The sequence below is a fragment of the Rhizophagus irregularis genome, chromosome 5 (assembly GCF_026210795.1).
Source record: "Rhizophagus irregularis chromosome 5, complete sequence".
In the NCBI taxonomy this organism is placed as follows: Eukaryota; Fungi; Glomeromycota; class Glomeromycetes; order Glomerales; family Glomeraceae; genus Rhizophagus; species Rhizophagus irregularis.
This window is the reverse complement of record NC_089433.1, coordinates 4,647,444-4,791,622: the sequence shown is the minus strand read 5'-3', so window position 1 is coordinate 4,791,622 and position 144,179 is coordinate 4,647,444. Positions and strand designations below refer to the sequence as shown.

Below are 144,179 nucleotides of genomic sequence, written 5' to 3'. Positions count from 1 at the left end.
CCCGCGTGTATTCATATTGCCCTTCATAAATTGTATTACAGTCAAAGTATTTACCCCAACTTTTACTCAAACAATTATTCGCATCTAAGATATTTCCCATATTGTATCCATTTTCCCATGTAAAATCAGATAAAACAGTATAAATCGTGGTGCCACCTATAGAAAACTTATAATTACCAACCATAATTGGCCCTTGTTGCAAACAACATGTGAAACTACCAGGACTTTCTACTTTGTGTGGTCCATTTATTGTTAATTCGACCTGATGATTTGCTAGAAATTTAATGCCTTCAGGATCAAAATAAAAATCTTACCATAAAAAGCATAAGCGTAAGAAAGATAGATTGATTATTAACATTTGATATCTTGGAAAAAATACTAAATAAAAGTCGTTCTTAGATAACTTACCATCACAATTTACAGAAGATTTAATAGCAAAAGTTTTGAAGAATATAAGAAATAATATAATAGTAAGAATTATGTGTTTCATGATCGATGAGTTTTTTTATAATAAATTTAGAAAGGATAACTATAGGAGCTTTGATTCTGCTGGTTTTTTTTATAAGTCTGAAAAAGCTTATCACATTAGGCATCCAGTATTGTTAATCTTTCAAATAGGAAAATAAAGAAATAAAATAAAATAGAATGGTAATGTTAAAACTCTAATTTTATATTTCATTTATTTCATTTGCTACATGACCAGTAAAATATAAGCTAAACAATTTAACATATATCTAATGATATTTCCCATTTTGAAATTAAATCTCATCTGCAAGATGGACCGATCTACTATACCTTTTCATTTTACAATGAATGTATATCAAGTATATCAGTCAAATGCCGATCTTTTATCGCATGTGAAAATCATGGTTACAATATGATTCCTCAAACTTAATTTTATATCCCTTTCCTAGGTTTCTTTTTAATCCATTCCATTTTACAGTGCATGAAAATGATTGACTGCCAAAAGATTATTTGATTACAAAGCTTAAAATAAAATAAAAAAATATATAGTATTATAGGTCACAGCTGAATAACGGCTCTTGTGATAATTGCGATAAAAGTTTCATAAAGATAATTTTGGTTAGTGATGGGCAAAATACATGAACCCTATACACGGGTTCTGCCCAAATCCCGACAAATACAAATACATGTTATTAGTATTCTTGTAGTCAATGTAGTGCAATAAAAATAATAATATAAACGCCCATGCTAGGACTACAAAAAATTAATATGAATATTGGCTCCCACATTTTCCTACGCCAAAAGATTTTCTTTTATCACCTCTTACCAACAAACAATAATCACTTCTCACGCGAGAACTTCAACTATATAATGAATTTCATAATAATTACATACCTCACACGGATACCTTGATCCGAACCCTACCTAAGGGACGACCTTAAAAACACATATATTAATTCATTAAAGAAAAACGTATCATTTTCGTGGATCAACTTTGCTCCATCGATGGAAATTTTCTCAATACATGAAACGAAATCAACAACACAAATTTAAAGGACCTACTCCAGGATGATTCAAATGCCAAGAAAACAAAGGCACTATATCCAACAATAATAGACGTCTTCTCAATCCTCTCAATCAACAACCTACATTACGATTTACTTTTACTTCTCTAAACATCCATTCTTCCCTTGTATATTATCGACCACCAAATGAATGGACAATTACATGGGATTCAAACATACCGAATCTAACTGCAGACACTAGATCTGAATTAACGCCTAAAAAACGCCAACCTGCCTTACAACCTTGTCCCGTTTGTGACAAACATACAACTTATTACAGAGACTTACGCCCTCATTGCGTTTTAGTTTCACAAAATAATGCATTAATTAAATTTCATGTACATTCTAGTTCATACATCCTACCATTTCCCACTAATTCAAAAAAATTTAATATACCCTAATAAACCCCCACACTCCCAACTCACATACCTAAAAGAAAACGTAAAAATAGGATCTAAGAGAAGGCCTAATAAAGAGAAGACCTTAACAGGGAGAAGATAAACCTAAAAAAAAAAGATGATGAAAAAAAAGAAGTTAAACACCACCAGATAACAAATATAAAGTATAAACATCAAAAAAAAAAAAATTTTCACATTTTTAATATTTAATATGCACTCTTTTTCAAAAACTCCTTTAAGAAATTTTTTCATTCTACCAGTGATTGTAAATCTCTACATTTACCTATTATGAGAAAGAAAAATTATTAATAGTGTGCTAAATTTTTATTTAATGGTAAAGAAGACATAGCTAATTTCTCCTTTTAAAATTAGCAGACTTTACTAATAACAAAGTAGGATTTTATCTGCTTGAGTTGGTTATCAAGTGAACAAGAGAAATAAAAAAAAAATAAAAAAAATAAAAAAGAAAAAAAAGGGAATAAAAAAAAATAAAAATAAAATAAAATAAAAAAGAAAAAGCAGGTAATTTCATAGGAATTACCCACTTTGCTCACCCTTACCCAACCCAAACAAACAAATCCAGTACCCCCCTAAGTAAAATTTGTGAACTCCCCGACTCAATGAGTTATCCGTTCTAATTTTGACTTAGGAAGTTACCCACTTTGCAAATAAAAAAATACACACCTCTTTTAAAGTCTCTTGAGCCATTTACACTCATCTAGAAAATCAGTAATGCTCCATTCAGAGAACTTTCATCTGTTGTCCAGTGTTTTCAATACAAAATAATGCTGTAATTGATAAATAAAAAAAGAATAAATACAATCCAATGATAAGAGGTCAGATAACAAATGCAAAGTATAAACATCAAAAAAAAAAAATTTTGCGTTTTCAATACTTGATACGCACTCTTTTTCAAGAACTTCTTTAAGAAAATATGTGAACCTCCACTCTTCCAACCCACATACCTAAAGGAAGACGTAAAAATAGGGGTCTAAGAGAAGACCTAATAAAGAAAAAACCTTGGCAGAGAGAAGATAGGCCTAATAAAAAAAAGACGAAAAAAAATGAAGTTAAAACACAACACACAAACCCACATTCCTAACCCATACTCTCAACTCACATACTTAAAGGAAAACGTAAAGAAAGGGACCTGGGAGAAGGCCTAATAAAGAGAAGACTTTACGGAGAGAAGTTAGACCTAAAAAAAAGAAGAAAAAAAGAGAAGTTAAAAAACACCACAACCCACACTCCAAACCACACTCCCAAACCACACATAACCATGTACCTAAAAAAAGACGCAAAGAAAGGAACTTAAGAGAAGGCCTAATAAAGAGAAGACCTTGAAAGAGAGAAGAAAGACCTAAAAAAAAGACGAAGGAAAAAAAAGAAGTTAAAACACCACCACCTACACACACGAACCCACGCTCCCAACCCACTCTCTTCGCCTAGGTTATGTCTACTTCTGCAAAAAAAGCTTTGTTTCTCTGGTTTATGTTTAAGTCATTGCTAAAAATAAAGCTTTCACTTAGGAAATATAAAATGGGAATAAAATAAAGAATAGCTTTTTTTTGTTTACTTCGTTGGAGAGAAGGAGAACCGATAGTCTTTTTGGCTACTCAGCTGTGGAGAGAGGAAGAGAGAATTTTTTTTAAAAAAATTTGTGGATGGAAAGGCCTTTTATATAAATTTTCTAGTTATAGTCAGAGTATAAAAAATTATGTCATAATCAACATAATTTTTTTTTTTCAAAAGAGATGACTCATGATAGTCTCATGATTATTTACTTTTTTTGAACAATACAATATTTACTGGACGTGATTTACGTGATTTGAAATTGTGGCTGATGCTTCTAAATTTATATAATATATACTAACAATACATAATTACATATACGAATAATATTATTGGTTTAGCGGGCAATTTTTAATCCAATAACTTGAACTCAATGATTGAAATAAAATTACATTTTATCCTATTATTGTGGTATTTATCACCTGTAAAGCGTTCATAGAGAATTAATGTAACTGATTATTATGTCAGTTGTTATAAAAAAATTTTTTCGTCAAGTCTTTACATAAACTGGTAAATTTACAAACCAATATTTGGTCACGTTATTTAATGATCCTTATGATGCACGTGTTTAAAATGTGATCATCAATTATGTTCACCTTCCCAAATTTGTTGCTAGTCTTATGGACCGGATATTGGAACATCAATAGCGCTTGCCGACATATAAATCGGAATTTATCCGGGATGGATGATGTATCAGAAAATAATCCGTTATTTGTGTTCGGATCGGAATTATCTGGATGGATTTAGATCATATTTAATTTCATACAAGCGTTTAAACTTACATATCTTACATATACTGTACATTCATTATTATCACTTGGTAACTAACCGAAAAAAGAGTTTGTTCAATGAAAATAAAAAAGATATATAATTTCATGCGATCACAAATTACGTAAATATTACATAATTTTATAACAGATAATACAATTATTACTAAAGTTACATAAACAATGTCGAGTATTTACATTATGCAATAAAATGAATCCTTAATTAAAAATTCACATATGAATTTGGGCACTAGACTTTCACGGAAAATCATTTTTTAAATGTTTATATACTATTAGAATTGTATCACAAACGTTGATCCTATTTGGGAAATATCAATAAATTTATTTGATTTATTTGTTTATTTCACTTGGTCTTATCAGAATTAAATTCTTTCGTAAAAAATAATAAGAACGTGGAATGTTCGAAAAACTTTTGATAATCTTTATTAATTATTATTTGAAATTTTGATTATGCCCTTCGTTACTTTAAACGGTTGTTTTTCATTCATTTGATGTTATGTAACATAAAATTAATACAGGAATGTTATTATTTGATTTATTTATATAAACTTTGTAACAATTAACCGGTTTTCAAACAAGTTGAATAAAATGAATTGTCGTAGAGTTACACAAATCAATCGAGGACTACCAAGGCTTTTTTAGAGACCGGTCTAGACCATCAAATATATAAAAATTATATATAAAGGACCATTTTCTGCCAAATTTCTTTTAATTAATAGTATCTGCCTTTTTTCTATCAATGTACTGCCACTATAATAATAGAACTTTAAAAAGATTTGAAGATATCTTTTTTTTACTTCTTTTTGGCTTTTTTTTCACCAGATATTCATACTCGTTAACATTAGTATATTACTATTATAATTATAACTTATCATACTCTCGCTTCAATATATCAACACTCCAAACTTTTTATCTTGATGAGGCTCTTTGTTAATATGGATCTTAATATATCTTGGATATACTTGACAAATATTCTCTAGAGTTTTTTTTTTATTATAACATCGAAATAATAAGACTTCGTGCTACGGAAACCAGCATAAATTAATAATTAGTTCATTATGGATAAATAATATGCAACAATAATTATAATAAAATGAAGAAATTACAAAGTTCGTTCTACAACTCCTTTTTGTTTATTTGTGTTATATACGGTAAGATTCATTTTTATAATAAAGATAAGATAACCATTTTTTTTTGCAAATTTCTATATAAAAGAATGACTGACGGACCGAAAGATTCCTCAAAAAAAAAAATAAATAAATAAACAAATAAAAAGAAAAAAAATCTTTAACATAAAAAAATCATGGATCAAAATCTTTCTTCGCAAAATGGATCTAATTTTGTTAATTTTACTGGATATAACAATCCACAATCATCTGGTAATAATCATTTGCAGTCAAATGCATCTTATAACGATAACAATTTTCAAACACCTTATGTAAATAATATAAATAATAATTATACTACTAATTGTCAACAATCTAACGTGCAACCCCCTCCTCAGTATGTTAGCCAAAATCCGCATCTACAGGAGTCCATTAGAAATATTTCTTCTCTCTTAAATACTTTTAACATTACTATTGACGCTTCGCAAAATCGAATTCAAATTACAATTACTCCTATCTCTTTAAACAACTCTATTTCTTTAAACAATTAGAATATTAAAATTCAGTAGTTTTAATCATCAAAATAATATTAACAACAATAGTCGTATTTGTTATTTTTTATTGAAAACTTAATGGCTCTTGTTTTATTATGACATAGTAAAATTTAGTTTTAAATTGTAAATTGTCGAATTTTTTTTTACATTTATTACTGTTGTAACTTTGTTGACTTTAATAAAATATTATTTTTTATCTTTGAATCTCTCTATTGTATTAATAGATACAAACTAGACAATCTTACATTTTTTGTCTAGTAAATTGTATATTAATAACGGATAATTCTGCAGTCGGTTTGATAGGCCGTTAGTGTAATTCGATGTCGGCCTACGTGATACACAAACTTATTTAAAAATTAAAATATTAGAATGTGGTCACCACCATGAACCAGATTGAACCATCCGCAACAAGTCTTATGGTAATATATATACAGTATGTATATATATATCTCAAATAATTACACAATACTTGCATTAACCTAAATTTGAATTGCATTAGAATATTCTTTGGTGGCTTCGGAGTTATAAAATTAAAACTTAATGTATTAAGCTAATCATTTAAGTATGGACTTACTTTCTATAAAAACTTTCGGTTTGTGTAATTTCAGAGGATTATTTAATGTTTTCCAGAAATATTCTCTAAATAGCTAATTGATTTTTTTTTTAATGTATCAAGTCGATTTTTTCCTTAAAAGGATAAACTTCTTTTAATTAGAATTTTCTTAATTTTCTTAGATTTCGGATAGAGAATTCTATAATGCTTATTATTATGTAAATAAATAATTCTTTGATGTATAATTAATTTTTTATTCGGTACGAAATTTATGAAACAAAATAATTAATATGTCTCTAAATAATCCAAAACAAACGACACAAAATCCAACATTTTTTAAGAAATGTAGACAGTGTGATCGCAAAATTGTCAGATTTTATCAGATTTGCAATCAATGTCGTAATGAAAAAATGGTTTCGTCAATTTCGTTAAGTGATAATAACGTTATTGATACTTTTATAAGATACACGTTAGCTAATCATTATAAAAATGGGTGGAGAATGGAATTTGTTCCTTATAGTAGATTCAAAGATGTAAAGTTTATTGCTGAAGGAGGATTTAGCAAAGTTTATAAAGCCACTTGGGTCGATGGTCCTATAACACATTGGAACGATTACAAGCAAGAATATAATAGATGTGGTAAAACAACAGTTGCTCTAAAGGAATTAAATAATTCTAAGAACATAAATTCTATACATTTAAATGAGGTACCGTACAATAAATTTAAGCAATTCATAAATTCTACTATAAAATAATTTATTTCAATTATTTATTTTAGCTCAAGACATATTACAATTATATTTCAAATTGCATTCTTTACTATTCTAATAATATCTGCATGTACTATGGGATTACCCAAGATCCTTATACCCAAAATTTTATGATTATTACAAAATATTATGAAGGAGGAAATTTAACACATTTGATAACAGACAATTTTTTTTGTATTGAGTGGGAAGTTAAGCTATTAATTGTGAAGGAAATTTTATCTGGACTTAAACAAATACATGAAGTAAACATTATTCACAAAGATTATCATAGCGGGAATATATTTATTAATGATTTTTTTACCTATACTGCAATAACAGGCGATTTAGGGTTAAGTAAATCCGCAATTGAATCATCAGATAATGACGATAGTGAGATTTATGGAATTATTCCTTACATTGCCCCTGAGATTTTTCGAGGACAAAAATATACTAAAGCTTCAGATATATATAGTTTCAGTATGATCATGTGGGAATTAATGACAGGTAGAAGACCATTTTGGGGTCGAGATCATGATACAGAACTTATTATTGAAATATGTGATGGACATCGTCCCCCAATTGTTACAAATGCACCTGAAGGCTATATTGAATTAATGAAAGAATGTTGGCATTCTGATCCAAATAAAAGACCAACGGTTACTGAATTATTGGATAAAATTTGGGTTATTAGAAAAAATGAGTTTGATAGACGTAATTTCAATCGCACTAAAATCATTAGGTCACCAGATATTGGACCTATAGCAACATATAATCCAGGTGCTATATATAAAAGTAGATCTTTGAGTACAATGATAAAATCTGTAGAATCCACCAGAAGTTTAAAAATTCCAAGTATTATTCTTTGTTGATATTATTACTTACTCATTTTTTCTTAAAATGGTAAATATCGTAATAATTTTAATATCTTTTTTTTTTAATAATTTACTAGGATCACATTTTCATGATCAAAATAATAAAAGAAAGTTTGTTGGTGGAAATATCGAAGATGATAATGATAATAAAGGTATAAAACAATAATTTTATTTTAAATGTTTTATAACTAATTTCTATTTTTTTAAAATAAAATTATTATATTAGATGAGAACGTTAAAAGAGTCAAGATAAACAAAAATAATGGTAAAGTGATGTTAAGTTTTCTTATTTTATTTTTGTATGATGATTTAATCAAAATTTACCTTATTCAGATTATTTAACAAAGGAACTTGAGTTTGACATTGATAATGATATTAATTCTAGAAAACCTAACAACAATAGTAAGTAACACTAATTACATTTATAATAATAATGCAATTTAAAATTGTAAATTAATTGATTTTTATTAATATTATAAAGATTATACTACCAAAGAAATCACTTTTGATATCCCTGTAAAAAAAAAATGTCCGGAAATTGTAGCTAAAAACATCCGGAAAATGTCCGTGTGTCCGGAAAACGTCCAGAAAATTGCAATATTCCGGACACTTTCTGGACGCTGAGTCTGAACCCTCCTAGACATTTTCTGGACATTTTCCGGAAAATGGAAATTTTCCAACGTCCGGAATATTGCAATATTCCGGACATATTCCAGACAAATAAACATTTTCCGGACGTTTTCAGCTACAATTTCCGGACATTCTTTTTTTATAGGGATATATGATGGATTATTAAATATTAATTTCATACTTAACTATTACTAAATAGGTTTTTTTTATTTTGTCTTTGTTATTGATTATAAAAAAAAATATCGGAAATATTCATTTTATTTTATTTATTTTATTTTAATTAAATAAAAACGATTAGCTATCTTTCAGATGTTTTGAGTTTCTTTCTTTTTAATTTATTTCATAAAAATATTGTAATATTCGCGTTATACCTGTCAATTCAATATTATCAATTTTACTTAACTATTTAAAAAAAAAAGATAATAATTAAATTGCTTTAATAATTAAAATTAATATAATTCATTACTTTATGATGCACGATGATCAAATAGCTAGACATTTTGCTACAGATATAATGTTGGAAAAAATACGTTCTCCCAATTAGCTTTTTTATTTTATCAATATTTTCTATCTAGATTACTAAATTTATTAAAATCAGAAATTCAATATCTTCCCATTAATCTTTTCATCTACCCATTCTTACAAAAAAAATTTCATTATGAAGAATTTGATCGGTACCCAAATTATTTCTATTTTTGGTTAGCGATCATCAAATATACCTAACCCTAAATTTTTGTTGACTATCCCCAAAACTTTATTTGCCGTACTTGCCTACAATAAGCCAAAAGGAAAAAAAAAATTTATTTTATTTCGATTTCTTTTAATATTTTCTTTATCACAAGTTACGAAAAAGAAATTAAAAAAAAATATTTTTTTTTTATTATCAATTTTATAATATGAAAAAAGAAACTTTCCAGATTATGAAAAGACCAGGTATTGAAAATGAACCGATAAAAGTTCAAACAAACTTCTTTGAAGTTACTAAGTTGCCGAAAATGAAAATTACACATTATGATGTAACGATAAGTCCTGAGGTACCCCCGCGATTAAATAGGAAAGTATTTGCCTGTTTTTCGGAGGAAAACAAAAATGCCCTTGGGGGTGTAAAACCAGTATACGATGGTACGTCGATATATAAATATTGAATTATCAATGCTTGTATTTAAAAGAAGGAAATGGATACTTACTAACTAATAGCAAATGTTTGTAGGAAAAGCAAATATGTTTACACATAAGAAATTGCCATTTGAAAGCAAAATTTTTGAAGTAAATTATTTTGTTTATTTTTTACTTTTTTTTGACTTGAAATTATTAAGTTTAATTATCATAATTAGGTGGAATTAGAGAAAGGTAGTGCACCCATGACTAAAACACGTCCACCTCAAGGATTTAAAATTGTAATAAGAAAAGCTAGAGATATTGACATGGAAGACCTATTCCAATTTTTAAATGCAAAAGGCAATATGACCAACAATTGCAAAATGGGTAAGCTTTTTCTTTTCTTTTCTTTTCTTTCTTTAATAAAAATGAACCTCATAATGGATTATAATCATATTTATGTAATAAGCAATAAATGCAATGAACATCATTATCCGTCACGAGATTTCTGCAAAATATCCTACTTTACGTAATCCATTTTACACTCCGCAGGGAGCTACGTCCCTCCGTGAGGGTATGGAGGCTTGGCAGGGGTATTACCAATCAGCACGTCCTACAATGGGTAAAATGATGATTAATATAGACTTAAGTGCTACCACTTTCTATGAAGGTGGTCCACTTATTCAGATGGTTGCAAAAATATTGGGTCTCAGATCTCCCAATGACCTACGTAGAGGATTATCAGATATGGAACGTCAAAAAGTTGAGAAGGGAATAAAAAATCTTAGAATAAATGATAATCATAGACCGGAAAATAAACGAAAATTTAAGATTGAGAAATTAACTCAAACTTCAGCTTCTGACACTATGCTTGATGTAGATAACAGTAATAAGATCAATGTGGAAACCTATTTTCAAAATAAATATAGACGTTTATTATACCCATTTCTTCCTTGCATTATCGCAAGAAAAAATATTCATCTCCCGATTGAAATTTGTGACGTAATTCCGGTAACTACATATTCATCTAGTTATATCACATGATTATAAGAAATTTTTTATTAAAAAATTTTTATTTCGTATAACAGGAACAACGATATATGCGGAAATTGGATAGGGATCTATCAGATAAAATGACGAACTTTGCTCGTCAAAATCCGACCATTCGGGCAAATAGGATTCAAACTGGTCTCAATATATTAAATTACCAAAATAACGAATATCTTAAACAATTTGGGATAGAAGTATCAAACAATATGGCTGTGGTAGGTTTGAAATATTATTATTGCATCATAAGTATGTAACTTCAAATCTTCAATAACGCAAGTTTATAGGTAAACGCTAGAATTCTCCCAACTCCAACAATTCAATACCATCAGTCATCAAGGGAGAGTTGTGTCCGGCCAAATTGTGGATCGTGGAATTTACGGGATAAAAAAGTAATAAATGGTGCCATCCTCAGCTCATGGTCAGTTTTGGCCTTTTTAAGTTATAAAGACTTACCTGATCAAGCTATTAAGCTTTTCGTGAGAGAATTAATTACTACATGTCAAGATACGGGAATGGTAAGTTAAATTATACCAACTCTTTTTCGTATGAATCATTCAAGTTTTTAATCGCCTATAACAGAATATCTCAGAGAGGGATCCTCCTATATGTCGCGCAAATCCTATAGGAGATACTAAAGAATCATTACAAAAAGCTTGGTTGAAGGCTAGAGACAAGGCGTGGGGAGCTAAACCACAGCTTATTCTTTGTATTCTTCCAAATACTGGATTATATTTATATGCTGAAATTAAACGTATTAGTGACACAGTTATTGGTATCGCAACACAGTGTATCCAAAGTAAACATACGAACAAACCGGTAAAACAATATTGTGCAAACGTTTGCCTAAAGATGAACATTAAACTTGGAGGAGAGAATTCATTCCTCATTCCTGAACATATTCAATTCTTGGTAGATGAGCCTACTATTTTGATGGGCGCAAGCGTTACTCATCCTTTGTCTGGTAAATTGTAATTTTTTTTCCACATGAATTATCTTACTAATATATTTATGTTTCTCACATATCTCTTCAGGCAATAATGAAGGTCCATCTTATGCTGCCCTATGTAGTTCTGTGAATGTTAAGGCATCATGTTATGCAGCATCAATTAGAGTTCAAAGTCATACCGATATATTAACAGATTTAGCAAATATGGTTAAAGAATCGTTAAAAACATTTTATCAAGCTTGTGGGTTAAAACCCAAAAAAATTTTATTTTACCGAAACGGTGTTTCAAAGAGTCAATTTATGTATGTGCTAGAAAGTGAACTAGCCGCGATTAAATGTAATTGAAACATATTATTTTTAGATTTTATTCCTGCTTTTTTTTTAACCTATTTAATTCTACAGACGCGTGTCAAAGTCTTGAGGCTGATTATAGACCCACTATCACATTTGTTGTGATACAGAAGAGACACCACACACGTTTTTTTCCAATAGAAAAGAAAAATGCTGATAAATCAGGAAATTGTCTTCCTGGTACTGTTGTCGATATGGACATTACACATCCATTTGAATTTGATTTTTGTAAGTAATTAAATTGTGCATTGACATATAAATTTTGTAGCATTTCTAAATGACTTTAATTCCTTACCAGATTTATTAAGTCATGCTGGACTACATGGGACGTCTCGGCCAACTTATTATCAAGTTTTATATGACGAAAATGGATTTGATGCAAATAGGCAAGTCAATTTAATTTAATTTAATAATTAATTATTATACGTAATTAATATATAATTAATAATTTAGGTTACAAACTTTATCTTATAATCTCTGTCATACTTATGTGCGTTGTACACGTGCAGTATCTTTGGTAAGATTTTAAATTGCATTTGTTATCATTGTATGCGGTAAATGATAAATATCGTATTATTTTTAAATAGGTACCTCCAGTATATTACGCCCGCCTAGCTGCCACAAGGGCAAGACTTTACTCATTCTCATTCTGTAACACTGATACGGAATCATCTGAAGGTGTTGCAATCAATTTTGGAGCGGTGAAAGAGCTACAAAAGGTAAATTAAAGATGATTTGAAAGTGAATTATTATAAATTATCTCATTTCTATAACAAACCCTTCCTTTTAGGTTATGTACTATATATAACAACATCATATAAAATTATCAGAAATGAAAAACTTTACCTTGCATTATATTTATCAAAAAAAAAAAATATATATTTAAATTTTAAATTTTATCTATGCTCACATGACTGTGAGTTGTTGCTGTGCTCGCTGAGGAGAGGAAATTTTCAAGAAACTCAAGTTTTTCGTATTATACTAGCACTCCAGTCTAATAAAAAAAATACTAAATATATTGCTTGAGGTGAACGTACTATTCGTTTGTCTGTTTCTGAAACAGCGTTATTTATTTGGTCTACTGGTACAGTTTTGAACGTCTTCGTATTAAAGTCTTGAAATTCTTTCAGCGATTTTATCTTGTATATTTTTGTTAAAAACCTCAAAACTTGCTATGAACTTCTCCATAAAGTTATTTGTTAGCTCTTCCCTCAGTAAAACTATTTTTTTTGACATTTTGTATAATAGTTTGTGTTCTACTTAATGAAGTTTTGTTATCCGATTGTACAAAATTATTTTACAAGCAAAAAAGAAATTTTAAATAAATTTTTAAAAGAATTCAGTAAAAGTAATTGTAATTGTTATTATAATTGATATTGTGAATATTAAGAGTTTGAATTCCAAATTCTTTCATAATTCATTCTTCGTGTTCTTTTTCCTTGGCAAGTATCATTTCAATTTCTGTAACTTCAACCTTACTATTTGAAGCAGCTTCAGCTTCGGCTATCATAACAGATATTTTACTATTAGTCTTTTAAGGATAATATCTTCATCATCATCGACATTATTATCAGATGTATTATTGGAAATTATTACTCATTTTTGAAGATGATTTGTGACGTACAAATCTACAGCCACAACAAACACGGAATTGTCTTTGTCGTGAAGTTGAATTTGTTGGTGAATTTGTTGGTATTGATTGAGTAGTTGGATAATCTTGTTGTGAGAGTGACGTAGAAATTGTAAATGAAGGTTTAGTTTCAGTCTGAGTAGTTGGATAATCTTGTTGTGAGGGTGATATAGAAATTATAAGTGAAGGTTTAGTTTTAGTAGAATTATCGTAAGGTGGAGGAGGTTCTTCATCTTCAAAAGTTTCTACATTTTCATCCCAAGTAGAAACATCTTTTTTCTTATGATCATAAGCATTTTCATCATCATTATCATCGATATCATTGTAACCATAATTTTGTCTCGTTGAATGATCTACAGTATTTAATTTATTCTCAGTTAATATATTTATAGCATCAGTGGCAAAATCGGAAGTATAGGTAGCAAGTTCTACAACTTTATATATAAAGTTTGACAATTCCAGGATGATGAATTTCTTCTTGTTGTTGAAAATCTTGTATTGAAATTGACTGCATTTTGTGTTGATATTTTTAAAAAAATTTAGATATATAGTAATGTATATAGGGTTTATTATTTTATTCTGTAAAATTAATTCAAGAATATTATTGATAAATTCGTTAAAAAAAATCAATTTCGAGGGTATGTAAATTTACTTCATTTTCAAAAAATATTGTTATAATAGTGGTACATATATATTTAACCTATCAATATGACATAGTAAATGTAATTTTAACCAAAACTCAACTAGGATAATTGAATAGTGTATTTAAAGGTAATGAATTATTAAGTAAATATCATGATCATTCAAGTAAATATTAATAACACGATATTTTGATTTTCCCATAATAATAGAATCGTTAAACGACACCATAATCTGTTAACTAAAATGCATGAATGTAAAATGATCCTTTTGGAAATATTTTATAATTTTATATGTTAAAAGGGGAAGTATCAAATTGTTATTACGCCCGATCTTGAGTAAATTATATTATTCATTTTTGAAGTGATGATTCCGATATTGTCGTACAATGCGTCAAAATTTAATATTGTTATGAAGTCGCAGCAAATTCATGGCATAAATATTCGTTGATTTAATACTGCTGGATTGCACAGGTGTCACGACTGTCACGTAATAATATATATCACGTGACTTACTATTATTCGAAACTTATTAATATGCAGGTAAATATTGTTATGTATCTATATAATTAAAAACAATCTCATAAAAAAAAATATTTTTATGTGAATTTATTAGTCAGGAAATAATATTAAAAAAATTAATCTCAATAAACAAAAAAAAGTTCTCACTACATCGAAAAAAAAAAATCTCAATAAACAAAAAAAGTTCTCATTACAAAATTATTAATATTGTTATGTATCTATATAATTAAAAACAAACTAACTAAAAAAAAATTTGTTGATACTAAAAAAAAAATATTTTTACACGAATTTATTAGTCAGAAACAATATCATTGATTAAAAAAAATCTCATCAAACATCAAAAAATTTGTAGGACATAGTTCTAATTTGATTGTAGTTTTGATCTAAACTAAAAAAGAATAATAATATTCTTTTGGGATAAAAAAAAATTCCAAAAATTTTGATAAATTCCAATCCAATAAAAATATAATAAAAAAAGAATAAGAAAAAATTTTGTTAAAGTTAACCGAAGGGATAAAAAAATCAATAAAAAAGATTAAAAAAATAAAAAAAATAATTATTTAGAAATGGTTAGTTGTGGTAACTAAGAGAATGGTAATAACCGCAATTAATATACTTTTTTTTGTCAGTATTAATTCATTAGAATAAAAAAAAATCCAGTTAAAATTTTAATTAACCGGAAATGTATCAGTTTAAAGATTTTCTTAATTATGATGATATGATAAATACGAAATAGATCGGGCGCAAGAATATCACACTTTTGAATGTTACACAATTCAAATTATTTATATGGGTAATCTAAATATGACAAAATTTTTTTAATTAGATAGATTACTATGGTCCGATTGGTCCCCTTGAATTGTGTAACAAAAGTTTGTGCTAATATATGGGCACAGATTATCATCATTATTTAACTCCACAAATTTAAAAACAATAAAAAATATAGTTTTTTTTTCTTCTTTCTTATTTTTTTAAAAAAATACGTAAAATAATGTCTGCTGAATTATTTTCCAAATTATTAAGCCAAAATTATATTGAACTTTTGGAAGATAATGAATATTATGATGTTACAATTGAAGTTGGTGAAGATCCTAACGTAAAAATTTTTCGTGCTCACATGAATATTTTGTGTTACCGTTCTCCATATTTACGACGAATATTAGCTTCCAATAAAAAGAACAACGATAACGTATTAGCTCATATTAAATTACCAAATATATCACCAGAAATTTTTCAAATTATTTTAAGGTAAGTTTTTAATTTTCACAATTAAATTTACATTACTGTAAATATTTAATAATTAAATTTTTTTTTTTATTATAGGTATATTTATGGTGGAATTCTTTTGTTGAATGGACAAGAAACTTTAAATATTCTAAATACATTGGTAGCTGCAGATAAGCTTCATCTTCAAGAACTAGTTGATTATTTACAAAAATATTTAATTGAAAATAAGTCGGATTTGTTAGAACAACATTTTGGAATTACTCAACAAATTTCTTCACAATCTAATAATTTATTTGAACTTCAAGAATTTTGTACAAATTTAATGATTCAATCACCCGAAAAAATATTCAAATCTTTTGATTTTACCACACTTTCCGAAAAATTTTTAATTTCACTTATTAAAAATGATGATTTACAAATGAAAGAAATCGAAGTGTGGGAACATGTATTAAAATGGGGTCTTGCACAAAATCCATCTCTCATTCCGGATCCTAAAACTTGGTCGGATGATGATTTCAAAACGATGAAAAATATTTTGCAACACTGTTTGCCTTTAATTAGATTTTTTAGTTTATCGTCTAGAGAATTCTCGCAAAAAGTTCGTCCATATCAAAAACTCTTAGATCAACAATTATATGAAGATTTATTGAATTCTTATTTGGAACCTGGTGGTGTGTCAAAATACAACGTTTTACGCCCAAGAAAAATTAAGAATGATGAAATTAAAATTGTCGATTCCCAAATTATTGATTCAAAAATTGTAGATTCTAATATTATTTCAACCGTTTCAAAATGGGTTGATAAAGTAGCTATAAATAATGATAATTATGAGGAATTATATTTACCATACAAATTTGAATTATTATTAAGAGGAAGTCGAGATGGATTTACTCCTAAAAAATTTCATGAATTATGCGATGGCAAAACTAATACTGTTACATTTATTAAAGTAAAAGGAAATGAAGAAATTCTTGGTGGATATAATCCTATGAAGTGGGAAACTACTGGCAAATGGTGTTATACTAATAAAAGTTTTATTTTTTCTTTTAAAAATAAGAATATTAAAGATGCAATTTTAAGTAATGTAAGAGACGCATGGCGAGCATTAGATTATAGCAGATCATGTGGTCCACAGTTCGGCCAAGATCTTAACATAATTTCTAGAAATACTAAATCTTTTAATGTAACTTATTGTAAAAAAGTGATGTATGAAAGAAATATAAGAGACACTGAAGATGAATTTTCAATAGAAGATTATGAAGTCTTTCAAATAATAAGAAGCTAACTAAATATCGATAATTTTCTTGTTAAATAAAAAAAATAAAACATATATGAGACCAAATCTTGGCTTCTTTTTGATAATTATTAATCACGTTAATCACGTTTGTTTTTATTTGTTAAAGACAAAACTAAATTAATATTTATAAAGGATATAACGATAGTGCAGTTAAATTTTTATATATGAAATTCTTGGTAGTGGATTTAACATTTTAGAGATTTAAAAATTATCGAAGATGTTGAATTAATAATTCGTATTTATTAATTTGTACTTATTAAATATTCTAATAATTTGGAATATAAATTGTGTTTCCCTTGCACGTTTCCCTCTTTTTTTTTTAGCTCAAATTTATTTATTCTTTAGAAGTAAAATAATTTTAATTTCAGTGTTCAGTGTTTTCTTACTTAATTTAATTTGAAACTCCAAAATTTTTTTTCATCATCTTTTTTTCTTAGCCAACTTCACTCGTAAGTCGTAACCAATTCAGTACAAAAATTTTGTAATTTCATGAAAGAATCAATTTCAAAGCATATTGATATATCATATTAAAATTTTTTTTTTTGTTTTCAATCAAAAATAATTATTGTAAATGAAGGATTTAATGCTTGAAGACAAAGTTCACTGGAAGCGATCAAGATTTTAATGATGTCTGAAATATTGTATTTCTCTAAAGAAAGCCTCCTTCCATTAATATACCTAGAAAAAAAAAATTAAATAGTATTATATAAATTATTTATTTTTTATCTTTATACCAAATTTCTTATTTTTGTATCTCAAGATTATTTGAAAAATTATTTGGTAATTTAAATTCCATCATTTTTTTTTGTTAACATCAGTTGATAATATTCTTCTATGTGCATGAAATATTTTTATGTAAGCAACTTCAATAGTAATACCATATAATATTCAAAATTTCTAGTAAATTTGGGACAATGTAACATTGGTAAAAATTTATCATCATACATTTAATATAGTCAGTATCATTAAAAAAAGAAACACGGAAATTTATATATTGTATGGTAATTCCATTTAAGTTCCACAAATTTTGATTTAGTAAAAATTGATTAAACATGAGAAAAAAAAAAACTTGCAAAAGTTGGTTCACAATTTTTTTGATGATGTAATATAGATAAGGAATATAGTTTCATTATTTGACATCATAAATAAGCTTTATTTAACTTTCTATAAATTCATTTTCATGCTATTTTTTAATCCACTTATAAGCTTTATTAAACTTTTCCTATAGAATTTCATTTACTGTACACCATATTTTTTATTCCACTTAATCATGTATTATTAATATTTCTAATAATAATGGGTTAGGATTTTTTTTCATGTTAGAATTTGAATTGTCTGAGACTTTCATACTTAACAAATTCTGAACATAAAAAAAATTTGGATGACAATTTTGAATATTTTCTAGATATTTTTATTGTTTTTATAAAATACTTGAACAGTTCAAGTTATTTTTAATAGTATTTTTCTGAATATTCCTTTTATGGGACTTCTGGCATTTTTTATATGTAATTTCTTTTTTTTCATTCATATTTAAAATAAATAACAACATATTGATACTATTTTACTAAATTAAAATATCTCTTATATTATTGCTTTTTTAAAACTGATAGAATATATTATATTATTACAGTTTTTTTCACTTTTTTCTTTAAGACAGGGAGGACGGAATTTAACTATTTTATTAAAAGGATAATAATAGAATAATATGTTTTATTAAATTTAAATTTAAAGATTTAGCAAATGAATTTCTTAATACTGACAAATTATGAATCTGTTCAAGAAATAAATGTTTTGATTAATATTTTAATCTATTAGAATGATGGATTTTAAATTAGAAATATTTTTTTGATACAAATTGACACATAAATAATGCAAAAATTATAATTTAAAAATCAATTTGACATATGGGGACTGGTCCAGCAAAACAAGGGGTTAGGTCCAAAAAATTTTTTTTTGAAATTTTATTATACACATGTGTATTTGTAATTTTTAGTGGAATTGACATATAATTGTCATATAAACTTAAAAAGTTTTTTTTAAGACCAAACCCCTTGTTTTGCTAGACCAGTCCCCATATATTAACTAATATTATTTTAATATAGCAACCCATGTAAGATTTTTGTTGACCCCATTTACAACCAATCACTTTCTTTACAAATTGTGTAACCACTAAGAATTTTGCCCCTAAAATATTAGCAAATATGTGTCATTGCTCTTATATTGTAACTTATGCTTTTAATGCCATAATAATAAATTTGAAATTGTTTCAAAACAAAAATATTTATCTGTGACAACATTAAAATTGTTTCAGTTTTTTATAACTTGGATAAAAAATTAACACAATTAATTTTGTACAATAACTAAAGTTGTACTAATATAGTCTAAAGAAACCGCGTAAAAGATGACTCATAATACTTGGATAAAAAATCAACACAATTAATTTTATTACAATAACTAAAGTTGTACTAATATAGTCTAAAGAAACCGCGTAAAAGATGACTCATAATTATATTGATCGTACACAACACAAAAATCACACAAAAGAAATATTATAAAAGGAGATAAAGGAGATGAAGTTTTCAATAAAAAAATTACTTGTTAAATTTCTATAAAATTATAATTTTACAAACTCACGCTCTATGCAAACTCACGCTCATTAACTGATATCTTTAATTACTTCTTCGCTCGCATCAACCATTTCCTTTCTATATCTTCTTCAATAATTAATTAGTGCAATTTACAAACTCACGCTCTATGCAAAATCACGCTCATTAACTACTGATATCTTTAATTACTTCTTCGCTCACATCAACCATTTCCTTTCTATATCTTCTTCAATAATTAATTAGTGCAAATTTACAAACTCACGCTCTATGCAAACTCACGCTCATTAACTACTGATATTTTTAATTACTTCTTCGCTCACATCAACCATTTCCTTTCTATATCCTCTTCAATAATTAATTAGTGCAATTTACAAACTCACGCTCTATGCAAACTCACGCTCATTAACTACTGATATCTTTAATTACTTCTTCGCTCACATCAACCATTTCCTTTCTATATCTTCTTCAATAATTAATTGGTGCAATTTACAAACTCACGCTCTATGCAAACTCACACTCATTAACTACTGATATCTTTAATTACTTCTTCGCTCACATCAACCATTTCCTTTCTATATCTTCAATAATTAATTAGTGCAAATATGAAAATTAATAAATTTAAAAGTGGTCAAACCGTTGAAAGTTGGGAATTAAGTTATGATAACGATATTTGTAAAAAATGTAATGAAATTACGTGTATAGGATGTGAAGAACCGTTAATGTCTAAGATAAAAAGATTGTATTACAAAATTAAAAATAATTTATTAATCTATAAAAAGGATGAGAAATATGAATATGAATGGGATTGTAGTGATGATAATAATGATTGGGGTTGTAGTGATGATAATAATGATTGGGGTTGTAGTGATGATAATAATGAATGGGGTTGTAGTGATGATAATAATGATTGGGGTTGTAGTGATGATGATAATGAATGGGATTGTAGTGATGATAATAATGAATGGGATTGTGGTGATGATTATAATGGAAAAATAGAATTGAGAAATATGGGAAAAATTTTTGAGAAAATAATGTTAAAAAGTATTAATGAAATAATTTTTATTAATAATTTACAGTGTGAAAATAATGATGTGATTGATGTACCATTAGAAATTATTAGATATAGTCAAAGAAAAATTAATCCATTATTTAAAGGAAGAGGATTAATTAGGAAGAGCATATATGAAACGGTTAATGAATTGAAAAATAAGGAAATAAAATATGGAAATGAATTACCAATAATAGAAATATGTGTTTATGAAGGAAAGGTTTGGTCAATGGATAATAGAAGATTATATTGTTTAAAGGAGGTGTTTGATGGAAAAGAAATTATTAAATGTAAAAATAGAAAAGTAAATAATAATTTTTTGAGAAAACGTGAACAAGCGTTAATAGAAAATGAAGAAAAGGATCATGATTGGTATGATATAAAAATAGATATTTATTCAAAAGGAATATTCTTTAATGATTCGTATTATTAATATAATATAGTAATTCTTTAATAACGGAATATTCTTTAATGATTTGTTAATATAATATAGTAATTCTTTAATAACAATAATGATTTGTATTATTAATATAATATAGTAATTTTAATAAAATGGATTATAAAAAATTTTATTATGTATTTTGCTAGATTTTAATTATTAAATAACAGTTAAGTTCAATTAACTCATTATCCAGTAAAAATAAATTAGTTTATTGCTTTGTTGAGATATATTAATTTAATAATAATTTCATATTTTATCATCGATAGATTATTATTAAATTTCATTTATTACAAGGTTAAAAAGTAAGGAAATATTTCGTCAGATTGAATAGCAGTATCAGAAAAATGAAAAAGGTTGAGAAACATAGTTAAAGAAGAGGTATATTACGTTTGGATAACATGTGGACGGAGTATTTCGTTATCAAATTTAAAAAGACAAGAAAATGTGTGTGGACAAAACATAAAATAAGAAGGAAAACTTGAAATTATGGAAAAATCTCAGCGTATTGATATAACAACTAAAGGAGCGAGATGTGAGTTAAACAAAAATATGGTGAATATTGTTCATATGGAATTATATTTATTAAAATTCTCCGAGATCATAATGGACAATTAGAAGAAAGTATAAGAGAAGTTATAAAGAAACGAGGATATGCAAAAGAAAATTCAACTGGAAATATTATAAATAAAAAAGAATATATAATTATTAATCCAATAATAAATGTTAAGATAAATATCGGAGATGAGATTTATTTGGTGACTTGGACGATTGCAGATACTATATGAGGGGGGGTTTTGTTTCCAATTTTTTTTTTTGTTCTTTTAGGTTGTTTGACTCCAAATGAACCTGAACTTGTTGCAATAGGTGGTTTTAATAAGGAGGGAATTTTCATAATGTATTTGTACTTTGTTTATTTTTTATTTTTTATTTAATTTAATAAAGTGAAATTAGATTTATGTAAATACAATTATAGTAAACTGTAATACAAATAGTAAATTCAGTGACCAAATCGTATAAATTTCGTGATAAAATCAGTGATCAAATCATGTAAATTCCATATAAATCCCGTGCAAATTCCGTATCCAAACCATATTTTTAGTGATACGGAATTGTGCATTTTTCCGTATCCTATTATGATACGTTATTTCTAAGGAAAAAAATCGTATAAAAACTTTATAAAAAACGTATCCAATTTTTTTATAGGGACAATGGTATCGAAAATTTTTTGTACATATAAAATCATTGTCAGACCATTTCCTGAATGCCATTTTCCTAAATATATTAATTTCCCAAACTGACCCTTTCTTAAAATATACAATTTCCCAAATCCTTATTTTCCGAATCCCAGAAATCTGAGTCCTAATATCTTAATCCTAATATCCTGAATGGGCAATTTCCTGTTGAAATCCCTATAAAAAAAATTCCGATTTTCTGGTTTTTATTCCGGACACTTGCATTTTTCTAAAAATTTTTATAGAAATATATAAACTGTATTTTTTAAAATTTACTACATATTAGTTTATAAAATATTGCGTCATAATTCAATATATCTATTCAAAGAGATCAGATGAAAACGATATTATTAAAAAATTTTAAAAGTGTGACATAACATTAATTGGAATTGAAGTTAGTTATTACTAGGCGTTTGTTAATTTCGCAATATACTGTACATAGGAAAATTAATAACAAAACATTATCTATAAGATATTCTAAAAGTGTATTGCTACTGGTAGAATTTTAGTCAGAATTAAAAATGTCATGAATATTTGCTAATGCTGGTGTGGTGATGATCACACGCGCGGTGTTTTTTTGACATTTTACTAGTTTAAAATAATTTTTTATTTAGCAATTCAACAAATATTATTAGCCCTGTTCATTTCCGGTCGGTCGCATTTTTCGGTCAGATTTAAGTTAATTTTGATTGGGCTGATCAGTTTGTACAATGCAACCATTTTCTGAACTTTTAGCCCAATTTTTTTGGGGGTTTTTTGGTCGAACGCCAAAAATAACCAACCAAAATTAGATAATTTCTGTTTACGTGACATTTAAGAAAAAAATATATATCAATAGAAGGAGTTCGAACTAAATTTCAATCTAAAGCAGTTCAATTTGCGATCGAAAATGAAAAAATTTTATTGGATAATTTTTGTACAACAAAATCCGACCGAAAAATGCAACCGACCGGAAATGAACAGGGCTAATATTTAGCAAAAAGTTTAAAAATAGTAAATATTGGGATTCAGAATATTGGATTCGGGTCGGGGAAATTGTATGTTTTAGGAATAGTCCAGTTTGGGAAATTAGCCAATCAGGTAAATGATTTCGGGAAAAATCGTGATCAAATTAAATTGATCTTCAAAGCTTTTCAATTATTCGTTCATATTAATTATAAAAATTAAAAGGATCTTCAAAGCTTTCCTAAATATAATTCTTTTTTAAAAAAAAAAAATCTTATTCGTTCATGTTAATTATAAAAATTAAAAGAATAATAAAAAAAAGTAAATAAAAGAATTTGGAACATATAAGATAATCAATTACATCTGATGCCATTGTCCCCAAAGTCGTTTCCTGAAACTCCAATTTCCATAATTAATAAATGATTCCCATTTTGGTTTGACAATATGGTACATAGAAGTGGTTGACTGCCAAAAGAATTATTTGATTACAAAATTTAAAATAAAATAACATTAATTAGCAAAGAAATAACAGAAGATCTGAACAAAATTAAAAGTCCATTCAATCGGATATCAGAATACGCAAAGAAATAGAAATTTCGTTCGTTCAAAAAAGAAAAAAAAAAATTTTTTAAAGAATTTCCGTTTGATTTATTGAATTTTAATCCGATAAAGTTAAAAGAAATTTCTTATGATTTCAATTATTCCCAATCTTGGAATCGCAACAGTAAGGTTATAATTATTTCTTCGTCGTGAAATGACGAAAATATTCGTTTTTAAGGTTTTCAATTTTCAAATGTACTTAATAACTACTACTTACTGCCTATTAATTTGCGGTCACTTTTTTTTTCAAATCTTTTGATTTTTCCGAGTCTGTTTTCCTTTATTAGCTAATTAAATTTTTCTGGTCGCTTATTAAATATTTATTAAATCTCATATATTTTAGTAAATATGTACAGTTAATAAATTTTTTTTCTTTTTTTTCGTGTGATATTCAAATAACTATTATATTAAATAATAACTATTATATTAATGGACATTGATGTCCAAATATTAAATGGATATTAATGTCCAAATATTAAATGTCCTGATGCTTTTCTTTTTTTTTTTCTGAGTAAAATTGATGTCCTGATGCTCAAATATTAAACGAAATTGATGTTCAAATAACCACATGTAAAATGGACAATGGCGTCCAAATAATCACATGAAATAGATCTAAATGATCAATTCTTATAACTGTTAAAACTCCGTAGAAATGAGCCTTTCATGAATCTATTCATAGAAAAATATAAGTAATTTGATAAATTCCGTTATTAATTCCGGAAATATGAGCCTTTTACGGAAAAAAGATGGAATATGAAAAACGGATCGACTTTTTAACAGGGAATATGACTAAATGTACCGTTATTTGGACACCAGCGTCCATTTAATTATAATAGTTATTTGGACAATTAGACGTCATATAAAAAAAAATCAATCGTACTGTACTGTACTAGCTCTATAACAGATTTGCAAATTCGTACAGTACTGAATAACCTTCAATGAATGAAATATTATTAATATGTTTATTCTTTTTACGTTATTATAATGATTATCAAAAAGAAGTTTCTGATATAATGATTTCATTTATGTAAATCTTAAAAATATTGAAATAATTTTTATATAAATCCTGAAAAAATTTCTTTATCCGACGAAAAAAAAAAAACATTTCTCAAATAATTCTTTTTAACATTCCTTTTGACGCTATAAGACGCGTCTAAATATATTCTAATATCATTATATTCGAACTAATACTGTCTATTTACATATATGATACAAACTTTTCGTAATTTTTTTTAATTTTTTCAATCATCTTAATATTGGAATAAATTTTAGTATCACTTTCGAAATTCAAAATGATCAAGTTCATTTTAAATTCGCTTTTACTCCTTTTCTTTTTTGGAATTGTTGCCGCATCAAAAGATTTTGATGTTGTTATGGGTAACAAAAAATTTAAAACAACAAACTTACTTAGTGCTGTCTATAGTCAACAAGTTGGTGATCCTTCAGAAGGATATCATAAGGCAAAATTTAATTTAAAGACCAACTTACCATCATTTAATCCTGATCAAAGTGGTGTAGAAAGTGTTATTTGTAAAACAGAGGCAAATGGTAAAAGAAAAATTGCTTTCAGCTTAAAGGACAAAAAAGCGGCCGAGGACGTTAAGAAATGGCCTGAAAGAATTATGTTATTAATTTCTCATAAATGGGAATGCTTTGGTAAAAGGTCTACTCAATTTTTTAAGGCTACTGACAGAGTTATAGATGAATCTAAATTAGTTACAACTTTTGCTATTATGAGATGCGATTTTCCACACAATTTAGAAGATTACGATATCAATATTAATTGGGTCGAAGGGAAACAAACAAATAATAATACTCGTCGCAGTCTAGAAGAAAGATTCGGCATTTCATTTCCAACAATTAATATTAGTAATAAAATAGGTTTAAATATTTTATTTGATTCAGCAAGTGATAAATCTTCAAAACCAGATATATCACTTATAAATAATAAAAATATTAAATTGCTTTGCGCTAATTGTTTTACAAAAGGTGAAGCTGCTCTTGCATTGAGAATTAGAGGTAAAATTTTTCCTCCTAAATTGAAAGAAGCTTCAATTACTCTTAGTGGAAATTTACTCGTAAACCTTGATTTTTCCCTTGAAGCTCCAAAAGAAATAAGCCATGAAGAAAAAGCATCTATAAATTCTCCTATTGCAAGTATCAAAATAGGTGCTTTTAATATACCAGGTTTATTAGAACTCGGCCCTGAAATTGACCTTGTTGCTGCAGCTGATGCTCTTGCGGATGCAAGAGCAGCTCTTAAATTTGGTGGTAATTTTAGTTTACCAAATTTTAGTGCTAAGGCATCATTTAAAGGCCTACCAAATTTTGAGCAATCTGGGTTCAACCCTATAGTTAATGCACATATTCCAAGTGCTAGTGCCAAAGCTTTTGTTATTATTACTGCTACATTAAAATCACAATTAGCTTTTGGTATAAAAATACTTGAAGGTCGAATTCTAAATAAGAAAGTTGGTTTTGAATTGGTTGGAACTCTTGAAGATTCTTTTAGATTAGGTAGTTGTAAAAGAAAAGCTCATCTACATGTTAAATCTTCTCTTGGTGGTAATATAGGTTTTTTTGTAAATGATAAGGATTTTCCTATATTAAAATTTCCTACTCAATCTTTAATAGATAAATGTTTATAAAGATAGAAAGAGATAATATATTATTATGTTGTTTTACATAAATCTTTATTCTATTTTATAAAAAATGATTTGATTAGTGACGTATCTCAAAGTTGCGCCATATTGTATTACGTTGTTGACGTGACTAGATACGGCTTGACGTTAACAAGTTCGAAAATTATTATTTATTTTTATGTATTAAAAATTACATTCCACTTTCCTTTATTGCGCCTACTACTCTTTAAATTAACATTAGTATTTATCTTTGGCTTACTCTTCTAATCTGTTTAAAATATTACCAACTAAATTAATTGAATCGAGATCCATACTATTAATTATTATCATTTGGTATTCATATTTGTTTCTAATGGAGTAAGAGGAAGATTAGTTTAACTGACATTTCTGTTTTCTTATCGTTATGGTAAATTAAAACTTGAAAATACACAAGTGCATGTGTACCAAGTCTATAATTATAAAGCATTGTCGGACCATTTCCTGAACGCATTTTCCTGAATATATCTTTTCCCGAAGTCAATTACCTGAATACTAATTTCCCGAACTGACCCTTTCTGAAACATACAATTTCCCGAATCCTTATTTCCCGAACTTCAATTTCCTGAAATCCTATTTCTCGAATTCCGAATCCCAAATATTCGAACCTCAATATCCTTATTTCAAATATCTCAGATCCAATATCCCGAATTCCAATATCTATACAGTATATTTGCTAAATCATGAAAAATTATATTAAGCATTGTAACATGATGTTTTTTTAATAAACTTAGAAACTTCAATAATAAAGTATAATTATACTTTGGAATACCTTATAGATAAAGTGTTTTGTTAGTAATTTTCCTATGTACAGTATATATTGCGAAATTAACAAATGTTCAGTAATAGCTAACTTCAATTTCCAATAAATGTTATGGCACTTTTAAAATTATTTAATAATATCATTTGAACTTCTTGAATAATTAGAAAAAATTGGAATATGGTGCAATATTTATAAACTAATATGTAATAAATTTTTAAAAATACAGTTTATTGTTAAATATTTCAGGAACTTGCTCATTCAGGATATAGGGATTTGAGATATTGAGATCTGGAATTCAAGAAATAGAATTTCAGGAAATTAAAGTTCAGGAAATAAGGATTCGGAAATTGATTATTTCAGGAAAATGTCCAGTTCAGAAAATTGATATTCAGGTAATTGGCTTCGGGAAAAGGTATATTTAGGAAAATAGCATTTGGGAAATCGTACTGTAATCGAAGTTACACGGCAATGTGATTCCCACTGACGTTAATTCTACGTAACCATAAAGTTTCAAATGTCCTAAGAACAAGATCAATATTTATCATCATAATGAACACATAAGTAAATAAGAAATGAAAGATAAATAGTTGATCAAATTATTAATCAGCTTTTTGTCTAGCATTATAATAATACCTCTGTACCTGTTCTTATTAAAATATTTATAGAAATAACGGATAAAATTTTTAATAGGAATTTAATTTATTGAACAAATATGTTTAGCGAAGAAAAATATTTTTCAGGGTTATCGGATTTGACTGTTGAAGCACTGATTTAGCTATCTGCTATAGTTTAAGATTAACGAAACATTTTACAGTTAATTTACCTTCACGTGATTTTCTAGCCAGTGTTGTCGGTGCTAATTTCCCCAGCGTTATCATAAATTTACTATCACGTGAACACATGAAAAATATTTGTCCTTTCGACTTCACGACTTCACGTCCCCGTTCTCAAGTCCGGGACAAAAAATGAAATCCTATTTGTCCCCGCTTACTTGTTACATATTTCGACTCTTAATGCCCTAATCCCGGCCAAAGTCACACTGACGTTACCGGAGTTACGGGCTTACGGCGCAAATGAGAGGTGACAATTACTGACAAATATGACAAATAGGAATCTTGAACATTAATTAGAAATCCTTCTCATAAAATTTCGAAATAAACTAATATATAATTATAAAAATGCTAAAACAAATATAATCGGAATTTTAATATTTTAAAACATGACTTGAATTTATGACTTAATATCACTTATTAAACAGACAGCATTACGAACATGATGTGATAAAGTACAAAAAATTACGAAAAACTATTTTACTAATACATCTAATCAGAGCCCTCTCCCTTTCCCACTATTCACTTTACTAGTCTCTTTTGATACTTTCGGTATAAATTGTGCAAATGTCACAACTCTAAGTCGTCCCGGCGTAATACCAGTTGCATACTTTGTTCTAGGGTTCACATAGCATTGCTGACCTTCCTTCGCAAATTTCTTAAACATCTCAATTTTCTTAATAATATTGAATCGCAAACACAAGAGTGTTCGGATGAGCCTAGGTGCATGTCCTAGATTGGTGTTAGAAGTTGGAATGGTTAGTGCTGGGAATGTAAATGGCGAAAAAATATACAAGCCAGGCACAATAAATATTATTTGCTCAATAATAACTTTATCGTCTACAAGCAAACAAACAAGAAATATATTAGATCCAAAGCAAAGAAGCACTGCAGGATCAAAATATTAAAATTATTTAAAAACTTTACCAAATCCTTGGGCTAGGAAAACACCCAACTTATCACACACTTTCCACTTTGGTAGCTCGGTGCTCATTATAAATTTATTAAGCGCGAAAACTCCTTCGTTCATTAACTTTACTCTATCTCCATGAATTTTACCCGGATTAATAGGACCATCCGACACCTCAAGCAAAAACAATGGGATTCGCTTGAATCGTTCATGAAGTTCCAGGACACCATCAGCCTTATAACCATTATCTTGAATGTCAATCTTGGTAGAGATATCTCGTTCACATGAGAAATATTGCAATGAATCAATAAAACAGAATGTAACAAAAAATAGGTATGATAATATATGAGCCGTCCATGTGCGTTCAGGAGCGTTCTTCATTATGCCATTCATTTTTGTGATTGTATCAAGGTGACTAGAGACGCTCTTAACAATAAACATGTCTGGCATTTTTGATTGATCGTAACTCTCAGCTGGAATAGGAAAGTAATTAGATAGATAATGAAATTTTTCGGATAAGCTGTCCAATTGATGCACTTTTTCCTCCATTTTTGCAATGACTTTCTCAAACTCTTCCTCATCGGTTATGATATCATTTTCACCTTCCATATCTTCCGTCAGATCGTTATCGTGATAGCACTCTTCCTTTATAATTTCATCAAACAGCGTCATATACCTACACGTCTCTACACTTATACATTCATCCTCATCCGTCAATATCAGTCTCTCTCTCAACGATAACAATTCATCCTCGCTCAATAGTTCATGCACCTGATTTAGTATTTCCTTATCCCCCATATCAATAATAAAATAATTCGCCTCAGCATCTCGGGTGTGCCAGATAGACTTAAGTTTATCATAATATGCTGGGAATTTGACTTTGCCGAAGATATCGGAAGTTTCGACCACAGAGTTCAGCACTTCTTCTTGAGTAGTATTTTCTTTAGCAAACTTTTCTTTTCCATAAGTATCGACCTGTATGCACGTGAAATGGTGAGATCAAGTTTTTTGCGGACTAATAATTTAAGTTATCCTGACCTTTATTGGTGAAGTTGATGTACCCGCTTCTTCTCTTGTCATCTCTTCATTTCTATTTTTGATCTTTAATAATTAGTAGTATACATAATTTCATCTAATCTTACCTATTGGATATAAATATTGTTTCTATGCTAACCTTATTAGAAGTGATTTTTTCTTCGTTTTCATGAGGTCGCTTGGAGATTGGGCCTTTTTCATTTATCGTTTCTTCAGACCATTTTATAGCTTCTGAATCGACAACCGTGACTACACCTTCTTGGTATTTCGTGATCGTTTGCTTATAAAGAAAACAGTGATTGTAGTGATCTGGTTTTTTTTAGTAAGAAAAAAAAAATAAAGATATCACTCACAAATCGATTTTTGCGGTGGGTCTCCTGTTCGTTGACCACTTTTTCACGACTTCGTTGAATAAATTGCTTTTTCCATATCTTAAAAGCAAAAATGGATTAGTTTTTAAAACTTGTATAAATCAGCTTCGAAAATGACTATGGAAGAGTTGAGTGAATAGCTTACAGCCCTCAAATTCCCAAACTTGAGTGACCCGCAGTCCCCATATGTCCCTCCTTGCCTTCAGATACTTACATCCCTTAAACGGGAGCGCTATCCCTCTTGTATATACATAAAAAAAATAATTTACTTACATGCCATGTGTCCTTAATATTTCTCAAAATCTGCATTATATCCGTATTAAAAAAATTTGAATCAATAATTTCTTCTAAATCTTTGCTTAGCGCGTCGTATATTGTTGAAAAGTTGTTGCTTGGCCGTTCTTTCTGATAGTAGGCGAACATGTCATTTGCGTTTATAGAGCTGATCATGGATATTACCTCGGGCTGAGTAAAAAATTTGAAAAGGGTGCTTCTTGAGAAAGGTGTTTTATTTTCCATATTTTGCTTCCGTTGAAAATAGCGTCAAAGATAAGAAAGAACTCTGAAAAATTAGAAAAATCCGTGAATAAACTAAGCCACTTAAGATCAAAATCATGAATGATCCTCGTGTCTGATTCGCACATAATTACGTATCAGACCATGTGAGGTATTTATAAGAATAACGCTTTGTCTTTCCAAAATTACGCGGATATGTCAAATTTTTACACTCGAGTTAATAAAAAATATGTAAACTATTAGTACCGACCACACCTATCCAAGTTCAAATCCTTTTATTAGTAATTAGAAACCTATACCACAAATGCAGATTGATTAACGCCTGCACTACTATAGCAATATTAGTGATTTATAGCGTTTTTAACGATTCATTATCAACTTATACTAAGATTCAAATTTATCTTCTTGAAGCGGTCCCGTTAGTATATCTAACCCGGGTGGAGAAATAACCTGTTTGTCTATCCTATCCGAAATATCCAGAGCCTCATACTTTGAAGACTTTAACTGGTTAGCAAGGCTAATGAATATCGGGGGCTTAAGAGATTACATTTAATATTTTAGCATTTTCAGGCGTACATGAATATAGTGAATTATATTCGATGAACATTGATTGTCAGTAGCATAATCATAAGATGGAGACTGGACAGATGACATTGCCGTGTTATTTCCTCCTCCGGAAGGAATTCCTGTATCACGAGATAAAGGTGGAGCCAGATGGTGATTCCAAACGTGTACGACTTCTTTGATTGCTACTTCTTCGGTTAGATGATCTTTGGCCTAGTACGCGTTAAACCACCTCAATGGAAGGTGCAGGTGAAACAATTCCTCTGCCTTGTCTACGATTAGAAACATTTATACTGTATTACTACGAACCCTATCAAAAGCATTTTCAGGTTTTTCCCAAAAGTGAGTGCGGAACTCGTCAAAATATCTAGCACTTGTTCGACTCCTTCGAGCTGTTAATTTATCTACCGTGGTTTAATTATAGTTTCTTCGACTTCCATTCATATATATATTCACACATCGCCTTTTTTCTCATATTCATTTCGAAAAAAAGATTAAAAGTTCCCAGATAGAAAAAAATACTAGAGATTACTTAATGTTATATACTGTACTTAAACTTTTTCTGTGCCAGCAAAGAAAAAGGGCTTACATTATAATCCCGAACAAAGTTATTTAATTTTTCTTTACAATGATGTCCCAGGAAATTAGAACCAAATTCTTCATTAATTCTAGTTGTAATACTTTCCCAAAATACGTATCTATTCCTCCCCAGTTATGATATTCTTCGTTCCTACTTCTACGCTCGTTGATAAGAATACGGGTTTGTGCATCGGTCCAGTCGAGAATTTTCCAAATAATCGAAAAGCTATTCACCCTGAAAAAAAATATTTTTTGAATGGCGAAATATGGGATGTTTTTATAAGTACTTACCTACACATCAATCCGAGTTGGTTTCATTAAAGAAAGAGGGAAACGAGGCCAATACGGTGATAAATGGACTTACAATCAAACAATTGATCTTTTCTATTTATCCCTCTATTGTATTATGTCTTTCTTCTTCTATGTCATTTACTTCCTCTATTAATCTTTCAAGTTCCCCTTCACTATATATTAATTTTAATATCGTCTTCATACTTGTATTTATTATCCTATTCATTTTCTCTCTTCCTACCCCTTTAAACAATTTGTATATAATTTCCTCTTTTCTGAGACTCTTTTTCTATTGCGTTTCTGGTATATCTTTCTAACTTTTCCTCTAGATCATCTAGAATCGGGTTTGCTTAAGCTCCTAGCCGTTACCTTTATCATCCTAGAAGAGAGTTCTTCCTACTACTTCCTTTTCTTCTGTTAATTTTCGTTACAAAACTACATTATCCATACATCTGCAGATGATCGAAATTTACTATGTTTTTAATAGTATTTTTTTTTCAATCAACAACTCTATATTATTGGATGGGAGAAAAGAGATATCGATCAAAGACCGATATCCCATCCAATAACTGTCAGTCATTAGGAATACTGCGGTGAACAATAGGAATTAATGCTACTAATAACTGATTAATAACGCATTTCTTTATTAATTATATTGCCTTCACAAGCTTCTACGTGTCCGACCACTATAACTGAACAATTTCAATATTGGATGTCTGACATAAAATAAAATCCCGCATATTCCTAATCGACTGAAAAATAACATAATTTAAAATTATAACAATATTAACGTTATTAATTCCTGATGTAATCATTAGAACTGTTATAAAAATAAGTCCAGGAAAAGTACAAAAACTATCTTTATATTATTAATACACTTTCTCTTTTTAATTATGTTATAATTATGTTATTATCTTGTTGAAAGAATAATTTAATAATAAAACCTTATCAACGGGTGGTTTATTATTCATCTTCAGAATATTTATCATAATTTATATTTTTTTTTTAATTACTTTTTTTTAAATAATAACAATTTCAATCCTCCGAGTTGATTTATTATAGATACCAAAATAATATAATAATATGGTAAAAAAAAAATTAATGATTTATAATTCCTTGCATGAATAATTATTTCTAGCAAGCTTCAGCTTCCAAATGCATAAACGTCATAACATCATATATATATATATACATGGAAAATAAGAATTTTGAAATAATACAGTATATTAAAGAAGCGCCCAAGATACCATTAAGTAAAAAGATTTGCATTTTAAACAATGATTCTTCTTACAAATGGATCAAATTCTAATGGTTCATTCAACCAAATTAAACTAAAATAAATCAGATACTGCGCGTGATCTATATATGTTATATAATTTCTTTTTTTTTTTAAAAAAAAAATTACTACTATATTTACTATATTTAAGAAAAGCATTAAAAGGTCATGATAAATACCTTTTGTTATTGGGAATTATAAAGGATAAAAAATTGACGTTGTACTACTATATTTTTAACATCAAAATTTTTTATGATTTTTGTATATAAAATTTTAACAGAAAATTTATTAAGTTCTCTCGTCAAAGAAGACTGACAAAGTTTGATTAATTTATAATACATACATAAAAGTATAAATTCCCGATAACAGTACATAATTTATAATATTTTTGTTCACAAAGTCAGGGAATTTCGATCCTAATGGATCGATATTTTTTTAACGTTTATTAATAACTAATTCTAATAGTAATACAGTAATAGTAATACTTTTTTTATTGGATGATTGAAGACCGATATTCTAAATTTCTAACCTGTCATTTAATATTTGTAATTTTTAATCTTTAATAATGTGTTAGAATTAATAGTAATAATGATTTAGCGATAATTAATAAAAATATTCCTTGTAAAAAAAGTCGATCCGTTTTTTTATATTCCATCTTTTTTCCGTAAACCTATAAAAAATTTTCTGGGAAAAACTCTTTGTATTCAAAAAAACTCCGACATGTGATCAAAATTTTTTTATAGGAAAAGGCTCATTTTTCCTGAATTAATAACCTTATATCACGGAATTTATCGAATTATTTAACATTTTCCGTTAATGGATCCATGTAAGACTCATTTTTATAGAAATAACGGATAAAATTTTTTATAATAGGGTTTAGTTTATTGAACAACTGAATATTATATTTAGCGATGAAAAATATTTTTCAGAGTACTGTTGAATAGTGATTTAGCACTGATTTAGGTATAGTTTAAGATTAACGAAGCATTTACAGTTTATTATATTTATTTTTATTTTTAAGATATAGACGAGTACTGAGGAGATACAAAACAAGTAGACGCTATACTACCCATTACAAGTAACGAGTCGTCCCGACATTTCACAGTTTTAATATGTAGAAAAAACACTGATCGCCATCAAAATTCACCTTCACGTGATTTTCTAGCTAATTTCCCCAGCGCTAATTTCCCAGCGTTACCGTAAATTTTACTATCACGTGACCACATGAAAAATATTTGTCACCACGTCCCCGTTTTCCATTTTCACTAAATCCAGGACTCCAGGGGACTTTAAATTTTTTCGGTATGGAAATCCTATTTGTCACCGCTTACTTGTTACATATTTCGACTCTTAATGCCCTGATCCCGGCCAAAGTCACGTTTTTTACGGTGACGTTACCGGAATTACGGCGCTGTGAAATTAAGTATGTGACAAATTAGAGGTGACAACTGACAATTACTGGCAAATATGATTTTATCATATTTTGATATTATGAAATTTTAATATAACCAATATAACATTTTAACATTTTAATAGAAAAGGATTTTGAACATTAATTAGAAATCCTTCGAAATATGCTCATTAAAATTCGAAATACAGTAAACAAATATATCATTATAAAAATATAAAAAATATAAAAATGTTAAATAAAAAAATATAATCAGAATTTTTTTTTAAACATAAACGACTTGGAATTTATGAACTCAAAAATATATCCGATAAAGGACATATAATTAATATCTTAAATCTATAAATAAAAAAAAAAAATTTCTATTTTACGAAAAATGAATTTTTTTTTTTATACCTTTAGAAGGTTAGACTCGTTATTTTGTACTTTAAAAAAAATCATCCAATAATTTTCTCGCAAGTCTCACCAATAAATACCAATGATTTTTTTACAATTTTATTTACAATTTTATTTACAATTTATTTTATTTACAACCACAAAAAAAAAAAAAGTTCATTTTTTACTTATAATATCCTTATTATTAAAAAAAAAATTTTTTAAAGTTTTTTTAATTAGTTTATTTATTATGAATAAATATTTTTTTGTATATTTTTTGTTAGTATAATTAAAATGACTTATTGTTTTTAAGGGTTTGACCTATAATTGATTGTCGTGTGGCGCAGTTACGACGAAATTTTTTATTTTTTTATTTTTTTATTTTTATTTTTTTTTTATTTCGTTTTATCTGCAAGGGGGTAAAAAAAAAGTTATTTATTTTCTTTGTAAAAAAAATATAATAAACCTAAAATATAAATAATCATATGCCTGAATTCAAAGTACAAAATCTCTAACGGTATTAATTATAATTTGTTTCATCTTGTTAAACAGTTTATGATTCAAAAAGTCGCAACTTAATCGTGGTCGATTAGTGTAAGTACATTTTTTTATTGATGTCGAAATGTTGAAAATTTTGTTGAAATTTCTGCATGGAAAAACACTCAAGCACATGTTTGAAATTTTATAGCCATGAAGGAAAGTAACACAGTTTTTTAGTTAGCCGAGGACCGTTAAAGTTTAGTACGAATAACAATAGCGAAAAAATTTTTATATTGTTTAACATAAAAATATTTAAAAAATCTCCCCTTCGTTTAACATGTTTAAACGTCCAACCAATATCTGTTCAGCAACGAAAAACTTGTTTTTTTTTCTTTCATAATAATATTATAATAATAATTATAAATAATAATGCTTTTTAAAACCTTTTTTAATAATAATAAATAATATATTACAAATACAAATACGAAAATAAATAATTATAAAAAAATAAATATTTATTCAAAATGTACATAATGTAATAAAGGATGAAGCCGTAAAAGAAAAAAAGAAAAAGTAATAAAGAAAAAAAAAGCTAATTGCCGAATAAAGATAATTTTTGGACTAGTCTTGTAATATCTATAATTTTAATTTTAGTAATTAAATAACAAAGTTAATAAAGTATCATTGAATGAATGATGTAACGATTTTGTCAATTTTACACTAAAAAATTTCATTTAAATAAAAGTTACACTGACGCCACGCCAACCATTGTAAGAATTGTTTACGTACTTTATTTTTTTTTTTTTGAATGGGAAAATTTCCAAATTAAAATTCAATCATAAAAAATTTTATGTTTATGCAATAAGAATACTTTTTCTGTAAACTGTAAACTTGTATACTTGTATACTTGTTATACTTGTATAATATATAATGTATAATGTATGTATATACACAATAATTAATTTTTTGAAAGAAGATTCTTTGTCATTGATAAAAAAATTTATTCCAAATTCTAATTTAAATAAAATTTTATTTTATTTTTTTTTTTTCGAATTAAATCGCTTTTTTTGGTAAGCACCAAAAAAATAATCAGCTGCAAGAAATTTATTACAATAAGCATTGTCTTTGACATAATTTGTATCACAAAATTCGGCATAAAGTTACAGAATCGATTAAATTAACGCGAATCATTTAAATTTTTTTCATGCGGAGAAAGTTTGATTAAATTATTTAAAGTAATTTATTTGATAAAATTAAATATAGGAAAAATTATTATTTAAAAAGAAAATTTCTTTTTTTTTCACGTTTCAGGATTGCATTTTTAAGGTCGTACAAATTTTATTAAATGATTATTAACAAAGACTTTTTTTAGCATAAATGGAAAAAAATAAAATGGACGATTATTTATTTCCGTGTAATAAAAAATATATATATATATATATATTTTTAAAGAAATTACCATTTTTGTTGACAGTAGTAAATATTACATTAAACTTTGATTGGTTAGTCGACGTCGACACTAAAATTGGCGTCCCTTTACAGCTTGTTTATAATTGATTTAGAAGACAACGACGAAATAAATTGAAACTTGTTGAACAAAATTAGATGCAAAACAAAAAAACAAATTAATTTATACTTGTGTAATCAAGTTAAAAAAAAAAAATTTTTAGAATGTACAAAATGAATTTTATTTTAATATAAAAAAAATGCAATGCTAGTAGTGGATAGACAAAATAATATCTAAAATGACTAAATAATAATGAAAAAAATTAATAAAATATATATAAAAGTCCATTTCTTTTTATAAACCATTTTAAGGTTTTAAGCTTCTAATAATTGAAAATCGGTCCAAGCAGTATAATGATTTTCAGATGATATATTATTATTATTATTATTATTATTATTATTATTAATATTATTAATATTATTATTATTATTTTGTTCAGCAATTTTAGTAGAAATATTATTATCAATAATAAATTGGTGTGCATCCGAAAAGGATGATAAATCACACCAATTATATGATTGGAATTGTTGATTTTCAATTACATTTTGAGTTACTTCAGAGAGTGGTTGTGTTAATAATAAATTACCGCCTAATGTTGTTGATTCATTATATACGGAAGGTTGTACCATAAAAGGATTAAAGGAATCAAAGTTATCATTTTCTATGATACCATTATATAAATAAGGAAACTCGTTCATATGATTTTGTAGTTCAATTTCCGGTGACCAAGTTAATATTGAATTAACTTGTTCATTTATATTATACATTTGATTATCACCATCATAAGTAATTCCCAATATTGCTTGTTCTTCTGGTGTAAATTGATTATTATAATAATAATAATAAAATTCTTCTCCTTCAAATAAATAAGGTTCTTCTAATGGAGATTCTGATAATTGAGAATTAGGTATGAATGAATTTATTGGATTTATTGGATTTTGAAATTCCATATTTTCGATATTTTCGATATTTTCGACGATATTTTGTTCCAAGTTTTGTTCCAAGTTTTGTTGTTCAACGACGACGACAGACATTTTTTTAAGATGATATAAAATTGTTAAAGAAAAAGACGAAAAATGTTTTTGAAGTTTTGAAGTTTTGAAGTTTTGAAGTTTTGAAATTTTGAAATTTTGAAGTTTAAAGTATTGTAGTATTGAAGTATTGAAGTATTTATAAAAAATTGATTTTTTTTTAAAAAAAAAAAAATATTTTGATATTTTTTTTGAGATGTTTTTTCAAAGAATAAATGTTACGAACGAAAAAAGTCGCCTCTTTATATAAAAAAATTACACTATTATATCAATCTATTTCTTTATATGTAATTTGTAGATTAAATCAATAGAATCGAAATTTCTCACAGTATATTTCTATTATTCTTTTAAACAACATAAATAACTTGACAAAAGCGTAAGGGATGATCGGCCGATCAACTCTCTTTATGGTTTATTTGTAAACAATGATTTATTTATTCAGCTTATTCAACAACCATTTCACCCATTCCAGCCCTGCTTTTTTTTATTTTATTTTATTTTTTTTTATATTTGTACATACAATGAACAATTAATTATTATATGGTAGTATTTCATTTTATATTTATAGATGACTAAAAATAGTTTAATAACTAAAACTTTATTTTTTTATAATATAGGACATAAAAAATTATTTCCGTAAAATTTTTTTACTGTACGGTTTAAAAAAAATGAAACAAGATATTATTATTTTAATAATCGGTAAAACATAATAATAATCGGTGAATAAAAGAAACAATGAAGATTCTTACTTTTTAAATATAATTAATTCTATTTTCCTTTTGTTTTATTTGTAATGTTAATGTTGTAAAAAAAAAAATCCCTTTTATACATTTAAAAACTTTAATATTAATCCCGTTTATAATAAAAAAAATTCATTTATCCCTTATCCCTAAAACCGGGGAAATAATTTTCTTATAACGGAACTTGAGTTCCTAAAAAAAATTACCATTTTTTGTTAATTTTAAAAGGAGTTCAAAATAACTCTATTATAGAATCTAACCACGTTTACTTTTTGAAAAATTATTATTTTACTTTATTTACTTTTTGAAAAAATACATATTATACTATTTACTGTATATCAAATAATATCAAATAATATCAAATAATACGACATCAACATTCAATTATTAATTCACAATGAGATAATTTGAACAATTTAACATGTGTAATATGCAATAAATGCAATAAATGTATTCAAGAAACTTTTTTTTTTTCTATAAAAGACAAATTAACCAAAAAGTAGGAACATATAAATAATCCCTTTCAATATAGTAATAAATGACCCTTTTTTTTCTTTCTTCTCTCTCTGTTATAATAAAAAAAAAAGATTTTCATTATGCTTCGGTTAATATATTTTAACGTGAAATTATATAACAAATGTGTCAGTTGTACGTTGTTTCAAATTTTCTTGAAATTACGCAATTTTTAAACCTTAATACGCACGATGCATAAAAAACAAGATGATATTCGCCCGAAAATTTATTTAAATCCTTAAATGATATTCTATTTAGAAAATTCTGGGAATGGCTTGGTTCCGAATTTTTTACTTTTGAGTGTGGCTGGGATCACGGCGTAATATTTGTTCCTTAGGAAATTTCTGTGTATTCTGTGTATCAATATTTGGATTTTTTTTTTGGCGGTTCGATCGTCGTATAACCTTGTATGCAGTTGATATCCGTTTTCGTGCTTCTAAATCGTAATATTACGACAATTGTAACCAACCGAACAATTGTTAAACAGGAATTTTTAATTGGAATGTTTTGATACATGAAAAAATATTACACTTCTGTGATTAGTTGATTATCGATTTATAATCAGTTTTTTTGAACGCGGATAATAAAAATTACTATACTACTTATACTACTACTTCTTATGAATCCATAATTATACAATCTATTAATCCATTTATTATCTTCAATATCTTTTTTCACTATTACGCCAAGAAAAGATTTTTGTGTGCTTTGTGTGTGTGTGTGTGTGTTTTTGTTCAATTTTTTGTCATGTGCTCATGTCATGGTTTTTTCCTTCTTTCAACTCGTCCAAATACAAAATTGATGTACATAAATAATGATTTATTTGGTTATAAATGAACTTTTAAGTCCATAAAATGAATTTGTTGGCTAAGTAGCATAATATTACCGATCTTTATAAAGCCATTTCAAGTCAAAAAATAAATAAAGTAAAAAATAAAAAAAAAATTAACTTTATCAGTATTTTAATAGTTCGGTCCGTACCTCATTTTTTGAAATGATTGGATAAATTTTTTTTTTTTGATGTTTTGAATTGTTTTTTTTTTAAAAAAAAACTTTTATTCATCATTGGTTCATACATTCGGGATGTTCCGTTAAATTATCAAAAAATCCCGAACATTATATAATGAAATAAATGAAATATAAAAGGTAATTAAAATATTTAAAATATTTTGAACCAAAAATAAATATCATTTTTCTTTCGATTGTTTTATTTTTATTTTACCTTACTAATAAGGTAAATATAATTATTATATGTATGTTTTAGAATCAACATGAACTCATTTTTTTTTTCCTTTTTGTACTTTTTTGTTTCTTTTGTATATAGTAAAAAAAAAGCCCTTTTTCTCCAATGACGTTATTGATCAACTGTTAAAAGGTTTATTGGTTTACGATATACAGTATATATATATCGCATATACCTTAATTTTAATGTGTCATCGATATTATCATAATCATAATCCTTATCTCAATGAACTACTTTTTTGGAAATATGGTGATTAATTTGGTTATAATAATAAAATAATTAAATCCGTCATTAATAATAAATAAAATAACATTTTCGGATATTTTGATTTATATTGTCTATAATGGATGAAAGGTACTTTTTTTACTGTACTTACTGTATTTTATTGTATTTTATTGTAAATTTTTTTATTTGTATAATTTTTACCGTATCCCGATTTACGATCATTTTCGGTCAGTTATCACATGATTTTTGTAATTCTGGCTGAAAGTCAATATTAAAATAGTAAATCTAATGAAAATATTTTGTAATCCAATTTTACCATAATTGAGAATTATTTTCAAATATTATTCGTCTCTCCTGCATGAACTTGTATATTTTATTACCCGATTTTCTCTTTATTACTTTGATTTTCTTTATATGTTACTATAAATTTCTAATGATGTATGATAAATTATGTGCGAACCCCATGGTAACACACTACCAAGGAGATGATCATAGAAAATCACGTGTAAAATCAATTAATACCGAGTTGAGCACAGCCTTGAGGCTCGTTATGATTTTCATGATGTTGTTGTTGGATATTTTCAGTTGGAAAAGATGATTTTTATAAAGTTTATAAATAGGAACACAAACAAGGGAATTGTATGTGGTAGATGTTCATATGACATGGCGTCATTTTAGGATGATCAAGGTGATGGTGGTGAAAAAGGAAAGGGAGTTCTATATCTTGTAGATCGACATTGCACAAGGAATTCCCCATAACAGATAATTTATTTAATTTATTTTTGGTTACATTAGTTTATATTTTTCTTCTGGTTTGGGGAGAAGGGAGGATGACAAATTAATTTACGTAATTTTCGTAACTCCAATTCTTTATATATTTGTATATATATTGTACACTTTTTTTTTTCATAGTAAATAAATAAAGCAAAAAAACAACATAAACGCGTTTGATAAGTGTACAAAATACTGTTTGTATCAAGGGATATATGTTTGGTGCATATTATATAAATTTAGTGAATAAACTTGTGATTTAATTACCTCCTTGATCTGATCTGTCAAACATGTTTATAAATCATAAAGGGGTTTTTTTTTTTTTAAACTTAAAAAGGGGTTTTTAATTACGACATTCGTGGAGATCACGAATAAAAAGACGTGTCGCGCGTTGTTTATAATTGTCGCAATCGTCGCAATCGTCGCACATCTCGGCTTACTTTGTTTGTAATGATCGCGACTTATTCTCACTTATTTAGGTTATTTCGTTATCTTTATAAATTTTTTTTCTATAAATATCGCAATATCGCAATATCGCGCAAAAAAAACATTTTTTTTTTTGAAAATATTTTTCTATATATATATATATATACATATTTGATATTTCTTCGTTTTCAAAACTTTCAATAGCTCTTTTTCAAACTTTTATAAATAATAATAAAAAAAAAATGGTTCTTCTAGAAATTAAATACTTAGAATATTTGGCTTATATTTTTTTATTTGCCCTTTTTATTATTGTATTTACCCGCAATATTTTTTACTTATGTTTATTGTTTGATAAATTAAAACTACCATCTGATCCTGATGCCCCTGATGTTCCTGATGATCATAATGATCCTGATGAAAACCTTGAAGTTATGATAGCTATCGAACCTATTTACGTTATGTTATATTTATTTTATATTCCAGAACGTGTTCCCTATGATCGAGAAATACAAAAGATTGAGTTAATTCCTTATCAACGTAAAAAACGTCCCAAATTTGATGGTAATTTTTTCAATTCATTTCTATTTGTTAAAGGTAAATTAATTAATTATATTAGGGGGTTATTGTAGATCGATTAATTATTATTGAAACGAGTTAAAATTAATTCATATTTATATTTTTTTTTTTTAAGTCGAAGAGCCGAAGAGAAATTAGGTGAGAAATGTGTACTTTTTAAAACTGGATTCCCGCATCAATCGATTAATTCTTCTTTTTTTTATTTTAAGTCAAGGTTAACACTGGAGAGAAAGAAAGTAAGTGAGAAATATGAAAAAATGTTCTTTTTAAACTGAATTCCCGACAGCAGAAACAGCCTATCCAATCAACAGCGCTCAATCGATTAATTATTTTTTATTTTAAGTCAAGGATAACATTGAAGAGAAGTAAGTGAAAAAGATGTTCGATTACTGCATCAATCGATTAATTCTCTATTATTAAACGAGTTAAATTAATTGTAATTTTTCATATTTATATTTTTTTATTTTAAGTTAAGAGAGAAAGTAGGCGAGAAATGTGAAAAGATGTTCTCTCTAAAACTGGATTTCCACATCAATCGATTAATTCGAGTTAAAATTAATTGAATTTTTTCATATTTATATTTTTTATTTTAATCAAGAAGAGAAAGTAGGTGAAAGATGTCCTTTTTAAAACTCTTAAACGTTAAGAATTCAAAGATAAAAGTTCCCGCCTTTTCCCCTAAAGACAATGGCAGTAACATCAATCAGGTAATTATTATTAATTTGACAACTTAATTATTTACCATTTGATTTTTCAGAATAAGATTATAAAGTTGAAAAGTTACTGTATATAAAATTAAAAAAAAAAACTTTTTTTAAATTAGTATAATTTTCAGATTCTGAATGCGAATTTTGGAATCAAAAATTTATTAATAAACTTTATATAAAATTAAAAAACTTTTTTTTGAATTATTATAATTTTTAAATTGTGAATGCGAGTTTTGGATTTATTTTTTAAAGTTTGGTACGAATTGTTTTAAAATTAAATAACTCTAATAGTCTAATCGTAAGATCTTTTTAAAAGATCAGGCCAGTCCTATCTTGATGATAATTTAATATTACTACACCTTGAATGCTACTCAATAAGTGGTAATGATCATGACCAATATCGGTCAAAGACAATCTTATCTACATCGCTCAAATTGTATAATGTGAAATAATTAAAAAAAGATTTGATATTCATCCCACCAAATAATTTATCACATCACGTAATAAGACATTAGGATCGTAGAAATCTGAACTATAATTTTCAACGATGTTGAATTACAAACGTTAATTATTTTTTTTTTTTAAAAAAAAAGTAACCCCCAAATCCCCAATATAAACGTAAATTCCTTGCTATTTAAATAAAATTTCTTCACCGTTAATTTGGTCTATGAGATGCCTAATCTAATTTGAATCTTTGCATACCACGATCATGGATTATTAACACCTAATCTAATTTGATCATGGATTATTAACACCTAATGTAATTTGAATCTTTGCGTAATAAGACATACTACGATCATGGATTATTAAGACCTAATCTAATTTGAAATCTGTAATAAGACATACCAAGATCATGGATTATTAAGACCTAATCTAATTTGAAATCTTTGCGTAATAAGACATACCACGATCATGGATTATTGAGAAAATATTTACGTTAAAAAAATCCCGGACTTACAAAACAATACTCTACATAATCTTAATCTTAATATTATCTTCATTTATTTTTTTTCGTTGGACAAATTCTATCATCAAATTCAAATGGATAATGTCATCTCTATATACATCTATGGACATCGTGCATCTTTAGCTAACGCTATCGGATAAATTACCAATGTACCCTCTTAATATTGAAATTTAAGTGAATATTTCATTATTTCATTGTCCCTAAATTCTCATTCTTGTTGTTTTACAAGATAATGATTACAAGATAATGATTACAAGGTGATGATGTGTTAGAATGTGTTAGTATAGATATATAGAATAAAATGTAAAATGAAATTTCAAGATTTTGATGATTTTGATATAGAATATAATAAAATCTACACCCTTTTACCACCTTATAAAGTTAAAAAACTTTTTATTGTTTCTAATGTTGTTAAATATTGCGTTTTATAATATTTTTTATAAATCATGACACGCTTAGCCTGTCCTTTTGTCCTATCCACCTGCTACTACAAAGCGTGTGACGACGCTATGGAAACTGACGAACCTGCACCTACCGGTGCTTCTGCTCCTCCTGCTAATACTACAACTACTACTCCTCCTTCTGTAACTTCCTCTCTAGATACTTCAATACAAAACATCCTATCTTTCGAACAAACTATGTAACATCCCACCTTGATGTTCAATTAAAATAATTCGTTAAGTTCAAATTTAGAATCGATAAGATTTATTAGAATAAAAAAATCAAATATATATATATATATATTTCTTTTGCTAGGCGCTAACACAAATCCTTCTACAAGTATTTACAGTAACTTTATACAGTACATTTGTAGCCCTTTCCTCTAATCAGCCAGTTTCATATATCGTGGTGTTCATCTGTAACAGCTTGTCCTTCTGCTGTACGTCTGTACCGCAAAACTGTGGTGTATATAACCATGAATTGACTTGGTGTGGGGAGAACTACAAGTTGCTTCTAAACAATTTTCTGGAAAAAACTCCAATTAATGAATTAATAATCATTTTTCTGGTTTTTTAAAACCTCAAACATGTGATCAATTTTCTAAAAAATTTTTTATAGGGACTTATATAATAAATAAAATAAAAGTATTTCATAAATAAAAATGTTTACTGCTTTGAAACATAATAAATTCCTGTAATAATGTAAAATATAAAATCTTATCTGCCCCGCCCGGTACCCATTACATTTCTGCTTTTCCATGCCCTGCCACGACCATCTAACGCCGGTTTCTTTAACGAAGCGCTTTCTAGCAGCGACAGAGTTGTATCTTTGACAACCTAATGCATTTTGTCGGTGCTCATTCGAATTTCGAGCAGAAAACCAGTCATCCATTCCAGCAAAATTATGCTGCCCATTTGCGCCACCCGGCACCCATTGCATTTCTGCTTTGCCCTGCTCGCCCGCCCGGCAGTCCCCATTACATTTTTGCTTTTCCATGCCTTGCTCGCCCGCCTGGCAGTCCCCATTACATTTTGCTTTTCCATGCCTTGCTCGCCCGCCTGGCAGTCCCCATTACATTTTGCTTTTCCATGCCTTGCTCGCCCGCCTGGCAGTCCCTATTACATTTCTGCTTTTCCATGCCCTGCCGCGACCATCCAACGCCGGTTTCTTTAACGAGCGCTTTATAGCAGCGTCCTAATGCGTTTTGTCGGTGCTCATTCGAATCCCGGGCAGAAAACCAGTTGACTACATCATCCATTACAGCAAAATTATTCTGCACATTTTCGCCGCCCGGCACCCATTACATTTCTGCTTTTTCATGCCCTGCTCGCCCTCCCGGTAGTCCCCCGTTACATTTTTGTTTTTCCATGCCTTGCTCGCCCGCCCGGTAGTCCCCATTACATTTCTGTGGGTCTTCCCCATTAGCGCATGATGCTAAAGATCATAGAATGATTTAACTCATACACACATGTCATTCATCTTTTGCATTAACGAAAAAAAATCTAAAAAAAAGAATAATGATTAAATTAATATCCATTATTCGTACTTTATAAAAAAAAAAAATTTTATTGTTGATAGAAATTGTCTCAAAGTCTGATTAAAGTTCTTCATTGAAAAAAATTTTTTTCAGCAAGAAAAATTGAGTGAAATGTTTTATCTCATTGACAATTTCATTAATTTCATTAATTTCTAGATTTTTTTTTCTCTATTCTTTTGTTTTTTTTTTCTTTGAAGAAAAAGCAAAAAAATGAATTCACTTACTTTATTGTAGTTTCTCGTTAATCTTGTAACTTTTTTTTCAAAAAAAGTCACTTTCAAAAATAAATAAGTTGATTTAACATAATAAATAATATAATTTACATTAAAAATTTATCGTAAATTGTATTAAAAAAGAAAATTTTCCCCCGAATCTTGAAAGAGTTTCAACATTGTTAGCGGTAGAAAAAAAAAGAACATCCCATTTTAAATAAAAAAAAACCAAAATCCCGTGATCGGTGTAATCATCTGCGTTAAAAAAAAAATATTGGGTTCTACTATTTAGACCTATATTAATAAACTAATCCATTAAATCCTAATTCTAACCCTAACCCTAAGTTCCTAACCCTACTAATCTTTAATTTTACTATTGAATCTATATACTGTACTTACGTATCACCACATAGTTAGATATTTCCTATCCGTTATTTGTTAGATTAAAACACTATATGACAATTATAATATAAAATTTGTTGTTAGAAGAAATTAAACTAATATAAATGCGTAAATAATAGAATATTTATACTTAAAATAAAAATGAAATCGCATGCAAAGTTAGATCGTTACGAAACGTCCATTAATCCTGTTTGAAAATAAAAAAAAAGATTAAAGCAATCAGTATTATTATAAACCAAAAGTAAATATATGGCTAGTATCAACCTACAAGTATACCAGGTCCAACTTTCTAAGGAAAAGTATTAGTTTTTGAGAAAATACTAAGGTTTTATTAACGATCTGGAAAATTAGTAATTTTTATCAATTTACCTAGCATTGACGAGCGTCGAACTTTTGAATTCGGCTAGTTCTTCTGGACTGGATTTTATTAAATGCTATTTTAAGGAGTTTAACGTCACCTTTTTAGGGACGACCAATCAGTCACCGACCACGACCACCCCACTTAAATGGTAATCAACAAAGAAATATTTTTTAAAGTTACATTAAATTGTTTTTTATTTAAATCACACTATGAATATAATAAATAATGCTACAATATGATACTTTGCTATTTTTTTTTAGAAAAAAAATGAATGTAAAAGAAGAAGGAAAGAAATTCATTTAACAATATAAATTACAAGAAGAAATACAATGAAATAAAAAAAATAAATCAATAATGTCTTTCAAAATATACAAAAAAAAAGATCATAGGTGTCTATTCGTGTTTCGCTTGTTGGACTTTGATCTTTTTGATTTTGATTTTTTGGTAATGTTTGTAGGATCAATGTCTACCCCTTGACTATATCTTGTGAATGCAGGATATTTTGGTTTAAGTTGATATTGAAATTGATAATGAGGATGAACATTATAATGATTATGATTATAATTTGAAGTTTGTTGTTCTTCCCTATAAAGAAAATTCGTTTATTAATCGTACCGTATATAACGATGTTTCGTACTGTATATAACGATAAATCATTGATATAACTTACTTTTTAGTATGATAACGATCCTGTGGATGAACGACTCTTGAAGTGTTTGTCGCGACAACTGCAACAAGTGAAGTAACTCCTAAGACTCTGAAAAACATTATGAATAATTCTTGTAAGGTTTTTGTTGTTAAAGAAAAAAGATTTTTTTTTGAAGACGTGGAAATGTGGAATGTAGAATGTATGTATTGATGGGATAATGATATATGATTACAAGTAGTATATGATTACAAGAGTATATGATTACAAGTATATGATTACAAGTTTTGAAGGATAATTTAATATATACGTGAGAGAAAGTGAAGAAGGAAAGAAAAGAGAGTGAAAAAAATTTTAAGATTAAATTTTAACCAATGTATAAATATTTAAAATTAAAGTTTTTTTTTATTCGGATCAACCAAAAAAAAAAATAATTTTAATATTGTTCGTCAACAGGTTTTTTTATCGTTAAAATTAACGTCAACAGGTTTTTTTTATCGTTAAAAATTAATATTTGAATAGATATTTTTATGTCGTCTTTATATAAAAAAATATGCATATAAACTATGGATGCATCAACTAGGTTAAACAATTTATTTGTAATAACGAATTTATAATAATCGATAGATTAGATTAAAGTTAACAACAACAGTTTTAACGGAAGTCAATGACCGATTATTATGCAGACACGGAAGCTTTGATTCCGGAAAATTATATGTCGTACATCACCGATCTTATTAATGTATTGATTTCTTAATCTGAACACATGTAACATTTTTACTACGGTCAATTTCTTAATTTGAACACATGTAACATTTTACTACGGTCAATGCATCAATTAACCAATGACATATCATTGTCAATAATATCGTATGTTTTATTAAATCTCATTGTGTTTCAAAAAAAAAAAGGGTAAAATCAGGGGTTCCTTGATATTTACTTACAAAGAATTTTTATATGTATTATCATTAAAGATAAATTTTATCGTTTAATCGCCAAGAAAAATGGTATCATATTATTTACTTTTTTTGTTTTGTTTTTTTTTCTCAAAATAAAGTTTCATTGGGCGTTTTATGTCCTAAATTTGAAGTTCATTCAATTCGTTGTTGCATAATTAATTTATTACTCATACCTTTAAAAAGATCATCTCTCAAAAAAATTTTCTTTTTTTAAATTTGCGTGCGACAATATGAAAAACAAATTAGTTAACAAATAAGTAACATACTTTAAAAAAATGAAACAATATGATCTTTTTATAAATTTTTTTTTTTAAAAATCTATTTCCTTTTTTAATGATATGATGTGCTTTATTTTCTAATTTTATTAAATCTATTTAAAGTACAACTTGTTTTTACCGCAGGAGTTGTATCACAGAATTTTTAAAGTTACTCGCAGTACTCAAGTAATACAATCGGATGAATTCCGTTCATAACTTCACAATTGTTCTTACTAATAAAAAATAATTTTTATTTATTATATAGACAATTAGATACCGGTACTGTATGATTATTAAACATTTTTTATGGTAAAAAATTTTTCCCCCACTTTCGATAAGATTTGGCTAAAAAAAATTAGTAAACAATAAATATCTCATTGGATCAATATTTCCCATCCAATAAGTTTGTCGCCATTTAACAATGACTCGAGATGACAAATGATTCAAATGACAAATGACCTACGTCATTTCGATAATTCTAGCATAACAGCGCCACATTTTTTAAAAACGCAATGACCAGGTTATTTCCGAACACTGTGCCATTAAGAATACTGCGAAATAAGAATTAATGTTACTAATATCAGCATTATTGTAGCGCCTCACATAAATAGTACTATACATTTTATTAATAACATCACGTAAAATATTTTTTTTTACGTTGTAAAATAATTATTTCAATGACTACAAATGGATTTTGTGTACGAACTATTTCTATGAGAGAAGACAAATTGTGGTAAAAGGATCCACTATGTAAAAATTGGAAGAAGAGAATAATATAAAGAGTAAATCTTGTTGATTTTTATAATTCTTAAAATCGTGCTGAGGATTACAGTATTCGAACTTCGAGGTTCCTGAACGAGGATTAGATCGGTGTGTAGCTGGAGAAGGTGCATCAGTGTCTCTTTGAGGTATTGCAAATGGACCATTGTTTTTTCGGTAATTAATAAAATGTCGTTTGGCTAAACCATTTTCTTTGTTTCCTTTGTTTCCATTTTATTGGAACGTTGTTTTCAAATAATGTTGCCTTTGATTTCTTGTAATGAAAGTGCTAAAATTTGAGCGCGGTCGTGATGGTTCATTTGTGCAAAGACATATGGGCTTGTATGATTTTAGTTAAGTCATAGGTGACATAAGATCTTAATAAAAGAAGGGCATTTGTAAATAATGATTTATTAGTAAAAGCCCGAATACAAATGAGTAATTTGTCTCCTTCCTTGTGCAATAATTCCGCCAATTGTTACGCCATGTGTTGAAAGGTGGATTGTATGGTACAAAGCAGACAGATAATTTGGTTCAATATTAATTTTGGGAAATTTCTTGAGTATAGGTAAAGTATTATTTGAAGCTTGGATTTTCCATACTGTGTCCTTGGTATGTAAAGTGCTAGTACCATCTGAACGAGAGTTGTAATTAAACCATTTACTTGATAAAGACCAATTAATCAGTGGTTAGCCGTATGTTGTTTAGTGTCTGATAAATTTTTGTGATTTAGGTGATTATCTAATTGCTTGTAATTAATTAAGGTACCGATACATCCTTGTCTAAAGGTACCAAATTAGCGTGACAGTTTGATCCGGTAAATTCTCTTGTATGATCGCAGTTGGCAATTGTGTAAATCTTCCTTCTTTTACATGAGCGCCTGCAATATCATTGGATGTATCACCAGAATGCGCCTTAATGTTGTTGAATTTAACAGTATTAAAGTTTTAAAGTTAGAATAATATGATGGATAGAAGTCCAAAGTGTGTTATTATTAGTTTTATTATATCTTTGAGGTGAAATTGAGGATAAGTTGGCAGATTTATGGTATGCATCTATAGCTGCTTGTGAATCGGTATTGATCGTAATAAGGCCACCAAATGGAGCGGTAATTAATGCTGTTAAAATTGCCATGATTTCAGCTTTAACTGAAGACGGAATGTATTGTAAAGAGCCATGATAAGTGACGTTGAGTTCATCTAAATTGGATAGCCCATGTGCATATCGTTTGTACCAATATCTGGTTGGTAAGATCCATCTGTATAGTATTGGATGCTGTGGAAATTTGATAGCACTTCTGTAATATTGATCAAAGAGGATGTAATTCTTTTGGTGTGATAAGGTTAGTGATTGATGAATGTTGGTTTTTATCCGCGAAGTTGAGTCTGGGGTAGACACTAAATTATTAATTGATGTCGGAGGCGGTGATTGATTGTGCTGAATTAAATAATCATTATAGGCGAGTAGACGGTAGTTTGGATGACTAAGGTCTTGAATTTTGTTGATGTTGTGCGCTGCCAGCATTTGTAAATTACGTTTTTGATGCTGGTGTATAATTAACTTTCACAATACACTTTGGTTTTTGGGGACCTATATAATAAGGAAAATGAAGACTACAACTGTTGCATGCTGAGGTATTATCACGTTGATTGGTAATTGATGTATCCAATGTTCTATATATATAATTGGCGAAGTAATGTTAAAGTGTGTTAGGGGTCAAAATTTTCCCGTAGACAACATCCTTAATGAAAGGAGCTCACGTAGCGATCCATTTGGGGTTTCCAGTATGACTAATAGGGTCTGAACATTACATCGGTATTTTCAGCCGTTGAACGCGTGGATTTTGTATCAACTTCTGTCCCAGATCGATACTAAGCCGATTCGTGTTATTTTGTAGGGTGATGTGTTCTTTTAAAAAACTGTATCATCTTGGAATGTGACCTGTTTTGTTAATTAGCGATGTTTTGATGTCCTTATATTCCAATAAATAAGCTGAATCAATTGTGATAATCTGGTCAAGAAACATGATACCTTTTTGACGAAGACTATTAATATGGAAACAAGTGGGTTGGATTAATAATATAATTTAACTCTAAATTGAAAATTGGTTGAAATAGAAAGATTGTAAAAACGAAAAAAAGTAAATAAAAAATCCTAAACGTGAAAATGAACGAGGAACAAGTCGAAAAGAGAAAAAAAGTTATTAGAATCAAAAGGTAACCAAAAACGATATTGACTAAGTAACATTAAAAATTTTAAAGTATTTGAAGTGTGAAGAGAGTTTGCTTGAGCGACAAATATAGAAGCTTGAGCTTTCATTTGATTATCAAAAATATTGTTTATATGTAGATAAATAGAGCTATAAATAATCGAATTATATGTATTTTTGGGTAAATGTGTTATATGTTTAAAACTGATCGTAAAATGGAATTGATTTTAAAATATGAAAGCTAAGTATTCTATTTTTATTTTTATTTTTATTACCCATGTGAACAAGATTACAGAAAGATAGACAAGAACTAATTAAATAAAAAGCCAAACGCTATCTAAACTATGCTAAAGAAAGCTAAGTATTCTATCCTTTGGTATAATGACTTTGTTGATCACTAAATCACGTGATCATTAGTGATTTTCTTTTTTCCGTATTAGAAAGGTAACGTAATTCACCATCTTTATTTTTGGTAATGATTCAGTTAAAATTAACATTCTACCTATAGGAAAAGCTACCAGAATATTAGGAGCCTACCTTAGCGCAAATGGGTCTAATAAAGACAACAGTATCAAAAATTAATAAGAGTCCAAAATTGATCGTTAGATGAGGATCTTTTGCTATGTCGTTATTATTAGTTAGAAGCGTCATTTTGTCCATTTGTGTTTATTGATTTTGATATTGGCTAATTGGTAAAAATTGTCAGCGATGGCCGGGTTTTATTGTAATGTATTCAAATTATCTGATAACCAGATGGTATCGTCCAAGTAACCTTGGATTTTGTGATCTAGATCATCATTAGGGATACGAGTTGGAATTTTATCTTCATAAGAAATGCCAGCGTGGGGGGAGTTATTTATAGTCTCGAATATGGGATCGTGGTAGATAACCCATAATAATGGACAAATGGATTTCCCGTTGTGACATTATATGGGTCGCCAATCCAATCTTGAAAGATAACTTGATTTTCCTATTGGTAAAAAGGTTGATAATAAAAGTGATTAAAGTTTTAGGAATGCAAATTCTTCATAATGCCAGCTCTAAAAGCGGGATTTCTACGCGATCATACACTTTTGATAGGTCTTGAACCATTATATGTAGGTCTTTTTTTGAGGGTGTGGCTTGAAGATTGAAAACAATTTCCATGTAGGAGGAACCTTACACTCCTACTCTATTATGTTGAAGAATTTGATATATTTTTTAGTGTTTTTAGTAACTGACTTGTAACTTTGTCCAAATATTTCCGCAACTTTTTTTTTAAAATAAAACTAGAAAATGAATATGTGCCGATCATTTTTCAATTTTACAAAAAATCGATAGTGATATTTAAAACTACCTTTGTCATTCTAAGTAAACTTGCAAAGCAGCCAAACTTGACCTTCTTAATGACTTTTGAAATTTATATATTTAATATGAGACAATTTTCTCTATTTCGTGATGTTTGCTACGTAACAATAAAGATTGATTGATATGCAACATTTATGTCATATGTGCATATATGCAATACTTATGATGTACATAATGAATTTGCATAAATATTATTACCATATTTACTCATACTAATAAGGCGTTTAATAAATAATAAAAAAAAGAAGAAAAAAAAGATTTGTTTTATTCTTTTCAGTTAGAGAAAATTTTGATATAATACATAGTAATGGGTCAATGTATTGGTAAAGGTAAAAATCGTATATATAGTATGAACATTTAATACAATAAGAATTTTGAAATTTTTAACAAATTGGTAATATGATAAAACTAGTTTCCGGTAGTATTAATAAAAAAAATGGCTCTGAAGAAAATAAAAATGGCTCTGAAGAATTTGAAGGTATCTGAAATATTAAATTTTTATTGCAAATAATTTGAATACTTATCTGTAAATAAACCTATATATAATATACAAACTAACTGCATTATATAAAAATTATATTAAATAATTTAGCTCGTAAGTTAATAGGTTATCTTATAATTAAATAATAATAAAATTACTTATTATTTTTATTATATCCTATGTGACTAAATAATTCATTTAATACTATAGTTTGTAAGTTATCAGTTGTTTAAATTAATAGTTTTTTACTTTATTTATTTTACATAATATTCAAATAACAACTAATTAATTATATTACAGCTAGTAAGTTATAATACTTAAGAATATTAATTTATTATATTTATTTATCAATATTTAATATAATTTAATTAATTATATTCTTAATTTAAATAAATAGATTGTAAGTAATATATTCAATTTATAGCAAATACCTTTCTTATTATATTTATATCTAACTAATAAAAAAAAAAATTAATAATAATTCAGGGTGTAAGTTATATGATGCCTATATTTCTATTGTTATACAATTTAAGCTAACTAAATTCTTTATTTAAAAAATTATTTAAATAATATAGTTCGTAAGTTATTTATTCAATTCTATTATTACTTATTGTTATAATATTTACATATAATTTAAACTAACTAAATTCTTTATTTAAAAAATTATTTAAATAATATAGGGTGTAAGTTATTTATTTAATTCTATTATTACTTATTGTTATAAGATTTACATACTGTAAAATTTAAACTAACTAAATTCTTTATTTAAAATAATATAGCTCGTAAGTTATTTATTTAATTCTATTATTACTTATTGTTATAAGATTTACATACTGTAAAATTAAACTAACTAAATTCTTTATTTAAAAAATTATTTTGTAATTTCTTTTAGATCGTAAGTTATTTATTTAATTCTATTATTACTTATTGTTATAATATTTACATACTGTAAAATTTAAACTAACTAAATTCTTTATTTAAAATAATATAGCTCGTAAGTTATTTATTTAATTCTATTATTACTTATTGTTATAAGATTTACATACTGTAAAATTAAACTAACTAAATTCTTTATTTAAAAATTATTTTGTAATTTCTTTTAGATCGTAAGTTATTTATTTAATTCTATTATTACTTATTGTTATAATATTTACATATAATTTAAACTAATTAAATTCTTTATTTAAAAAATTATTTAAATAATATAGCTCGTAAGTTATTTATTTAATTCTATTATTACTTATTGTTATAATATTTACATATAATTTAAACTTACTAAATTCTTTATTTAAAAAATTATTTTGTAATTTCTTTTAGTTGGTAAGTTATTTATTTAATTCTATTATTACTTATTGTTATAATATTTACATATAATTTAAACTAATTAAATTCTTTATTTAAAAAATTATTTAAATAATATAGCTTGTAAGTTATTTATTTAATTCTATTATTACTTATTGTTATAATATTTACATATAGTTTAAACTAACTAAATTCTTTATTCAATAGATTGTAAGTTATAAGTTATTTATTTAATTCTATTATTACTTATTATTATAATATTTACATATAATTTAAACTATTAAACTAAATTCTTTATTTAAAAAATTATTTTGTAATTTCTTTTAGATGGTAAGTTATTTATTTAATTCTATTATTACTTATCGTTATAATATTTACATATAATTTAAACTATTAAACTAAATTCTTTATTTAAAAAATTATTTTGTAATTTCTTTTAGATCGTAAGTTATTTATTTAATTCTATTATTACTTATTGTTATAATATTTACATATAATTTAAACTAACTAAATTCTTTATTTAAAAAATTATTTTGTAATTTCTTTTAGATCGTAAGTTATTTATTTAATTCTATTATTACTTATTGTTATAATATTTACATATAATTTAAACTGTTAAACTAAATTCTTTATTTAAAAAATTATTTTGTAATTTCTTTTAGATCGTAAGTTATTTATTTAATTCTATTATTACTTATTGTTATAATATTTACATATAATTTAAACTATTAAACTAAATTCTTTATTTAAAAAATTATTTTGTAATTTCTTTTAGATCGTAAGTTATTTATTTAATTCTATTATTACTTATTGTTATAATATTTACATATAATTTAAACTATTAAACTAAATTCTTTATTTAAAAAATTATTTTGTAATTTCTTTTAGATCGTAAGTTATTTATTTAATTCTATTATTACTTATTGTTATAATATTTACATATAATTTAAACTAACTAAATTCTTTATTTAAAAAATTATTTAAATAATATAGCTTGTAAGTTATTTATTTAATTCTATTATTACTTATTGTTATAATATTTACATATAGTTTAAACTAACTAAATTCTTTATTCAATAGATTGTAAGTTATAAGTTATTTATTTAATTCTATTATTACTTATTATTATAATATTTACATATAATTTAAACTATTAAACTAAATTCTTTATTTAAAAAATTATTTTGTAATTTCTTTTAGATGGTAAGTTATTTATTTAATTCTATTATTACTTATTGTTATAATATTTACATATAATTTAAACTATTAAACTAAATTCTTTATTTAAAAAATTATTTTGTAATTTCTTTTAGATCGTAAGTTATTTATTTAATTCTATTATTACTTATTGTTATAATATTTACATATAGTTTAAACTAACTAAATTCTTTATTCAATAGATTGTAAGTTATAAGTTATTTATTTAATTCTATTATTACTTATTATTATAATATTTACATATAATTTAAACTATTAAACTAAATTCTTTATTTAAAAAATTATTTTGTAATTTCTTTTAGATGGTAAGTTATTCATTTAATTCTATTATTACTTATTGTTATAATATTTACATATAATTTAAACTAACTAAATTCTTTATTTAAAATAATATAGCTCGTAAGTTATTTATTTAATTCTATTATTACTTATTGTTATAATATTTACATATAATTTAAACTAACTAAATTCTTTATTTAAAATAATATAGCTCGTAAGTTATTTATTTAATTCTATTATTACTTATTGTTATAATATTTACATATAATTTAAACTAACTAAATTCTTTATTTAAAAAATTATTTTGTAATTTCTTTTAGATGGTAAGTTATTTATTTAATTCTATTATTACTTATTGTTATAATATTTACATATAATTTAAACTATTAAATCAAATTCTTTATTTAAAAAATTATTTTGTAATTTCTTTTAGATCGTAAGTTATTTATTTAATTCTATTATTACTTATTGTTATAATATTTACATATAATTTAAACTAACTAAATTCTTTATTTAAAAATTATTTAATAATATAGCTTGTAGGTTATTTGTTATTTTTATTGTTACATATTTTATATAATATTTATTTATTAACTGTATTCTTTCATTTAAAATTTCTATTACTTTAGTTGGTAAGTTGTGAAATATAACTTATTATTGTATATATTTATACAAGAACTAAGACATATATTATCTTAAATTCCTATTTGAATTTTAGAGTAAGTGTTAATTTTAATCTTAACATTAGTGTTTTAGTGTAAATTTTATTATAAACTTTAATATATTTTTAATTCTTTAAATTTATAGATTTGGAAAAAGTGAAAATACAATTATGGATAAATTTATTTTGGAAAAAGGATTAAAATGGATTCCTTATAATAAATTTAAAAATGTTGAATATCTTAATAAAGGAGGATTTGGTACCATATACAAAGCTATTTGGTTAAAGAATGATAAAGAAGTAATTCTTAAATGTCATAATAATTTAAATGAAAATTTGAATGAATTTTTAAATGAAGTATGATAGTATATTATTTTATTTTTTTAATTTAAATTATAATCTACTTTTATTAATATATTATTATTTTTTATAGTGGGAATGTCATGAAAGTTGTTTAGATTCATCTGAAATTATTTATTTTTATGGATTTACAAAAAATCCAGATACTTTAAAATATATGGCAGTAATGTATTATGCAAACAAAGGTAATTTAAGAGAAAACTTAACAAGAATAGTTGAAAGTGCTTGGGATCAAAAATTATATATGTTGTATGGAATTATTTCTGGACTTAATGTGATACATAAGCAAAATCTTATTCATTGTGATTTTCATGATGGCAATATTTTAAATCATAATTATTATGAAAAAGATGAAAAGAATAGAGCATATAAAATTTATGTTAGTGATTTAGGATTATGTCAACCTGTAAAATCATTTTTAAAAGAGTATAAGATTTTTGGTGTTGTACCATTTATGGCACCTGAAGTTTTAAGAGGCAAATCTTATACTTCAGCTAGTGATATATACAGTTTTTCTATGATTATGTGGGAATTTACATCTGGAATACCACCATTTAACAATAGAGCACATGATATTCAACTTAGTTTAAGTATTTGTAAAGGTGAACGTCCTGAAATTATTGAAAATACTCCACAATGTTATGTAGATTTAATGAAAAAATGTTGGGATGAAGATCCATTAAAAAGGCCATCTTCTGAGGAAGTTTTAGAAATTATTAAAAAATGGATTTATCTTCCTTATGGCAAGGAAATTAAAGATATTGATGAAGTATTAAAACGCAATGCTATGGAATTTATAAATGCACCAATTGAACATAATAATCTTGTTACTGAATCTCATCCACAGGCTTGTTATACAAGTCGCTTGCTTAATTTTACTAGTAAAAAATTGAATGAAATTCTTGAAAGTGAAATGCTGGTAAGTGAAGATTTGAATGATTATATGATTAAAGATTTGAAATTGTTAGGTAAGTAATTTAGTATGTATAAAATTAATCTTGCAAGTGATTTTTGTGAAATTAATTTTATTTATTTAATTATTTAAATATTAAAACAGATGAAAATACTAGCAAAAAATTGAATGGAATTCCTGAAAGTGAAGATTCACAAGCTAGTATAAAAGTGAATGAAATGCTTGTAAGTGAAGATTTGAGTGAATGTATGGTTAATTTGAAGTCATTAGGTATGTAATATAGTATGATATAAAATAATTTAATTTGCAAATTATTTACATGAAACTAATTTTATTTATTTAATTATTTAGATATTAAAACAGACTAATTATTTGTGTTTTAAAAAAGGTTTATAGTTTCTTTTTAAATGATATTTGATATCATGTACTCAACAAAAATTGTTTTTTATTTATTTTATTCTTTTTTTGATTTATTTAAACACTAAAGCTAGAGTAGTAAGATGTTTCAAAGATTTTTAGTTTGTAATTTAAATAATTCCTTTTTTTTATATTTTATCCAAATATCAAATACATATTCTCTTTTTAGAATTATATAAACACTAGGATAGAGTAGTGAATATTTTACAAATTACTTAGTTTGTAATTTAAATAAATCTTTTTTTTAATTATCAAATATAAATTATTAAAATAATAAGTATATAAAACCATTTCTAATGTATAGAATGATGTAAAATTTTTTGTACTTATCTCAATAGTTGGTTGTATTTAATTTGTATTGTTGACTTTTATTTAAATATTTTAGTCAACATAGGAAATACAACAAGGATTATATGATTTATTAGTTAGTATTTCTTAATAAACCAAAATCTGCTAACTTTATTCTATTTTGAAGTACAAGTACATTTATGCATGCTAAAATGAACATATATATTAGTTTATTGCTTGATGTAGTCAAATTAAAAAAATTAATATACAGTAAATTATTATGTTACCAAATTACAATAAATAATTCCTTCATTATGCAAACATTTTAAACATTTTACAGCATTTGCAAGTTGTAGTGCTAATTTATATTTATAATTCCATTTGAGTTTATTAAATATTTACAATTTTGTTAATAGTTAAATTAAATGGAAATTTTAAAGCTAAAAGACCCATTACTTATTCCTTCTTTATTAGTAAAATCTTCATGATTATAATATGGTATTTGATGTAATCTTCTGATATTGCTTTTTCTAACCAATCAATATAAGTGTTAGAATTGTCCATTTGTTCTTTAGCTGCCATCAGCATTTTATAAGCGCTACAGGACCCTGAAATATACATAAAAAGGTTAGGTTAAAGTTCGCGTACCATCAGCAAAAAAAAATTATGAAAATCTTTCCCTATAGATAATTCCTGGTGGAAGGTATTACCTTTTTTGGATATTGACCAATATTATCATAATTCCGGCCCTGAAAAAATGCGTACAGCTAATAGTAAATTTTTTTGGCCGCCACCTTACCTTTGTATATATATTTTGGGGTCCTAGCACTACACCTTTTGATGATAAAATAATTAAAATAATGTATCTGCACTGAATATTTAGCTACACCAACTTTTTGTATTTTGTACCATATGATATTATAATCATGACATATTACATAGTATTTAATATTAAACTGAACCAGATAATTGACTATAACAGATAACATGTATGACTATCATCATCATTAATATTTTTATCATTGAAAAACATGATTTCTATCCTCATATCGGCCAATAGAGGAAGTCCCTAAAATTTTTGGGGACATTTTTGCGATCAGTAAGAGGGACCATCATATCAATTGTCAGCTAATAAAATTAAACTATGCTACTTAAATACACCTCTGGTGTTTATGTTTACCGCTTTACATTTATTGTACTGTATATATACTTGCGTCAATATTCTAGAAACTTGTTTCACTTTCAACTATTTCTTTACCAAAAGAAGCAATGGTTAAGTGACCCATCTGTTATAAACAATACAAAGGACAAACAGCTTTGGATAATCATATGAAGACTATTAATAAAGCAAATACCCTTTAGCACATGTATTTTTCCTTGACTGATTTTTTGTGTGCAATAGCGGTCATAAGTAATAGATTTATGACATAATATTTCCATTCCTTCATCATTTCATGCCTTAACCTTCTAGGTATATAGTTTTTTTTTTGAAATATAAATTTTCAAGAGCCATTATAGAATTTTTTTAATTTCACCTTAGTTCTATACGCATAACGTAAGAAAAGATCGGCATTTTGCAGTTAAAATTCATCGATCATAATGTTTATAATTCTACACTTTATCAAGGTTAGCATCACACTTAAACTCTAAAAAATTTTAATGGCGTTGTACTTGACTTTAGAAATTATGAGGGGTTGGATACTTATGACCACTACTATAATATATTTTTCCGATTTTTAACCGGACCGGCTAACCGAATTATAAATTGTTACCGACAGGCTTTCCTAAAGTGAAGTAATTTTTTTTTTTTATTTTTCTTATTATTATTTAAAATCAATTCTGTATTAAAATAAAATGGATTTTGATTTTTGAGGATGAAATCATCTCATCATCTTGATTTAAAAAATTTTGACTGAATTTCATTGATTATTGATTGTATAAAGTAAAAAAAAAATAATAACGTAACTTGTTATCAGTTATATTTTTAGATCTGAAATGTTACCATCACGTAATAATGTTTTAATGATTGTAATATAAAATATAGATTATAATAATAGAAAATTTGAAAAATTTTTTTCTAATTAATCTCGAATCTTTCTGTATAATGCAGGCAATGCCTAGTGTTGATTTTTAAGTATTAAGCAATGCGATCTTTGCGAAGGTTTGGTTAATAACTTGTAGCGTGTGCGTGTTTGTCACTTTTGTAAAGACACAGCTTCCAGGCTTGTATGGCTCCCGTCATTGTCTCAATTTATAAAATAAAATAAAATAATAGAAAAATTCTGTCTATATTAATAAAATAAGAATAAAAAAAAAATAATAGAAAAATTTTACACCTTTTCTCCCGCTCTTGAATATATTGTCAAGAATCTTTTTAAATATTTTTTTAATCCTTTTGTAAAATATTTTATAATGCGTTAATTTGTCCAATCAAAATACAATAATTCGTCAAGTTATTAAATCTTTTAAAAATTAGAATCGTCAGATTTATTAGAATAAAAAATTCTTACAAAAAAAAAAAAATATGTATATATACATATTTTCTTTTATTGATTAGCGCTAACAAAAATCTACAAATATTTATAGTAGCTTTGTACAGTACATTTTTTAGCCCCCTCTAATTAGTAATCGTCTCTTGAACCATTAGAATAACAGTCGTACTCATCATATGTTAAATAATATACGTGATTACACATGCCAGGTTCATATCAAGTCAAGTTCATATACAATTATCGGGTTTATTTGTGACAGCTTGTTCTTCTGGTGTACTGCATAACTGTGATGTAGTAAGGGTGGATAGCTGACTCCTTCCATGACTCCTTCTTTATAACCATGAATTGATTTAGCGTATGACGCTAAAAAGCCATAGAATGGTTTAGCTTGGGTGAAATCAAACACACGTTATTCGTTTTACGTTAACGAAAAAAATGTCTAAAAAAAAGGAGTAATGATAAATTAATATCTTAATTATTCGTATTTATAAAAAAAAAAATTTAAAAAATTTTTACTCTAGATAAAAAATTGTTCTCAAAAGTCGATTAAAATGCTTCATCGGAAAATATATACACATATATATATTTTTTCAGCGAAAAAAAAAATGAGCCAAATGTTCGTCAATTTCGAGATATAAATATATATTTTCTTTTCTTTTATTTTTTTTTCTTTTGATATAAAAAAAAGTAAAAATGAAAATGCTTACTTTATTATAGAAATCATATAACTTTTTTTCAAAAAAGTTATTCAAAATAAATAAATTAATTTAACGTAATTAATATTATGACTTACACTAAAATTATTATAAAATCACATTATAAATAATAATTCATTATTAGCGGAAGGAAAAAAAAAATTTTTTCTCGCAAAAAGAAAATCAAAAATCTCGTTTAAATATGGAAAAAAGTCAGTCCCGTGATTGGTGTAACCATCTCCGCTAAAAAACTTTTGGATTATTCTAAAATAACACGATATTGTTAATTAACAAAAAATTTTTAAAAAATATAAAAGGGTATCAAAAATAGAAGAAATCGAACTAATACAAATGCGCAAATAATTTTATTACAAGTATAGCTAGTATCAACCTACAGCAACCTACAGCCAACTTTCTAAGGAAAAGTATATGAGATCCTAAACAAATTTATTATCGTTATTATTTCAGGAAAGCGCCTAAATTTCCTTCTTAACTTTTCAGGAGGGTTTTATTATTAACGATCTAGAAAAAACTTGTATAAATATGTTTATTGTTTCACCTTTAACCTTTTTAATAGCGTCAATGAGCGTCGATCTATTGGTTGATAGTCGTTTGGACTCTATTTTTTTTACTTTTTAAAGACGAAATTAATTTGGTAAATGCTAACCAACAAAAGAAAAAAATTATTTTTTAAAAGTATGAAATGATTTTTTTTTATTTAAATTACATTTAATACAAATTAATATAATACTTATTTAATTTTTTTCCAAAAAAAAAGATAAAAAAAAGAAAGAAATTCATTTAATAATATAAATACAAAAAAGGAAGTGGAAAATTAAAACGTAATAAAATGTCCCAAAATATCAAAAAAAAATCATTATAAGTAGTGTTTATTTGTATGTCGCTTGTTGGATTTTGACTTTTTTGATTTAGTGTTGTTTATAGGATCAGTATTTTCAGTCTGACCATTTCTTGAGAATGTAAAATGATAATGAGGTTGATTATTGTAATGATTATAATCATGATTTTCTTCCCTATAAAGAAAGTTAATTATTAATTACAAGTTTCGTACGGTATATAATAATATATATGTAACGATGAATCATAGATATATATAACTTACTTTTTATTATGATGAGTATGATGGTGATGATGATCCTGTGGAGGATGAACGACTTTTGAAGTAGTATTTATCGCGACAACTGCGACAAGTGAAGAAGCTCCTAAAAATCTTTGCCACATGATGAATAATTATTGTAAGTTTTTGTTGTTTAAGAAAGAATTTTTTAAGACGTGAAATGTGAAATATATAAATGTATGATTGTAAGATTATAAGTATATGTATAATGATTTTAATATATGATTATAAGTTTTTTTTTTTATGATAATTTTATATGTACTGAAGGAGAGAGAAGATGGTTTATTTATATAATTCGAGAAAATAATGAGATTTATATTTAAAAAAAGGGTGTGAAAAAATTTTTAAGACTAAACTTTTAAACAAAAAAAAATAAAAGTTTAATCTTAGTAATTGTTCGTTAACAGGTTTTTTATCGTTAAAATTAAAACTTATTGTCGTTATTTTTTTGGGACTATTTTATGTCGTTCTTTATATAAAAAAAAATATGCATAAAATATGCACTATCTGCAATAATGAATTTGTAATAATCGATAGATTAGATCAAAGTTTTTTTAACGGAAGAACGGAAATCAATGACCGATTACTTTCCGGAAATTCTGATTCCGGAATTTTATGTCGTGTATCCGATCTTATTATTCTAATTTCTTAATTTGAACATACAACGCATAAGATGTAACATTTTATTGCAGGCATTGCATCGGATTATCCAATAACAAGGTAAAATTAGGTAAAATCAGGGGTTCATCAATTTTTACTTTGCAAAGAAAAAAAAGCCATTTTTGTATATGTAAATGAGCAAATTTTTTATCAAAAATTATTAAATTATTTCTGCATAAAAGAAAAATATCAATGTACGGTATGTATATGTATGTATTATCATTAATTGAAACTATTTTAATGTTATTAAACGAAAATAAATGAATTCGTCAAAAAAAAATGGTATGATAATATTGTCATAGACAAAATTTCATTGGAAGTTTATTAACTAAATTAGAATTTCATTCGTTGTTGCAAAATATTCCTTAAAAAGATTATCCCGAATGTTCATTTTCTAAATAATTTTTTTTTGTGCGACAATATGAAAGGTATTATCATTCCATTTATGTTAATAAATATGTTACACGTTTACTTTAAAAATATGAAAACAATATGAACTTTTGTAAATTTGTATATTTGAATGTATTTCCTTTTTTAGTGTTTTGGAAATACAATGTTTGCTTTATTTTTCTATTTTTATTCAATCTATTTTAAAGATAATAATGTACAAAAATAGTTTCTACCGTAGGAAGTTGTAAAACAAGATTTTTCAAGTTACCCGCAGCACTCTTATGTAGTACAATCGGACGAATTCCGTTCTTGTTTATTATTTGTCATGTAGTCGTTAATGCTTGGCAATATTGGAAAAATATTTTTTCTTCTGTTTTCGTTCTTTTCCATTTAGAATAATGTGGTGACCAATAGGAATTTAATGTTAACGCCTCGCATATTCTGCATAAATGAGCACATTACTCATACTGACGTATATTTTGTCAATATCACCAAAGTATTATTATACAGTAATGAAGGATTTTATAAGTGATTTCTATATTTTTTATTTTTCTTTAACTGTATCGTAAATATTTAGTTAATTTATAATATTCATATATATCTGGTTGTAAAGACATTTAAGTACTATCATATATATATATCATAATCATGCCACGCAGCACGACATATTATGTAGTTATTACATCTCGATATACCGATATTCGTTATAATATATTAAAAACTAGTTAATTATGCAAAGTGTGAAATTTTCGTATTTGAATTTTTTTACTTCGTTCTCTTCGTTCTCTCATGATTTGAAAAAAGAAATGTATGAACAGGCTTGGAAGCTAGACGGGAAGTGCATTCTGTTATGAACTTTATGAATGGCAGTTTTCATTGTAGAATTTTGAGGATTCTTTAGCATGGAACGATTGGAACGACTAGAACGTTCATGTATAACGGGCTGCGTCCTCAAAAATTAACGCGCTGCGCCATAATGCTACGCATGCTTGATATTATTAGTTGCGCCACAAATCACATGATACTGTGTAAAGCGGTGATTTTTTTAACGAGTATGTATATAACGTGGGTCGAGTCATGATCACTTTGCTTAAACAAGCCCTATAAAAAATATGTATACGGAAAGGATACGTTTTGTATACATTTTATGTACGTTTCTATAGATTCCGTATACAAATTCCGTATATTTAATAAGTAATTCATTTTTGAACATTTTTTTAAAAAACTAATGTATAAGAAATGTATACGGGAAAAAATTAATCATGCGGAATGTATACGGAATTTTTAAACTTAATATTTTTAGAAGATAATTTTACAAAAATTCCGTATCATAACACGAGATCACATGATTGTTTATTGTTTTGTTATGATACGTTTTTTGTTTTTTATATAAACCCTTACTTTGATGAGTTTGATCTTCCGATCTTCCTTTCTGTCTTTCCTTTCCTTTCTCTTTCTCTTGTCTTATTTTTGTTATTTTTTCTAAATTTTTCTTCTTTCTTCGTCACCCCTTTTAAAAATAATTTTTTTTTTCGTCACCCCTTTTAAAAATAATTTTTTTTTTCGTACCTCACTTTAAAAATTTTTTTTTCGTCACTTTACTTTGAAAAAAAATTTTTTCTTTTATTCCCACTCTTCTTTTTTTTTTAAAAAAAATTTCTTCTTTCTATTTCTATTTCCTCTTTATAAAAAAATTTTTATTTTTCTAACTTTGACGTCCTCCCTTTAAAAAAAAATTTTTTTTTAACTTTCCTAACTTCGTTATCCCTCTTTTTAAAAAAATATTTTTTTTGGATTTAATTTCATAGGCCAGCAGATTTTTTTTGTGAGAATATTCAGTTTCTTTTTTTTTTTTTTTTGTAGATCAGTTTGGGAGTCCTTTTCTTTTTGTAGGATGATTCAGGATTTTTTTCTTTTTTTAGGTCAGTTCAAATTTTTTTGTTTTTTTGTATGTTGGGTTCAGATTCTTTTCTTTTTGTAGGTTGTTTCAGTTTTGTTGCTTCAGAGTCTTCTTTTTTTGTAGGTCAGTTTTGGATTTATTTTGTTGTTTTGGTTTCTTTTTCATTAGACGCCTCATAATTCTTTTCTTTTATGTAGGTCAGACATTCTGGAGTTCTCTTTCTTTTTTTGTAGGAATGCTGACCTTTGGTGACTTGGACGATTGCAGATGGGGGGTTTTGTTTCCAATCTTTTTTTCTGTTCTTTTAGGTTGTTTGACTACAAATGAACCTGAACTTATAGATAATTTAGGTTGCAATAGGTGGTTTTAATAAAGAGGGAATTTTCATAATGTATTTGTACTTTGTTTATTTTTTATTTTTTATTTAATTTAATAAAGTGAAATTAGATTTATGTAAATACAATTATAGTAAACTGTAATACAAATAGTAAATTCAGTGACCAAATCGTATAAATTTCGTGATAAAATCAGTGATCAAATCATGTAAATTCCATATAAATCCCGTGCAAATTCCGTATCCAAACCATATTTTTGGTGATACGGAATTGTGCATTTTTCCGTATCCTATTATGATACGTTATTTCTAAGGAAAAAAAATCGTATAAAAACTTTATAAAAAACGTATCCAATTTTTTTATAGGGAAGGTGTTGTCATTTTTCCCGACTTTCTTGTTTTCATGATTCTCTATGATTTATTTTTTTTTCATTGCCCTTTCATAGAATAAAGACCGATAAACGGCGAAGTCGATATGAAAAAATACTAAGTTTGTATTTTTTTTTAAAAAAAAAGGGCTGCTGATGAGCCAAGAACTTCTAAGATTCTTAGTAGACCGTGAGTTATTGTTGCTACACACTAGTGAATCGTGAAGTTGTACAGTGATGACTCTGAGAGTCAGTAGTGATTCATCAGTAGTCCATAAATAGAGAGGCACTACTGAACCGTGAGTTGCAGTGTGTTTTTGACCGAGTCAATCACTATTTTACAGCAATACTCGTAGCTCTAAAATATTTACTGGAACAACGTGAAATATTAACTAATAATTCTTTATTCTAAGAATTAAAAAGAGTGGATATACTTTTAGGAATAATGGGATATAGAGCTATAAAGGAAGAGAAATCTCTGATAAATAGAGTCCTCAGAAGTAAGGTATGTTTATTATTACATAATTTTTTCTTACACATTCGAATTATGAAATTGCCACTGACATGTTTCTGTATTTACTAGTCGGACTACATACGCACGCGAGAAAAAAATATTGAGATTATCTGAGAAAATAGGTCTAAAGTAGCCTAAAGTCATAATAATTTAATGAGCAATCCCATTTCTGGAAAAAATAAAACATATGATTCCAATATAAATCATTTATATATAATTATTTGTACTCGCAGTTTATGCAATTGATTATACAAAGTAAGCAAACAGGACATTTCTAATTTATGCCTAACTAAAAAAAAAAAGTAGTATCGTTTACCTAGGAATTAATTAATCACAGTAAAATGTGGGAATTTTGAATTTAATGAGCTACTTTAAAGGTGGACGTCCTTAACGTACAGTCGGGGTGTACGAAATTAACGTACGAACTGGCCCGAGTTTAGGGGTTATGCACTTGCACGTTATAGCGTTAACGTCAACTCCGGTCAGTTCGTACATTAATATCGTACACCCTCACAGGCCTCACTGTACATTAAGAACCCGTTTTAAAGGATTTCTAATTAATGGTTCAAACCGTTCAAGGCTCTTCTATGAAAATTTATATCTAATTTCTATTTTTCAATTACATATCAAATGAAAATATCATGATTAAATTAATAAAATCGATAGAATTTTTTCAGTGTAGAAATCCTACTTGTCACTCATTTTATCACGTACTTATTTATTTATTTTATGTGAAGTTGGACAGACAATTAAACAGAACATATACCCAACAAAAGGGAATTTATCCTACTTCTTGCTATCATCCATTTTGGTAACGGACCCAAACTTCTAATTATATGGAAACTGTAGTCTATCCCAACGCCCCGACCGACGAAGGAATAGGAGAGAACCCTCCAAAAAAAGACTATCTAGAAAAAGGACCCTATATATAATTATATGAAGTTGTGGCGTACTTACACATTATAAATGTTATAATCAAATGAACATACAGGAGATGAATAATCTAAAAAATCGTTACATTCTAGATGTGAAAAGAAGGAACCGCTATGTAAAAAGTTAGAAGATGAAAATAAAATAAACAAAAATTCTTTATCTAATTTAAAATTTCTAAAGTCATTAAACGGGTTTATATAACCATATTCACGATCATGCTGCCTATTAGAAGAATTAGGTACAGAAGAAGTCCCAATATTTCGTCTTTCATTAATAAAATTTTTTCCTATAATCTTTGAATGATTTTTTCGTAAGGTTTAGCTCATCGCGTAATGCTTTCCATTTTTCGTTACGTAATTTCCAAATATTACTTTTGAACGAAGTACTACACAATTGCATGAAGGGAAAAAGTAGCGTCCTAATAGTTTTCATCGTATTAAAGTGAGATCGAAATATTCCAACCAAATCGGTGGTTATATATGATTTTAAAAGTAAAAGTGTTACAGGGTGAATATCTTCGTTACGATATGCCCAACGAAAAGTCTTTGAATATTTCACTGAATCCTCATTTTATCACGTACAGCACATAATTCCATAACCCTATAACTCTGGCCAGATAGCCACGTGACAAATTAAACATTTCGTTAATTATTTTTTACTAAAGAGTTTAATTTTAAACTATAGGATAAATCACTATTCAAAATTCAACATCCGATCATTATTTTAATGTTAAAAAATATTTTTCTTTGTTTAATATATATTTATTCAATAAAAAGCAAACATTAACTATCACTAAATCATTAAATCGACTTTTTTATTTAAAGGTTAACTTCATTTAGTGAACTATGAAAATAAAAGATATTAGAAATTACGTACTGTTGTCGGTATTACAAGAGATTTTTTTTTTTATAGAAAGATAAAATTGTGTGATAATTTTAGCACCAAAATTTTTATGATTTTTTGTATTTTAAATTATTAGCGTGAAGTTGCGTTAACAAATGATTCAGTTATGTATATAAGTCATCAATAAATTAAAATTAAATGATTATTTTAGATTATTATTATTATTTTTTTTTTTAATAATATACTCTTAATTGTATTAATTTACTTTAACCGCATTAAATGCAACGCTATGTATTTGGTAACAAATATTACCGGTTAACCGGTTAACCGGTCAAAACTACTTTGACCATAATTCTGGTAAAATATATATAATGTGCCCCAGAGATATGGTTCGCGTGTTCCCAAACTCGAAGCTTTTAATACTTTCCTTACAACTAAATATGTCAAAAATCGGTACAATTTACAATCAAAAAAATTTTTTAATAATAACCAGTTAATTAACCGGTTAAAGTTTTTTGGACTTTTTTTTTTGGTTTAATATTTATTCTTTTTATAAGATTCTTCGTATATCATACTACACACTTTTTTTTAAAAAAATATTTATTATTAAAACGAAACGAAAAAAAAATAAAAGATATCATATAATCAATATTATTTTATGTCCTTCCTACATAAGAAATTCTATTTTGTAATAATTAAATGATGCGCTCCCATCTATTCAAGAAAATCAACCGATAAAATTGGATTAAAGACTTCATCAAAAGAATTCTTTAATAAATATCAAAATCAATTTCTCTGGTAATATAATCTATAAATTATAAATAAATTATTAATATACGAATTTAATTGTGTTATTAATCAAGTATATTCATTACTTACAATTACTATGATTATTATCAATGTCAATATCAAATTCAAGTTCTTTTGTAAAATAATCTAAATAAAAAAAAGAGAGAATTTAGTTTCTCTGAGATAGTAATGAAATTTAACAGTTAAATTATTAATAAAATATTAAAATTACCTTGAATTTTTAAACATTTAGTAAATTCTATAGATTTTATCATTGCGCTTAAAGCTCTACTCTTATATATAGCGCATGGATTATTTGCTGTTACAGGTCCAATATCCGGTGTCTTCGTAATTTTAGTTGGAGTTGAAAAGGGATCTTGTTCTTCGTCCAGAATATTCCAAAGTTTTCCTTTTAACTCAGTAGCCGTCGGCCTTTCATTTGGATTAGGATGCCAACATTCTTTCATTAATTCAATATAGCCCTCAGGCGCATCCGTAACAATTGGAGGTCGAGCTCCAATTATACATATTTCAACAATAAGTTCTGCGTCATGATTTCGATCCCAAAAAGGCTTTCTACCTGTCATTACCTCCCACATGATCATACCAAAGCTATATATGTCCGACGCTTTAGTATATTTATGACTTAGAAATATTTCTGGAGCAACATAGGGAATAATTCCATAAATCTCATCATCATCATCTAATGCAGATTTACTAATCCCAAAATCAGCGATAAATGCATTCATGCAAAAATTCCCCGTAATAAAAATATTTCCACTATGAAAATCCTTATGGATAATATTTGTGCTGTGCATATCTTTCAATCCAGATGCAATATCCTTTAAAACATTTAACTTATTACACCAGCTAAAATTAAAAAATTTATTAAATAAACAATGCGCTAAATCCCCTGATTCAAAATATTTCATGACGATCATAAAATTTTGAGTGATGGGATTCTGGGTAATCCCATAATACGTGTTGATATTAATATAATTGAAATTATCACTTTTCCAATTTAAAGTAATATTGAAATATATCTTGAGCTAAAATAATATTTATTTTTGTTAATATACTAATGATTTGCAACGAGATTTTATAATTTGAATTGGTGTAAAATACCGTACCTCATTTAATTCCTTAGGACTTATGTTTTTAGATTCATTAAGTTCCTTAAGTGCAACTGTTATTTTACCATGACGAGCATATTTTTGTTTTTCGTCATTCCAATTAGCTATCGGACCTTCTTTCCAAGTGGCACTATATACTCTACTAAATCCCCCTTCACCAATATATTTTACATCTTTGAATTTATCGAAAGGAACAAATTCTATACACACTTCACCGTTAACTAATGTATATCTTCTTATAAAGTCATCAACAACTTTATTTCCGCTTAACGGAATACTTCTTAATTTACAACATTGATAGCAGTTGGCATTAATTTCGCTGAAAATTATTCGATTACATTCAGTACAATTTTTAAACATTTTCAGGTGTGGTTTGTGTGTCATTAATGAGTTAATGGTTGGCTTGTTTTCCATTAACCTTCATACTAAAAAAAAAAAGGTTTAGTTTATCAACTAATAGAGTGTATATATACCCTTTCTTATTACTAAAATTAGTTGAGTTATTAATGATGAAAAATAAAGAATTCTGCGTTGGAAGCCAAAGGAAAATTCTAATAAGAAGAATCTAGAACCTAAATAATAAATAGGAGTCAAATTCCGAGAACACAAAAAAACCGAAATGTTACATATTTACATTGAATCCTTTAAAATATGTATCAGGTATTTTTAATAATCATTTTTAGAAATTAGACAATCAGGAAATATAAACGAAAGTGAACACATTGTACATGCGAATAATATTGTTTTTGATTTATATTCCGTTATCTAAAATAATTTTATTTTGTTCGGTGTATATTCAATATTTAAATTGTCAACATTTACGAAAATGGTAATAAAAGAAAAACTATCCATTAAAAATATTTGTGTTTGTCTATTTCAATCTAATTATAGGTTCTGTTTGACACCGTAATAGGAATGCCAATGCAAATATATGTGACATAAATGGATAAGATAAAAAAAATAGTTTTTCAAACCTCCTGACTTCCCGGTAAATAAGGATGTTTTTTTTGAAATTTACTTTAAAAGAAACGAATTAGTAAAAGATAAAAGATAAACCCATAGGATATCTATATTTCTTCTTAATTACAGACATTGAAAAATCAAAAAAACAGCTTAATTTATCTAAATTTGGTTTCGAAGAAAGTATCTCCGGTATTGGCAACGTATATATCGATGATAATTCGACATTCATTTTCATTGATGCATACTGATATTTTGCGTAATATAAATTGGAGATACGTGTATTACTTATCCCCTGATCGGCACCATTATGCAAATGTACTGGGTAGCAACTTAATTTTTAACTGCAAAATCTCCTAGGAACGGACAAATGAATATAAACTATTGATTATACTAGATAATAAACGGATTTAAAGTATGAGTAATTCGGAAAGATTTGCATTTTCCAAATGAGAAAAACTTTCTTTAATTTATTCGTAATCTCAATATTATTTAGAATTAAATCATGCATTTTTTTAAAATCTTTTAAAAATGAAAGAAAAATCAAGCGAAAGAAAATAAGATTCAACAATAAAACATACTATATTTATACTCACGATATACTAAAAACACTTACTATTGTAGGGGATATATCAATTATATCCTGAATAATAAATAATGTCGTATCTTAAAAATAATGTTTAAAAAAAACCTCTTTTCCACTTACCGGAAAAAAATCCGGAAGAGCCGTTCCTAAATAAAATGAATTTTTTAAAAGGAGTTCGTTACGGCACATTACGTGATCGTAGAAATAATTCCGACGGCACTTATATAAATTAATAATTCCTATTTTTATTATTACCATAATAGTACTTTAATGAAAGCGGGGTTCTAATATTATAAGATTTTAAATTTGATTGTGAATTTTATTGTGTACATTCTCATTCAGGCATCAGGATTTCACAAACAAACGCCCCTGATTTTTCGCCAAACATTTTCATTTAATAATAATCATTATAATAAATGATATTTTTTAAAACATATTCTAATTTCGGGATGTGGAACATTAAAAAATTTCCAGAGCACAATGTTTATTGTCGTTTTCAAAAATTTAATATTTCCGTAAATGTATCATATTCACGGAATTTATAACTACAAAACATGGGAATTATCCAAGTTGCTTAGATTTTTAGTTATTTTTCCGTAAATGTATATTTTTTCCGTTTTCCATGAATGTATCATATTCACGGAGATTTTACAGAAATTACAGAAATTACGAATAAATTTTTTACAAGGCTTGTATAAAGATGAGGTTATATACATCAAATATGAAGGTTAAAATATTATTTTGACGGATGCACAAAAAAAAAAATCCGCTTTGCCCGACATTATGACATCGTTACATAGTGGCACGCGATGGATAAGCACCTAAAAGTTCCTCAGTGATTACAGAAAGTTTACAGCCCAATAAAACATGATTATAATAACTTGATAGTTCTAAAAGCCAATTTGCCTAAAAAATCTAGTTTGTGAATATTTTTCAATCGTCAAATAAAAATATTTAAATGTCATGTGAAAAAACAAATCTTAATTGGATTAATTGAGAAATTTTATAAAACTATTAAAACTATTGAAACTCTAGTTTTCTAATTTTTTACTCAGTATCGAAGAATACTTCGATTTGCGATTTTATATTTATATTACAAAGAACGTCGATTTTCTAATTCTGATTGAATTTTTAATAATTTTCAAACCTTTTCACATATTTTTATTATTCTGGTCGCAGTATTGAAAAGAATAAGTCTTTGAATTATGAATTTACCGTATAATTAAAATGTAATGTTACGCTAAAATATTCTATATTTTCTTTTATTAACGTTAACATGTGAGTGAAAAGAAAATTAATTTTAATTTTTTTACAATAATATTACGAATTACGATAAGGATTAAGGGTTATGCTTTTTTTATAATATAACGTTATAAATGAAATTTACAGTATTTTTATCACGAGACTTTAAGATAACGATTTTATAATAAATGTTTTTTTTCTTTATTTTAAATAATTAATACTTTTTCAAATAGGAATATAAAGAATTTACATTTTGACTCTTAATTTGCAAATATACATTCAAATATTTTAATTAATGATATAATTTGATTATCTTTATGTTGTTACTGAATCCTGAGATTATTTAAGGACCCTAAATAACATAAAAAATATAAAAACTAGATGTAACAACTAACAAGTTAGTCCAGAAGATATATTTATAATGTAGTATTTCCATTAATACAGAGTAAAACAGAAAAAGTTCGTTCAAAATTTAATTATGGAGACCGCGTAATTAAAATTTTAAAATTAAAGACGTGGAATTTAGTTGCCATTTTCCTATGCTTTGTATTACCGTCATGACGGTCATGTTGCTGGAATAGAGCTTACAGATTAATTTTAAGTCAACTCTCGAAAAAATAAAATGTTGCAAAAAATTTGACATTTTTAACTAAGAATCGATTGACACGTGGCGCAGTTGAAAATCACTGATTACCCTGCGTTACCCTTCAAAAATGTCACGAAAATTCACGTGACTGTTTTTTGTCACATACGTCACACCCTTTCTTGTTTCCATTTTTCTATAAGTATCTGAGGTACAGTTTTTCTCGAGTAGGTAAAAACTTAATCCTCACCCCTTATTCGTCACATAGTTAATTTCTTAATTTCTTAATGCCGGCCGTTTCGTGACATAATCGAAATCACTTTACGGTATTCAATAATTCGGCCTAATTTTCTATAAACTCGGCATTAAACACTTGTAGTGGGAATTAAGAATAACCGTTAATTAATTTTTAAACTAATGATTTAATACTAACGTTTCGATTTTGCTTGTATTTAATTCACTCGCGCTCATTTATTGATAAAGTTCTCATGTAACTGGTAATTAAAAATTGTGTGGTATACTTAAAATTTTAATTCACGTGATAATCGTCATCTTACTGATAATGATATTTAATAAGCTCTTTCTTTTACTATTAATTTTAAAGTAATACTTATTATTTTCATGTATTTTATAAAAGATTTAAAATTTTATTATAATTTAAATAAGAAAATAAGTTATGTTAAGATTAGGAAATAAAATAACATGAATTATCGAGAACTTCATATTTTTTTGTTTTCGATAAAATAGTCAAAAAAAAAAAAATATAAAATATAATTATATAATACGTTAGATACTTATAAAAGTGATTGAATTAACCATAATTATCTAATCATCATCAGCATTTTTAGGTTCTGGAAGGTTATCAAAATCTAAAAATCTGCTTGTATAAACTGCTTGAGAATTTGTTGTATACAAGATTATACCAGGTGTTAATGGAATAGATAACTTTTCATTAATTTTATCAGCCTCCTCAAATTGTTTAGATATTTCTGAATTATAATTACATAAATTTACTAATTCATTACATAATTCTTCTATTTTAGGACGTTTTAAAGGATCCGCATCCCAACAACTTTTAATTAAATCAATAATTAATTGAGGGATTTTATAATCGTTATCTGGTCTCAACCCTTTACAAATTTCACTAGCCAATATTTCTTCATGACTCATATTTTGATAAGGAGGTAATCCTGTGCAAACTTCAAATGCAATAATCCCAAATCCATAAATATTGCTTTCTTTAGTATATTTTTCTCCTTTTAGAACTTCAGGAGCTACGTAAGGTAATACTTCATACATTTCTTTATTATCATTATGAAAAGATTTTAATTCTGTAATTGCTAATTGACATAATCCTAAATCAGTAATATAAGCGCTATTGATATCATTTAATTTATTATCATAATGATTTTCGTTAAGACCATTCGCAATATCTTTTAAAATCGTTAACTTTTGTCTCCAATCCATTAAATTAAAATTTTTATCTAAATGATGTCTTAAACCACCATTTTCTACAAAACTCATCACAAACAAGAAGTTATTCGTTTCTGGATCTTTAGTGATACCATAACAACAAATTTCCCCACCATTTTTACCAGGCGTTACAACATGTAATTCAATCTAAAAAGAATAATAATATTAGCATTTTATAGATTAATATCGTTAAGAATTATTTATTATAAATAAAAAAAAAAACTTACTTCTCTTAAAAGTTCGATTGTAATATCTTGTAAGTTTTGCATAGATTTTAAAGCAACTTTCGTCATCTGATCTTCGTCGAAATTACTTCTTTGCCATTTATTTGTTTTAGAATCCCAATTACATATATTACCATCTTTCCAAATTGCTTTATAAGTAATACCGAATCCTCCCTTGGTCAAATATTTAACGTCTTCAAATCTATCATAATCAATCCATTCTAATACTCCACGATAATGTTTAGCCTCAAGTTGCGCTTTTTGAATAAACTCATCAATGATATCGTTTCCGCTAGACCAATTTTTGAAATTTAGTTTAAAACGATTAGCATTACATGATTGACACCAATCATTACCGGTGTTAGGTTGTTTACATTCATCACATAAATGAAACGCTTTAAAACGTTCTTTTAATTCATCATTTAATATTAATTTGTCTATTAACAAATTTTGTTCTTCAGTTAATTGACCGTGAAGTTCTTTTAATTGGTTGAAAACATCATCATCGATCTTAATTTCTTCCATATTGAAAGCAATTAAAGGAATATTTATCAGTTTATAAATAAAAGTTTATTTTTTCTAATAACGAAACGAATTTTCAAAAAAATGAAAAAGTATAGAGATTTTTATAGAAGAATTATCGCAACTGTATTGAATCTACTAAAGGAATATTTTTACTTGTTTGTAAGTAAAAAAGGTTATCTTAATCTAATAACGAACGGGGGCATAATATGGATTGTGATTTCAAAATAGGTATATGATAACCAAAAGAAGAATAATATCCGGTCATTGAAATAATTTGGTTAGCCTTTTATAGGGAATTATCGTATTTCTATGTCAATAACAAATAAAGGAATATATTATTGCTTTTTAAGTGAAACAAGTTATTCTTTATTTACAAAAAAAGAAATTCATTATATTTTTAATGAGGAATATACTAACTAAAAAAAGAGTAATGTCCGATTATTGAAAGAAATGTGATTAACCTTTTATAGAAAGTTATTGAATTCATATTATGCTTCGCTGAGGTTAGTATAATTGTGAATAATAAATGATCGACGTAATTTGAATTTTCGAAATAAAAATAATGAAGAGGACTCAGTACGTCGTCGTTTATGTTGGAATTAGGTTTAAAATTTCTTATAATTCAAGAATTTTGAACTAAAAAGTCAGGTTATTAATATTATAAACAGAATTTTTAGAAGTTTCAGTATGCGTATCGTTTAGATGAATATGGCTATACATTATGTATTTATTTAGTTAACTGCATTTGCCGATTATATGTTGATCGTGGATATTGTGTACATGAAAAAAATTATCGGAATATAGTTTCATAAAAATAGAAATGTCCTTTATTACTATCATACGCTACCCCTTCAAATATCATAACAAAAGAAAAACTTTCTTTTTAACTATTTTTTCTAATGAAGTATCATTTTATTTTAAGACACAATAAATATTGATTTAAAAATTTACCTGTTACTATCTCATCTAGAAAACCAGTAACGTTCTAATGTCAAATAAGTAAATAAAAAAAGAGATAAATACTATCTTAACTCATGAACATAATATCTGATATGATAATGAATTTTTTCTTACCGATACAGTATTGATACCCATTACTCTTGTGCATGAAAAAATAAAAAAATACCTCGCACGGTGCAACAAAAATAAATGATTAAAAAAAATGATATTTTATTATTCATTATTTATTTAAAAATAATTTTTTATGTTGCTCTTTCCCTTCTATCGACGTCCAATAAACTCTATATTTCTATATACAGAGAGGTTTTTCTTAGAGATAGTAATTTTTTTAGAGAAAGTATTCTTTTTTTAGATACTGTAGTATTTTTTTTAGAGGAAAGTTGGGAGTAGGATAGTTGAGAGTATATATATATTTGTAAAAAAAGAGATTTATTATTTATCGCATATGCGAAGAAAAATGATTAATAATACAACTAATAACTAGGAAACGGAAACCGGTATAGTCCGAATGCCATTTAACGTTTTTTTTGTTGCACAATGTCACGAAATATCATTCTCGACATGTTCATAGTATGATTCTTGATGAACATATTTATTTTATTTTATTTAGAATGACACTTTTACCGAACGGACATCCAGACATTGCATATCAACTTGCGTTACACGTAATTTTAGCCGCAATAGATGATGCGCATTTATGTATTAAATATTTTTTTACTATCCAATGAATATTTTTTATATTTACTTATAATGAACATTGTTTATTTATTAAAATGTGAAAACATTGAAAACATTTAAAATTTTTGAATGTATAAAATTATAATTAAAGAATTTAACGCCGTTGACGTAATTTTGGTGGCGGGCGGTACTCGCATGCGAGAAAACTAACTAGAGACCGCAGATTTCGCCGAAGGAAGGTTTTACCTTGGTTTACTGGGGTATAGTACGGAGGGGATTAATCTGTCTTTAGTTAGATAATTAACTTTGATAGAATTCATTTAGGGTTTTTTTTTAGCGATCTTGCTTTTCCCTCATTTGTTTTCTAAGTAGTTGTAATTTATTTTTTTGTATATATGTATATTAGTCCGATTACTCAGTTATAGTGGATTGAAAAATTTAGTTTTTCTTTACATGGAAAACATTTCAATGTTTCAAGAGGATTTTTCTAGCTTACATGATATACTTTTCAATCTTCCCAATAATAATTTCCTGAATATTACTAAATTGTTCATATTTAGTTAAAACCTGGGTAATAATTCTTGTTTTAAAATTATAACGATTAGTTTTAGTAGCTATGTTATCATGAATAACTACATCATGAAACTGTGGTCAGAGTTCATTATGTTGTCAACAGATCATCCCCATAAAAATTAATATATAAGTAGTTTCGACCTTGCTGAACAACTTCAATTAATTTAGAAAGTAATCTCCCTTAACGACTTTAATTTCATCAATTTCCTCGAACCCGCAAATTTCCTTATGTTCAGATTTTTATCTGATTTCTTCCGAATGTATAATTCAACCTTGGTTAAAGAGCAAATTTTAATTCTTTACTTACCATTGTGGCATAATAATGATTTTCGTGATACATGTTGTTCAAAAGTTAACATTTACAATATATATAGATTGTCGTATAGCACCGACTAAAATACCCCGAGCATAAATCAATTTACCCTATTTAAAATTGAATTATACGGAACATGGAAAAATTGGCCGGAATTAGCCTAATTCTACCAGAATTAAAATTTTAGCCACATATCATACTCATGTATATTATAATGGGATACCTAGTCAGTGCGTAATAATTTTATCGACTTAATCTTTTGTTAAACTGTATAAGAAAATAATGTGATGTTACGCATAATTAATAAACTCTATTTTTTATACATACGAACGTACAAATATTTGTTTCTGATGCACTTTTGGGTGAAAATTATCTTACATAATTTTATAAATTATTTAGAATAATTGTTGCACGATGTTAAAAATATTTGAAAACCACAATAAGAATGGAAAAAGTAGTAACTTATTATTATTCAATAAACCACTTTTTATGTTTAGATTAAATATTGAATAAAAATTTATTTTATTTAGTTCATTATAAAGAGCTTTAGAATGAAATTCGGGATCATACTATAAAAAATGATTATTAATATTATATGCCACAGTCTGTCGCATAAATTTATTTACTTTTTTCCTATTTACTTTCTTGATAATTTGTTTTTTAAACATGAAATAAAATATCAATACATAACGGTAATAAAAAAATAAAATAACTCTTATGAATCAATTTTCAGTCAGTTCTATATGGTGCAGTAATTTTTAATCCGTCCTTAGTTCGTTTTCTCTTTCTACCCATTTTTCTTTGCTATTCATAGGACCCCATTTTTCCCATTTTTTGTCATGTTTATACTCATACATATTATTCATCATATCCGAATAACATAGAAGTAATCTTTTGTCCCAAACATTTGAGATCTTATCCCAATTCTTATCAGCAAATTGATCGAGATCTTGTCTCGAAAGAAACTCTTCCTCTTGGAATAAGAAACTATCATCCGCATAATTAACAATTCTATCCAGGAACTTTTTGAACTCGCCTTCAGGATTGAATGTTAGACCAAGTGCTTCGAGTATTTCTTCAATAAAATGTTGACAATTACGTCTTAATGGATTGTAATTAAAATTCTTATTCCAATAAACGCATTTTCGGGCAATGATTTGTAATTTATCAGAAGAAATAGAGCCAATTTTCGGAACAAAAGATAGAAACTTTCTCATTTTGTTTAAGATGTAATTATATAGTTTGTGATACCAAGTCTCCGAGAAAGTAGTTATAAGGTTAAATTCTTGACCGTAATTGACGCGTATGTGTGCAAGCTTCTCACATAATCGTTTTGTATTGACCCTTGGATAAATAAGATGAGGACCAGCATCACCAGTGCCCCATTCTAGAATAATTCCATCTATTTCCAATCCAACGTGGAACATTCCGTATTTATTTCTAAGCAGAGATTTTGCAAAAAATCGAAGAAATGGACTGTCAGAACGATCATCTCGAAGCTTGCTAATAAACAAATAAATGTTGAATTTGTCGGATTTCCTTCTGTGTTTCCTTAGCAGGTTCCTCACATAGTACTCGCCTAAGGAAATAATGGAAAAATTATTATTTTGAACTAATGTTCGCAGATCGTTAGTGATTTGGTTCAAATGATTATCACCAAGCTGGAGATATTGATTTAGAAATCTTGTTTCATCCCCAAGATTAAGTATCAATTCATTGAGTTCCCTCTCCTCAAGTGACTTACAAAGTTCCTCATCTTTTAATTTATTTTTGATTTCATTATACAAAATAATATCTCTTGAACTGCTGCTAGTTGTACTATCACTCGAACTTTCGTTTGAACTGTCGCTTGGACCATCGTTTGTACTGTCGTTTTCGTTTGTACTATTGTTTGGACTGTTGCTTGCTGAAGTGTACTTTGGATTGCTACTAGAAATGTTGCCCATACTAAAGAACTTTATTAGTATGATGAGTGGTATCTACCTCAACGAATAAAGGTTGTTTAAATATAACTTCAAATAACCAAAATCACTAATGCGACTTCCAGTAATTACAAAATTAGCTAAATATGTTTGATAATTGATTTTTTTTCGATTTATCGTACATTAAAAACAGATACTAATTTCCCCTATCTGGTACTTTCTCAAATATAGTGGTACAAATTTATACATATATATATGTATATTTGAATAAAATTACCCTCATCAAAACACTTGCAAAGTATATTCTTTGTTGAGCTTTGCCTACAAATTTAATATCTTAGATTGTAGATATAGGAATAAAAATAACGTGTCAATCCAAGAACATAACGCCTATTCTCCCTTAACGAATGGTTTATATATAGTTTACGCAACAATTTGTTACGCAAAAAAACTCTTTTTATTTGTTTCACAACTTTTTTTTAGTTGCTCAAATTTCCATATATGCATAAATGAACGAATCAGATACAATGATTTTTTTGAATACGTATTACAAATAGTTTATGCAAAATAGAAATATTTATTTTTCTAACTTGCTAAATTTGCCGATTTTATTCAAATAGTTTTTGAAAAAAAAAAGAATGTCATCAAAAAAAAAAAAAAAAATTTAATAAAAATTTGAACTTTTTATTTTAGAGGCGAGATCAACTTTTAAAAAACCTCTTAAAGAAATTTTCTTACATAAAGAAAAGATTCTTTTTTTTAAAAAAAGTTAATTTAACCATTTTTTTTTTTTTGTTTGGTATTTAAATACACAATTAATTTAATATCTAAACTTTTGTGAGCAAAATTTTTTACTCAGAATAAAAATGATGCTACTAAAAAAATGTGTTTAATACAAAAGAATCAAGATATTTTTTTCTTTTTCATTGATTTCAAAAGTAATAACATAATTTTTATTTTATATATTGAATATAATTAAATTAAAAAAAGTCATTTGAATATTAGTAATATGCATGAAAAACTAAAAAACAGTTCATCCCCATTTTATTTTTTCACACCGTTAGTTATTATATATAAATATTTTGATTTGGATTCAAAAATTTAGAATTGTGTAATATGGATGATTTGCGCCCGATCTTTCCTGTATTTATTATGATTAAAAATACTATCGTGGTTATGTGTGCGTACCAATGGCTGAATGAGATTTTTGTGGCTAATCCAATTTCGGTTTGGTCAGATGATAATGAGATAATGCTAACAGCCATCCTCTCAAGTGGTTATCTTCTCATCTCTTTTTCAGATGTGTATGTTGAATTGTACCAATTTCTAAAAATTCTTCAAGAAAATATAAAATCATAAAAAATCTAAATTCTCTTAAATCTTTTGATTGATATAAAAAATAATGATGATTTTAAATGTGGCAAACATTATAATTTTCAAATTCAATAAAATCGCATTTTTTATTTTACTCATAAAACGAAACTTAACTACTTAAGATTATTAATACGAAAAGCGTGTCAACAATAATCTCTCAAAATTATGCATCACGTAATTTGACTGCAATATTTTAATATGTTGCTATTTTCTATTTTATATTATTATCATTTATTGGTAGGCTAGCTAAGATTTCTGATTCCATAATTATAATAATTTTATTTCACATTAACAGCGTTTAATGCGTTAGATTCTATTTATATACTATGTACAGTGTTGGTCACTGGACTGGACGGTCCAGTCAAATGGACTTTTGTCAATTGGAATTGGACTGAGTTGTACAAATTTTGGCCAATTAAATTAAACAAATTTTAAATAAAATTTTAAGTATCAGTTCGTGTAGTCTGTACTGTTTATATCATTGTATGTCTGCATACTTTTAACTGAAAATGGGAAAGCATCAACTAACAGTATATAAAGAAGTTCTTAATTAAAAAGCAAATACCTGTAATAAATATGCTTTATGTAAGGCGTGTATAGACAAAGTTTCACGTAAAAGGCTTTAACTATTTGTTTATATAAAATTCATAATAAATAATATATAAAACGAATCTATAATTTTATAATCTATAATATATAATTTGTAATTTGTAATTTGTAAATGACACACGAAAAAACTGAAAATACCATCATTGTTAGATTCTCTGTTTTATCACCTGTCTTGGAGTGAGAGATTCTTCAAATGAACGTCATAATCGCCACTAAGAACAACGTGATAAAAATTTTATTACTCTTTGTGCAAAGAATACTGAATGTACTATATAGACGCACAAACTTTGCTGTGTGATCATTTGTTTTATAACACAGGAGTCCAGTTCGTCTCAGCAATCCCTAAAAGAAAAAGAAAAATAAGTAATATTAAAAATACTACTAAAAAAAACAAATAATAAAATATTTTCTACCTAAAGTCTAGTTTATAATTTCGTCTGGAACTCCTATAAAAGAAGAAAGAAAATTGAAAAAAGAAGATAAAGAAAATCACCTCCAAGAATTGAACTTGGACACAGAAATTGTGGAACCAACGGTGATGGATTTTTGTTGAGTTGATAAGTTATTAAGGAAAGAAACTCAACAAAGGAATGAAATAAAGGATATCACATGTGAAGAAGAAAATCACATGAGATAGATCAAATGATCAAGAAAGGTAAATTTTACAAGACAAAGGATCTCTCTGACACCAATTAAGGGCGATGCAAACGATCCCCTTGTAAAATTTATCTATCTAAGAATGGTCAAATGATCAAGAAAGGGTAAATTTTTACAAGACAAAGGATCTCTCTGACACCAATTAAGGGCGATGCAAACGATCCCCTTGTAAAAATTATCTATCTAAAGAATGGTCAAGTAATCCCAAGTTGACCAAAGGGTAAAGATTATGTCTCCATGCTATATTTGGTAAGCAATGGACCTAGCTACATAATATAAGATAATTTTGAAAAATATATAAAATATATGAATTGAGAAAAAATAAGAAAGTAGAATAGTATTTACTAAATGGATAATTTTGTAAAGAAATGAATAAGAAAAAAGGAGAATATAAATTATCCAATTAAAAATTGTAATTGTAATTGTAATTGTGGACATTAAAATTTGTACGAGCTCGCCTACGAAGTGGAGTTTGAATTCCAAATTCTTTCATAATTCGTTCTTCATATTCTTTTTCCTCAGCAAGTATCATGTCAACTTCTGTAATTTCAACCTTACTGATTAAAGCAGCTTCACCTTCAGCTATCATATCAGATATTTTGGAATTAAGTCTTTCATAGATAATATCTACATCATCATCGACATTATTATCAGTATCAACATCATCATCGAAATTATTATCAATATGACTATCCGTATTAAAACTATCAACATCATGATCGACATTATTATCAGTATGAGTATCCGTATTTTTAATAATATTCATATCAATGGAAGATGATTTGCGACGTATAATTCTACGGCCATGACGAACACGGAATTTTCTTCTTCGTGAAGTTGAATTCGTTGGTGAGTGTGTTGGTGTTGAAATTTTTGGAGAAGTTTGAATAGTTGGATAATCAATAGTAAGTGAAAGTTTAGTTTCGGTTGTGGTTGTATTGGTAGTTGCAAATGTTGTTGCGTAAGGTGGAGGAAGTTCTTCATCTTCAACAGTTTCTACATTTTCACCCCAAGTAGAAACATCTTTTTCCTTATGATCATGGACATTTTTATCATCATCATCGATATCATCATAACTATAATTTCGTCTTGTTGAATGACCTCCAGTATTTAATGTATTTTCACTTAATATATTAATAGCATCAGTGGCAAAAGCGGAAGTATAGGTAGCAAGTTCTACAATTTTATATACAAAGTTTGCGAAAATTCCAGGACGACGTATTTGAGAAATTTTTTCTTGTTGTTGTTGTTGAAAATCTGAAGTTGACTGCATTTTGTGTTGATATTTAAAAAAAATTTGGAAATATATATTGGAAGAAATGTAGAGTAAAGAGTAACAAAAAAAATAAGAAGTGCGAGGTTGTATATTTGAGAGTAACGGTATTGGTAAAGAAAAAAGAAAAATTTTTTTTTGCGTATTTTTAAAATTCATGTATGTATTTATGGGTATATATATATAATTTTTTTTATACATGTATAGGATGACTCAAAGGATGACTCATGGCTCAAAATGAATTAACTCGTGAGAAAAAATTATCACACACAAAAATTTGCACCCGATGAAAAAAAAGATCGGAACTATGTAATATGAGTAATATGAGTAATAATAACTTTTATATTACATATTACGATTAAATATTATTTAATTATTTAATTAAAGAAACAGTATATGATATAATGTACATATAAGTAATATATGTAATAGTTATTTCAGCGCGGCCGTGAAAATCATGTGACTCCGTGAAATAACTGTTTTATCTCACGGTATCCGTACCATGAAGCCCTTTAATATATTTATTTTAACTAATAATGATTGATTTTTTATTCCAATATTGATGGACTTTTTACCCAAATTTTTAACTAAGAACCGTGGGATAAAATATAATATATAACAATGTAACATGTATTAACTGATGGTACGATAATCAATTGGTAAAACAATTGTCACATAGAAACACATCGTTTCAATTACTCTAGTTAATAAACAATATTTATATTCCTTTTGATTTAATTTGGCACAAAAATAGTAGCTGATGAAGGCATTTTTGATTTTTTTTTTAAAAAAAAAGTTTTTTATTTAATTTATAAGAGATTATACGATGGTGGCTTACAATAAAAAAATTTATATTAATCACTGATTTATTTTATTTATAAATAAAAAAAAAGAGTTTAATATTTATTATATAATTAAAAAGAATTTATTGTTTAAATAATTAATAAAGTTTGGCCATTTGGACACGGAATACTACTGGAGTAACCTAGATTAATTATACTGTATACAGTATATGAGTGTATTAAATTAATATATATATATTTTTTTTTAAGTTTGAAAATTATATTAGATGATGTAGTGTTATAAAGCTTAAGAACATTCGTCTGTTATTTTGATTAGGCTAATTGACCTAATCCGATCTGTATTCCACCTAGATCAAAAACACTGTATACATTCTTCAAAAAGGCGGCACCAAGAATCCATTCGTTGGCCGGCCCTAAAAGAGAGTGAAAAAAAGTATATTTTAAAAATCAATTTTCATTAAAAATTTAGACTATAAGTACGTCAATCAAATAACAATACCATCATCGGTTCCGTCTATCGCCCCATAACATTCATCACCGTCTTCAATTATAAAATCTCTTTGATCAATATTCCAAGTTGCACCATTGATTCTCATACTAATTGTGACTTGGACATCGCAAGATATGTAAAAATGTCCATTTTTCTCTTCATGTTGAATGTTTGCGTAAACTTGCTGAGCATCAGCATGTGGTACAACTATTAATGTGGTTCCGGTATCAAGGTTTGCAATACGACCTGCTAAATTTAATGCTGCGCCATTGACAAGGCAGTCGTCGAGAGGGATAATCCACAGACCACCATTATTTTCCGATAGACCTGTCCAGGTAAGCTCACCAGTAAAACTTTCTGAATTAATTCCACCAATTGTTAATTCGCCTTCCGTACCATCTGCATCTCTCCCAAGTTTAAAAGAGAACTGTTGTGCATCGAAATGATTGTTATTATCATTAAAAAGGTTGGAGATTAGTGTGATTTGGTCATTTTGACTTGCTACGTTAAATGCCATCCCCATCATTCCGTCAAATTCATCACGTTGAAAATCATTGGTAAGCGTGACGGCCAATCCGAACTTTTGCCTTATTGAAAGATCCCCAATTTGAACAATGGTCGTTCCTTGCGTCCCAGTTACCGTTCCTTTATCATATTCGGCATTAAAATTTTCATGGAGATCTTGGAAGTCTTCATCCGTTTCAGGATCATATCGATTTTTATCGTCACATGCAGGTGAAAGACAGGCATCATCTATAACCCATAAATCGGCTGAACCTGTATCAAATTGTATATCAAATTTCGAATCACCGAAAAATAGTTCTCCAAAATATGCTATGTCTGGATGTTGTTGATCAACTTCCACATTTGTGGTGTCTCGTCGATCAAATTTACGTGGCTTGCGACGAGTGATTCGTTTCTCCTTTAGCGGAATTGTTACTACTTTAGATGGTATGTAAGGTAACGCATCAACATATAGTAAAACTGCTATTGCAAGAATAAATACGTATAAAGTTTTCATGATAAATTAAGGTTAGTATTGAGAACAGAAGTTAAGATATTTTAGACGAGTGACTATATCAAAAAAAAAAGGTCTCTAGCTTACTCAGTCACACATTTATATATATTGTATTCCAAGACATTCTAAACCACTGATTTCTAAGGACTTTTTTTCTTTTAAAATTTAAATGATCATCAAATACCGAAATTAAAGTTGATCATTTTTTACTGCCTTTTTTAATACTCTCATACAATGCAGAAAGATCATTGTGTTACTGTGACGCAGTTCATTTGAATTGTTGTTGATTATAAATGAAACTCAGAAAGAAAATTATGGGTTTAGCCAAAAATAAGTTTTAATCGGGACCTTTATATTACATTGTAACAAATCTCCTCCGTGCCGTGTCCGATGTGCAACAGCATTATCCCTCGTGTAAATTATTGAAATTTATTTTTTTGTGTCCATCTATTCGCGTAATATGCAGGTAATATGTTAACTTATAATTGGTGTTTAGTAGCTTCGCTTTCAACGTAATACTAATTATTCATGAGTATATAAATTAGATATGCAGTATCTCCGTAAAATTTAAAGCAATACATTACACATCTCATATTATACGATAACCATGCTAGAAAATCCATAAATTTAAAATGAAATAGCTAATTAAAAAAAATTTACACTAGCTTTTTTTATTAATATAACGAACGATGATGGTGCAAATGGTAATAATGTAGAAATACTGTAGAACACTGTCTAAAATACCCCGGATATAAATCAAGTGATGACATATGAGCAAATGTTGATAACGGAGCAAGGAAATGTTGAAGGAAACGTTGACGACAGAGCAAGGAAACGTTGATGACGGAGCAATAAATGTTGATGACGGAGCAATAAATGTTGATGACGGAGCAAATGTTGATGAAAGAAGAAATGGTAGATGATCATGTTGATCAAACTCGCATTTCATTTTATCTTCGTACAACAAAAAAAAAGATTTTTTTTTCCCTTTATTCAGAAATAATTTTTCTTTTTTGTTCTAAACTTTATCTGAATTGCACCATTTTACCAATTGAAAAAAAATTTTTTTACAAAAATAAAGAAAAAATTTATATATCCAGCAATAGGAGCATTATTTAAACGACGAAAAATAAAATGTTTTGTATTTACCACGTAACATTAATTTAATAACTGATCATTATGATTAAGATGATCGAAGATCAACATCCTGCTTTTGGTTATAACAAACCGGGGTTGCTTAAAATAGATTCGTATCTCATTGATAATATGAAACAAAAAAATGTTAAGACATCTTTCAATAATAATTCACGTGAGGTAACTACACCGTGAAATAATGAGTATACCACCTATAAAAACGAAATGCGAAACTGTTTTATATTTGTGCTCATGTGTATGATAATAAATATCTACAAAATGATGCTTTTTTATTCATGAACACAAATATAAAACGAATTTAATATTTCATTTTTATAGGGTACCCATGAGTACCCTTCACTTCCTTCAGGTATGTAATCTCACTCCTTTAATGAGACATGATTTAACGATCTTAGTAAATTTGTTATTAAAGCTTATTTAAAATAATTGTGTGCTATTAATTAAATGTCTGTTTAATAAATGAATCAAATAAATAAATTAAAATAGTAAATTAGAGTGCTTCCATTCTAGTACATAATTATTTTACTTTCTTTAATATAAAACTCTCTTACAGTATCCAAAGGTACACAAGTAACAATATATTGTATATATATATATATTTTTTGCTATACTGACGATTATTTGTGGGAATACTCATTATTTTTCAAATTATTTAATTTGTGTTTCATTCATTATCTTCTATGATGAAATAATAATTATGCCCAATACTTAAAAAACACTTCTACTAGTTGAACTTGTGCATCTTTAGCATTTGTTCTTCGAGAAAGTATTTTTAATTTTTTTTAAAAGAAATAATAATAATAAAATTATAATTTTATAAAACGAACTTTTCCGTATCATCAACGAAAACTATCATTCAGATATAAATTACAAAAAAGCACGTTCAAATTTTCAATTTTATTATCATTATCTATAACACAAAATTAAAATAGTATAATGAAACTTGTAAATATAATTATGGAATTACCCAAAATCCTATTGCCAAAAATTACATAATTTAACTACGATAACAGGTGATTTAAGATTAAGTAGTAAATCTGAAATTGAATCATTTGATGATGAAAATGAGATATATGGAATTATCCCTTATGTTGCGCCAGAGGTTCTTCAAGGTCAAAATATACTAAAACATCAGATATATATAGTTTGGTATGATTATATGAGAATTAATGACAGGTAGAAGACCTTTTTAGGATAAAAATCATGATGAAGAACTTATTATTGATATATGTCCCCCAATTGTTACAAATGAATGTTGGCACTCTGATCCAAACAAGAGACCAACAACTACTGATTAAAAGAGAAAATCAAGGTTATCTACAAAAAAGAAGTATGTGCTGATGCAGCTAAAATTATAGCGTCATCAGATATTGGACATATAAAAAATGTCATCATATGGGCCGATCTACAGAATCGGCTGAAATTAAGGATTTATAAAATTTATTAAAAAAACGTGACATTTATTCCACAACCCCCTATTTCAATTGTGTTACATGATCATCTATATGCCGACCGGTTAAAAAAAAAATTTTTTTTGTTACTTTGAAATAAAAATATTTTCCATAGATACAAATAAACAGCGCGAAATCTAATGGGTTTTTAAGTTTCCAATGGGTTTTTGGTATAGGTGATAATTTCACGTTATTTGCATATTAAATATAGTTGGTAACTATTTTTTTTTTGTTTTCTAAAAGTTCTCGGCATTCAGTAGAGTTGTAAGAAGTTGTAAAAGTTTGGGACTTTAGACAAAACTTGTTGTGATTTTATTTCTTGTTTGTTTATATCATATTTTATTAAAGAATCTAAGTAATAACAAAAAATTTTTATTTATTTCAAAATTAGGCAAATTTTATTATTCAAAAATCAGAGAGAGAGTGGGGGAACTTTTTGTGACTTTCCTAACCCCTTGTTAATAAATATTTCTATTTTAGTATTGTTAGAATCACCTTAGTTAAACCCTTATTTTGTTATAATTTCACCTAATTTTAAACATAAGTTACAAAGATATAATTTTTTTGGGAAAAATAAATATTATACTACAAAAATAAATAATTTAGCTAATTTAAATCCGTTTTTTGTAAAAATATTATCATTAAATTACACTCAAAATAGAGCTTTTAGTTGAGCATAATTTTGCATGATTTAATAATAGAATGGTAAAATACATAAATTTTTTGAAATTTCACATACGTTTATAATATCTTTATGCACGTGATAGTATCGCCCATCCAATCATTTTGATAGTTTTTAAATTATAAATTATTAATTAATGGATGATTATTAAATACTAATAGTCTTGTATAATATAAAGGAAAGTATGATGGTAATTTTATTGAAGATACTGAAAATAATAATGATAATGGTAAAAAAAATTTAATAAGATATTGTAAATAAATTGGTTAATATCTTTTATAATAATTTTTTTTTATAATAAAAATTATTTTAGATAAAATTATTAAAAAAAAATCAAAATAAACAAAAATAATTTTATATCATAATTTAATAATTTAACTAAATTTTACCTGATTTGACAAGAAAATTTGAATTTGATATTGATACTTTTACATTTACTGTAATAACGTTTGCTAATAAACTAATAAATTTTATTTATATAAATATACTACCAAAGAAATAGTTTTTGATAAATCACTTTCATATTTAATATTATCAATTATATATTTTCTTTTACTTTAAAACAGAATATTATAAAATAAATAAAGACCAATGGTTTATTTATTACGCATATACTGTACATGTTATCTATCAAATGTTATATTTTTCCATGTAGATTTTATGTAGCAATATTACGATATCAGATATTAAATATGAAACTAATATTTACTTTTGACCAATAAAATGTGTGCGTCATCTTTAGGCAAAAGAGGTTTTTCAAAACCAAAATAGAATATCTGATTTCCATTATAATAGGTATAACTTTTAACAATAACAACTTTAACCCCTGCATTTTTTAAAGCTCTTCTCTACTACTGCTATTACCAAATTCTTTATTCAATAAATTCAATGTTGTACAACTATATTTAAATATCTGATAAGATAATGTCATTAGAGCTTAAACACTCCCAATTTCTGCAAAAAAATCTAAAGTTATTGCAGAAATATAGAGAAATACCGGTGAGAAATCGCTCTACACTTTCGTCTAGCATCAGTGGCCTAATCTCGATGACAAATGTAATTATTTTTAACGGAAAAGTACTATACAATGAAAAAAAATGATTTTAATGTACACCCTTGTTGGAGGCATGCAAACGGGACCGGAACCCGGCCCGGGTCCGAGCCGGCACATGACTTTTCGTTAAACCCGGATTTTTGTAATTCTGGCCAAAATCGTCTTAATTCTGGCCGAAATTATACTAGCCAAAATTAAGTTGGCCAATTTTTTTTGTTTTTGAGAATATACAATAATAGAGTCCGGTCCGGTCTGGGTTGTCAATACAGACCTCTAACCCTCGCTTTTTCTCTCTATTTTCTCCCTCTCTCATCCTTTTTACTTCCTTTTCCCTTCTCTGAAGGTCATTAAGACACTAGACTGTGCTAAATTTCTAATTTTTTTTTTTTATAAGATAAATATAATTTTATTTTTAATAAATATAGAAAAAACAAATTAATAATTAGTTATATAAATTAATTGATAACAATTGTAAATAATAAAAAACAGAATTTTAATATTTTATACACGAGAATTTTTAATTATACCGACTAGGAAATTTGCTTTGATATTTAAAAATAAGTAAGTTTAAAATTATTTTTATTTTTACAATTTAAAATAATAATTATGAATCTTAGAATTTGATTTCTACAAATTCTAAATTTGCAATTTGCAATATTTTAACGAATTTTTTGACCTTCTAATTTTTTTTCTTCTAATTGCCTTATTTCTGTTGTGCCCCAAGTTGACGATTGCCCCAAATCAACGATCGGCCTAAATTATCGGCCCATCTTTATAATGCCTTAAGAATTTTCAAAGCATTACCTTTCACATATAGTAATCATCGATGATTATCGTCAATTTGGGGCATATTGAGATTTGGGGCACAACATTTCCACTTCGTCATAACAATAAAAAATGTCATTGATTTAACGCTGTTTCGTAATTGTGCTACCCATGCAAATTAATAAATAAAATTACCAAATTACAAGACGATTACCGGGCCTGTAATCTTCCTGTAATTATAATCACCAGTAATCACAATGTACACAAAATTTTGAAAACTGCAATAATTATTATTCCGATTATAAATATTTATTCCGATTATAAATAACGTTATAATTAAAAATTACTGGTTATCTGGTACACTCATCAGTACTATTAGAATAGATATACTGTACTACTTTTCATTTTTCATATGCATTTTTAACAATTGGAGGTAAAAAATATTTCTACTCTCAAAACTCAATATATCTGAATTTTTTTTATTAAATATTTGGAAAATATGTGTGATAATTATTTCACGGAGAATTTGGTTTTCACGGCTGCTCCGTGAAAAATTGTGATATTCATTCTCACGATGACTATTTATATCACAGTTTCGGCCATAAAACTTTTAGTATACCATCCGTAAGAATATCAGAAAATAATCATAAATTATTGCGAGATAATTAAATAATTCATCACAGTACTTTTAGTACATTTGTTAAATACTGACATAATTTTTTGACATATTGAATCAATCCGAGATTTTTTTCTCGGAGATCGTTTGAGCCTATCATAAAAACAAATCCCGTTCTCCATCTATTTTGGAGCAACTTTTTTTTTTTTACTTTTTAACATATAAAGAATATTAATCAATTTTTATTAAAGATTATTCTTTCCCGGTTGTATATATTATTTACTTATAGTTTTTCGTTTTAAACGACAAAGAAATTAATTAGGTACACTGTACATTACGGTACAAACTATATACTTGATACACGTACAAAATTAAAAACAAAGGTTTTTATTTGGAAAAAAAGAAATTTCCGTCCTTTTAAAGAAACAAATTATCCGAAGCAGTAAAAAAAAAAAATAATAATCCGAAGATATTTTAGCCGGAATATATTTTAACCATTAATAACATCATTAATTTTTACATTTGTAATTTTTACGCCAAATTCGATACAACATATGGGCCGATTTGGCTCACATCACTAATAAATAAAAGTGATAAATGTGAATTTGATCGACATGTCAATATACAAAAATAGTGAAAATAGTGATAATATCAAATAATGCATGATGACGTATATTTTGATTTTGCTTTTAAGCCAATTGTCAAAGACTTCGCACGCTTGCAAAACTTGATTTCTCAATGTCAAAACCTGTCGGGAATTGGTTTGGAATTGGTTTTTTTTGGAAGGAATTTATTTTTTTTGGAAATGGTAAGTGGTATTGTAAAATTATTTAATAGAAAGGTTATTTGGTAAAATGGCAAAAATAACTCTTATTACGTTAGAAAAAAACAAAAATAATACGTTCCCATATATTTATTAGAAACATTAAAGCTTTTAAAAAAAATCTTTTTATTATTGTAATTTTAATTCTTATTTATTTTATTACAGGTTTTTTTTGGACGTTCTGTGTTATTTTATTTACTACCTCGATGAGATTATGTACCATATCTTTAAAGAGTTATAGCTATAGATAAACATGCTGAGTTTAGATAATTTTAGTATTATAAGAAAGAGTCTTGTTTGTCCTCTTAGAATATTAAAAATTATTTAAATTGGATTATAGGAAGCTTGGATAATAATTTTTGAGCATATTATAACATTTATTTATAGTTTTCGTGATTTCTCGGTCTCCTGTTATTCATTTTGAACAATTTTACTTTATAAAAATAGATATAATGGTTGTTTTCAAGTGGTTTATAAAATAATTCTATTTATTATGAAATTTGTGTGATTAAAATTATAAAATTTTTTCTCTTTGAATTCTTTTAACGAAATTTTTTTAAAGTTCGTATTTATTGATCACCACGCACGTGAAATTTGACCAATAAACGGACTTTAGCTATGGTGATAAATGTGACAATGATCGACAACCCACAGGTGACATAATTGAAGTGAGACAAATCGGCCCATATGAAATTTCAATGCTTAATGGCTATATGTACGGATATGCGCGGTCATCACAATCAAAAGTAAAAAGTCCATTCTACAATATGTCTTTTTTTCCGGTAATGGAGACAATTTACCCGATAAAGAAACTTAACGCATGATCATTGATGACATAAATACATGGAAAGCACAGTGGCTAAAAAAGTTTATGTAAAAATGGCGAACATGCATGATATTGAGCCGATCCTGGGAAAAAACAAAAACATGACAATTGCGTAAGTCAAACAAAATTATCTTACGTAATCATTACCGATTTTAGTGTCGATCAAATCATATGACAAGAATTCGAACCTAAACGATAATGGTAAGTGATAATTAATAATTTAAATTTATATTTAAATAGATAATACTTTTACCTAATTTTCTTTGATTATACCTAATTATATATATCTCTGATTTTCTCAAATTTTTCATAAAACAGCCGCCTTCATATTCATTATATACAGTACTTTATTTCAATTGAATATGGTCAAGATTTTACAAGAAATTTAATGACCAATATTTTTCGAAAATTGAGTTATATGATAGTATTTAATTATAATTTTTGTAATAAGTCTTATTTCTTTTAATAATGTTCTCAAATACGACTAATATAATAATATAACAATTTAAAATAACTTTATTTTATTTATATTTAAAAACAACAATATATTTTATTTTGAATACAACAACAAAAAAAAAATGAATATAAAATATTTTATATAATATATAATCTAACTAAAAAGAGTGATAGAGAGAGAAATGGATAAAAAAAAAATAAAATCTATCACAGTAAATTATTTATATAATTCCACTTTATTATTATTCACAGAATTTTTATAGTTGGGTAAAATCAATTTTACAACTCTCGCTATCTGATCCATAGTCAATTTCTTCACTATCTTCTTCTTGAATTGCATCATCTATATCTTTTGAAATTAAATTATTATCTTCATATATTCCTTTCCAATTTTTAATATCTCTAAACCATTCTGCTTTACTTTTTCCATTAAGTATTCCAATAGCAATTAAAGCAATGTTATCTCCATAATTTCTATATTCAAATTTTAATTGAGCAATCATACACCATCTAACAAATTCTTTGCAAGTTTCTTTTAAACATTCATCTGCATTTGGTGAATCTTGTTTTTTGGCAATTTGTATAAATTTTGAAACATAATGCTCAGATTTCAATCCTTTCTCATTTTCCCAAATTCCTAATAATTAAAGAATAATTTTTTTTAGTTCATTGCTTAATTATTATTTTTCATAATGATAAATTCTAAATTATTTTACTAACCATCTGAAGCAATAAGAATCAATTTCATATCCTCATCAATTACGAGACTACTCACTTCGGGCTTGGCTAAATTATTAAAAATTTAATTACACACACATATTTTTAATGCAATTAATAGTTTAATTAATAAATTAATAAATTTTACCTGTAACAGGAGGTTTATTTGAACCTAATTTAAAATGATAATCCCCAAAACTACGTGAAGCTGCTATATTCCACTTTTCACCTAAAATAATTATAACATTAATATATTAATAAAGTTAAAAAATAAAAATTAAGATTTTAATTTTACCATTTAAAAATCTTCCATTCAATATAAATTTCTTAATTCCAAAATTAGTTTTTATAGCATAAGTTTTATTATTTTTATTTATTCCTATTCGTTCTAGTTCTGTAATTGTTATAATAATAATAATAAAAAAAAGAATCAGAAAGTTTGAAGTAAATTATTCATAAATTTAAAATACCTGCAGGGCTAGTCCAATCAAAATCATCTGTTTCAAAAAATACTTTTCCATCTTTACAAATTACAGCACGAGAGTCACCAAGATTAGCCTGATTAATAAATTATTAGATAAATGTTTTAAATACAGAAAGAACATTTAATCAATTAATTCTATACATACAATATAAATGTTCTTATTTTCCCTTAACATGATAATTGCTGTGGAACCAACATTTTCCGGAAATCTTTTTTTATCTTTTAAAAAATGCTCTAAAAAAAGGAAAAGATATCAATTAGCAAATTTGTAAATTAATTAATTACAATTAATATTACCTTTATCAGCCTTTTCGAAGCTTTTAATCAATAAATCTTTAATGTCATCATCATTATTTTTTAAGGCATTTTTAATTATTTCCGGTATATATTTAACACACTCCTCCGCAACTTCATGTCCTTTAAGAAAATAATCATTAATTGTTTAATATGAATAAGAGAAAGCAAATAAAGGTTCATTGTTTATATTTACCTCCTTTTTTTATTCCGGTTTTAGAATCTCTACCTCCATGACCATCATAAACCGCAAAATATTCATATGTTTTGTTTTTCACGATAAAAGATGCAACGCTTATGAAATCTTCCATAAAAGTGATAGGCTCATCTAAAAAAATATATATGTTAAATAATTAAAATAATAAAATAATAATAATATCAACATATGAATGAAAATTCGAAATTAAAAACATACATTGAGACAAAAGTCCTTGCGCAGTTACAGCGGTGACTATAAGATCTTGAATATCATCATATTTATGAATTTCGGCTTTCGAGGATGCACTGATGGAACTCGTTAAGATAAAATCATCTCTTGACTCATTGATAGATATGTCCGACATACCTCTTGAAGGCAAAAAGGACTTTTTTTTTATAAGTTTTTTAACGTTCTGCATGATTACCTTACGGTCAAATATAGGAAATTTGTTAAACAAAAAAGAGGTGATAGAACAAGTTCCTATTTATTATTTACAAATATACGAAAAAAAATTAAACCAATTTTGTTTAATAATAATACGTACAATAACAATTACGGTAAGTAATTTTTTTTAATTTAGAAATTAAGAAATAATTGTATGGTAATTTAATAAAAAAGTAAGGATATTCGAAAAAAACAAAAATTTCTTTAATTCCTTGTTTGAATATGTATGAAAAAAATTTTTAAAATTCCAAAAAAAAAATTCCTTTACAGGATTAAAAAAAATAAAATCGGCATAATGAAGTGAAGTACGAAGTACGACAACCAGCAGACAAGCCATATATGGTTTACTCCGGGATGTACAACTTGTTTTTGTATTTGTATCACTAATACGTCAATCAGCTGATAAATTATTTAATTAAATTTTTGTAAATTTTTTTTTTTATTTCAGTTTTGGAAATTTTTTTTTTTTCAGTTCCTTTTTTTCTTATTTTATCTATAAAATTAATGGAAGTAACAAACAATGAGAGAGATATAAGTTCCTGTACGACCGCAGCAGATATAAATGGAGGTGCATTGTCGTTATTACCGCCAGAGATTCTCGTAAACATATTTAGTTTTTTTTCAGATTCCGTTAAAGATTTATTATTATGCGCACAAGTTAATCAAACATGGCACCATATAATTACATCATTTTACATATGGCGTACAGTAAAATTTAATAAGTTCGAAACGTTTTCAAGATTTCATGAAATATTACAGCTAATAACGAAGACGAGAAGAAATCGAGCGTTAGATAATTGGAGTAGATTTGTAAAAGCATATTTGAACGTAATAAAGTCTCCCATTTCAAGAACTTCAGAAGAAGAATACGAAGAAGAAGAAGAAAAAGATGTAGGGGCCCAAATTTCTTTTACAAAACCGACTTATTTTTATTCAACAAAATTTTATGGATATTTTGTTAAAAAACTTGATTTATCGAGAATTCACAGAAAAAATCTTATCACTGAGGAAATGCTTCGCGACCTTTTTCCAAACATACCAAATCTTGAGAACGTTAATTTTTATAATTGTTATACAGTTACTGATAGGGTAATTGAAAAATTAACGAAATCATGTCATCACTTAAAGAAATTAAAATTATTCGGATGTACAAGTCTCACGAATCGATCATTGTATTGGATTGAAATGAGATGTTCTAAACTTACCACGTTAAATATAGGGTGAGTAATATTTAATGAAATTTATTAAAAAAAAATTTTTTTTTATTATTTTTTTCCGATTTCTGATTTTTTTTTCTTTTTCCTAGTTTTTGCGTTATCATCACTCCAAATGCGTTACAAAGCTTGGTAAATAGATGCAAGGAACTCACGTCGCTCACAATATCACATTGTTTAAATACTCGAGCAATTTCTTTAATCCCCATGGTAAAAAACCTTCAAGGATTACGAAAATTATATATGCATTCCAGCTTTACATCCGATTTAATTGTCAAAAATATTATTTCACAGATTCCAAGTTTGCGTAAATTGGATTTGGGAATCAGTAATCCAAAGCTTACCGATGAAGCTACAAATATAATTTCACGACATTGTCCAAATCTTGTTTATCTTTCTTTATCATTTAGTTTAATTACAAGGTTAGGTTTAAGGACTATCGGGCGAGGATGCAGGAAACTCTTGTTTATTGACTTAAGTGGATGTTATTTGATTGATGATGAAATTTCTGATTTCTTAAGTTATTGTCCTCGATTAAAAATTATTTATCTTAATTATTTATTACAGATATCGGGAAAAAGTTTTCTTTCTATAATCAAATCGAGTCAAATAGAATACGCTTCATTTACTAGTAGTAAAATTTTGGAAGTATCATCATCAATTGATTTACTTCCTCCTTCTTCTAACGAGGAAAGATCTTGTTCTAAGATTAGAAAATTGGTATTAGATAATTGTGAAATTTCAGATAAAAATTTGAAACAAATTTCTTATTGGTGTAAAAATTTGGAATATTTAGATATTAGTTTAGTTTATGATATGGATGATAGGGTTTTACAAGATTTATGTGATCGACTAGAAAATTTGAAGGAGGTTATTGCAAAGAATTGTTATGGAGTAAGTGTAGCTATGCAAGATAATTTAAGTAAACATCAAAGAATTAAGTTCACTTTTTAAAAGAAGATGGATTTGAGAAAAAATGATCGAGAAGGAAATATAATATTTATTACATTTTTTTTATTGCATATTTGTAAGGGATTTCACGCGCACGTTATCTATATAATTCAATAAAAAAGTGAAGTTTCTTGAAGAATTTGTCTCGTTAATCTATGTTCAACTTTATTCTTTAGTTAACTAAAAGAATGTTATGTGGAGGACTGATGATTTAAATGATCAATGATTAAAAGAAATTTAACACGCATCAATTTTAATATCCCACTATATCAGTAATAAAAAAAGTACTAGCGAAAATTCTCATAAAATCTAACGAATGACCAATTGTAACGAGAGATAGCTTAGATCAGATTGCTCAGACCAGAAAGAAATAACAAAGATAATTGATTGACTCGTCAATTTTGTCAAAATCAACACGACAGATCATGATCCTAGAATCTGAGAATCTGAGAAAAGGGCTTATTCTTGAATTGAGAACCGATATCCTCTTATTCCACTAATATTTTTCTAAAAATTCGTAATTTGTCATCGGCACAAAAGAAGTTTGATCTGAGTAGGTTGCAGCAGGTCGTAGCGTCGTCATATCATTTATATGATTTAACAAAATCAAATATAATCAGCCAAAATAACGGGATGTTTTCTTTTTATGATTAAAGAAAAAAAATATACCGAAGTATTAAATAAATTGAAACAATTTCTTGAAAAAGAAACTGATTTATCCACAAATAAATTTATCAAATAAAATTTATTTGATATGTTTGGCGTTAAACTCGGAAGGGTGTTTTTTACTCATCTTAAAAAAAAAGTGGCAGATTATTTTGTACAAACGATTATTATGGAATATGAAATTGAAGTGTATGAAAGAAATGTTGACATCTAAACAATGGTCATAATAATAGATCTTCTTTTCGTAACTACCTAATCAATAACTAGGGTATTAGTAGGGTTCTAGTCCGATTCTTTACTGACGACACTTCCCACTTATAACATCTTACTGATGGAACCACTACTTATTGTGCCTGAACTTCGTGTCAAAAGTTTTTTGCGCTTCACAACTTTTGGTTTTTCTCCCGCTTGGACATGTGTGCTGGTAGAATGTTTTTCCCCGCCTTAAACGTAGATGAAGATACTTTTCGTTTCGCTACCTCCTCAATTCAGTACTTGTTATATCTGATAACCATGCAGTGAAAACGTATTGCAAATCTTATTTCCAAAGGGTATACGTGATTTGATGTGTTCTTTGTGCGAGTTTTTTTTCTAAGTTTTGGCGAAAGTATTATTTGGAAAACACGACTAAATAAGTTGAATACATATTTATAAGGAAACGTGTTATTTTTTCACTCTAAATATGTCCTGAAGGACTATTCTTTGTGATTTTTTATTAGTTTTGTGGGAAGAAAAAGAAAGAAAAAGTGTTACAAAAAAAGAGAGAGAAAAGGGGCTCTTTTTAAAGAAAGAGAATGGGTTTTGTTAAGAAAAGAGGGATTTTCTCCAACTGAAAAAAATGTATCTAAATATCTAGATAGGAAACAGTTATCTCTAGTGAAAGTATTAGTTTCTTGTTGCAATAACTGAAATATGCACTTTTTGGGAAGCTTTTGAATGAAAAATATGTTAGTTTCACATGTTATTTATGTTGAATCTTCCAATTGTAAAATGCATCTGAGATACAAATCTCGAGAATGTGTTGAGATTTGAGATCTTAATCATTGACTTTATATGTTAATTAATAAACCTTGATCTTTATTTAGATTATCAATTATTGCGCCAAGATTTTTTAAAAGAATATTTTACCATGATTTTATTTCTTTTTGGCGTATGATTCATACTTACAATACATTATAATTTTGCAATTCAGGCTATAAATATTCAGGGGCGTGAATATCATTATACCTGCTTTAGTTATTATTGAAAATCCAATGTATTTGTTTTTTATACAGTACATAAATTTTAATAATAAAGGAATGAAAGGTCCACAAATGCGCTATACTACACGTCTGATTGGATATTTTTCGATATACTGTGTAATTATACTGTATACCGTTTATTATATATAAACCTTCTGCTTACATAATTGCTTAATACTTTTAAGCGTTAAAGAACTGACCTAACAATATCTCCAAGGGTATACAGTATAGATAATGTGTGGATACATCATGTAACGAATATGTATCTCGTACAATTTTTGATTGTGCAGTCATCATCATGTAAGAATTCAATTTTAAATTTAATAAACTAGGCTTCGTTTGATTTATTTTCACATCTGGCATAGTTCACAGTAGTTAGTCCGAAATAATTATTATAGTTGGATTACAGAAATGAAATGAATGGTCAATACATATATTCATGTGCGGCAAAAGTAAGCTTGAAAAAATCATTGACGTTGGCGTAACGATTGTTTCCTATGTGATTTATTATTTATCCTAATTTATGAGGTAAAGCAGCCTTTTTTCGGAAAAAAATGAACATATATCCTAAATGGTTAAAAGAAGTGTGTAATGAAATGGAAGGTATGAACAGTATGAACGTGAAATATTCCAGGAGAAAAGTTCTAAACGGGTCAATTGTGCTATTAAGGTACGATATACATGCTGCATTAACCTAACCATATCTTCACGAAAATGGTCCCATGTATTATACATATATTTCTTGGTATTTTTTTACAGATTTCTAAATAATGAAATTTTTGAGAAAAGTATTTTGTCGAAATTTACCCTCCCTCTAATTGTTTATAAGTTTAATAAAAATTAAACATGAAAGTAACTAAATTAATCATACCTTTATTAGGTTTAATCTCAATAAACAATGTTGAACCCGTGCCCATGAAACAATCATGTTTTTTCACGCCATGTGGAGATATGACTTGTAGTGGACCGGGTTTTTTTGGTTGTGCTATAAATTTATGTGTAATTCTCCCGGATTTTATGCATAGAACGAATGCTATCTGTTGCAACGATGTTGAAGAATGTAAGAAAATTAGATATCCAAGCAAAAAAGTGAACGGTAAGAAAAAATAAAAAAGAAATAATCAATTGCAATCACAAATAGCTGTGATATAGTTTAAATATTACTATATCTGAGATTGCTTCATACTATTATGCTGTAGGTGTAAATGAAGGCCCTATTAGTAACGATTTTCAGATTCCTATTGACACCAGCGATACCGTTGCTATGCTTGATCGATTGAGTTATTATGCCTCAGACTGCTTTTAAGGATCGCTGGCAAAGAATCGATAAAACTTAGTTCATTTAAAAAAATTTGATAAAGTGTTAGTAGGATAGAAAAATCGTATTTATTTTCTTGCAACTTTGTAATTGCTTTTTACGATATATTTCTATTATTATAACAATAAAGCACTCCTTCAAGAATTTCTATATTTCTGGCAAATCTTTCGCATATTGGGATGCGAGAATGTGAGTAATATGAGAAATACTAATTAATTACTTTGATTCTCTTCCACAGTATTTCTTAATCTATAAATCCAATAACGAAAATAGATCAGTACAATATCACCGAACTGGAACACTGCCCTTCAGTTTATGACTATTGGTATTATCTTACATGATGAAGAGCATAGCTTTCGGCATGATCTATAGTATTTTTTCTCTGTATTATGTTGGACCACCATGGTCTGTCACGTTCTAACGATTATGAATAATGAAATGGGTTGAAGGGTCTCCAGAAACAATAGGATTCATGAAAATTAGGATGATACCGCGATTTAATTTTGTCCTAGACACTTTTTCACCATAATTCGACTCTTTAAAACATTTGTAACACAATTTCACAAGACGCTGCTCGAACATGGAGCCTTAAGAAATTATTTTTGTTACGTCATCATAATCATCATTAGTTGTGGATGAAATTCGACGGACAAGATGGAAAAAATATGACAACCTATTTGAGAAGCTTAAAGATTTAGCTATAATCCATTGGATCTTTTGTTTACCTTCGAGTACTCGGTATGATGAAAGGACCGAGGAGGCAATAGAAATATGGTTGAGGAAGTGTTTTAGGCGTTTCATATAACCGTAATATATTATTTTTTAAATGTAATCCTGTGTTTATCAATTCATTGATCATTTTTTCGGTGAAATTATAAACTAACCTATACGTCTACTATATCTTAAAGCAAAATCAAGTATTATATATTTTTAATTAAAAAGGAATTCAACCAAAGATTATATATTGTATCAATAATTATTTGACTTATGCCAGAAAAATTTTTTTGGGATATTTATTTAGCCGGACTTCTTATACGAACGATGTTATGACGTTTTTTGAAATGTAAAAAAAAATCCCTATTTTCGAATATTTGTTAAAGTAACAATACTAATATTTCTTTGATTATTTTCTTTTACTTTTAATATAGATGCAACAATAAAATATCACACACGAAATTAATCCTCCATTACATCTGAGAATTCATGTTTATCTCCGAACTAACCGAATTATAGAGGCAGAAAAATCTTTAATATATTTTCTTCAAATTAAAAAATAGCGATTTTTATGGAGAAAATTAATTTTTTTGAGAATAAACATTAATAATTTATATTTTGTGATGATTTTGATCATTAATATAAATACATGAAGGTCAAGTATTGTGCTATTGAACATTAAAATAAATGTTCCCCCAATTGATAGGCAATTGAATAAAGAATCTGTAAAACCTAAAGAAGCAGATTTTCATCACAATAAAGCAATGGTAAGTTTTCATAAAATTATAGAAAAATTAATTTTAGTTCCAGAATAGATTTCTTTAAATATGTATGAAGAGATTTTCTCTTCATTACTTCAGATCATAAAAGGCCAGTAGAAGGTACTTTTCTACTAGCAACTTTTATTTCATACCATGATAGATCCCCTAGTAGTAAATGGAATCTAATGCTACGAAGCTCTCCATTAAATACTACAAAACTTCTTTGACTATTGTAAGAAAGGTACATAGTCTCCAGAAATGACAGATCTTTCAATAGGTGTTCAAAAAACTTTCATAGTGTAACAGAAAAGCTGTGCCTGGAACCATAAGGTATATATAAAAGAATAACATTTTTTGTAAAAATTTTTGTAACTTCTGAATTTCTGTATGAAGTTGAATTTCTTCATTATTGTCTTTGCTTGAAAGTATTTAAACATTCTTTAAGACATTCTGATTCTTTACCAAAAGATATCTTAAACTCTTCTTCAAATATTAATTGTTATTTGTAATAACTTATATATTTCCAATTTTTAGGTCAGTTCTTCTTAAAATAGTCCATACAGTGAATCCCATTGGCCGGAGATTAAAATTTATTATAGTGAGAAATTCACTATACTGAGGGTCATATTATTATCATATAAAACAAATCTGTATCTGAACTTTTCTTCATTATAGCAAGTTATTCACTATATAAAAATTTTCTATAGAAAGGGTGATATGAACTGTTATTAGAAGGGAAAACTTTTTCTTAAACATTTGATTAAAAAATAAAATAAAAATTAGCTTATTTGGTTTATTTTCAGTAAAGAAAATAAGGCATATAATTGAAAAAATTAATCAGCAAAATAAAAAATCATGCAAAAATTAAAAGAGTGATGTGTTAATATTTATATGTGTTCTCAGTTTTAATATATATCGAGATCTAACTGTAATTATAAAAATTATAAAAGGCGCCAATATCAGATATCTGTTTTTACATGATTAATGCGATCGTGTTATTTGTAATAAATTTGTATATTTATCTATAATTTGATTAATTATGATTAGGATTATGCCATTATGGTTATTATTATTGATTTACAGTATAACTTTAAATCTAAATCTAAATCATTGCTCTTAATGAAAAAAATAACCAAGTTTTTTCCTAATTCGTCTAGTAAAATCTAAAGAGTATAATAAGAAAACTATGAGAACTTTGTTTAAAAATTATGTGCTAACTATATTTAAGATAAAAAGACTGTTGCCGTTATAATAAACACCACTAAAAAAAGAGACCACAAAATAATATTCATAATACTAATAAATCTGATCTTAATAGTAATTTTTGTTGCAATAGGAAAAAATTCATTAATATCATGTTCAGTTTGATCACTCAATACCATTGAAAATGGTCCTCCTGAAGGAGGATTTCACCGAATATCCGGATAGTGAAATTGTTTTTATTCGGATGAAGGATTTCGTAATGTTTGTTATTAGTGAATTGTAATACATTTTATATTCACTAGCCGAAATTATTAGTAGTGTTCGACGCGATTATAAAAGAGAGAAATTTTAGTTTATATATAAACGAAAAAAATTAATAAAACAATTATATGGTACTTACAAATAGGGGTTAGACTTCATAGTACCATTCTTCTACCAAAAGGATCCAATTATCTTCACAGAGTTCTTCTTGTTCTTGTTTGATAAATTTCCATACATAACGTTCTTGTTGAATACCTCGAATTTCAATAATTAAGTCATGTTGCGGAGAGTAAATATTTGGATGTTTATAAGGATCCGAACTAAGAATATTAGATGGGGACTCTATAAAATCATTGCTAAAAGTTCTTGATGCTTATGAGGACAAGGAACACCATGAATTATTTGAACCACAGCCACGTCATTGTCTTTATCAATTAGTAACTTCTTTTTTTTTAGAAAATTGTCGCAATTGTCAGAATCACCAGAGCTGCAGTAATCTTCTTCATCTTCATTAAAATTATGTCGCCAGTAATTTATAAATGATAAAGATGGACGATAGTCTCATCGTGTGTTACGAATTAACCTCTTTTTATGGATATTATTTTTTGAGTATTGCTAAATATCACTGCTTGTGATTGTCACCTTACCAGAATTAGAGTAGAATTTTGGGCAGAATTAAAAATGTCATGAAACTCTGCCCATTAATATTTGCTAATGCTGGCGCGGTGAGATTTGTATGGCCATTTTGAGCGATTTCTAGTAATACGCAAATTATTGAACTTGATAATTAAACTTTCATTATTTCGTTTGTCTTAATAGCTTTATCACAAATTTAGTATTTAGATTCTAGTTTACTAATTCATGAAAATTGGACAAGCTGCTGTTGTACTATATAATCTAATTAAACGTTTTGGTTCTGAAAACGGTAACACACTTCCTTGTTCGCCCGATATATTAAAATTTATCGGTTTTTATCGGTTTAATTTTTGTAGGTTGAAAGTATCCAGTGGTCACTTGTGCCTTTTGCTTGCCTTGTAAGTATATGAGATTACCAACCAAAATGTTGGTATGATTATTATAGTAGCCTGTGTTGAAATTACTAGTAAAACCTCACCTTTTTCTAACTATAAAAGTCTTCTTTTCCATCCGAAATCTATCCCATTCTACTAATCTGATCTCATGTCATCAACCATAATGTATGGTGGATTCGGTCTACATCACATTGTGTCTCGTTGCGAGTTAGTTGCGAACTATGTGGAAAAATATTATGTCATGCATTCTTTCTGCATGAGTTCGTATGTCTGATTTATCCAGACAATGTTGCGGTAAAGCGTCATTTATAGACCTTGAACGTAACATTTTATGACATACTTTCAAGCTCCTTTTGGACATCATTTTCTTCAATGAGTCCAATCATCAACAGAAAATCTTTCAAGCACTAGCTAATTGGATACATATTAGTTTAGATTTTTTTTTCGAAACTCACTATTTTGTCTTTTTAAATCAGCAACTTCTTTCTGGCGATCGACCATATTCCTTCCAAAATATTCTGTGTATTTTTCATTCGTTTCTACCCTTTTGAAATTTGTGTATTAAGGATGAATTCTAGATTTTAATCCATCTCCACCTATGAAAATTGAGATAATAGGTATATCCCAAGAAATTTACCGTATATTATGACTAGTATTACCCATTCATTACTAGACATGCCAAGACACCAGAGAAATAATAAGAATATGGCCGATATTTTTATGCGGCAGGCCCGAAAAACGCTAAAAAACTACAGAAAACGCGATCGATATAACATTTCATTACATGTTATTCAAAATGATTAAAAATCAGGCGAACATTAAATATATCGCTCTCCGCGAAGAAAGTACCCGGTGTCATTTAGCAAAATATTCTGGACATCTCTTGCTCTTCAGTGTGATTTGCTCAAATTATCCTACGACAAAATAAGCGGAAAAATATGTAGTGTTTGACCATTATAGACATTGCGTTTTATTGTAAAGACGCATTTGTGATTACCTCAAAAAACGTTGCAAATGTTTTTGAGAGTATTTATAACAATCCACTAAATCCACCATGTGGCCAAGCTTATGCCTCTTGCTCACGTGACACTATAGTAAGTGATTAGTAACTGCGTGATAGTAAAACAAATTCTAAATTTACGTTTCCTGTTTCTCTCGCCTTTTTTAGGAGTCTAAATATTATTTCCCGAGTTTAAGAAGTTGTTTATTGATTGATGATATATTAACGTAATAAGAACATCGATTTACTTCAATTATCTTGCAAATCGCTTATTTCAATTATAATACATTCACTATACGTATATATTTATTATTGTCAAATATTTTTAGTATCTATAGGCGTAACCATACTAATCGAGCTCCGGACTCTCAACGGTTTCCGGAACCTTTAGTAACGTCACCAAATTTTCCGCAGCATGCCGATCATTTCGAATTTTGCAATATTGTTGCTACATTGGTTGAGTTGACATCACTTAATCACCCATTTGCATTTGCTTTTTTAAAAATTCCCTATTACATAAATAACATAATATCCTTTATTCATTCAGATTGACAATGTGCATATAGGTTTGATATTTTTGCCATTAAATATGATTTACCAAATTTGTTATTAGCCGCACAATCTTTTAATGAAAAATAGCTTTTTATTGTGAAAATGTCAAAAAAAAAGAACATACTTATTAGAATATCCTTCTTTCGTGGAATTCCAGAGTATGCAATATGTCAATCACTTTTTTTTTTACCCGAAAATAAATATAAATTAACAGTTTTGGAAATTTGGCGTAATTACTCTCTTTTTTATTTATTTATTATTCTTTTATTTATTTTATTTAAAAATCCTTCCAACACCTGAAAACTTTTTTTTTTTTAAAAAAAAATTAATATTATATACTTATAAATAGCATGGAACAATTAACTAGCAAAAAGCCAAAAATTACGTCAATACACAACGTGCTTAATGAATTTAAGAAATGTAATGGATGTAATCGAAAAAGAAAATATTTAAATGAATTTCAAATTTGTAAATCATGTTACAAACCGATGACAGCGTTTATACCAAGTGGAAATAAAGTAGTTGATGATTTTATTAAACACACTCTAACCAATCGTAATGAAATGGCTGGGAAAATGGAATTTGTTCCTTATGATAGATTTAAAGATATAGAATTTATCGCTGAAGGAGGATTTAGTAAAGTTTACAAGGCCACTTGGATTGATGGACCAATTTCTTATTGGAATCATAAAAAACTAAAATATGATAGTTATGGTGAGATGAAGGTTGTACTCAAGAAACTTCATAATACTAAAAACATAAATTCCAGAGGTTTAAATGAGGTACGGTATTTCTCGATTATGAGGTTTAAATATTACTTACTATAATATTATGAATAACATTTCTAATTTTAATTTTAGCTTAAGATATTTTATAATTTTACACAATCAATGACTAGTTATGACCCGTATGATAATGATGGTTATTATCCATACGTTAATAAATGTTATGGTATTACTCAAGACCCTATTACTAAAGATTTTGCGATAATTATTAAATATTATGAATCAGGAGATTTAACACATTATTTACTCAACGATTTTTTTAATCATAGTTGGTTAGATAAGTTAAATATATTGAACTATATTGTACTTGGACTTAAAAATTTGCATAATGCAAATATAATCCATGGAGATATTCGTGATGGAAATGTCTTTCTTGAAAATAACGTTGCAATAATAGGTGATTTAGGATTAAGCAAATCAGCATTAGTACATGATGATAGTAATGAAATTTATGGGGTTATTCCATTTTTTGCTCCAGAAAATTTTGTAAAGCCGATATATACTAAAGCTTCAGATATATATGGATTTGGTATGATCATGTGGGAATTAATGACAGGTAGAAGGCCTTTATGGGATAGAGACCATGATATAGAACTTATTCATGAAATATGTGATGGCTTACGACCACCAATTGTCACAAATGCACCAGAAGGTTATATTGATTTAATGCAAATGTGTTGGCATCACGATCCAACGAAAAGACCAACAATTACTGAAATAGAATCCAAAATTAAAAATATTTTGCTTATAGAATCTGATAATTATCATGAAAGCAATCCAACTAAAATTATAAAATCATCAGATATTGGACCTGTAACAATAAATAATCCAAGTGGTATATATGAAAGCAATTCTTTGAGTTTAATAATGTCTACAGAATCTACAAGAAGCTTAACAGAAATTGGTAAATATTTTACATTTATATTCATTTTAAATGATTAATATCTTTTTTTAAAGAAATATTTTAAATATTTTATTAGACTCATACCAAAGTGATGAAGGATCTTTTAATGGTAGTTTTTTATTTATTATTTAATGTGTTGATTTATTTCCTATCATTACTAATAATTTTTATCTTATATTTTATTTATTATTTTTTTATCTTTCCTTTAGAAGATAAAAGGAGACTTGATAATAATTTGATTGAAGGTGATTCTTCTTATAATCAATTTTATTATTGATTAACCTATGATCTATATTATTAATCTTTAATTATTTATTTAGATGAAGATACGAAAAAAATTAGATTGTCTGAAAATGATGATGATGGCATTGCTTAAATATAATATCATACTATATAAAATATTTTAGATTTAAACGAAATTTACGTTCTTTTTTAGACGTATGTATTTAAATTCAATCTTTTAAGATCTAACGAACACACTTTCATCATAGATTATACTATCAAAGAAATTGTTTATGTATAAGCGTTTAGTTTTTATTAAATAGACTTATTTATAAAATGTTTTCAAATTTTGTTGTAATAAATAGATATTTATTTCTCATTTTTTTAATTATTAAATTAATTGTGAACGCATGCAATTAACTACTTGATAATGAATGATTTACTTGAATAGGCCACGCCAACTTACTAGTGTAAAATATAGGTATTAATAGTTCTAATTCTTAATAGTTTTCAGATATAAAAATTTATAGCGTCGGTCGTAATTACAGAACGGAATTACAGCATGATAATAAATCATTTATTCTAATATAAACCCACAACGTATATTTTGACCAAATACGAATCGAAAAAAAACTTTTTTATGAAATATTACGAATGTAATAAGAAAATATTAAAAGTTTTATATTGAATATTCCAACAATTTATAATAGATTTCTTTATTAGTATCGAAATAACTCAATGATACATTGATCTATCACATGTGTCAATAAAGTGCATTCCAACAATTTAGTTCATCAGCAATATTCCAAAATAATTTTCAGAATTCCCGAAAATGTAAAAAGAGAATTTTAAATATTTTTAATGTAACTACAATCAGCTAAGTTTGGAACTCATTGCAGTGAAATATATACAATTAGACAATAAGGAATAGTAATAGTATTCTTAACTTTATACTGAAAAGACAAATTATCGCTGTTTTCACTGTAGTGTTGCGATCCGTCAATCCGTCAATCCGCGAATCCGTGGATTTATCCGATTCGAAACCATCTGGATCCAGATGAAGGTGTCATCTGCTATTTCTGTATATAAATCCGGATCTATCCGTTTGGTTTATAGTATTAAACGGATCCATTCGGATGGTTATCCAGGACCCCGAAATATACATAAAAGGGTTTTGCGTATAATGAGTCAAAAAAATCATGTAGATCATTCCTTTTATGGATAATCCCAGCCAAAATAATATTTCCTAATTTAGATAATGGCTGAAATTATCGTAATTCCGGCCCTGAAAGAATGCGTATTTTGGACCACTACTGGACCTGACCTCTACATATATATTTCGGGGTCCTAGTTATCCGGATCATCCGTTATTTACGGATCGGTCATCCGAATTTTTATATGAAATTCATTCGGATGGTCATCCGGATAATCCATTTATTTACGGACCGGATTAAACGCCATGCAAATTACTTAATAAATATAATTATAGATTACAGGATGATTATGATTACTGGAAAAAACCGGACAATTTGTCCGGTAATCGTCCTGTAATTATAATCACCCAATGATCACAACGTATACAGAGATCTTAAAACTGCAATAAATAGTCGTAATAAAAAATAATTTTTGACAAAGAGTCTAACAAAAAATATATTTTCAATTACCGCTAATAAATATAATTATACCACTCCATGAAAGCAATATATGATTCCGCGATGCAAGATGATTTAGGATTAGGATTACAAGTTATGAACTCATATGTAAAGATGGTTCGTTTAGGAAACGGAGAACTCGAAAGACGCCAATCAATAACGCTAATTCTCTATCGGATTACGAATAATTTTCGAAGCAACAGATAGTCTAGCGGGTTCGAAGGTTCCCAATAATGATTTGGTCGAAGATTTAACAAATTAAATTCGGAATTTAGTAATAGGATAAGGGTAATGTAGAAGGATCAAAAAGTAAAGGTAAAGAAATCGAAACGGATAATGACAAATTGAATGAAAACAATAAACGAATTCAGGGAAGTAGGGAGGACAATGATAGCGAGTAAATGAATAATATCTTTCAATAGAGTAATTTTTTTAATATACTTTAATGAACTTAATCACAATATATTTAGGTTTGTTTGTAGTATAGTATAGAACATTATCAGACATTCAGACATTTACTAATTGGTGATGTTAGTACAACCTACTAAGCTGTATAAAAAAAAATACTTTGTAAGCCTGATAAAAAAAGTTACTCGGCACACGTGACCTCATAACTGCGGCACCATTGTGCCTTGCAATAAAATACAATATGATCAGTGAGTTGCGCTCAGTAAATTCCACCAATCATATTGCTTATTGCAAATACAACAGTTACTCGGCAGTGAGTCGGCACTTCAAGACCGACAACAAATGACAAGTCAAAATCCGGACAAATCATTATACCGACAAGTTGATTATTCTGACAATTTTAGGAACAAAATTATGAAATTTACCACATTTAAACTAAATATTACATGTTGTAACAAATTATTTTATTAGAACACTCATCATTAGATTTAAAATTGTCGATATAATGACTTTTCAGGATTTTGGATTGTCGAAATTTTGTTATCGATCTTATGTTAGTCGTGCAAATGACTGTCGAGATTTTGATCGGATACCGTATTTTTTTACGTCTAAATCGGGAATGATTACATTGGTAATTATTATTTCAATACTAATAAAGTTTATAAAAAAAAATAATAATTATATCACTCATAGTATAAAAATAAACTTTCTATGTACAATACATTAAATGCACGATCTTCAGACTAAAATATATTTTTCATCGTTTATTCGAGGAATTATAAAGGCAAATTTTTTATTTAAATAAATTTTTAAATGAATATTATTCGTGGAATTCAAAAGTATGCGTTGTGACGATCACTTATTTTTAAATTTTTGTAATCACCGAAAATAAATGTGGCGTAATTAAGATTTTTTTTTTTTCAATCTTTCCTTCATTTTGCAAATATTTTTTTTCAAGAATTTAATAATATACGGTATAATTATCATGGAGCGTACAACAAAAAATAGACCAAAAATTAAATCAATGCACAACGTACTTGATGAATTTAAGAAATGTAATGGATGCGATCGAAAAAGAAAATATTTAAATGAATTTCAAATTTGTAAATCATGTTACAAACCGATGACAGCATTTATACCAAGCGGAAATAGAGTTGTTGATGATTTTATAAAATATACTTTGACCAATCGTAATGAAAAAGCGGGTAAAATGGAATTTATTCCTTATGATAGATTTAAAGATATAGAATTTATTGCCGTAGGAGGATTTAGTAAAATTTATAAGGCCACTTGGATTGATGGACCAATTTCTTATTGGAATCATAAAAAACAGAAGTATGATAGTTATGGTGAAATGAACGTTGTACTTAAGAAACTTAGTAGTTCTAAATACATCAATTCTGGAGGTTTAAATGAGGTACGGTATTTTTGATTATTGAATATTAATTTAATTTATCATATAATATAATAACAATACTTACATTAACTTTAGATTAAGATGTTTTATAAATTCATACTTTCAATGGCTAGTTATGATCCATGTGATAATGACGGTTATTATCCATATATTAATAAATATTATGGAATCACTCTAGATCCTACTACTCAGAATTTTGCGATAGTCATTAAATATTATGAATCAGGAGATCTAGCGCATTATTTAATCGATGATTTTTTAAAACATAATTGGATAGATAAGTTAAATATATTGAATTACATTATACTTGGACTTAAAAATATGCATAATGCAAATATAGTTCATGGGGATATTCATAGTGGAAATATTTTACTTGAAAGAAATTTTGCGATTATAGGTGATTTAGCGGAGGCAAAAATCGTAAGTGAATCATTAGATTCTGATTATAATGAGATTTATGGAATTATTCCTTACATGGATCCAGAGATTATTCAGGGAAAGAAATATACTAAAGCTTCAGATGTATATAGTTTTGGTATGATCATGTGGGAATTGATGACAGGTAGAAGGCCTTTTTGGGATCGATACCATAATACAGAACTTATTATTCAAATATGTGATGGACTTCGTCCTCCAATTGTTACAAATGCACCTGAAGGCTATATTGAATTAATGCAAGAATGTTGGCATCATGATCCAAAGAAAAGACCAACAGCTTTTGATATAGAATCAAAAATTCGAAATATTTTGTTAATGGAATCTGATAATTGTCGTGACAATAATCCTACTAAAATTATAAAGTCACCAGATATTGGACCAATAACGATAAATAATCCAGATTTTATTTATAAAAGTAGATCTTTGAGTACAATGATCAATTCTGTTGAATCTACGGAAATTTTTACAAAACTTGGTAAATGGTCAAGACATCTTTATATTAGTTATTACCTCTTTTAAGTAAAATAATTTCACAAATTTATTTATTTAGACCCGTACCAAAGTAGTGATGAATTTTTTAATGGTAATTATTATATTATTTTATTAGCTTCTTAACTATCTGAGTCTAGCGTCTATGTATTATTACTGATAATATTTCATATTTTTTAAAAAGATAAAAGAGAACTTGATATTAATCTGATTGAAGGTGATGTCAGATGTTTTTATAATCTATTGCGCCATTGATTATATATATATTTTTTTAATTTTTTTTTTTTAAAAAAAAATTCAGAAAGAACAAATAAAAAAATTAAATTAACCGAAATTGATGATGATGATGGTAAATATATATATATATTTTTATTCAAGATTTAATGTACTATATATGCAGTATTTAATTAATTTATGCAATATTTTTTAGACGAAGAATTTGAATTTGGTATTTATTAGTTTTGGATTATATCATTTTTTAATTATAGAATCTTTTTCCTAACCATAGATTAATTATGAAAGGATCTATTTTGTCAATATTGCAATTAATAAAAATTTATCATTTGATTTTTAGACCGTTTAACAAAAGAATCTGAGTTTGATCAGTATTTATAGTAATATTGATCTTAGCAAATTTAATAATAGCAATAGTAAGTAATAAACCAATAATTATCTTTTATGATATTCATATAATTAACGAGGTTTGTTGTTTGTTATATTTAGGGATGGCAATAAACCCGACCATAACTGACCATGTGTAATAACCTGTTACATGCAACAGACATCAGGAAATAGTCGGGAAAATAGGGATTGGTAATTTTTATTCAGTTTATTATATTTATTATATTTATTTTTTATGTTCGATTTTTTTTTAATTATATAAATTAATAAAGTATTTAAAAATGTTACCAAATTCTATGATATAAGTTATGTCTCATTTTTGACTTTTTTGAATTAATAAATTTTATGAACAATCATCAATCATCATTGAGCAATTGTTAAAAAGTGGTCAGTTTAATGGCTGTTCGGTCGGTCAAGTGTTCGCTTAATCAGTCAAAGGACTGTTATAATTCCCAGTTATATTACATTTTTAAAATAAAAATAAAAATAAATATAAATATAAATATACACCGAAGGCATCGATGAATATTTCAGTCATTCATTGATACCCATGGAATAACAAGTATGTATGTTACAATTACGTATTATTTGATTTAATTTTACTCACTTTATTTTGGCGATAAAAAAATAATCAGTCATCATTTTTTTAGCTATTATTTTTCAATAAAAGAGATGATTCCCTTTTTTCTAAGTCTTTTAGTTATTTTCATTTCCCTGGGCAGTAATTATTTTTCCGTTATCATACTTAACTCGAAAAGTTCCTTAACCGCTATCCGGTTCTGTAAATCAGCCCATAAAATTCAAGTTGTACGAAATTTAAAGTTGTATAAATTTTCGTACGTATTAGTATAACTTTTATTATGTTTTGTAAACGCAAGTACTATCAAAATATGAGTGCGTACGTCTATACTTGCATCAAAGTACAGTACTACTTTACTTATTACCTAAAATATCTTTTTTCATTTTTAGTGATGATTTGAACTCATCGAGTAGTCATACCTTCTCTTTAAATTGATATTAAAATTTTGATACATAAAGACCTTATAGTTATATGTGCAACTTACCTTGTAAAAAAGTCAATCCTTTTTTTTATTCCATCTTTTTTCTTTAAAAGGCTCATATTTCCGGAATTAATAACTTTATATCACGGAATTTATCGAATTATTTATATTTTCCGTGAATGGATCCGTGAAAGGCTCATTTTTACGGAGTTTTTACAGAAATAACGGATAGAATTTTTTATAGGGCTTAAATGGAAGACAATAGTTAGACTAGTCAAATTAGGGTTAGTGAGGAGTATAATTATAATTGTAGTCATACCGCGTAAACTATATTAGAATTTATATTAATAGTATTATAAAGTTATAACTCATAAGAGTATCAATAGTGGTGTAATTATTCTCTATATGAAAGTACAAAAAAAAAAAATTAACTTCAATATGATGCCCATATTTTTAGCATTAGTATGGTCAGAAAAACATTTCTTGATGTATATTATTTAGTTTTGCGATACACTTCGTCTAATGTATGTTTTAATTCCTCATATCTAACCTGTAAATGAGTTGAATTGCATCTACAAATAAATCAAGATTTTAATGGAAAGTATTTAAATATAATATAACATTAAAAAAATTTTGCTTTAATTTTAAATAAAAAGTATTATCAAAATCAACGAAATAGTCCGTATGACATCTATTGGTTATTTACAATATATTAACTAAAGAACAAATTATTATTTTTGGGTTATAGTTTCAATAAAAAAAGTTAGAAATAATAATAATAATAATCAAAATCTCAAGTTTTCATAAAAAAAATTGGGGTGAAAAATCATAATCCCAAAAATTCAAAATCCTGACACTCATTATCCCAAAAACTAAATTTATTTTTTCTAACCAATAATATCATTAAATTTTGCAAAGTATGATAATTAAAATTATTAATTATTAATAAAAATATAATTTTTGAAATATAATCATTAATTTTTGCGAAATATTTAATATTTAATTATTACTCAATAGAAATGAAGTTTATAATTTCTATTTTAAAAATGAAATATGTTAAAACAAAATTTTTTAATGTTACATTGTACTTAAATACTTTTTACAGAATTTTCTAAAAGTTCATGTAATTTTTAGAGAATCACACAAAAAATGAAGTAATTAATATATATACGCTGTCTTTTTAGAAGAGATTATGTAATAACAACTCAAAGTGATAAAAAAGCATATATTAATTATAGTATGAATATTTAATACAATTTACAATTATTCTCAAATTATTGACTAGTTAATTCAAGTTGTAACGAAGGAATCTGAACTCTGAAGGAATATTAGACAAACTACAATATTAAAAATTTTATTTAACTACTAATATTTTAGCTCGTAATTAAAAATGGGTTCTCGTAACTTGAATAATAGTTAAATTAACCATGCTATAATAATGTGTATACCGAACGAAATGAAATATTTTATTCTCTTTTATGTTTTCTCAAAAAATGCTTTGTTTTTACTTTTTTGATAAAAAAAAAAAGTTCATTAATTATTGTAAATAACAGGATATTAAGAAAAAGGCTTCCTTCTTTCATTGTAGAATATTCAATGCTTGAAGAATATGATCCTTTAAATGTAAAATTTGATGTTATTAGCCATATTTCTTAAATATAATACAAAATATTGTGCTTGGTACATGAAATCCTCACAAGATACATATTTTAGTAACTGAATAAAAAAAAATATTCTTAAAAAATTTGGGTTGACCAGGGTAAATTGAAAACACTAAAAAAAAAGCTTTAAATTAATTTAAGTTTTTAAGAATTTTTCTCGTTTTTTAAATTATGATTGTCGAAAAATAACTTTAAATTTTTAAGGGAGAACAATAAATATCATAATTCTAATAATATTAAATACTATTCTTGGGGACAAAATCCCTCGCTAAGAAAACCATCTGAAAAAACTTAATTTGCTAGTTTAGCTTTATTTATTTGATTTATTTGTAAGAAAATTTAAATATGATAATCACTAATTCATAGTAATTAATAAATAAATTTTCCATCATTTAATGCATGATTCCAAGCATGATACCAAAGATGTTGCTTTGGTTCAATTGGAATATCTCCTTTACTTTTTAATCCATTAATCCAATATTTAAGTGGTGTCTCTCCATTATTTTGTATAGTTGGTTGTAAACAATCAAGCACATATTTAAATAATAAATCACCAGTAAGAACAGGGATTTTAAGTACACTTGCAATATAATCAGCTGATTTGGCTTTAATACATATTGGAGCCCAAAAATCTGCTATTGGACTGTTCACACGCCAACTTCCGTCGTCATTATTATCTACACTAGCTCCAAATACAAAAACATGCTTAGAAGTTAATTCTGAAAGTGTTCTATCATCATAATAATAATAAGGGTGAAGATTCAATGGATCTCCATAATCATATTGTTCAAGTGGATCTCTAAAATAAATTTTTAAGTTAAATTTGAGATTTCTTATGATGAAAAATAATTATTTTGACACATTAAAACACTTACATGTTTTTGGCATGACCATTTTTTTTTTCGTTACTTAAAATTAAATAATGTTAATAAATAAACACATAAGTATAAATAAATACAGAAAAGTTGACATATACTTTATGATTTCCAGATCTTCACTAGGTAAGATTACAACAGAAGCTGTCCAAATAGCACTTACGGTACAATCATAATGGGGTAGAAACATAGTTGTAATGATAGCTGTAATGGATATGTTACTATTTACTGGAGAAGTAATCTTGATTCCAGTTCTATTAACACTAATGTTATAAATATTACGAAAGCACTCAAATGATGAAATTGGCTCAGTATAGGGACGAATAGATTCAAAAATAGCTTGAGTTTCTGGGTCATGTACTAATGCATCTGATTTTTTTTGTTTAATAGGAAATTTTTGAATTATGTCATAAGCTATTGGTAATAAATCTTTATCAAGATTTGAAAGTCTAGAATAATTATCAATTGCAAATTGGCGAAACCATCCTCTAGTCAATGTAGTGCAAATCCTAGAAAGTGCTAAACTGTAAGAAGTTTCTTGATTTTTGGAAATCTTTGGAATAAGATATCTTTCAAGTGCAATTACCATTGCTTCTTCTTTAACGCAATTAAGTTTTGTTTTATAGTCAAGGTTTTCAAAAAGAGATTTTTTTGTCCATGCTTTAGACTATTTTGCATTTTTTTTTATGTTAGTATTTAGGTTTTATACAAATAATGACTTATAATAATTAAATTTTTATACCTGATCATCTTTTAAACTTTTATAAATTGGTTGATCACCATATTTAACGAGTTCATGTAAGTAATCATGGGGAACATGCTTTTGTACAAATAGAATGTCTTCGTGATCCAAGAATTCTTCATTGGTCATATTTAATTTGATGTGTGCGCCTGGTTTACCTCGTATTATTTCAGTTTCCTTGATACGAGTCTTTAACATAAGTTCAATTGGCTTATCACGTTGTGGACTGCATAATGGTTGAGTCATTGATACTTTATTATATCCCAATAAAATTCTTAACAAATGCAAGTCTGCAATATTCTTTTGAAAATCAGCTGGCCAATAAATGTGAGATGTTTTCAAAGCTTCAAGAATTTTTAATGGAGCAACAATACATGGAAAACTTGATAATAATGGAAACAACATTTTATCTTCAATATTGCGACACAAATCACAAATCATCAGAGCACTTATTTTTGGTTGAATATCATTAAACATTTCAAATTCAATTTTACTTTCAATTAAGTTTATGTTGTCCTCAATATAGTTGTCATCTTCATTATTATTATCATTCTCATCACTTTCTTCTTCATTCAGAATAACATTTGACTTCATAGTTCTAAGATCCATTTTATCAGAGACAAGTTCAATATCAAAGTTGATAGATTTTCCATTTGTAAATGGGTCAATACACCCTCCAACAAGTTTTAATCCACCCCCTGGATAATGAATTAATTTTATATTTTTAAAAGTTACATTAGAACTTTTAGCTTTATTAATAAATAAAGTTGATTGTGAAGGGGTTGCAACTAAATCCCAATCATTAGGTTCACGGAAGAAAGGCACGTGCCATTTTGCAGCACGAGAACCAATAAGCACAGGATATTTTATAAGAGAAGTGCAGCCTCCATCAATTTTGGAGATATTATTTAGAATTGATAATATTTTCTTAGAATTATAAGCGAGGGTTTGAGGTTTAATCATTTTTTTTTAATAAAATTTTTAATTTATCAGATGAGTTGGAAACAAAAAAAAAAAAAATACTTAGGGGTTTAGTTAAATAATCGAATATAGTGTTTCTATTTTTGTATTAACTTTCTTTTCTTACGTAAACATTAACGTTAAATTAACACATGATTATCAATGTGAAGTGTTGTATAATCAACAAAAAAGTTTAAATTAAAATCACGTTCAGGAAAGGATATCTCATGAACTTCAAATTATCATAGTAAGAGATTAAACAACACATGCAGAAATCAAGGAAAATAAGGTGAAATCAAATAGAAGGAACAAATCATATTATAGAAAATGTGTTTAATTAATTTTCATATTTTGTTATTTCATTATGATAAATAATGAAATAGTAAATTGTAATTGAATTTTAATATAAGTATTAAATTATCCGTACATTTAATTTGCTGATGGTCCAATATTTGTAATAATTATTATAAATTGTATATTTAAATTGCTCTCAACTGTCAATATTCGTGATCGTCAACGATAAATATTATGTGATTTGATGATGGTTTCATTCCGGCATTAATTTGATCGATCATTGGGTCAAAATGCACGTGATTAATTGATATGGAAAGTTTCTTGGAATATTTTTAAAAATTTGATTATTCCATGGCATCTTTGGTGTTAAGCTTAACTTAGCGTTAAAATGTGTTTATTTGTATACGCTGATATCGATTAATCCATACTGCTAAATAAAAATAAAGTAAATAAAAATAAATTCTTCCATTTTACTTACTATATATTATTGATAGGATTAATTTTATTACGTTCTTTTAATAGTCCTTCATTATACATTTTATACGTAATTGATTTATATTCAATTCCAATTAAATAAATTTTAAAAACGCCAATATGATGAAATTGCAGATCTATCCATTCCAAGTTAGAACATTTATATTATTTCCACAAATTGAATCAGAATTCAGAACTCTTCACTCATAAAAAAGATTTACTTGTATTTCAATATAATATTATATCATTAAAAGCTTTTTTATTTTAATATTTGAGCTAGCATAGTACAATTTATTAATTTTGATATATTGACACTATTCATTTTTTTTTATACTTTCTTTATAAAACATAACTATCTTTTTAACGTATCAATCGTATCATTCAAAATTGAAATCATGTGAATTACAAGATAATGAGAGGCTTATATGAATGGCTTAGTTTAGTCTGATGAAAATGGCTTAAGTGATAAAATCAATAAAATCTAATAATGGCTTTGAAATTGTGGCTTAGGGCTTATTGTTTAAACAACAATTATCTTAAAAATTCATATTATTCTCATAATAACAAAGAAATTGTTTAATAAACATGTTTTAGTTGTTATTTTTAGTTGTGCAACTTAGTTTATTATAAATATACTTTGCAGAAAAATATTTTTTATAAATATCAGAAATATCAATTTACATTTGACAGTAAATTGTAACAAATCATTCAAATTTGAAATGTATACCCAAATCTAAATAAATCAAATTTTTATTATATTTAATATATAATGATAGCATGCTAAAATATTATTATGCCATCATAAACAACATATAGTATTATGGAAACTGAGAATACATTTAAATATTACTACAATTAACATATCTGGTTTAAACTCTAACTCAATTCTCTAAATGATCTGGTTTGTTATTATTGGCCACAAATGGGATATGATGTTAAGGAATATATAGAAACCTGTGATATTTGCCAGAGAAGAGGACTTTCAAATTGACGAAAAATATCAATATTAATACCAGTAAAAGGACTATTTCATAGAATAGGAATCAATATTAAAGTTTTTTCGCCATGACAAAATAGCTAAAAGCAGGGTATCACAAAACTTAGATACCTGTCAAATACTCTTCCACTTCCAGTACTAGAATATGATCAATCTCACCATATTGATGTACATATTATTAGAGAAGAGGACCTTCAAATTGACGAGAAAAATTAATACCAATACCAGTGAAAGGATCATTGCCTTTTTTTTCGCTATGACAAAATGGCTAGAAGTAAGGGTATCACAAAATTTAGATACCTATCAAATACTCTTCCACTTCTAGTACTAGAATATGATTAATCGATATTCATATTATTATAAGTATCTCAAGCCATATTGACAGGACCTTCTTTAGATTAATAATTTGGCCATTTTTATCACTTCTATATATCACATTACAAAATTACTATTTAATCAAGTTTCCCACACTTATAAAGATTTTAATTTACATATATACCAGCAATTCATTCCATTAAATTAATACAGAACAATTTATTCTTTATATATCAACATACCAATTCCATTAGATTAATATAGAATGATTTATTCTTTATTCATCAATATTCCCGATTATTATCAATAATAACATTGATAAAATAAGAAATTTAGTAAAAATCTAATATCAGGAAATGGTTTGATATGATTAATTCGACTTATTAAAGTCCACATGACATATTAAACATATTTTTATTCAATTGTCTTAATTTTTGACATAAACTTAAAAGGATATCATCAAGAATGGCAACAATTGAATGTCAACATCCATGCATTAATGTGCTATTAAAAAATATTTCAAATCAAACAAAACACTACAATATAATATAAAGTCCAGCCCTTTTAGTATTTGGAAATGAATATTTGAAGTAATATTATCAACTTCCAATTAACTTTACAATTTTAATAATTTCTGTTATAATACTAATAAATCATTAATTGAATACTACTATGACTATAAAGCAGATTTATAATTGAATAATTTCAGCTATAATTTAGTATTCAATAATATCACAAAATATTTCAGCTCATGCTGCTTTGAACTAGGCATGTTACCTCCAAATTTCATGAATTAATTGCAGTGTGCAGTCTAAGCTTTCAAGGGTGCTGCTGTACTTCATAATGGATGCCTTATATTATGCTGACTGGATTTTGAATTGCTGTTATGGGAAACTTTGGCCTGTTCCTACAACTCATTAGAATTCATAGTTAACCATCCAACACAACATTAATTAAATACCATTATTACTATAATTAATACCAAAATCTGTGCAAACATCTCCTAAAATCATTACATTAAATTTTTAATACATAGTGTTCATAAAAATCTTTTGGTAATTTTTTTGATAGTCTAAAAATGTGTTGTATAGCAATGATTAATATCTGACCTAAAAGTTAATCAATGCATTCCTAAGTTGATAAAGGAAAACTTTAGATGGAGCAAGCTTTATAAATATGATTGCATACAGGCCAGTCAGCAATCAATTTGGAATTATCAGGATTCATGTTTCTGGTATTATCATGCATCTAATTGTTCTGATGAATGATGCGAGCATAATACCAAGCCAACTTGGTATTTTTACCTTGAATATTAATTATCTTATATCAATACTGATTATGAGAATATTAACAAATTAATGATTAATAACAATGAATTATGAAAAAATTTTATAATAATTTTATTACTAATATAATATTGGACAACATAATAGAAAATTCAAATTAGTGAGATATTATTATGAATATATTTGAAATAAATAGAGAATGAAATTAAGGATGAAGAATTGGAACGCCATATCTTGAATACCCAAAAGTAAAGATGTGGAAGTCCAAGTGACAGAGATTATAAATGTATCATTTTGGGTGACATTGATAGGCCACAGCAATACCAAGAAAATGTTACAAATGCATTGGCAGATATACAACAAAATGAACAAGTGTCTCCTTCCAGTAGACAAAGAAGGGAATATTATCCCACCATTCAAGTTCTGGTATTTTGGCAATTATGCTATAAAAATTATAATGAATATATTATATTATCAATCGCACCATCTGCTAATTTAACAAGTCCTGGACATTTTTTTGCTTATGATGAAGCATTGGAAACCTTTGGGGTAAAATTGTAAAAGCAGCTTTAGAAGAAAAATAAAGCTAACACAATTTGACAACAACTACTATCACAACCATCATTACAACCAGCTTATAACATTTTTGAAGCAAATGATAGGTAGTATTAATATGATCATCTGTTTTATAACTAGTATCACATGATATATTTATCACGCAACTTAGAAGAAATTTATTGCTATTGATTAACAAGAATATATTTATAAAATTTTCGATGACATTGTATTATAATTGCTTAAGAATCAATATATACTAAAGATCAAGAGTAAAATCCAGAATATAATATGACAAATATATATTAGGAAAACAATACACCAAAAATTAGGAAAATAATATTAGTTTATTTATATTAATATTTATTAAAGATCTCTGTGTAGATGTAAATGTAAATGACACAAAATCTATATATGTCAAATATAAATATGATTTACCCAGTGATCCTGAAGGATCATCTTATTTGAAAAGGGAAATGGCTTTTCCAGATGATGAAATTGTATTAAATTTGAAATTACCTAGAAAGCAAGTTTATTAAATTAGTAAAATTGTAATTAAAAAAAATAGTTAATTTGTAATTACATTATACATCTAATAGTTAATGCTTTTGAATCCACATATTCAAACTGCTAATACAGTAGAATATTCAGCTTTTAAGAAGGAGGCCAAGCAATATTAGATAAAGATAAATCATGGGAAATAATTTAATTGAGCTAAATATATATGAAATCTATACAAGTATCAGAGATCCAAGATTTGAGACTGTAATTTGCAATATTATATTTGATACTGAAAATCAACATGTACGTTGTTTTGCTCATATTATTAATCTGGCTGCTCAAGATGCTCCTTAGTCCTTACATTATTTTCTGATAAAAGAAGGAGGAATGATTATTTCCATAATATGCCCGAAAGAAATTGCACTGAATTCTGGGAAGGTGCAGCCCAAAGAATTCAGAAAAGATTTAATATTAGATACATGGTGCAACAAGTCAAAAGAAAGTGAAGAAACTTGGTTAATCACTCAAAAAAACTGGTAGGACCTGAATGTTAGAAATACACAGTATTTATTTACAATGTTTAATTTACATAAACATTTTCCAACGACAAGGTAGTGGAAAAAATTCAGATTTTATATGATAACAAATGATAAACATAAAAATGATACTACAAAAGTACTTGAAAAATATTAATACCTTGGTCAATAGATTTTAAATACATGATCAACTAAAGATATAATATCATATATCAAATAAGATGTACAGAAAAAGAAAACAAATTACGATGAAGAATTCAGTATTAAATATACTTAAATCAATCAATATCAAAAACCAAATCTTTCTCATCAACCAATATAATATTAACCACATGAATTATATTTACCACAATAAAGCAAAATTCCTTGATCAGTTATTACTTTATAATGAAATAAGATCATTATTGTCTAATGATGAATCACAGAATTATCCCAAATCATCTCTTGATGATATATTAGATCATAAATTAAATTTATCGAAAATTTTTGATTTAAAGATTGAAGAAAATTATGGAATTTCACGAATTATATTATATAATACAATTCAGAAAGATAAGAATACCATAGTTATGGATGTACTTGAAGAGCCTTTCAGAGATGAACAAAATTTCAATAAATTTATACGACACATTCCTAACATCTTACAGGTATTGTTTAAATATTAAACCTTAAATAAATCAGTATTGCCAGAGAACTTCTAAGAAAGATTCTCAACAATCTATTGTAATACATTAAATACTGGAGCAAATATTGTGATGAATATGCATTACTTTATAAATTAAGTTATGGTGTTTTAAAAAAGCACATCAATTTTACTTTTCTTATTCATGATATTAATGATAAAACAAGTGGAAAGACAGCTATTGTACTTTTACAAAATGAAAAGTGGCACATAGTAAAGTTTTTAGAATTTCTCAAGAGCTATGGTTTATCTTCAGGTGAAACAGAGATACTTCTTTGTATAGGGATTTGTTCAGTGATGCCTTTTTTAACAGAACACTCTTTAATTTATGTGAGGAAAGTGAAAGTTTAAGAAATGAAAGTGGTGTAATCTATTTTTAAATACTTATTAGCAAATCACACAGAAGAAAATTTTTCTAAGCTGATCGGATTGTCAATTTTCAAATGAAAAAATGGCTTTCTCCAGTTCGGAAACATAAAACTCAAATCTTGCTAAAAGTATCAGAATTACTTTCTGGAAAAAATATAACCAACCAGTTCTCAAGGTGGTGGACAATATAGCCATACTATTAATGACCAAACTATCTGGAGGAATGGAAGATGAACATTTGGCAAGATTATTACTGATAGTGATGTATGAAACACGTTTTGTCAGAAAACTGTTCAGAATCTTGTAGAGGTGTTATATCAAGTTTAAACAAACGGCATTACCAAAGAGTTCAGAACAGGATTGTGTTTATGATTATTTGAATTACAATTTTATTACATTTAATTATAAACAGTAAACATACAACCTATGCAGGATTCTGAACTCAAAATTTGCCTAAAAAATTAAATAGGTATATTAACTATATTTCACAAATATCAATAGAAAAATATTAAAAGAAAATTATTATTATCAAAAATTAAACATAAATCTTAAGCAATTATATATTTTCAATTTAACCATTAATACACTCCAATTAAGTTAAAAATATATGAAAATGGCAATACCACATAATAGAGAGATTAATTTCAAAAGAATCTATAATGCATATAGTTTATTCAAGCTGAAATACCATATAAGCAATTAAAATACACCAAGTTACTGAATCCTTTTACATAAATAAAGTCCCTATGATTAATCAATTAATTAATATTACACAGGAGCAAACAAAAACTACTTCTGACATATTTAGAACACTAGAGAATATGTTTACAGTTAAATCTGCATTCCAAAAAACCATATTCTTAAAGACTTAAAATTTCATGGGTTAAAAGATGACACTTTCAATTCCTTGAAGAATATGAAGAATATACATGATACTATAAAAAACTTCAGCTAGTTACTCAAGGCATGAAAAAGACTTTGATTAAGGAACAATATGTAATTATACACTAAAGTGCTTGAAAGATTATGAGTGGATTATTACATCCAAACATGTTACAAACACAGGTGCTGTATATTAAAATAATTATTACCTACAGTAATTTTCAAAAATATGATTCAAAAATTGCTGGAATGGATATTCATATTACATTCATTTACCATCTAATCAAATGGAATCTATTAAAATAAACATGATCCTTAACTTTACTTTTTAATATTAAAAAATATCTAATTTTTTTTTAGTTTTATTAGAATATAATTTTTATTTGATATCTAGCCAAGTGGCTTATATATATATATATTTGGTTTTAAATTCCCCCTACCAGTAATATTTTTTTAATTTTCTTTATTTGGTGAGAAGGCCAAATAGACTTTTTTTTGAAATTTTCTTATTTTGCACTAGAAGTAGGGAATTATTGAATGATGATGCAAATAAGACTTGAATCATTCTGCAAGCATTCAGCCACATCTCAAAGGAAATCAAAGACTCATTTCATAGAGTTTATCACCAACCCAATTATTATACGATGGGAACTGAAGACTTGATAACCCAAAAAAAATTTTCCTATTATAGTTTCTTAAATAAGAAGAACACATCTGCTTAAAATATAAAATAAGAATTATCATAATTTGGATTATGGAAAATTTAAAAGCAGATCATATTAATAAAGTAATCTTATATAGTAATTAATAACCTATGCATGCATGATATATGGTAATAAATTTTTAGAATGATGAAAGATAATATAAATATTCCATTTTTTCCATTTAGTCTTTACATTGCTTTTTTTTGAAATGGACAGAAGGATTTCAGATCTACTTTGGATAGTAAACAATATGAATCTATATCAAGGAGATTCGATATTTCAATATTATTTATATCTTAGTTAATTATTTTTATAATAGAATGAATTAGTTACTACTGCTCAAAATTTATAACATTACTTTAGAAAAGGATATTTCAAAAATTTGGATGTAGCAGGATAATTTCTATCTTTCAGATATCTCCTATACAAAAAGACTTTATATACAACAAATAAGTCTACAAGTCCATTTATTATTATTTACCTATACTACAATATAATTATATCAGACAAGCTTTTTTTCAATCACTCATGAAAAAGCAAGAATCAAAACTTTACTATAGTTGACATGAAAATTAAAGTTATATATATTTTGGAATTACATCAACCCTCTCTTTAGTTTTTATTCATAAGTTGATTATAGTTACTTCCTTTGGGTACAGGAATTATATTTACTGACAGAGCTGAAAATTCACTTTATATAAGTAATAATCCCTTGATTTCTATTTATTTTATTCAAAGAATTTGCATCAAAATTATTAGAAATTTGTGATAATATGATAATAAGGAATTAATAAGTTTTTAAAACTTATATTTTCTATATGCAGAAATTTCAACCTTATTAATTGATTGATTTTATAAAAAGTAATATATAGTTTTAATATGAGACAGATTTTAATATAATGATAAGAAGTTATAGAAAAAGTTAATATCTATATTGAAATGAAGAAATATGAGTAACATGTCCCTTTCCCTTTTCTGGAAATCTTATCTCATTAGGGAAATATGAGAATGATTTCACACATTGGTGATAACAGTGCTCTAGATCTGGAAACACTCCTAAAAGGAAAAAACATTTATCAAATATTCAGATTGCATTCGCAATCAGCATTTACAAAATATTATTTACCCTGCAGAATTCACATATACAGATTACAAAATCGGTAATAAAACCTATTTTGACGAAGAATTTGGTAAGACTCATGATCACACCAACAGGAGTAGCCACAATATTTAATCAGCATTGGAATTAGAAGGTTAGGCTTTAACAAAGGTGATAACAGATCATCTGCAAATGTTAGACTTACAAACTGAAAGCCAGTTCTAGTGAGGAACTAAGTCTCCAATTAATAATATTTAGATATAGTTATTTATAATATTTATTCATTATATGTATATATTCATATATTAATATAATAATTAATGCCATATCAATTTTATGATAGAAAAAAAAAATTCTTAAATAGTCAATCTTTAAAAAGCATACTTATAAATGGTGCAGGCTTTGCTAAAGCTTGATATGGTGGAAAGTAAACTCATTCTTACTGAAGCCTCGTGATTACTCTTCCAGCATGACAAAGAAATTACCGACTGGAAGAAATTAGTATGTATTTGTAAGGGTTGCTTCGATGAATGACACAACCTTTTCTTTGATGGAAAGGATGACAATATATGTAAAACTGCTTAATTAATTATATATATTCAATACTTTAAGCTACTCGTTAATATACATCAAAGGCATTAATTTTATTGAAAGTTTGCAAAACACAAAATTTTACAAAAGACTTAATTATAATAATATTTTTATTATAAAAAATTAATTATATTAGTAAAAATTTGAAGTTTAAATTTAAATAGAATAATTTAAAGAATTTCTGGCCCTTAAAAGAAATCTATAGTATGGACGGATTGGTTTTTTCTCTAACATAATGCAGGGTAACATTACTTATTATAATAATAATGGCCAGCATCACTGATTATATACTGTATACATTTGTGTTGAAATTATTGTATTTGGTCAAATAATAATTAATGATATTTAGTTTAGATTAGTAAATTGTATAATTTAATTTTTTGTGAAAAATATTTCATATTTTGTTTAGTAATTATCACTATAAGTAATTAATTTTTAAAGTATATGTTTTTTGAGTAAAATCAGTAAAATTGAATTTTAAATAATAAATAATATGAATGTAACTATATGAGTTTTCAATTATGATACTACAAATATTTAAAGAAACTTTTATATATTAAGTAGATTAATTTTCTTATAAACTCCGACGTGTTTATATAATTTGAATTGTGCTGAGGAGTAAATCGAACCTATTTCTTCACAATTGTCAATCAGCTTTTCTAATAAATCATTCACCAGGCCCTGCAATTGGACATTGATATTTATTATTTAGCAAACAAATAAAGATGTTTAAATCATAAATATTATATTTATTACAAACTCTATCTTAATGTGTTTTATATATACCAATGGATGACTCCATTTCTAACGGTAAGATAAATAAGGTGTCCAATAATAAGTGGAATAAAACTTAGTAATACTAAATAAAATAATTTTCCTCAATGTATGATTCTACGAGTAGTACAAATTATATTTAGATCTAATAAAATTTAGCATACTAAAACCTATCTCTAACCGCTACAATTGTTGCTTGTATAAGAATATTATATGTGATAAAAAGAATTTACTTAAAAAAAGTAACTTCATATATTAAACCAACTTCATATATAAGAAATAACTTATTAAGAATAGATATGGTAATTATTTTTTTTACTTTCTAAATGTATACTAAATATAGTATAAATTGAAATATCAAAAATATTATTGAGCTAATGCGTAGTGAGTGTAAATATCAATTTTGATAAATCTACGAGTTTACAAATTTATAAAATGAATGTACTTGTACTCTCTCACATGCTGTTGTAATAAAAATAGCCTCGTGATAATATGATATAATATGACTGTATGACATAATTGATCCTTTGCACAGCTAATTAAATAATATTTTCTGATATTAGAAAATCCTTTTCTCCATATAATCACTAAGTTTATATGTAATCTTTGAAAAAAAAGTTTGGCCTGCTTGTTTAGGGCGAAAACGCCTTCTTTAATCAATTTTTTTCTATCAGTGTGCACATTTATCAACACCTGGGTCACTAGGATCCCCAGAAACTCCTAGAAAACATTGGGATCTGATCATGCCATCTAAGAAATTCTACAACCTTTGTCTAGCCTGAAGTGATTATTCATTGTTATAGATTTAGTGATTCTTTAAATTTACTAAAACTAGAAATTTATTCCAATAATATAATATTAGAATTTAATTTTAATTACAATAGGAAATATTTGCCTATGTAATGTCTTAAATACAACTATATGACAAGCATAATAATTTATTTATTTATATTTATTTATAGTAATAATTCATTCTAATACTATTTTTATTTATGGTATATATGTTGTAATAAAATATATTATATTATAAATTAAAATTTCTGATAAACGAATTTCTGCAACTATATATAATTTTATATAATACGATTGTAAGATTTAAGCTTATGAAATTTTTATAAATTAAAAATATTTTATATAATTGTTTGATGATGACATAATGATGTTTATTTATTTTCATTACATTTAATAACTTTTATAAGAATTTTCTCCTAACAATCATAACTGCCATTACTACTTAAATAATATTTTTAAATATAATTTCTTTGTGTGTGGTATAAAAAATAAATTTACAATTTGAATATATTAATAAGCAAAATCAATGATAATAAGGCATCTTGGACCATTCAAGACGAAATGGGTGCAAGGGGTGCAATATACGCTGGTAATATATTTATTTTATTCAATTTTTTTTGTTAAGAATGTTTTACTAATGTTCTTTAATACTTTTTTTAGGAAAAGCTCCCTGGACCATTTAAAGACGAAATAGACGCAAGGTACGCTGATCTATCTTTCCATTTAATAAAAATAATATAAGCCTCAGTATAAAGTATTATAAATTCAAGTTTCTTTTTTTTCTCATCTAGTATTATGAGTTCATTATCTGTGTTTTTTGTAATATAAAATAGTTGAAATATATTATTTAAGTTATAGTTAACTACTAAAATAATAGTCTATAATTGTAAGTTAATTTTAATATAAATTCTTCCTGTGTTATATCACTTTGGTTTTACCTGTTTGGATAAAATAACTTTAATTTATTCTTAAATAATTTACTTGATTTGTTTATATTACTTTTGGCTTTTTTCTAGACAAAACTATGTTTTGCTATTACCTTCTTTCCTGAATTAAAATATTCTATTATTGGTTCCATTATATAGACAATTAAAATGATTTTTTTTTTAATTGCTAATAAGCTAAATATAGAATTCAAATTAAGTTTTCATTGAGCTTTCAACTTATTGTTTCCCATTCTAAAATCTTGACTTGTCAGTAATAAATTTAAGTTAAATAGAATATTGGTGAAATATATAAGTATATTATGTATATTTATAATTATTATTGATTATTATGTATAAATTATGCTTGTTTATAATATGTATTATATAATAATAATATATATTTGAATTCTTTTTTTGTATAATTTTTCTAATGTACACATGATTTTTGCATAATAATAAATGTGTACTTTTTGCATTATGTAAATTTTTGCCTACTCAAAGGGCCTTATCTGTGATATAACTATAAAAAATTTTTAATTTATAGATGCTCTTAAAAATGTATCATGTTTCAGATTTAATGTTTTATAAATTGATACAACATAAACAAATCTGCATCTGAATGACTTTTTCCATTAAAATCTTTCCTATGTTATTGACTAATAATATTATCATAAGTAATGATTGTGGGTCTGTTGTTTGACTTTATATATTTTGGAAATGCATTTAAGGTTCTCATCTATACCTTCATTATTATTTCTCATTAATTTAAATACAATCCCAAAATAAGCATAATCATGAGTAATCTTTTTAATTATATTACCAGATACAATGTAACAGATTATTATTCATTAATGTAATTTTTATAATATATATACATAGTATATGTGATAATTTTACTATATTGTCAAAAAAATAATAAAATATCCAAAAGTTGTAATTTAATTATAATAATGTGTAACATTTTTTTAGATTTAAGTATTGAGAATTCTTTTTGTAATGTGACTGATCATGTACTGTATACCACCAAAAGCTTTTTTAACAATTGTTCAGCAAAGAAATATACATTATCTAATTAATGGTTATTAATTGCAAATTTGTTTGTATTATAGGGTATGTTAATAAATATTTTTGGCCCATTCTTGATTATCATTTATGAGGAATTCTTTTGTAATAAATCATGTTGGATGGAACTCTGGAAAACTTCTAAAGTTCCACAAAATATTATTCAACTCTCCATAGTTTGTTGTTGAATTATCTTTAATGACGGAAGTGGGATTATTAATTTTCAAAGCTTTGATAGAGAATGGATATTTTTGATTTTGGTAAGAAATTTAATAAAACACAAAATAAATTATTAATATGAAGAATCTAAAATAAAAAAGAAAGTTTTGTTTGATAATTGAAACAATTTTAAACTTATTTTATATTTTAAATTTACATTGTATAATATTAAGTAAAAAAAATTGATAAAAGTCTATTATACTAGAATATTTTATAAATAATTTCTTATAATAGTTTTATATTTTTGAATTTCTTTTGTTTTACTATCTAAATATACAATAAGGATCAACAACTTATAATAAGCTATATAATATCTACTTTTGAAATCTATAATAATATAATATATTATTAATATTTTATGGTTAATAATCAAAAATTAAATTTCATTATTATTTCCTCTTTTTTCTTCATAATAAAATTAAACAAATCTTTTAATTAAAAATAGTAAAATTGAAACTTTCTAAATATAAAATATTTATTAACTAACATATTTATTATACAAAGATATATATGATAAAAATGATTATATTATTATTGGTTTATTTTTATTTTATCACTTATTACAAGATTAAAATGTTCAACAATACGACTATGTATTGCAGGAGACTTTGTGCAGCAAGAATCACTAATTTCTAAAATCCACAACAAATTAATTTTGCAAATTACTATAATAAAAGAAATTTTTATTGCATGCAAAATTTAGCATGTTATAAAAATACTACTACTAACTTTTTATAGAACAAAAGACAAAAAAAAATTTAAAAATTATTAATAACTATCATTTAGAACCTGCTGGAACAAAATAAGATATACAGTACGTAAAAATAATTTGTAAAATCAATTAGATACATTTCTTGGCATGTTTCACAAATTCTAAATTATATATTTTCTTTAGAATCCATTTATTCTTAAATTCTTGTTACATTAGTTCAATAAATTTATACTAACTATTCTTATCTGTTATCTTTATTGTCTGATATTTATATACATTAATCAAAATAATAAAATAAATCATATTATCATTAGAGGAAAAGGATGTGGTTATATGATTTTGTTTATTATGGAAAATTTATCTCCCGTAAATTCGAACGGTTAATGTATGAGGAGATAAAATCCTTAATAATTACAATGGTTGAGCTAAAACCCATGACATGATTTTATTAATTTTTATAATTCTGGCCAAACCCGTGACACAATTTCATAATTTCATAATTCTGGCCAAAACCCGTGACATTTGATTTCTTTCGTTCTAGAACAAGGTATGGTAAAGAGGTTCGATAGATTTGTTCCAGACTCTTAAAGGGATTACACAAAGAATACAAAGAAACAATAGGATAATCAAATCGCTAGTTTATACGGGTAATGAAATTCTGTAAAATGGGATTAACAATAGCCTATTTTTGTTTCTTTATAATAAAAATATGTTGTTTATTTACTGTAAATTTTTTTAAATCAAATTATCAAATAATTAACTTCAATGGCGTAAATATATGTGAAACAAGCCAATAAACGTATTTCATGATTTTTATGAAATTTTACAAAGAATTACTAAGCACAAAAGACATCATAGAAACTTTCATACCCTTTAATAATTCATTTTACTTGATTCCAGAGGGTTCCAAATGGACATTTAAACTAATAATAAACTAATATAGTTTAAAGAAAAGTTGTATTTCTGGAAACTATGACGCATGTTGGTGTTTCGGAATTGGTCATCTGTTTAAATAAATCACTTTTTTAAGAATAAAAAGACTTATCTAAATGAAGTATCTTATAAAGAAAAATTAATCAATAAGACAAATTTATTTATATTTTTTTCAAATTTTTTTTTGAATCATATCACAAAATTTTTGGAATTTTATATCATAAAGAATTAAGTGTGGTGATTTTCTACGCAGCAAAAATTTTGAACGTCATCTCTAAAATTTAAAAGTATTGAAAACACGCTGATCGTAAGCTCATTTTTAATAGGACAACCTGGTTATAGGTTAATGCATTAATCTTAACTATAGTATAAGGGATTAGTTAACCTTTTCAATCAATTATGATTACTCATAAAAAAATGTGAGCGTAAAAATAAAAATTAATTTTAAATGCCATATTAATAAATTTAATTAAAAAAAAAAGAGAAAGGAATCAAATGATGCAATATGAAGAAAATAACATTTTGAAAAATTTTATACGTGAACGGTGAACATAATTATTATTTTTATTTATACAATACATTAATTAACGAAAATAGTAATGAAAAAGATGATTAATTTTTGTAATTGCCCATGATTAATATATTAATATAACTCCTAATTTTACAGTATATTATTTTTTTTATTATGATTAACAACTAGTGATTAAAGATTATAATAAATAAAGTTTCAACTTTCAATATATTATGAATAATCTATAACATAAAAAAAATCGATTTTCTAGCTATGAAAAAATTTAAATATAAATTAATTTCATAATTACAAATTAATAAGTATAATAATAATTTTGGATATTTTTTAAACATGCACATATTAGCATTTAATAAATAGTCTTTTAAGCGAAAAGCATCGATACTTATCACGTGACCATTATCTACTAACTATTTGTTTAAAGGTCTTAAAAAGAAGGTTGGAATTATGAATTTATGATGCCCAAAAAAAAAAAAAATTTTTTTGATTTTTTGAACTCGATATACAAAAATCCGTAATTTGATAGATTATATGGATCACATATTATTTATATTACGATATTACGATTAGCAGTTATATATATACTGTATATTAGAAAAATCGTATAATTGATAACTTTCAAAATACAAAATAAATACAAATTTCATACGAGATATAATTGTAATAAATTTTATTTAAATCATATTTTTTATAATCGCCATAACTTCGGCCCGATTTCGTTATCATTAACGATCTGCTCGAAGTTTTTACAGTATTTTAACTATAATAAAGTAAAAAAAAAATTTAAAATTGTGTGATACTACTTCACAACTTTCTAATTTTTTTTTAAAAAAAAAGGATTTTTTTTATTTTAATTTTTTTAAGGAAATAAAAGTAATAATCTATCTAAATTTGTTAATATTGACCTTTTATTTTCTTTTGATAAAATATCTCTTTTTTTTTATTTTATTTTAATATTCTTTTTTATTTAAATAAAAGATAACAAATAACCAATTCTGAAACGTCAACATGCATTAAAATGAAATATTTTTTTAATAAATCATTATTTTTCGTTATTTGAAACCTGTTAAAATCAAGTAAAATATATTAATCTAACTAAAGACTTTGTTATGAAACCTTACTCTTAAAATTCGTTGTAAAATTTTTTTAGAGATCAAGTAACACATCTATTCATTTAATTTAATAACATATTTTTAACAATAACAAACAATAACAACAATAACAAAAAAAAAATAATAACATTAAATACGCCCTCAATAGTTATATTGTTTCACTGCATTTCATTGTATGGAACCTTTTTTCCATCGGTTGTTAAAAGGAAATGTCAAGTGATTGTCCCAATTAAGGATCATGTTACGCAGGATCTGCAGAGCTTATCAATTGTTTTTGAAATTTGAATGTATATCAACAGTTAGGAAAAAGTATAAAGGTATCTCATTAATCTAACGTTATAAAGTAATTTTATGAGAGGATTCAATATTCACAAATGAGGACATTTTTACAAATGCATTATGCAATAGCAACAACTACCTAAGATTGTAACTTTTAAAAATATTTTCTATATTTCTTTAGGATCATCATCATTGGATCGACAACAAAAGATTTTTTTGTTTTTGGAATGAATAACCATTTTTGGTTACTGTATAAAGTTTATTATGATGCAATTTTTCATCTAGAATATGCGTAAGCGGTTAATTTAAAAAATATATATATAAGCGCTTAAAATTTATTTCTTGTTTTGCAAAAAAAAAAGAATATTTCCTCCTTTTTTTATAAAAAAAAACATTTCCTCTTTTTTTTTAAAAAAAAAAAATCCTTTTAAAATTTTAATTAAAATTTTAATAAACATGTCAGAAGGTAAAATTCCGATGGAAAATTTGGCCATTTCATTAATAAACATATTGAATAGAAGAAATATTTTCCCACCATTATTCAATAATCCAGAATCATTTGTCCATCCTGTTGATTCAAAAAAAAAGCCCTTTAATTCATTCATGATATGCAGAAGAAATGTATATAAAGAATCGAATCGTAAAGGAAATCATAATATGCGTGTGATAAGCAAGGCCGCCGGTATATTATGGAACAGTGCTTCTCTTGAAGAAAAAAATGTATATAAAGAGATAGCCGATCGCGTTCATGAAATTTACTTACTGAGAAGTTGTACATTTAAATTTAAATTAAAAATTCCCTTTCCGAAAGAACCTTCTCCACATCCTTTATCTGCAACAAATCCTAAAAAGGATTTAAATAGGAGCAAAATATTCTTTTTATTAAATTAATATAATAATTTTATATTAGTTTATTTTTTATTTTGTAATTAATTTTATTTTATTTTATTTTATTTTTATTATAATGTTGTTTAAATTCTTTTTTTTTTGTAAATATAAGAGAGCGGAATAAATGTACGATAAAAACAGTTAACGAATTAAATATAATTTCTTTATAAAAAAAATCATTATACATAAAGGTACTGATAACTATTATGAAAATCCACCAATAAAAGTAAGCTTTCAAAAATTAATTAGTTTATCACATTAATTTTCTAAGAAAGTTTTAACGTTCAAATATTATTTGACCAATCAATGATATTTATGTATATTAAATATAATAATTTTTTTTATAACATAACAATTTAATGAAAAAAATTTTGAAAATAAAATTTTGTTCTAGTAATTTAAAAAGTATAATTATGTAAAATAGTGTATCAGTCGAAAAAAATATATTGAAGCCATTAGGAAATGAAAAACAGGTTAGTTATTTTGGTCAAAAAGATATAATTAAATGACCTTATTAATAACCCTGCATAGAGCTATTAGTAAAAAATTTTAATTTCTCCCGATATATATATTTCGAAGTATTAATTTGTATTGAAAACCCATCTTTTGTTATGAAAAGATTGTTTCAGTTTACAGAAATTTGAGCGTAAAAAATTAAATTTTCAATACGTTCTACCGAGATAGTATGTTAATAATTTGTTTTTAAAAATAATCATTTTTTACTAGACTGGACGAACTTTACTTTTTATTGCCTTTCTCAATCTTTAGATTCCCAAATAGTTTCGTAAAAAATGAGTATAGTAAAATTGTTGAAAGTAATCATATAATACTACCTAAAACTAATTAAAAACTACTGTATACGTATAAATACTTTATTTTGAAATAGATTACTAAAAATTTTAATTAAATCATCAATCAAGTACAATCTGAAATACTTCAAATTCTTCTGCAGCAAATTTTCCCTCGATTTTTCTAATCGGGTTTTCATAAGTAGATTTTTTACAATTACCAAGCCATAGTCCAAGCCATATTTTCCACTTAAGATCACTTTCACCAAATGATAGTCCCGTATTAGGACTATTGTAGATAGCACTCTTTTCAATAATTACACGACTTAAAATATAATTTTCAATTTCTTCATTGCTAAAGGAAAATATAAAACTATCTTTAGTAGTGCTGAAACCTTCATCCGATTTCCATTCAAGTGGATTATATCCTCCGAGAATTTCGTTACTATCCTTTACTTTAACAAGTGTTACAGTGCGAGGTTGATTGTCACAAATTTCATGAAATCTTTTATGTGAATATCCACCACGAGATGCACGATACAATAATCTGAATTCATATGAAGAAATTAACTTGTCAGTAATTTCTAATCTATCGATCCATTTTGAAATTAATTCAACATGTTGATAAGTTATAATTTTTGAGTCCACTGTTCTTTTACTTTCTTTAGTTATACCAAGTTTTGTATTATTACTTGGTTTGCTATTAGGATCTGAAAGACTTAAATAAACTCTTAATAAATCTCTATATAAATCTTCTGGAAATATTTTTTCATAGGGGAATACTTTTTCTAAAAATTCTTTAGAAGTTAAATTGTAGAATTTAATAAATGGAATAAACCGTTGTAAGGTATTCTTTAAATTATTAAAATCATTTTGAGAATAGTCTGTAAAATCAGAAGGAAGATCCAGATTTTGAGCGATTCCCCACCTAAGAACATTTTCCCAAATTTGAATTTCACTCATTTGAAGGTTATCACTTTGAATAATTGTAAACAAAAGATTTTCTGAAATTGAAGAAAAATTTATGGAATTAAATATCTTATTTGGTTCTTTAGAAATTAAATCAATACAATATTTGCGAAGTTCCAAGAAAGAATCATTTTCAAAACTTGTTTGATATATTAAACTAAAATTTTCTTCCATCCAATCTGTTTTATTTTCAATCAAATAAAATTGTAAATACGTGGTTAATTCTTGAAGATTAAGTTCGTTAGAAGAAACCAAGATTTTAATTATATCCAGAGTATCATATTCTTCTAAAGAAAGTTTTCCACCATAAATATACCTAAAATATAAAAAAATATTATATTATGAATAAAAAGAATTATCATGAATATAATCTGTTTTATAAAATTATTTACCTTAAAATTATTTGAAATATTTCAGGTGATATGTTCGGTAATTTAATATGTGTTAAAGTTCCATCATTTTCCATATTACTAGTTGACAAAATTCTTTGCAAATAAGTTGAACGATAATGTAAAATGACCATGTGCGCACGAAAAATCTTTACATAAGGGTCATTACCAACTTCAATAGTAATATCATAATATTTTTCATCATTTAATATTTCAAGTAAATTTTGTGATAATTTTGGTAAAAATTTATTATCATTCATTTTTATAATTTACGAAAAGAAAATAAAAAGGAATTAACCCAAATTTGTAAAATTTAAACCTTATATAATGGTTACTGCATCCTGTACAACATTGAAATTTATTTAATGTACTGTACGACTGTACAACTGTGTACGTGATGCAAGTCATGAAATGCGCAGCATTTTATGAAAATCCATTCTTCTTTTACTTTTTAGTCTGAAATGTAACGAAGACCTATATAATTCTACGCTTGATGATATTCCTCATCTTAGAAACTGAACCTAACCACCACTTCGGACTTAATACTATAATAAAGATATTCATGCCAACAATATTATGAATTATTTTAAACTATTTTTACTTAAAAATACATCCAAACAACAACTTTAAAACTGTAATTATTGAAATTTCAAATCAAAATTATATTTCACAACATGGTGTTAAATACCATAGTTATATGATATATGCATTTTTTTTTATTTGTTGCCCTAACTTTTTAATCTATATTATTAATAATGTGGTTAAACTGATACTATTAATGTAATAATTATATTTCACATTATAGTACTTAATGTTTCAGCTAGAGATGTGACCGCAACTAGGCCTTACTAATCACAATCCATAATTCACAACAAGTATTATATATAGTTGTAATTTTGCAACTATTTAAAAAACAGTTGAGAAGCCAACCTTAGCTACAAGCATATACTTTGTTTATATTTTCCTAAGTTTTTCAAAATTTTTTTTTTATTTTGCAATATTTGTAACATAAAAAAAATAATAATAATAGTACTAATTAAACCTTTTTCTGGCCATTTTTGAGGGTGTTAAGCAATTTTAATTAGAAAAACTTCTTTGATTTAGGCCATAATTTTTGTGAAAACACATACTATGTTGTTGAGCACCAGTGGTGTATTCTAATGAAGTTATTTCGATTAATTTATTATAATAAGTATAGTAATAATATTAAAAATAACATTATAAAAGCAATACTAGATAATAATCATAATCATTAACAGTTAACCCCAAATTAATCCAATTCAATCTCACTGAATCTTAAAAATGTATTTGTACAAATTGTAAAAATTCTGATATTGTTTTAGCTTTAATACAGAGGGTAGCCAAAATTATCCGGACACTTGTGATTATCTCGTCATCCAGTGACTTAAATTTGATGAATAAAGACTCATTGGATTCGTTTCATCAAGAGAAATCTAATGGTGGTCAGCACGCACTTCTAGCCCCAATAGATCACGAGGTAATTGCCAAAATGTCCAAAACTTGTTTTTAAATACATCTCCGCATCCATCGATCCTAGATGGCGAGATAATGTCACAAATGTGTTCCAGTCGGGATTTTTAATTTAAGAAAATTTGGACGTTTTGGCAATTATCACGTGATCTAACGATGCTAGTGTCACTACTGATTTTATACGATTCGTCAGGTAGTAACAGAAATAAAATATCAATTATTAACGTAATGTAATAATATATCAATGAGAAATCGATAATAATTGTAGGATAATATTCGATAAGGGTATATGAAATAAATATAAGTTTATGGTGTGTGATCGACAAATGATCGACAAAGTATTGATCAGTATATCAATAAACTAATAAACTCGAAAATAAATAAAGTGTATATAACTAAAAAAATAATAAACAATAAATAATAAAATGTATAGTTAGGAATCAGCAAGAAACTGTGTGTCTTTATTAACAATTATTAAGAATTGAAAAGGAATCGACCATATTACTGCCTCACTCGGCGCTCTGTAATATTCGTTATTCTTTTTTTTTTCCAATGACAAATGCATATTTATTGATTAAAAAAACCTATGTTAGTATTTCGCGTACTAGTACAAACATAAGCAGTAGAATAACCTCAATATACCCATTGAAAATGAGCAATCTAAAAACTACTCATTCTCTCCATGTCAAGGCAACTACCGTCCCCGATCAACACCTTTAACCCCTACACCAACCTATCTAAAAATATTTACATACATGGGTATATCTCATTATTCTACACTACCCTATAAAAAAAGAAAATTCAAAATTTGTCTTGAAAAGTATGGAAAATGTCTGGAAATTTTCCGTGCGTCCAGAAAACATTCGGAAATGGTCACGTTTTGGAACATTTTCCGGACGCTCGATTCTGGACAAATTCTGGACAAATTCTGAAGTGTCAAGAAAATGTCTGGAATTTGTGCGTCCAGAAAGTGTTCCAAAACGTGACCGTTTCTGAATGTTTTCCGGATGCATGGAAAATTTCCGGACATTTTCCATACTTTTCAGGACAAATTCCGAATTTTCTTTTTTTATAGGGCTAACAAACCTAGTCTACTTTTTGTTTTGACCCTTTTTCTTTTTTCGGCCCATCCTGCTTCCAGGCTTCCCGGCCCAAGGTCTTCTTTCTTTTTTAACTTCTCTGAAACCGTCTTCCGACTCTTCGTATTCCACGTCACTGCGCGTTCCTTGTTTTTTCTTTATACGCTTCTTGACTTCTTTTATGTGTTCTTCATCATCCGATGATGATGTAAAATCACTACCTTTACCTATAT

The 144,179-nt window shown here is 26.6% G+C and overlaps 32 protein-coding genes across 32 annotated transcripts in view, besides 2 other annotated features; 16 read left to right on the top strand and 16 right to left on the bottom strand.

Annotated features, from left to right (window-relative positions):
- The window catches only part of OCT59_025562 (uncharacterized protein), a gene marked incomplete at both ends in the record, with an annotated part of 651 nt that extends 161 nt beyond the window's left edge, over positions 1–490 (bottom strand). Inside the window, 3 exons of the mRNA XM_066139349.1 lie at positions 55–156; positions 220–309; positions 409–490. Coding sequence (XP_065992173.1) covers positions 55–156; positions 220–309; positions 409–490 — 274 coding nt within the window. The remainder of the gene's footprint in view (positions 1–54; positions 157–219; positions 310–408) is intronic.
- A 1,426-nt stretch (positions 491–1,916) lies between these two features.
- Positions 1,917–1,958: a sequence feature (Short protein (OCT59_025561, UZO05201.1) was converted to a misc_feature.).
- Positions 1,959–3,921: 1,963 nt separating this feature from the next.
- Positions 3,922–3,936: a sequence feature (Short protein (OCT59_025561, UZO05201.1) was converted to a misc_feature.).
- A 1,654-nt stretch (positions 3,937–5,590) lies between these two features.
- Positions 5,591–5,944, top strand: OCT59_025560 (uncharacterized protein; the record flags this gene model as incomplete). The annotated part of the gene is made up of 1 exon (XM_025325914.1): positions 5,591–5,944. The coding sequence occupies one exon, from the start codon at positions 5,591–5,593 to the stop codon at positions 5,942–5,944; it is 354 nt and encodes a 117-aa protein (XP_025178869.1).
- An 846-nt stretch (positions 5,945–6,790) lies between these two features.
- On the top strand, positions 6,791–8,531 carry OCT59_025559 (uncharacterized protein; the record flags this gene model as incomplete). Its single annotated transcript, XM_066139326.1, has 5 exons — positions 6,791–7,207; positions 7,279–8,101; positions 8,199–8,273; positions 8,348–8,386; positions 8,455–8,531. 5 exons carry the CDS (start codon positions 6,791–6,793, stop codon positions 8,529–8,531), a joined length of 1,431 nt encoding a protein of 476 aa, XP_065992172.1.
- Positions 8,532–13,613: 5,082 nt separating this feature from the next.
- Positions 13,614–14,483, bottom strand: OCT59_025558 (uncharacterized protein; the record flags this gene model as incomplete). Its single annotated transcript, XM_066139319.1, has 3 exons — positions 13,614–13,699; positions 13,793–14,334; positions 14,479–14,483. The coding sequence occupies 3 exons, from the start codon at positions 14,481–14,483 to the stop codon at positions 13,614–13,616; spliced, it is 633 nt and encodes a 210-aa protein (XP_065992171.1).
- Positions 14,484–16,631: 2,148 nt separating this feature from the next.
- OCT59_025557 (uncharacterized protein) lies at positions 16,632–17,580 on the top strand (the record flags this gene model as incomplete). The annotated part of the gene is made up of 1 exon (XM_066139311.1): positions 16,632–17,580. One exon carries the CDS (start codon positions 16,632–16,634, stop codon positions 17,496–17,498), a length of 867 nt encoding a protein of 288 aa, XP_065992170.1. The 3' UTR covers positions 17,499–17,580.
- A 3,138-nt stretch (positions 17,581–20,718) lies between these two features.
- On the top strand, positions 20,719–21,597 carry OCT59_025556 (uncharacterized protein; the record flags this gene model as incomplete). Its single annotated transcript, XM_025310786.1, has 1 exon — positions 20,719–21,597. The coding sequence occupies one exon, from the start codon at positions 20,719–20,721 to the stop codon at positions 21,595–21,597; it is 879 nt and encodes a 292-aa protein (XP_025178867.1).
- A 4,078-nt stretch (positions 21,598–25,675) lies between these two features.
- On the top strand, positions 25,676–27,031 carry OCT59_025555 (uncharacterized protein; the record flags this gene model as incomplete). The annotated part of the gene is made up of 1 exon (XM_025310785.1): positions 25,676–27,031. One exon carries the CDS (start codon positions 25,676–25,678, stop codon positions 27,029–27,031), a length of 1,356 nt encoding a protein of 451 aa, XP_025178866.1.
- Positions 27,032–29,150: 2,119 nt separating this feature from the next.
- OCT59_025554 (uncharacterized protein) lies at positions 29,151–31,489 on the bottom strand (the record flags this gene model as incomplete). The annotated part of the gene is made up of 6 exons (XM_066139291.1): positions 29,151–29,494; positions 29,582–30,539; positions 30,603–30,665; positions 30,739–30,879; positions 30,953–31,030; positions 31,244–31,489. 6 exons carry the CDS (start codon positions 31,487–31,489, stop codon positions 29,151–29,153), a joined length of 1,830 nt encoding a protein of 609 aa, XP_065992169.1.
- A 381-nt stretch (positions 31,490–31,870) lies between these two features.
- OCT59_025553 (uncharacterized protein) lies at positions 31,871–32,531 on the bottom strand (the record flags this gene model as incomplete). The annotated part of the gene is made up of 4 exons (XM_066139286.1): positions 31,871–31,990; positions 32,063–32,263; positions 32,360–32,442; positions 32,507–32,531. 4 exons carry the CDS (start codon positions 32,529–32,531, stop codon positions 31,871–31,873), a joined length of 429 nt encoding a protein of 142 aa, XP_065992168.1.
- A 5,175-nt stretch (positions 32,532–37,706) lies between these two features.
- OCT59_025552 (uncharacterized protein) lies at positions 37,707–39,229 on the bottom strand. Its single transcript, XM_025317193.2, has one exon. The coding sequence runs from the start codon at positions 38,998–39,000 to the stop codon at positions 38,281–38,283; it is 720 nt and encodes a 239-aa protein (XP_025178865.2). The 5' UTR covers positions 39,001–39,229; the 3' UTR covers positions 37,707–38,280.
- A 6,382-nt stretch (positions 39,230–45,611) lies between these two features.
- OCT59_025551 (uncharacterized protein) lies at positions 45,612–45,928 on the top strand (the record flags this gene model as incomplete). Its single annotated transcript, XM_066139276.1, has 2 exons — positions 45,612–45,805; positions 45,922–45,928. The coding sequence occupies 2 exons, from the start codon at positions 45,612–45,614 to the stop codon at positions 45,926–45,928; spliced, it is 201 nt and encodes a 66-aa protein (XP_065992167.1).
- A 2,362-nt stretch (positions 45,929–48,290) lies between these two features.
- Positions 48,291–49,411, bottom strand: OCT59_025550 (uncharacterized protein). Its single transcript, XM_025317190.2, has 2 exons — positions 48,789–49,411; positions 48,291–48,703 (listed from the first exon to the last, which is right to left on the bottom strand). The coding sequence occupies exons 1-2, from the start codon at positions 48,884–48,886 to the stop codon at positions 48,502–48,504; spliced, it is 300 nt and encodes a 99-aa protein (XP_025178861.1). The 5' UTR covers positions 48,887–49,411; the 3' UTR covers positions 48,291–48,501.
- Positions 49,412–58,407: 8,996 nt separating this feature from the next.
- On the top strand, positions 58,408–59,877 carry OCT59_025549 (uncharacterized protein; the record flags this gene model as incomplete). Its single annotated transcript, XM_066139258.1, has 5 exons — positions 58,408–58,593; positions 58,670–58,781; positions 59,244–59,564; positions 59,654–59,779; positions 59,861–59,877. The coding sequence occupies 5 exons, from the start codon at positions 58,408–58,410 to the stop codon at positions 59,875–59,877; spliced, it is 762 nt and encodes a 253-aa protein (XP_065992166.1).
- Positions 59,878–64,094: 4,217 nt separating this feature from the next.
- Positions 64,095–64,981, bottom strand: OCT59_025548 (uncharacterized protein). The gene is made up of 2 exons (XM_025317188.2): positions 64,525–64,981; positions 64,095–64,435 (listed from the first exon to the last, which is right to left on the bottom strand). The coding sequence occupies exons 1-2, from the start codon at positions 64,641–64,643 to the stop codon at positions 64,279–64,281; spliced, it is 276 nt and encodes a 91-aa protein (XP_025178858.1). The 5' UTR covers positions 64,644–64,981; the 3' UTR covers positions 64,095–64,278.
- A 2,558-nt stretch (positions 64,982–67,539) lies between these two features.
- On the top strand, positions 67,540–67,859 carry OCT59_025547 (uncharacterized protein; the record flags this gene model as incomplete). Its single annotated transcript, XM_066139246.1, has 2 exons — positions 67,540–67,612; positions 67,687–67,859. 2 exons carry the CDS (start codon positions 67,540–67,542, stop codon positions 67,857–67,859), a joined length of 246 nt encoding a protein of 81 aa, XP_065992165.1.
- Positions 67,860–71,251: 3,392 nt separating this feature from the next.
- On the bottom strand, positions 71,252–72,763 carry OCT59_025546 (uncharacterized protein; the record flags this gene model as incomplete). Its single annotated transcript, XM_066139240.1, has 4 exons — positions 71,252–71,289; positions 71,361–71,417; positions 71,503–72,319; positions 72,401–72,763. 4 exons carry the CDS (start codon positions 72,761–72,763, stop codon positions 71,252–71,254), a joined length of 1,275 nt encoding a protein of 424 aa, XP_065992164.1.
- A 3,836-nt stretch (positions 72,764–76,599) lies between these two features.
- On the bottom strand, positions 76,600–77,996 carry OCT59_025545 (uncharacterized protein; the record flags this gene model as incomplete). The annotated part of the gene is made up of 2 exons (XM_025332001.2): positions 76,600–77,394; positions 77,475–77,996. 2 exons carry the CDS (start codon positions 77,994–77,996, stop codon positions 76,600–76,602), a joined length of 1,317 nt encoding a protein of 438 aa, XP_025178857.1.
- Positions 77,997–81,105: 3,109 nt separating this feature from the next.
- Positions 81,106–82,825, bottom strand: OCT59_025544 (uncharacterized protein). Its single transcript, XM_025310784.2, has one exon. It carries the CDS (start codon positions 82,464–82,466, stop codon positions 81,279–81,281), a length of 1,188 nt encoding a protein of 395 aa, XP_025178856.1. The 5' UTR covers positions 82,467–82,825; the 3' UTR covers positions 81,106–81,278.
- Positions 82,826–85,485: 2,660 nt separating this feature from the next.
- OCT59_025543 (uncharacterized protein) lies at positions 85,486–86,355 on the bottom strand (the record flags this gene model as incomplete). The annotated part of the gene is made up of 1 exon (XM_025326982.2): positions 85,486–86,355. One exon carries the CDS (start codon positions 86,353–86,355, stop codon positions 85,486–85,488), a length of 870 nt encoding a protein of 289 aa, XP_025173476.2.
- Positions 86,356–87,470: 1,115 nt separating this feature from the next.
- On the bottom strand, positions 87,471–88,669 carry OCT59_025542 (uncharacterized protein; the record flags this gene model as incomplete). Its single annotated transcript, XM_025308821.2, has 2 exons — positions 87,471–87,571; positions 87,658–88,669. 2 exons carry the CDS (start codon positions 88,667–88,669, stop codon positions 87,471–87,473), a joined length of 1,113 nt encoding a protein of 370 aa, XP_025178855.2.
- Positions 88,670–89,466: 797 nt separating this feature from the next.
- OCT59_025541 (uncharacterized protein) lies at positions 89,467–91,772 on the top strand (the record flags this gene model as incomplete). Its single annotated transcript, XM_066139216.1, has 6 exons — positions 89,467–89,581; positions 89,865–89,980; positions 90,140–90,170; positions 90,835–90,923; positions 91,449–91,486; positions 91,664–91,772. The coding sequence occupies 6 exons, from the start codon at positions 89,467–89,469 to the stop codon at positions 91,770–91,772; spliced, it is 498 nt and encodes a 165-aa protein (XP_065992163.1).
- A 4,928-nt stretch (positions 91,773–96,700) lies between these two features.
- On the bottom strand, positions 96,701–98,858 carry OCT59_025540 (uncharacterized protein). The gene is made up of 10 exons (XM_025317187.2): positions 98,733–98,858; positions 98,405–98,612; positions 98,186–98,317; positions 97,993–98,112; positions 97,841–97,929; positions 97,682–97,769; positions 97,507–97,605; positions 97,360–97,440; positions 97,215–97,280; positions 96,701–97,131 (listed from the first exon to the last, which is right to left on the bottom strand). Exons 2-10 carry the CDS (start codon positions 98,604–98,606, stop codon positions 96,752–96,754), a joined length of 1,257 nt encoding a protein of 418 aa, XP_025178853.2. The 5' UTR covers positions 98,607–98,612; positions 98,733–98,858; the 3' UTR covers positions 96,701–96,751.
- Positions 98,859–99,136: 278 nt separating this feature from the next.
- On the top strand, positions 99,137–100,800 carry OCT59_025539 (uncharacterized protein; the record flags this gene model as incomplete). The annotated part of the gene is made up of 5 exons (XM_066139202.1): positions 99,137–99,523; positions 99,711–99,721; positions 99,787–99,852; positions 99,939–100,056; positions 100,141–100,800. The coding sequence occupies 5 exons, from the start codon at positions 99,137–99,139 to the stop codon at positions 100,798–100,800; spliced, it is 1,242 nt and encodes a 413-aa protein (XP_065992162.1).
- A 2,750-nt stretch (positions 100,801–103,550) lies between these two features.
- On the top strand, positions 103,551–104,010 carry OCT59_025538 (uncharacterized protein; the record flags this gene model as incomplete). The annotated part of the gene is made up of 2 exons (XM_025317185.2): positions 103,551–103,800; positions 103,904–104,010. 2 exons carry the CDS (start codon positions 103,551–103,553, stop codon positions 104,008–104,010), a joined length of 357 nt encoding a protein of 118 aa, XP_025178851.1.
- A 5,769-nt stretch (positions 104,011–109,779) lies between these two features.
- Positions 109,780–111,848, top strand: OCT59_025537 (uncharacterized protein). The gene is made up of 4 exons (XM_066139194.1): positions 109,780–110,326; positions 110,405–111,342; positions 111,443–111,478; positions 111,554–111,848. The coding sequence occupies exons 1-2, from the start codon at positions 109,895–109,897 to the stop codon at positions 111,269–111,271; spliced, it is 1,299 nt and encodes a 432-aa protein (XP_065992161.1). The 5' UTR covers positions 109,780–109,894; the 3' UTR covers positions 111,272–111,342; positions 111,443–111,478; positions 111,554–111,848.
- Positions 111,849–114,500: 2,652 nt separating this feature from the next.
- On the top strand, positions 114,501–116,594 carry OCT59_025536 (uncharacterized protein; the record flags this gene model as incomplete). Its single annotated transcript, XM_066139186.1, has 8 exons — positions 114,501–114,932; positions 115,008–115,845; positions 115,921–115,953; positions 116,044–116,076; positions 116,161–116,208; positions 116,290–116,307; positions 116,490–116,509; positions 116,583–116,594. 8 exons carry the CDS (start codon positions 114,501–114,503, stop codon positions 116,592–116,594), a joined length of 1,434 nt encoding a protein of 477 aa, XP_065992160.1.
- A 2,917-nt stretch (positions 116,595–119,511) lies between these two features.
- OCT59_025535 (uncharacterized protein) lies at positions 119,512–121,722 on the bottom strand (the record flags this gene model as incomplete). Its single annotated transcript, XM_066139178.1, has 4 exons — positions 119,512–119,941; positions 120,018–120,050; positions 120,119–120,684; positions 120,760–121,722. The coding sequence occupies 4 exons, from the start codon at positions 121,720–121,722 to the stop codon at positions 119,512–119,514; spliced, it is 1,992 nt and encodes a 663-aa protein (XP_065992159.1).
- Positions 121,723–124,975: 3,253 nt separating this feature from the next.
- On the top strand, positions 124,976–125,646 carry OCT59_025534 (uncharacterized protein; the record flags this gene model as incomplete). The annotated part of the gene is made up of 3 exons (XM_025325911.2): positions 124,976–125,093; positions 125,282–125,333; positions 125,397–125,646. 3 exons carry the CDS (start codon positions 124,976–124,978, stop codon positions 125,644–125,646), a joined length of 420 nt encoding a protein of 139 aa, XP_025178847.2.
- A 1,153-nt stretch (positions 125,647–126,799) lies between these two features.
- On the top strand, positions 126,800–127,710 carry OCT59_025533 (uncharacterized protein; the record flags this gene model as incomplete). The annotated part of the gene is made up of 2 exons (XM_066139172.1): positions 126,800–127,324; positions 127,480–127,710. The coding sequence occupies exons 1-2, from the start codon at positions 126,899–126,901 to the stop codon at positions 127,708–127,710; spliced, it is 657 nt and encodes a 218-aa protein (XP_065992158.1). The 5' UTR covers positions 126,800–126,898.
- An 11,088-nt stretch (positions 127,711–138,798) lies between these two features.
- On the top strand, positions 138,799–139,233 carry OCT59_025532 (uncharacterized protein; the record flags this gene model as incomplete). Its single annotated transcript, XM_025325910.1, has 1 exon — positions 138,799–139,233. The coding sequence occupies one exon, from the start codon at positions 138,799–138,801 to the stop codon at positions 139,231–139,233; it is 435 nt and encodes a 144-aa protein (XP_025178846.1).
- A 908-nt stretch (positions 139,234–140,141) lies between these two features.
- Positions 140,142–141,636, bottom strand: OCT59_025531 (uncharacterized protein; the record flags this gene model as incomplete). The annotated part of the gene is made up of 3 exons (XM_066139154.1): positions 140,142–140,373; positions 140,590–141,303; positions 141,380–141,636. The coding sequence occupies 3 exons, from the start codon at positions 141,634–141,636 to the stop codon at positions 140,142–140,144; spliced, it is 1,203 nt and encodes a 400-aa protein (XP_065992157.1).
- Positions 141,637–143,958: 2,322 nt separating this feature from the next.
- OCT59_025530 (uncharacterized protein) overlaps positions 143,959–144,179 on the bottom strand; it is a gene marked incomplete at both ends in the record, with an annotated part of 1,798 nt that continues 1,577 nt past the window's right edge. Inside the window, one exon of the mRNA XM_066139148.1 lies at positions 143,959–144,179. This exon is cut by the window's right edge and continues 691 nt beyond it. Within this exon, the coding sequence (XP_065992156.1) occupies positions 143,959–144,179 (221 nt within the window).

Coding starts and splice junctions, on each gene's coding strand:
- OCT59_025548 (XM_025317188.2), bottom strand. CDS start 64,643: ATGTGGCAAAGATTTTTAGGAGCTTCTTCACTTGTCGCAGTTGTCGCG. Junction 64,436..64,524: donor CATACTCATCATAATAAAAA/GTAAGTTATATA, acceptor CTTTCTTTATAG/GGAAGAAAATCATGATTATA.
- OCT59_025550 (XM_025317190.2), bottom strand. CDS start 48,886: ATGTTTTTCAGAGTCTTAGGAGTTACTTCACTTGTTGCAGTTGTCGCG. Junction 48,704..48,788: donor GATCGTTATCATACTAAAAA/GTAAGTTATATC, acceptor TTTTCTTTATAG/GGAAGAACAACAAACTTCAA.
- OCT59_025544 (XM_025310784.2), bottom strand. CDS start 82,466: ATGGGCAACATTTCTAGTAGCAATCCAAAGTACACTTCAGCAAGCAAC.
- OCT59_025537 (XM_066139194.1), top strand. CDS start 109,895: ATGGAACAATTAACTAGCAAAAAGCCAAAAATTACGTCAATACACAAC. Junction 110,327..110,404: donor ATTCCAGAGGTTTAAATGAG/GTACGGTATTTC, acceptor TTTTAATTTTAG/CTTAAGATATTTTATAATTT.
- OCT59_025540 (XM_025317187.2), bottom strand. CDS start 98,606: ATGCAGAACGTTAAAAAACTTATAAAAAAAAAGTCCTTTTTGCCTTCA. Junction 97,770..97,840: donor AAAATAAGAACATTTATATT/GTATGTATAGAA, acceptor TTTATTAATCAG/GCTAATCTTGGTGACTCTCG. Junction 97,441..97,506: donor GAATGGAAGATTTTTAAATG/GTAAAATTAAAA, acceptor TAATTATTTTAG/GTGAAAAGTGGAATATAGCA.
- OCT59_025552 (XM_025317193.2), bottom strand. CDS start 39,000: ATGTCTGTCGTCGTCGTTGAACAACAAAACTTGGAACAAAACTTGGAA.